The sequence below is a fragment of the Saccostrea cucullata genome, unplaced genomic scaffold, assembly GCF_032062105.1.
Source record: "Saccostrea cucullata isolate Sc308-1 unplaced genomic scaffold, CSIRO_AGI_Scuc_v1 ctg400, whole genome shotgun sequence".
Classification (NCBI taxonomy): domain Eukaryota; kingdom Metazoa; phylum Mollusca; class Bivalvia; order Ostreida; family Ostreidae; genus Saccostrea; species Saccostrea cuccullata.
This window is the reverse complement of record NW_026926133.1, coordinates 1-118,547: the sequence shown is the minus strand read 5'-3', so window position 1 is coordinate 118,547 and position 118,547 is coordinate 1. Positions and strand designations below refer to the sequence as shown.

At 34.8% G+C, this 118,547-nt stretch overlaps 6 protein-coding genes across 14 annotated transcripts; 3 read left to right on the top strand and 3 right to left on the bottom strand.

The window, feature by feature from the left end:
- Nucleotides 1–952: 952 nt before the first annotated feature.
- On the bottom strand, nt 953–65,681 carry LOC134270899 (dynein axonemal heavy chain 5-like). Of its 8 annotated transcripts, none has more exons than XM_062753151.1 (62): nt 65,444–65,681; nt 34,660–34,794; nt 34,046–34,130; nt 33,070–33,129; nt 31,576–31,739; nt 31,044–31,251; nt 30,494–30,834; nt 30,153–30,266; nt 29,955–30,062; nt 29,507–29,816; nt 29,255–29,391; nt 28,919–29,147; nt 28,514–28,692; nt 28,184–28,390; nt 26,705–27,022; nt 26,385–26,523; nt 25,917–26,177; nt 25,387–25,805; nt 24,933–25,134; nt 24,329–24,564; nt 23,873–24,091; nt 23,342–23,643; nt 22,697–22,937; nt 22,394–22,593; nt 22,100–22,253; nt 21,835–21,998; nt 21,487–21,694; nt 21,137–21,298; nt 20,656–20,880; nt 20,220–20,392; nt 19,743–20,109; nt 19,122–19,613; nt 18,709–18,955; nt 18,253–18,494; nt 17,710–18,097; nt 16,572–16,849; nt 16,158–16,373; nt 15,596–15,826; nt 15,312–15,475; nt 14,957–15,079; nt 13,377–13,446; nt 12,875–13,128; nt 12,195–12,348; nt 11,282–11,446; nt 10,945–11,171; nt 10,239–10,806; nt 9,853–10,068; nt 9,613–9,750; nt 9,381–9,508; nt 8,553–8,721; nt 8,131–8,286; nt 7,343–7,681; nt 7,062–7,166; nt 6,649–6,902; nt 6,222–6,534; nt 5,788–6,109; nt 5,402–5,628; nt 4,888–5,160; nt 4,494–4,756; nt 3,911–4,283; nt 2,404–2,556; nt 953–2,235 (listed from the first exon to the last, which is right to left on the bottom strand). In XM_062753151.1, exons 1-62 carry the CDS (start codon nt 65,540–65,542, stop codon nt 1,846–1,848), a joined length of 14,004 nt encoding a protein of 4,667 aa, XP_062609135.1. In that variant the 5' UTR covers nt 65,543–65,681; the 3' UTR covers nt 953–1,845. The 8 variants fall into 8 exon arrangements, with proteins under 8 accessions (XP_062609135.1, XP_062609136.1, XP_062609134.1 ...); XM_062753152.1 differs by lacking the exon at nt 65,444–65,681 and adding an exon at nt 54,247–55,478; XM_062753150.1 differs by lacking the exons at nt 33,070–33,129; nt 65,444–65,681 and adding exons at nt 33,674–33,727; nt 42,666–42,785.
- On the top strand, nt 58,722–62,328 carry LOC134270897 (CAP-Gly domain-containing linker protein 1-like). The gene has a single exon (XM_062753147.1). The coding sequence runs from the start codon at nt 58,896–58,898 to the stop codon at nt 62,100–62,102; it is 3,207 nt and encodes a 1,068-aa protein (XP_062609131.1). The 5' UTR covers nt 58,722–58,895; the 3' UTR covers nt 62,103–62,328.
- Nucleotides 65,682–74,025: 8,344 nt separating the features above from the next.
- Nucleotides 74,026–79,418, bottom strand: LOC134270896 (dynein light chain roadblock-type 2-like). Of its 2 annotated transcripts, XM_062753145.1 has the most exons (5): nt 79,332–79,418; nt 78,163–78,238; nt 77,810–77,977; nt 76,266–76,350; nt 74,026–74,231 (listed from the first exon to the last, which is right to left on the bottom strand). In XM_062753145.1, exons 1-4 carry the CDS (start codon nt 79,332–79,334, stop codon nt 76,304–76,306), a joined length of 294 nt encoding a protein of 97 aa, XP_062609129.1. In that variant the 5' UTR covers nt 79,335–79,418; the 3' UTR covers nt 74,026–74,231; nt 76,266–76,303. The 2 variants fall into 2 exon arrangements, with proteins under 2 accessions (XP_062609129.1, XP_062609130.1); XM_062753146.1 differs by lacking the exon at nt 76,266–76,350 and having other exon boundaries at nt 79,332–79,412.
- A 2,699-nt stretch (nt 79,419–82,117) lies between these two features.
- On the bottom strand, nt 82,118–84,114 carry LOC134270893 (secretory immunoglobulin A-binding protein EsiB-like). The gene is made up of 5 exons (XM_062753142.1): nt 83,949–84,114; nt 83,439–83,580; nt 83,031–83,076; nt 82,815–82,901; nt 82,118–82,591 (listed from the first exon to the last, which is right to left on the bottom strand). The coding sequence occupies exons 1-5, from the start codon at nt 84,090–84,092 to the stop codon at nt 82,492–82,494; spliced, it is 519 nt and encodes a 172-aa protein (XP_062609126.1). The 5' UTR covers nt 84,093–84,114; the 3' UTR covers nt 82,118–82,491.
- Nucleotides 84,115–89,219: 5,105 nt separating this feature from the next.
- On the top strand, nt 89,220–93,010 carry LOC134270895 (small nuclear ribonucleoprotein-associated protein B-like). The gene is made up of 5 exons (XM_062753144.1): nt 89,220–89,325; nt 89,904–90,167; nt 90,436–90,598; nt 91,062–91,130; nt 92,841–93,010. The coding sequence occupies exons 1-5, from the start codon at nt 89,323–89,325 to the stop codon at nt 92,867–92,869; spliced, it is 528 nt and encodes a 175-aa protein (XP_062609128.1). The 5' UTR covers nt 89,220–89,322; the 3' UTR covers nt 92,870–93,010.
- A 4,627-nt stretch (nt 93,011–97,637) lies between these two features.
- Nucleotides 97,638–102,685, top strand: LOC134270894 (BTB/POZ domain-containing protein kctd15-like). Its single transcript, XM_062753143.1, has 4 exons — nt 97,638–97,718; nt 98,274–98,515; nt 98,788–98,966; nt 101,749–102,685. The coding sequence occupies exons 3-4, from the start codon at nt 98,797–98,799 to the stop codon at nt 102,365–102,367; spliced, it is 789 nt and encodes a 262-aa protein (XP_062609127.1). The 5' UTR covers nt 97,638–97,718; nt 98,274–98,515; nt 98,788–98,796; the 3' UTR covers nt 102,368–102,685.
- Nucleotides 102,686–118,547: the final 15,862 nt, after the last annotated feature.

Below are 118,547 nucleotides of genomic sequence, written 5' to 3'. Positions count from 1 at the left end.
TGCCATACAGGGTCAAGAGTGTTTCACAAACACATCTTGATCCTTATAACTTTAGATTGAGAAGAGATATGGCTTTTATATTTGACATGTGCATTACCTGTGACAAGATGTTTCCGAGCATGCTATGATTTCTGACCCCTTGACCTTCACAATTGACCTTATTTTTAAAAATTCAATTTCGGTGATAATTTCTAAATGACATATGATAGGGCGTTCATATTTGACACAATATGTCATAAACATGACATCTCATCCACAAAGACACCGAAAGCTGGGGACCACAATTCTTTGAATTTGCTCGTTTTTAAACTTTTGAACAGTTAGGGGTTTCATATTTCACAGGTGCAGGCATTTTGATAAGACCATTCTATGGATATTTCATAGGTGCAGTCATTTTGACAAGACCTTTCAAGGTGCAGTCATTTTGATCGGACCTTTCTTGGAGTTTGACCTACTTTTAAAAACCCTTGCCATAATTCTTGAATGGTTGGCACTTGGGCTTTCATATTACAGAGGTATATTCATTGAAGCAATTAAGTCCTTCTTGATCTTTTAAATTTGAATTTGACTTGCATTTGAGAAACTTTACCTTTATCATTAATTTCTGCTGATTTTATATTGATTATTTTACAAAATTAACATTATCTCTAAAGAGAAATTCATTCTGTTGTTATTAATTCTAGATAATTTTAAGCAATTTAATTAAAAATAGCTATAGTCATGGTTCAGCCAGTGAAGTTCTGTATTAATATTGACTTATGCCAAATATTTTGTGTAAACTTTGCGATGATTTATAATCAGAAGGCAGCGCGTTTCTACTAATTATTTAGATACCAAAGATAATAAACCTCCCTAGAGTGCAGGGCCATCAACCTTAATGATGTAATGCAAAAGTAGCACCAAGTTCTGACATCAAACGAGTGTTTTAAATATCAACACACATAAAGCAGGGTTTATTAATATAAAGTTTATTATCTAACAGAACTACAGAAGTAGTCGACTGAAAACATTGGTATAAAATAATATGAACATTTCACCACAAGATGTGAAAATCAAACAAATTATAAACGGATGCTACAGAAATAAAGACAGAAAAAAATCTGTTACTAATGAAGAAAAAAATAAATATATATTATCTCTCCTAAATATCAACATAATGCTCTGAAAAGGCTAATTAAAAAGACATAATGGACGGCTAATTCAATCACATGACAAAGGTCAGTGACCAATCATATCACAGCTTTCTGGATCATTTTCATTATGCTAAACACACTACACTTAATTTAAACAATAACGTTTGTGTACCAACACTTTAACTTATATTTCCAAGCCCTTCTATCAGACATGCCATACTTATTGTTAGTGATCTTTTATGGGCCTTTCTCATGAAATGAATCAATATGAAAACAATTAAAGAAACATGAATATTCTCTTTCTTTGAACAGCTCTCCTATGTTAAGGTAGATTGTAAACAATTTCAAGCAAATGTGCAACAAAAGGCAACATATGTAACATAAATTTACTGACAAAGTATTTACTACACCATAACCACCATGCTAAACACCTATTCAACTATTAAAGCAACGGACGGATAAAAAATCAAATATCAAATATTTGTAAATTTTCTTTTCAATATAAAAAAACTGGCAATAAAGTGTAAATTACTCAAAAATGAGCTAAATCCTATGTATAAATATTAAATATTTCTGAAACAGAAACTATAAGAATATTATTTAGCAACAACTTCCAAAATATATATATTGAATATAGATGTAAAACTGTCTTCTGGCTTTTGTAAACATTGACTTTGGTAAGGGGTCCATAAGAAAAAGTCTTAGAAACGTTTTACTTAATGTCACATAACAGTGCCACACCACGCAGCACCCAGTGATCTGGGTTCTGATTGGTCTTCAAGAAGACGGCTGCAATGTAGGTCAAGTCTGTCCTGCGTGGTTTCTTGTAGATCGGACATTTGTACATCCTTGTGTCCTCTTTATCTGATGTGGTGTTGATGGCGTATATGTGGATAACTGGTAAGGGCTCAAACAGAACTTTGGGTTTGGGTTCAATGAGCTTGCTGCCCCTCTTGTCCCAGCCTGCCCCCTCAAGGAAAAGTCCATACACGTACACACCTTCTGAGGGCGGTGTGGTGATGTCATCCTTCATCTGGCGGGTAACGTCATTGTGTAGGACCACTCCATCTAAAGCCCAACCCTTGTGAGCTCTTGTCACCTCCTGAAACAGGAAATCAGAAATTTAGACACCTTTAATATTAACTGTATTTGCTGGGATTCCAGTTTACATTTTATGACTGGTAATATTTCTCCATTCAAAATTTAGGTCAAGCATGCTAGTCTGAAATCTGGAGTGAAATGATGGAAATAATCTATGCTTATTAATTACCTGTCTCATTGCTGTGAGGAATCCCTGAGCATTGAAGAACCCAGTCATCCAGAATGTCACTGGTCGGCCATCAAAGCACCAGGTGTGGAACTGGCTGTTTCTGTCAATCAGTTCAGTGAACCAGAAACCAAGGGTACTGGAGTCCCAGGAAATCTATAAACAAAATAAGTTGATTACACTTTTTTCTCATACAAGAATCTTTATTATCTATATAACAAACTGCAGCAATTTTCTCATAATGGAAGTGTGTTCCCTGGGTAAACATACATGCCAACTTTCCCGATTTAGGCGGGATCCTCCCGATTTTACCCTTCCATCCCGCTTTCCCGATCGTGAAAGAAAAATTGCCCCAATTTCCCGATTTGAAAAAATCACCAAAATTTCCGATTATAAAAGATTCCCTACCGATGAATTTTGACAATCGGGATAACAATGTCAAACTTGTTTATTCAATGCACTCAGATAAGTTTTATTGTTTATTTAACTATGTTAATTAACGTTAGCCACAGGAAATCACTTCACGCTTGAACGCACGCAGTTGTCCAGGTACAAGTAGCTTATAGCTTGGGGCAATTAGGAGATTATCTTGTCAGTTTTAAGGGGTAGGCAAGGTGAAACACATAGATTAACGTGTTAATTGTTAGTCATTTTATTAAGAACATAAATTAAAGACAATGAAATACTAATCAAACTATAAAATCGGAATCCAAAGAGATCGTTTTTTGAAAACGAAAGTAGAAAACTACAAAGCATAGCTGCTGATTTTATCTACCTATAATGAAAAATATTGTAAAGTTTGCCAGTTAAAATATTATGAAATTAAGATGAAACAATCAAGTGTATGTCAGTTAGAATTTCTTTTCCCTTCCTTCTCCTAAAAGTAATATTTCATAGGTATGTGCATGACTTAAGGAAAAACCCACATGGCACCATCAAGCCTGACAAATTTCATGACTGTAAAAAAAAATAATTCTCCTTTGGATAGGTGGTATAAATTTCTGTAAATTTAATACCTTATTAGAATCTCTAATTAATTGAAATATAATTAAAACGTCTCAAAAATGTTTCCAGAAACAGGACTTTACAATATCAAAACCTCATATATTTTTTAGCCTTTGAAAAAAATGATTTAAAAGTTGTACATATTTCAATTTTTCACTAAATTATGTGTCCTGGTAGAAAAAAAAATGTTTTTAATGAGAGAAGCACTTATTTTAGCAAAAATATTTCACTTTTGGAAAAAAACACCATTTTTTAAATCAATTTTTTGTGTTAAATTAATCCCTAAGTTGTATTAATACATGTACATGTAATAAGTGATATCAAATATTATAAATTTAAAAAAAGATCATTTCATTATCATTTAATTTCACGACAAAATGTCGTGAATTTAGAGCTTTGAAAATTGTCGTCACGCGCTAAATCCCCCATGGGAATTTTCAAAAGTTGGCATGTATGGGTAAAAAAGCTTGCTGTTGATTGGTTGATTTTTAGGGCTGTAACTAACCTTCTGCCATAGTTTGGGAATCCTTGCATCGTACATGCAGTCAAGGGCATCACGTAAAGCTTCACTCATAATGATGGTTCCATCAATGGCCAGTTTGAGGTCCTGGAGGGTGGTTCTCACTGTTGAGATGACGCGCTGCATGCGGTCCAACTCCTGTTTAAGGAAGATGTTCATCGGCTGCAGGCGACCCATTTTCTCCAATCTGGCCTTGACCTCAAATGGTACGTAGTCGTTGGGTAGTTTCTCTAACATGTCGTCACAGATGCGGTAGACGATGGACTCACGGGTCTCCCCACTTCCTCCTCCACTGCTGTCTTTGGGTTGGATTTCGAGGATGGTATCCAACACAGTCTTTGCTGACTTGCTCTGGTATCTGCAGTATAGAATGCAAATGGTGAAGATTTATTGCAAACGGTAATTCAAACAAGTCATTTTCAAATTTTTGTAAATGATATATTATATGTAACATGTAAATGAACACAGACAAAGACAAAAAAATTGAACTTTCCAGTTGCATAAAATGAAATTCATAGAACAATATCAATTCCTGTAATGGCTTAATAAGACAGAAATCCTAACTTACGTGATGTCGGCATTGGCGTGGAGACCAAATGCCTCGGGAGTGTCAGTGCCGGGCAGGTTGTTGATGTAATCCATATACTCCTGCATCTTGTTACACTTAGGAATAATGTAGCCCTTGTAGAAGCAGAAGTTACTCTGGAACATGTTCTCTCCAAACCAGACTTTACAGAATGTGTTCAGTAGCCTCTTGTCAAAGTCATCTGTCACACGACCTCCATATTGGATCTCACCAAACATGTAGCGAACACAAGTCCAGTTAACTCCCTACAACAGAAAAACACTCTGATTGAAGGTTTGATTCCAATTACTTACTTATGCAGATGAGCATTTTTCTTATAATGTTCCTAAATAATTGGTTTCACAAATGAGGGAAAAAAACGGTAAAGTCTGCTTACCTTTTTGATATCCATATCATCCAGATGGTTCTGTACAAACTGGACACTAGCATTGAAGTCAGCAGCGTTGAATTCGTATGGAATATTCCATCCAAGTGGTCCAAACTTTCTTCTCTCCTGTACCACTGTATGCATGAAGGCCACACCATACAACATGGGTTTCCACTGCGGCATGTTGGAAATATCCAGGAAATCCTGGCTAAGTCCAGCATAGGTTCTCTTCAGACCGGCTTTGATTCCTTGTGGAGGCTCGTTGGTGAATTTAATGGAAATCTGTCAGAACATAAAAATCTAATTTTAAAAACAGGCTATATCTGAGACAGATCTCAATGTACCATCATTAACTTAACAAGATTATCAAAATTGATTTTTTACAAATCTGTTGAAATAACATTTTCTGAAGCAGTTTTCTAGCTCTCAAACTTTTCGAAGATTCATTCTATCACGCAATGGCAACACCTACATTCAGGCAGATATAAACTAATGCAGATCACACCTTATATCAGATGTTTACCTGTAGGAAGTTAATGGGGAACTTCTTGTGAACCTCTGTGGTGACCCAGAGTCTGAATTCCTGGTGGATTGTCTCGGTCTCTATCAGCTGATCTAGGACCTCCTCCACATAGTCCAGGGACAAGTGGCAGTTCTGTAGCAGCAGCCAGCCGCCGTTAGCCATTCCCTGCGCCATCATACGACGGGCGTGGACCTCCTGGCCTTGTCCCATAGAAATGTTTCTGCATTCTGAAAGCAGTGTGTTTTTATGATGTGTGTCCAAGAAAATCCTAGTCATCAAATTTCCAAATGATTTTTCTTACCTTCAGTGAGAAGCCTCCAATATCTTTTTTAAAGCCCCACTATCCACCCCCGCCTAAATATATCTCAAGAATTTTCTCTACTGACCTAGTTTGAGTTTCTTTGCCAGGGCCTCGATGTTGTTGGTGGGATCTGATCCCATGGACAGCAGACACACCATGGGATTCCTGCTGTTACTCTCGTTCCACATCTTCTCCAGGTCCAGAATAACTCCCTCAGCGTACTTATCTCCCAGGGTGTCTGCAATGTACTTCCTGGCCTGGGACATGGTTCTGTCGGGGCACCAGGATCTGACCAACAGCAGACGACGGAACACATCCAAGGAGTTGTTGTAACCATCTGGGATCACTTCCTCCTCTGGAGCCTCTTTATCAAACCACTGCTTCCACTGCTTTTCATTTCGACTCACCTGGGGGAAAAAAAAGAGGATTTCTTAAAAATCAAAATCAAAAGCTTACTTTACAGTGAAAGATGCTGTTCATGAGAAATGATACCAATCTGTGAAAAGAAATCATTTTTACCTGGTCTAGAATTCCTGAGAACTGGTGAAGATTGCTGAGTTCCACCAGATTAAGCCAAGTCAGGTCCACGATCCATTTGTGAGGTTTGGGTTGTACAACATTCAGATCTAGTGAGGCGCCTCCCTTGATGAGGGTCATGAACTCCTCGTGTTTGATTTTTCCGGCCGCTAAATCAATCTTCAGCGCCAACAACAAGGTGAAGGTGTTCTTATCTTCCTCATAGAGACCACGAACTGCGTACTTGAACACCTCAAAGGTCATGTATTCTATGATGTTCTGGATTCTCTTCTGTGTGATTGGAGATTTGGCAGACCTGTTGTCCAATGAAAATACAGAAATGTAGTTTGAAAAATATTGCTTGGTATTGTCTATTTAGAACCTAAATAAATATTAAAGCACAATAGCAAAGATGGAAAAAGAATCCTACCTGGCCATAGACAAGTCAAACAGGTACAAGAACTGTTTGAGGGACGTCTGGTACATGCAGTTAACAAGCCCCATCTCCACAATCAAGAAATACAGAATACTGCCACGGGCAGCCACAGGACGGAACTCCTCTCTAGCCGTTGTGATCTTTGTCTGTGTCTCGGCGGCGACCTGCAGTTTCTGGCTGACGTCTTGTGCAGTAGATTTAGTTGTGTTCAGTACATTGATCAAGTCTTCATCATCAACAAGGGATCCCTGCAAAATCAAATCAACGGTTAAAAACCTTCAAAATGTTGTCAGTATAAATTCAGTAAAAACCTGTTTTTTAATTTACACAAACAATATTTAAGTTGAAATTTCATGGGAACCAAAGTTATACATCAAAGGCTGAATGAAGAAGAAATATTGCCCTACCTTTGTACTGGTCAGTCTGTACAGTAAGTTATCCTCCAACTCCTTCATCTTCTTCTTGTTGGACTGCACATCTTCCATCAATTTCACTCTCTCTGATTCCAGTTCCTAAATTAAAATCATTTTAATAAACCTGAACATAAGAAAGAGAAAAATTCACTCTGAACTAAGAACTATAACTCCGATCTAAACCTTCATTGCAATCAAAGGAACTCAGAACATGACTCTTCAATAAAAAATTTCTTAAGAACTTATCAAGTATTTTGAAAAAAAAGTCAACTTACAGCTTTCTCTGTCAAGATGACACGACCGAGCAGCTGATCTTCCAGCCCCTTCATTGTGACAGTGAAGTCAATAATGGAGGTCTTAGCCGACACCTCGGGGGTGTAGGAGGGGTTACCCAGCTTAGTGGTGATGTACAGGACGAAACCCTTCATGATGTCACACTCCTTGTCTCCGACCTTGACCTTCAGGGTTGACCCGACCTTGATGAAATTCTTCTCCAGGACATTGTCTAGGGCAGGGTCTAGTTCTTCTGCTACGTCCTCAATTAACAATGGTCGTCCAAGAGACATAGAGTCCTCCAGGTGGGTACGGAAATATTTGTGGTTTAATGAGGTCAGCTATAAAAAAAGACATTCCGATATCATAACAATTCAAGTTAATAAATTAAAAAGATCTTAAATTTTGAATTGTAGAAACAGGGTGTTTGCATGGCTTGTATTTTAAAACTCTGAGAACTTAATGAAAAAGTTCATTACAGTCTCTATGATTAATAATCACAATAAGATCACTAAATTTCCACGACACCTTTTTTTCGCGAGATAGTCATTGACTCTTGATTAGCGAGACAAAATTTTCATGAATTGTGGTTATTGCTCTATATAATCTTAAGGAATGCTTTTATACGTGAGAATTAAATTTTCGCGAGCACACTGTCTCGCGTAATTACGCGAAAATAAAGTTCTCGCGAATAAAAAGTAATTTACAGTAATTAAGAAAGTTGATCACATTCAAGCTATCTTGATAGACCCCTCCCCAAACTCCAACCCTTCTGTTCATCTAATCTTACCTGTAGTTCATTCTGAGACTCTCTGTTCTTGATCCAGTTTTTACCCTGACCCTGAGGATCTATCAGGAGGGGGTATCTAGAGGCCTTAGTCACAATGATACCGTTCTGTGTGGACAACTCATCATTGGGCAGACCTTGCAGATTCCATTCTCCAATCTAAAAATTTGATGATATCATTATAGTTTGTAGAGAATCCATGTACAAAATAAATTACTTTGATACAGAATTATTTCTCTTTATCTTGGAATTTTTTTTTACTTTTATTAGAGCAGAAAACAATGTTTGCTTGTTAGGAGAATTTATATCTCTGGTTGTTTTTATTTTGAATTACATGAAAACTTTTCAAAATATATCAAAAATTGTACATTTGGTTACTCTATTTTTTTTTATTGATTTCTGCATGAACAAAACCTCAGACTTACAACGGTGGGGTCCGTCAGCATGTCAATAACACTGAGATTGAGGGTACAGGGGATCTTCCGGCTCTTTAGCTCCTTAAACCATTTCTGGTTCAGTAGAAGACGGAAGTCCTGGTTAAATGGACCAGAGTACGACAAGAAGGCCGTGCAAACCAAGACATCGCCAACCAATCTAGAAATTCACAAAAATCCATAATATATAAAATGTTCCACAGGAGCTGCTTTTTCAAGAATATGTTTCTTAGTACAAGAATATTACTAGAAATAGATGTATTATTTTATATGTTACAGAAATCAATGTATTTTTCCTGTTCATGGTTTTTTCATGCACACACATGGAGATTTACATGCAAAACATATGGAATTTTTTTTATTTACAGTAAATTTTGCTGCAGTGACTGAGGAAAATTTTATCTCAAGGACTGAGGAAATTTAAAAACATTTCGAGTGTCATTTTAACAAAATCATACCATGCAGAACATTATAATCATAATAATGGGTTTGGACAATATGACATTTATTGATGCATTACTACAGCCATGTTTCGTGAACAATAAAAGGTATGTAATGTGTTGGTGTTGAAAGTGAACTGTACATATAATGATGAATAATTTAACAAAGATACAATACTGAATCACCTGCTCCCACCACTGTCACTGGTAAAATTTCAACATAACATTGAGAGCAATAAATACAGAAATTCATGACCTGTTGAGGAGCTTAACTTGGGAGTAAAAAATTTAACATCGTGAATGTTTGAGACTCAAGAAATAAGAAATGAATAATTTCCCTGGTTAAAGATGGTAGATTGACTCTGTGAAGCTGACTGACCTTCCAATCTGGGCCCTGAACTCTTTGCTCTGTTCTGTCCATCTGTCCCTCTCTCCCTGTAAACCGTTAATGAGAGCTGCAGCCGCGGTCATCTTCCTACGACACGTCTCCGCATCGTCCAATAGGGTCTACAGATAGGAACAATTTAAGTCAGATATCAACAACCTAATGTTATGTTCTTGTGTATAGGCTTTACAATTTTTTTTTTAAAAACACACATTAAACAACTCACTTGTTTCTCTCTCATGGCTTGGTCGTACATGGCCCTCACTTTAGCTAACTCAGCCTCTTTTTCATCCAGTTGTGCCTGAGCCTTCTGGAGGTCACCCATGGCAACACCCAGCCTAGCCTCTTGTACAGCCAGATTGGCCTGGAATCAAAACTCAAATCATTAAAGCTCACCTAGAATATTTTTTCATGTACAGAATTGAATAGCGTGAAAAATAAATTTGGTTCTATTTCGTATCCATACCTTTAATGGCAAGACTTCTTTGTTGATTTCAAAGAACACAGCCATTGATCTTGTCCAGGAGAGCAGACCGGCAACGTTGCCACAGACACGCTTGGCCACTTCCAGTGTGTAGTCTTCCTGTGACAGGTATGGATCCAGCAGTTCTACAGTCTCATCGTTGATGCTGTCCTTGGGGAAGTTGATCAACGACTGCAGGAAGTTGGTTCCTGACATAAGCTAGAGGAAAAAGAAAGGATTCTTTCAGTTACATGTATTTTTATAATTTTTTAGCCAACTTTTAGAAATGCATATACACATTTCAAAATGCCCTTGCTTCGTGTTTTTTTTTTTGGAGAAAAAGCTAGTAAAGTTTACGGAAATAATAAGAAAGAATCAGCGGATGGTACCTTAAGAGCTTCAGACCAGGAGGGTTTGACACAGGCTCTCTCTGGGTCCACTTCTGTTGGATTGACCCTCTTCTGGAACAGAATCAGTACACAGTCCATGATCCTCATGATGAGGTGGGGAGGCTTACCCAGCTTCCTGACAGTAGCGATATCGGCCGGTTTGATGGTGTTCAAGGCAGCCTCTGCCTCTTCCAAGGCAGGACGAGCCTTCTCTAGCTTCTCAAAGGCAATAGCCTTGTCTTTCTCAATGGCATCCACAATGCCCTGAGCTTTGTCCTTGACCTTCTGCACTTGTTCTTTCACTTTTTCAGCAGCCTGTGCTTTGACTGTCACTTCTTTCAACACTTTGTCTGCCTTTTCTGAAGCAATAGCAAGTTCTTTTTCTTTCACAGCTAATTCCTCTTTCAGTTTTGCCACCTGTTGCCCTGCCTCAATGAGTTTCTCTAAACCTGTGTTCATTCTTTCAGCTAATTCACCAATTTCATTCTTCTTGTCAGAGTAGATTGTCTTGTAACCATTGATGAATGACAGGTATGATTTTGGAGTAACATGGGTTGAACGACGGTACCTAAAATGGAAAAAGTCCAAAAGGTGAAGAATAGAATCTAGTGTAAACTTTCTGCAAATGGCTTCTCAAGATTCATATGCACCAATTTTTAAACTTAATTCATTCCTTAATTGGCATTAATAAGAATTTTATAGCTACCTCTGGAAGTAGTTGACACAAGATTCGGCCACCCCGTCGTGGATCAGACCCATGGTTTGAATGACCTGCTTCTTGACCTCGGCGGAGCACTCAATGTTAAAGTTCGACAGGAAGTGGTCAGCCACAGCAATTAAAGCGTCCTTTGGCCAGCGCTGGAACCAGTCCATGGTACAACCCGAGATCAGACCAGGGAATTTCAGGGCACGAGCTCGGAACTTCTCTCCAACCTAAAGATAATAGAAATTATATCATGCATAAACTTTAAACAATTTTTTTTTTGAAAGAAAAAAGAAAGGCTTTTCAGTAAATACACTGAGTGGAATTTTTGAGTACTTACTGGGGAGAAACACAGGACAACATGGAGGTTGTTTCTGACTCTGGTCAGGTAGTACTCATACAGGTTCTCATTAGAGGGAGGTCGCTTAGGGAATTCCTTCTTCATGATGGGGATAAGGTCTCCCATGATTTCATCCATCTCATCTCTGGCAAACAAGTTGGCAACCTGTAAAACGTCCGTTCATTTTTTAAAAGAATTTGACACATTAATTTGGTTTTTTCACTCACTATTTGAATCTTTAAAAAATCATTCATCTAATTTTTCTATGGATGACGGGTTTCTAGCAGTCTGTAAATTCTAGTCAGTCACACTCAGAACTAGTAAACGGAACTGACAACTTTTGAAATTTTTGATGAAATACAATTTAAATTCTGATTATTATGACATCATAGAGGCAGTCTTCACGAAAACTTTTCAAACTAACTGGCCAGTCGGACCAGTGAACTTTCAAAATTTACTGGCCCACCAAAATTTTTAATGGCCCTTTAATTAAAAAAATAAAATAAATACATTTTCATAACTGTACATTTATACATGTTTACGTACTTCAACTTTTGAATGCTGCCATTTTCCGTCCTTTGTCGCGTTACGGTAAGTTGTTCGTTGGAAATTCGCACATTTTACGTACTAGTTAATAGTTACTAGCTAGTTCCTGTTGTTACGTAATACATCCATGTTATAATAGGGTTACAATAATACGATTCAGCAACACGTGCTTCTTCTTTTTATATTATATATCAATGAAATTTATGCAAGTAAGTCAGTTAAGATATATATTGACTGTGTATGATTTTTATAATTAACAAGCCCATCGGACTTCTTGAATTTTGATATTCACTGACCCGACATCAAAATTCACTGGCCTCGGTCTTCGGACCAGTGAGTTTCCGTGAAGACTGTAAGAGGTACTTACAATACCAGAGGACAGAACGTTATTGAGGTACTCGAGGAAGGCTTCATCCTTGATTTCCTGGTCAGTGAAGATAAAAGTAATCCCCTTGCCCTGGGCCCCAGCTGTACGATACAGGAACTTCAGATCCTCAAGCAGATTGGTCACATTGTAGGACCTGGGAAAAAGAAAGGTCATAGGTTTAGGCAATAGCTTTTTTTTGAATACTCAGTGCAGAAATTACTGCAGGTAAGAGATTATATGTGAAACACTGAAAGCTCAGTGAACATTTATATGATCAATGTACATGCCAAAGTTACATATTACAGTACATTTTACAGAAGGTGCTTATTTCTACAATTTTTTTCATTGTTTCACTTTCCATAGTTGGAGCCTTCTCTTGTGAACATGCAAGCTGATGACTAAAACTTCTTGTATTCTGTGACTTTTGACATGATACTCTACTTTTATTGTACATGAACTTATACAATACGATGTGACACAATATGAATAGTCACAATATCAATTTACCATTTCTTCTTTCCACTACCTCCACTTGTAGAAAAATTGAAGAGAATTAATAAAAAAACAAAATCCATTTGGAAACACAAACAAAAATTACAAACTTTCTAGTAATCCAAAAAGTTTGCACTGCTCATTGAAAACAAGTTAATAATTATGTAAGACCCTGAAGAGTTATCTACCTTGTGAGTGTGATCTGGAATGTCTTGTAGCCGGCGATGAAGGAGGCTAGCTTGGTGAGGGACTGTTTTCCTGATCCTCCCACACCGACTAACAAAGCGTTCCCCCTGGGGGTGCGGATAATCCTGGACACCTTCACCAAGTGTATCATGGCGTCCTTAAAGAACACCAGATCCATGCCGGACCCTCGGATTCCCTCGTTGTACTGCTGTAAGAACATCTGTAACCTCTCTTCCAGTGCCTCAAAGCTGGGAATCTACAATATAATAAAGACAGATTACATGAAGTTTATTTTCCGCCCAATTGTCTTCCTTCCTAAAGATCTTGGGGGGGGGATGCTTAATTCCTGTAAATGGGAAACTCGAGGTCACCTTTACCAGAATGTTTTTTTACAGACTTAAATGAGAAATATTTTTGGCAACTGTAATCTTTATTCATTTCATGCACATCAGTAACAAAAATTTACAACTGATAATTTTTTTAATTTTTGCATCAGCAACTTACCGGTTCGTAAACCTTGGGCATGTCAAAGTCTGCATCATCTGGTTCATCACCAGTGGCCTCCGGCGCATCCCTATAGAAACCAGAGATCAACCGATGTAAACAGATAAAGCCAACTAAAGAAATCATTAAACACAGAGGGATATTGTTCTTATAAATGACCTTTAACTGAAAATTTACAGCCATTAATATAATGTTAAATATTCAATTGACATTCAAAAATGTTTTGTTCTTATAAGTTACGTGTACATATCAATTTCAAATAAGAGTTTTTTTTTGGTTAATTTAGTGAATAAATTTAAAGAAAAAAAATTGTGGATTGTTGACTGTTAGTTGGAGAAACAGGTGCAAAAAGGTCTAGAGGGAAAATCTAAGGTACCCCAAAATAGAAAGCAAAATAAAAACAGATACTGTTGTCAACCCAATTTTAAACTAATAAGATGTGCATTCTGAAATTAAAACTGAAACGGTACAACAAAATAGTAAACAAAGTAAAACAAATGTAAAGTTCTTAAAAATAGTAAATGTGCCTATCAAATCAATAATAAAAAATAATGCAAACATATTTTTGCGAAATTTTCAATTCACTCAATGAAATTCTACATTCCCAAAAGCTTAAAAAATAAACTATTTTTTCTACTCAATTCTAAGAAAGCATCACATCTAAAGAAAGGGTTATTTTATTCAATTTAAAAAAGATTTTTTTTAATTGAAATCTTACCCCAACACTTTCACTGAAGCTGAAAACTTTGCTATATGTTGATTTTAGTTTTAAATATGTCTTTCAAATTGTCTGTTGACAAATTAAATGTACTTGAATTTCCTGTTTTGCAACCTTTTGTAATATCTTATGAATGCCAGGCACTATCAATTCAAAAGTTCAATCTGATTTCAGTCATTTCAGACCAATTTATATATCTACTTTTACTTCAGAGACTGTTCATTTAAAATCTTACAGGGACTTAAATTTTTTTAAATATTCTTTTTTTTTTTAAAAAGCAAATCAGTATTTTTTCCTTTTTTTCTTCTAGACAAACTATGCACATCCATTGAACACATTTATTTTGTAAACAATCAAGGAAGATTTTTACAATGCTGGGTAGAATTAATTGTAACAATGGACACAATTACGAACGCTACACAGAGACTACACATACATGTATATTTAAGTCCGTTTATTTGATGTTTCTTCAGTAATAATATTACATTGAATGAAATTTTATGTACCTCATAAAATCTCCGAAGTAGAAAGTGGGTCGGACAATTTCTAAATTATCTTCCCCCATCTCCTCCCCAATGACTCGCAACAAGGTTTTCTCAAACCATTGTGCATCGTCTGCTGTCGTAAACCTATCATTTGTGTGTTAGTAGAAAAAAAACAAAATTGAGGTGAAAAGAAAACTAAAAAAAGAAAATAAAGAGGTGAAGCTTTTGCTGTGTTGGTAGTAGATGCTGGTTCCCAATCTTCTTCTAAAGTGCAAGCCTCAACCAAAACGGAAGAAAAAAAAGCTAAAGGGAAAAAGCCAGGTTGAAGGTCACCCAGAGGTCATGCAGTCCAGAGGCTGGCTGCTTGCTTAACTCACTTCAAGAAGTCCACAAAGTAATGAGTGGACTCAACATGGGATCCGAGCGCTTCGCCGAGTTCCTCGTTGATGACGCGAAGCATGGTCTTATTGAACCATGCAAGATCCTCAAAGTTTGTAAATCTGGCCAACACAATGTCAACATCAACATTTCATTCATAAAAAAATTATAAAGACAGTAAAGATCAATCAATAAATTAATATAATATATAAAGTAAACAGCATTACATAATACTTTTTCATGATTTTGACTATCATTTAAAATTACAAATGTACTAACATCTTTTTCTCTGTGTTTATATATATTTTTAAATTCAAACAAGAAAACTTCAATTCTAGTTTTTTGATCACTCACCTGTCTGCAATAACTCGGCTACACTCGTGTTTCCACAACCACAGAATTTCCTTGGAGGACGTGATAACGGTATTGTCTGTGTTAATCATTCCCTGCCAGATTCTGGATAAATCACGCAAGTTAAACACGTAGTGGAACTTGGCTGGAGTCGGCAACATCTTTATCTGCAATTCAAAAAAGGAACATAGAATTCATATTACATACTGGGGTTGTGTCGTCAGAAATCTGAATACTTTTTTCTCAAATTAACTGGTTCCTATGGCAACACATTTTTCCATACCAACCTTAGTAAGCTGCCAGAGTCTTCTTGTAATGGGAACCAGTTTAGCAGTCATGTCGATGACTTCGTCTTTGAATCCTCTCTCCTTGATGTAGTGTCCACAGCCGATACAGCTGAAGATCTTGTCGATGGAGGGGTTGGAGGGGAGAGTACAGTTAATGATGACAAACTGTCTCTTCAGTCTCTGGGGGATGTCATTACGACCTCCACCAGGCTGGATCATAGCAGCTAGGAACTGTAACATCAAACAATTTGTCATTGGATGTTATAATAAAGGAAGGAGTAGTACTTTTAAATGTAATAAAAGAAATTTCACAAGTTTATCATTTCCTACAGATACAGTGAACTGCAAATACAGTATGCAGGGTCATTTTTGCTAGACACAATGGCATTTTTAAGAGATATAACTATTTTTCTGTTGAATCCCCCCCCCCCCCCAAATTTAAATTTACCCACTGAAGACCAAGGCAAAGAAACAAAACAAGAGCAAAAATTTCCCAGTAAATAGAGTACTCTCTGAAAATGAGGAGGAGCTCTCTTTATCATATATCTACACTGTGTTATACCTGGACATCAGCAATATTGGTGAAGTCTCCTGGTTTCTCCAGGTTGTAGAAGCCTTTGTATTCCATCAGCTGTCTGACGATTTCGTTAGCAATCTGATCTCCCCACTCATTGATGACCGGCATGTTAATGTCATCAATGAAGACAGTCATTTTCTTACCAGCAGGAGGACCATACGTACTGCCCACTCTTTTGTCAACATAACTCTCAATGGTTCTCTGTCAAAATCAAAATGAAGCCTTTCATAAGAAACTTATAAGCACATTCAGTTTTCCATTATCGAAGCAAATTCTTCAGCTGCATTACAAAAAGAGATTTTGAACTGCCTCAATGAAAGATCGTCCCCATCTTTTTGAAGAAATGTTGTTAAAACTCTAACCCTCTTGATTTTTATAGATGAGACATTCATCACTGACCTGGAACATGAGAGGAGTGGTAGCAGACGAGAAGTTGAGGGACTGAGCCAGATGATACTCCGGGTTGTATTTGTTCATGTAGCCATTGATCATCACAGTCTTGGCTGTACCCTGCTCTCCAATCAGTAGGACAGCCTTCTCCTGCTTAGCAATGGCCTTGATGAGGAACTCTGTACGGACATTGTCCACCATGGGGACTAGGATAGAGCCATACTCCGGGGTGCTGTCTGTGGGGTAGTGGTAAGGCTCCACTTTTGTGCTCCAGTGCTGCCAAGAGCCTGTAAACCACAACATTTCAAATTAATCTGAAGTGGTATTGTAAATCATTTACCGGTATACATAATATAATTTTATTTTCACATGGCAAAAGCTCTACAATTATTTTTTACTTTGCATATCCTTCATACAATATATAATGCAAATTACTTCACATAAGTTTTACCGGTACTTGTTATAGAGGCTAAGAAATTCTGCAAAATTGTTCAAAAATTAAGTTTTTGAGAGAGAAACAAATGTCAAAGCCTAGGTTTCACTCTTTTCCAAAATCATTTCTGTGCAGCGTTTTTTTTCCTTATATAACTGGTACCGATAAACAGCACCGTTCCCAATGCCAAAAAACGTTAATTTTTCCCAATTCTGTGACTAAAAATTCCCAATTCAACTGTGATGTAAAAGACTACGACAACATCTTATTTCTTTTTAAATGAAACATTGTACAAGTTGACTAATTGTTTCACTTCCGCTTAAATCGAAAGTAGAGAAAGTCGTTATTTGGCGGGGACCTGTGGTTTAGACAGCGTAGTGTCATACATTTTGACAAATTGAAAGCATGAAAATGTGAAAACATAGGACGTTGATATAGAAAACAATAAGTACTTGTTGCTTATTCTTTAAAACAAGGAATAATAGGTAATTAATTTGGAATAAACACAAAATACGTTGCATTTGCATAAATGTGAGAAAATTCTCCTGTTTTTCTTCTATGTTATTTTTCCCAATTGAACCGGTACTGGACCCTTTCCCAATGGGTGGAAAAAAATCGCTGCTGTGTAATTAATATAGAGCATTTATTTCAAAATTCATGTTTTACTTTCTTTATGAAATTTTTTGTACATTAAGATAACCCTGATCAACATACCATTTGTATCAACCATGTAATCAAACATGGTCTCATCAGCTTCCTTATTGGTGGGTGGTAAATCCAGAGTGATCTCGTCATTGTTCCTCAGGAACTCCTCTACCTTTATCCTATCATCCCACTCTAAAAAGGCCCCGATGGTCCACATGAGAGTGAAGATGTACAAATGTTCATAGTGAGACTGACTCACAGTCCCGGCATCCTTGTCATCCTTTGAGGGAATCAATCCTTCTAGGAGTTTGCAGGCCTGAGAGATGACGAAGGCTTCCAGGACATCCATTTTGAAGGTCAGATTTTGTATGGCGTAGCGGAATAACAGAGGGAAGGATCGCTCAAACAAGTCCATAATGATCGCTTGTTCATTGATTGGCCTTGAATTCAACCAGCACTGGAATAGATAATGCAAATTTTGAAACAAAGTGGTCCATAACAAAAATATGAAGTTTTCCCATGTAAAAATATCAGATCAACATAATTAATTCCATTACAGTTTAACTACACTTGACTCTATTTATCAATTGAAATTTCCAGTAGAGTCATTACCTGAAGAATGGGTTTCCAGTCCAGTCCCGAGCTGGACATGTACACCATACCATTCCTAGAGACAGTGGCAGGGGAGGCGTTATCAATGTTGTGGGGCTCAAAGATAATCTTACAGTTAGGAGCCATGGGGATACGATCTCCATTAGCCAGGGTCAAGGTCTTATTGTCATCAAGTACAGAGTTCAAGTTCTCAATCCAGATAGCATCTACTGGTCCATCCAAAACCAGCCAGATGTGCTCACCTGAAACAAGGACAAAGGTTTCTTTTCTAAACATCAAATTATGAAAAATTATGTCTGTCTACTTTTTCCCTATAACTTACAGTGTATATTAATTTTATAGTGATAATTGAATAATTTTTGTATATCTTTGCAATATGCATGTATCAATTACAAAAGTTTATTTCAAAAACTGGATTTTTTCAGAATATAACTCAAAGTCTAAATCAGTTTATACCTTTCTTAGCTCTGAGCGTCCTCCTCCACAGGGTAGAGAAGATACCGTCTGTCCAGTCATTGGTGGCTACGTCAAGTCGACCGAACATCTGGGGGGCCGTGATAGCCTTGGGGTTCATTCTCATCTCCTTGTGGGGCTCACCACAGTCTGTCATGGCCTTCATCAGTATGTGGATACAGCAGGTCTTTCCTGCTCCGCTGGGTCCCAAGGTCATCATACCGTGCCTCACTCGCTGGGTCTCAAATAACTGAAGGCACAAAAAATTGTTGTCACAATTTAATTTTTAGGGCAAAGCAGAAATTAAATTGGAGTAAATTTTTAAAAGTGTGAATTCTTAGAGAGAACAGACTGTAAGAGTTAATTTCAATCACTTTTAATTTTTTTGTGAGGATTATATTTTGTTTCTGACTCACCTGAATGAGTTTGAGTGTCCATGGAGGATGAGCAACCAGTTTAGCATCCTCAATCTGCCTAGCAATAGCGCCCTCTAGGTCTGGGTAGCCTCCCTTGTCCAGGGTGATTCCTGGGAACAAGTCGTTGATCAGGGACAGGAAGAGAGGTTCATCCTGATCCACAAGCTTGGAGAGATTCATGTCTCTCAACACTCTCATCACACTCATGGCCTCAGGGTCATCTTTGTTCTGTCTCTTGACAGTACCCAGTGTTCTCAAACAGGACAAGATGTTCCTCAGACCAAAGTCATAGTGCACCTGCTTGGTGAGCTGTTCCTCACAGAGTTTGTACAGAGTGTAGAACTTTCTGGCCAGTGTGATGTTGTCAAGGAAACCGACTGCGGCCAGCTTGACACGAATGATGATCTGTCTGTCGGGAACCATCATGGCTACTGTACGGAAGTTAATCTTCAAGTTTTCTGGCAATTCCTGACGACCAGCATAACCAGGGTTCTGCAAAAGAATTATCATAAAATACTAGCATTCTAAATGGCAATTACATTTTTAGCCCTCTTTTATCATTTGAAAATTGATTTATTTACATGAAATATTTTTTCTATGAATGAAAAGTGAATGTTGTACCATGGTCAAGAAAATTCCAAATTCGGGACTGAGTGCCACATTGTCACCATCAGTGAAGATGAAGTTCTTCTTCCTCTCTTTCTTTGCTGTCAGTACAATAGCAATCTGCTGGGCAGCCACAGACAGTACAGGGAGGTCAATACGATTAAACTCGTCAAAGCATCCCCAAGACCCAGACTGGGCCAGACCTTTGTAGATACGACCCAGCCCTCGGAAGTCCATCTGATCGGAGCAGTTGAAGACGACGACGTATTTACCAAGACAACGACCCATGTCTTTGGTGGTTTCGGTCTTTCCTGTTCCTGCGGGACCTGCTGGGGCACCACCCATGGACATTCCCAGGGCCTGGGCAAGGGTAATGTAACATCTGAAAGACAAGTTATACATGTAAATGAAAGTCAGAAATCAATTTTATTAAAAGTACACTTAATTAGTTAAATGAAATGAATGGAAAGAGAATTGTGTTTAGGGTGCTACCTGTCAGTAAGGGGTGTGATGACTAAACGTTCAGTACAGCCTAAGAACTCATTCTGGTAGATAAAGTCCACATCTGTCACAGAAATCAGACATTTGTCTTGGTCTTCCAAGAAGTAAAATCTAGACTGCTTCATCCATTCAAAGTCTGTAGGGGACTTCACATGATTTCGGCACTACAACACAAAAATTATCTCAAATTTCTTTCTGCTTATAGTACTGTATTTCTTAAACAAATTTAGTTATAAGAATAGAATATCAGTAAGAGAGGGCTTATATAGGCTATGCCTGCTGCCCAATCCATTTATGTAATTTTTACAAAATAAAATATGTTCAAATCAGAATATTGGTAAACAAAAATAGTCATAACTTACTTTGAAAGTTATAGTAAGAATTGAAAGGTGCCAAAAATTTCTATTCAAATTCTGAATTCACATACCAGGTCATCAAAGATGTCCTTCTGGTGGACGTGGATTGTGATGAGAGTCTCAAACTTGGTTCTTTCCACCTTACTGAGTTCCTGTGTCGTCTGGTTAATGAGAATGTTCAATAGATCTAGGAAGGCCTGATTGGTCTGCTGCATGATCTTCCTGTCGTAACGGGCATGGGTCAAGGCCTCCGTGGCATCACGAGTCCAAATCATCTGGATTCCCAGAATTCCAACCTAAAAATGAAGATTTGAATGAAATTATTATAGAAGATTGTTTTTTTAACACAAACCTAAAGACTGTAATCCAAATTTTTAAAAGGAGAAAGAAGATAAAAGAGAAATTGTCAAAAATTCTTTTTTTTTCCTCTTAACACCTCTTAAGATTGTAAAATCTCTGTAATCATTACTTCTTGAGAGAAAAATTATAGTAGGGCATTAAGAATTTAACTTCTTTCATTTTTTAAAGGTAATTTGAAGAAGATATAAATACCTGAGCAGGGAACATGTTTAAGAACTCCAGGAGCTGGAAGCTGCTGTCCTGGATTGACATAGCAGCTGTACGGATGACTCCATGGAGAGATTTCTGAGCCATCAACATCAGGGACATCAGCCAGTTCTCCACATTACCTTCAGCCTTTACGGGCTTCTCAAGCTGTGGAAGAGAAATTGTAAAATTAAAAGCTCCACAAAATTAATATTTAGTTTCCTTTTTATCTGCCTTATTCATTCAAATAATTAAAAGCAGAAAATTACATCTCTTGGAAAAATCTGAACATTGATTACTTTTTTAAACAACTGGTTAAAAATAAGTTTCATAGAAATATTTAGCGAGAAACTTACATCAATGGTTTCATTTTCTGAGGAGTAGATGGCCAGAATCTGGTCATAGAATTTTTCGTGGAACTTGACCGACTTGGTGTTGTCAAACACGGACAATAAGTGGGCCTGGATTGTATGTGGGTCACTGGCCTGTCCCAGAATCTCAAGCAGGGCGGGGTCAGACACAAAGAAGAATCGGGGGAACAACAAACGCTTCTTCTCCAAGTATCTGTGAAAAACATGAATATATATTTTTTAAATTTTACTTCTTTGCTCAAAAATTAGCTTTTTTCATTAGCATTGAAATCATTGTTCCCTGTTATTTCCATTGAACAGAATCAGCCTTAAACCTGAGGCACTAAATCTTACCCAGTGAGTGACTTCTGACAGAGCTCAAGTTGTTCCAGCAGGTGAGGCAACAGCTGCATTAAGGTCTCATCCCCAACACAGCACTGGACAACATTAGGGGTCTCGTGAGCTCGGGTCATTATCTTAATCCAGGACTTGTCAATGTTGCTGAATCGTTTGGCTTCCTATTCAGATTAAGAAAGTACAGAATATATCAAAAATTAGTGTTAATTCTTCATGGATTCTGGGATTCTTTGATTGTCACCAATAAATAGTAAAATGTTACCTTGGGAAGCTGTTTGGCAATATCTCCTCCTACAAATACAGCCTCAAGGTACACCCACAGGTTCTGGACAGTCATCCAGTTCTCAATGATTTCTGAGGAATTGGTCAGGTTCTGCACCCACAACTGGATATTTTTCTTGAAGGGAGCATTGTACCTACACAAAAGAAGCACAACAGTCAATACTCAAAACGACTAGAAATACTTAAATTTCTTCAAAAAAAAAAAAATCCAATTTATTTTACAATATTTTTTTGGCAGTTTCTTTTTTCCTGTGAGTTTTGAGTCTTTCATTACCTGTTGCTGAGCAGTGAACTGAGAACCATGAGCGAGTCTTCCATAAGAGAGACAATTTCTGATGTGTTATCTCCCCTGAGTAGGAGCTCTCCTCTGTTTTTGAATTGACCAAAGGTGAATTCTTTATTATTCCAGTCTGCAATGACCTGCTTCAATTTGGCCTCAATGTCCTTCTCCTTCACAGCTGAGATACAGATATCCTGGAAGAGAAGGAAATTTTAATGGAGTTGTCTCACCTTTCTCTACAAATTGTCCTTTTTTCCATATCATTTACAGAGTAATATGAACAAAACTAGCACAAACTTCAATTTCTTCCTTGAACTGCAGCAGTGGAGCTTCCAGAATGTTCTTCAGAGCAAAATTGTCACTTTCCACATCAAACACGTGACCTGTGACCTCTGCCATTCTGTTCCAATGGCGCGGCTTCATGGCTTTGTTAGTCATCAGCTCCAGCAGTGGTACCATTTCATTGAAATTGTCAATTGTCTTCTTCAGATCTTCAAATGCAGGCCAGTCCTTCAAGGCACGGGGAAGTTTTCTACATCTTTGAAGGGGAATATATGTGTAAATGCATGTTTCATAAAAGGTATTCCATGATTGATAATGAAACTTCCCTTTGCATGTACTGTAAATGAATTATATTTTGCGTGTACAATATTTGGCGGAAATTGACTTTTGAAAAAGTTAGCGTAGATTTGATTTAGCGTATCTCATAAAATTCTTCTTTATTTGTATATGTACAAGACATTTAGCATTGCACTTGAATTAGCGGAACTTGATTTTCGCCAAAAGCGCTAAAAAGAATACACAGCCAAATGTAATATGTTTACAGTATGTTTTTCATTATTGATCAAAACAATCTTTAGATACACTCCAAATTACATGTATCATTCAGAATTACCAAGTTTAATGTATAAATATTTTCTTCATTCTTCTCAGAAGCCTTACTTGTTTTGGAACTCCAGAAGTTCATTGTTAATTTTCTCAATATTAATGTCAGTCCACAGTATATCGTAATATCCATGTACAGTTTCCAGTACGTTGTTGTACAGGTTGTACAGCTTCTGTAGCAGATTGAGCTCCTTCTTGATCTGTCCCAGTTTGGGGTAGTCGGACACAGGTAACCCAAACAGCTCCTCTCCCCCCGTGTAGGTGACAAACTTCTTGTAGAGAACGTCAAAGTTGTTCTGGTAGATGACCAGTCTGTCAGAGGCCTCCCGAGGGGGAACTCCTGCCACCATTGGGCCTTGCTATAATGTTAAAAATTATTATTTGTATTTGAGGACAGTGTGCCAAGCTAAAAATTAGTACAAAGAATTTTTTTTAGAAGTCAAACATTCATTGCCAAAGTTTTCTAACTAGTGTTCAATAAACTAAAGATTCAGAAACACTTTTTCTATAAAAGATATTCTAATGTTAAAACCATCCATCCACAAACATTCTTTTTCAAATGAAGATTCCAAATAAAATTTCCCTTACTGTATCATAACTCTCGTAGAAGTTCTTGCAGTCAGTGTTGAAGATCTTGACATTCTCGATGAGTTCCTCTTTGAACTGAGGCTGTACTTGTAGAAGTTCTGTCTGGACCTCGGAGGTCTGGACCTGAAGTTTCTCCCAGGAGTAACGCAGCGTGTCACATCGCTCTGTCTCCTCCTTGTTTACTGGCAGGTCGTGTTTGATCAACATGGCATATGATTCCTAAAAAAAAACCATATGTTTCAAACAATCTGTAACTTAAAACTAGTAAATAAAAATCCAGATACAGTTATGTTAAATATAGTTAAATGTATTTGAAAAATTGGATTTAGATATAAAAATTTCTTTCCACCTTTCTTTTTCCTTTTTTTACACTAGAGAGATGATCATTTCAGTTTTATCTAAATGTGCTTTGTACATAAATGAGGATGGAATCAGTTTATTTTTGATTAAGCTAACCTCAATTGGACCAATCAACATGTCTATCCTGATCTCATCGTCCCGAATCTCTTTGAGGGCCGCCATGGCGAACCTGATGTCGTCCAGGTCCTTGAGGGGTCGGGCCAGGCGTTTAGTGAGGTCCTCTATAAAGGTGAAGATTCTCTCCATCTCCATGCTGTACTTCTGGTTACAGGCTTTACCGTAATGGAGCTTCCAGGCTCTGGTCTCAGTGGTCAAACCAAGCTTCAGGTTTTCTACAAAAAAGAATAAGAAATGGATGTTAGATTATTTTCTTCTGATCCTTTTGCAAGCATGATGAACATGGAGAAAATCAGAGAAGCTTGGAACACTGCTTTAATTTACAAGGAAAGTTTAAGGTTTCATTATCATTTTTTTATTTTTAGCATACTTTCAACTTTAGTTTGCAAAAGCTTTACATATAATCCCTTCTAAACCATAACTGTATACTACAAAATCATTGAAATTAGAATTTCATTTGTATAAGTATTAATCAATTCTTCATTGATGAAATAAACTCCCCAGGAACCCATATTTTCCCTAAAATTGTAAAAATCTGACCCAGTGGAAGATTTATGACTTTACAGTAATTTCTCCACCCTACCTGTGTACAGGGCAATTGGTCCGACATCGTAGAACTCTGGCAGTCCATTGATCTCGACCTCCAGCTCCTCGTAGTGCTTTATCTTGGCCTCGTACTCAGACAGTTTAGGGTCCTCCTTGTTAAACTCCTCAAGGTCCTCATCTCGGTCCTTCTCCCAGATCGGATGATATCCAGCAAACCTGTCCATAGCAGTGGTCACCTCCTGTAAATATACCAATCAATGTTAACAAAACTGCTTGTTTAGTTGTTTTTTTTTAAACATCTAATGTTGCAAGCATCTTTTAGAATGAGATCTGTGCTAAAAGATGATTGAACTTTTTTCTTTTTCTATGTCCAAATGAAAATGGAAATGTAATAAAATTTGAAGCAAATTCTTTCTGAAGAGGAATTTTTTGCAAAAGAAAACAGAATTATCTCCCTTTGCAGAAGAACACTGCTCCTTAACCATGCTTACCTTCTTTGTGGAGTTGATGGAGGTGGACAATAGAGACACCAGTTTAGTGACCTCCTTGTTCTCAGACACGGCCTTGAAGTAGTTCTTGGCTTGCTGGGTAATGGTGTAATTCTTCACCTCGGCCTCCTCTTCTTTCTTCTCTCCGGCAGCATCAGAAGCAGCGCTGACTATGCTCTGTCTACGCTCGGCAGCGACAGCATGCTCACGTTCTGCTGCGGATTTCTGGGGTCTTTTTCTTTCCTCGCTCCACTTAGCCACACCTTTGCTGACTGAGATGATCATCTGAGCAGCTTTGTTCACTGTTTGTTGAACTTCATCCAAAGCGGGTTGCATGACAATGTTTGGAATGGCCAGGGTAGCAAAAGTCTTAAAGAAGGGGCCACTGTCTTTCTTAGCATCACCAAAGGTTCCAGAATCTCCTACAATTATTACGTTATTTTAGAATATAAAGTACTCAAAAAATGTAACCATCGACAAAGTGTCCAAACTCAATACAACCTTGAGGCTTTAAATAAACCTTAAAATCTTACCCAGATAATGGACCATTGAGCTGGAAGTGATTCGTTTACGTAGAGATTCCAGAGTGTTCTTGGTGACCTTCATCAGAGCGTCCTGGTTCCTGTGGTTGAAGTGAGCTAGCAGCTCATTGGCCGCCTCTTCGATGTTCTCCTTCATTTCTCGTTTCTTCTTGGCCACCAGGTTAGCCTTTGAGGATACCGGTCGAGATTTCCTGCTGCTGGTCCTAGCTCCCTGAGACCCAGTGGGGCTACCAGCCTGGCTTCGTTGTTCATCTAAATGGACAATAACAAAACTTTAAGTATTCTACAAAACCTTAGAAAGTTTCACTTACCGGTATTTACATATTACTAGGCTGTTTTCATCATACTTTTGACTGTTTTCAGCATATCAATAGTTAACTTTGTTGAAGCTAATATGAACATTTACTAAGAAAGACTTGACTGATTTTTCTTATAATGCTTGTTTTTATGTTTTTTTACCTTCATCCTCATCCATCTCTATCTTCTCCTCCTCTTCCTCTACATCAGCAGGACACAGCATGTTGATCAGTTCATTGGCGGCTTCCTCCACCACCAGAGATTTGGTCTGTAGAGCTACAGCTCCCTTAGCACACAGCATCTACAATCCAAAAGATATTGTCTTAAACGGGTTATTTCCCTTTATCCACAACTTTTCTCAAGGATTGAAACTTACTGGAAAAATCCATATATCTATCTTTTACCAACTTTCTTAATCATGTTTTTTAGTTGTCATATCCTTATAATTTGCTTCACTTTTTCAATTGAAGTTATAAACATACCTGGGTATTTTCCAGGAAGGCATCACACAGCCAGGGTTCGACCTCCGGTAGCTGGCACAGCTTGGTGGTGGACATCTCCTTCAGGACTGCGTCGATCCTGAACTCCATCAGATCGTGGGCGCGGTCCATCAGCAGTTCCAGTTCACTGAGCACACCGTACACTTCCTGTATATAATCCTGGATGTTCAGGGAGGTCCACGACAACTTGTTAAGGCCGGGCTCCAATCTCTTGTCCACTTTGCTGATGTGTGGACCCATCAGGCTTTCAAACGCTGTGGGGATCTTGCTTCTTACTCTCTTGTTTTCTTGGAGCAGCATCTACCATTTTAAATAGTAAGTTAATGATTAGGGTGATTTCACCATGCATCGGACACATACCTTGCTTCGGACAACTTTAGGCAATAAACTCTCTTTCAACTTATGAGTTCTGTGTATTCATTTGTTTCTGTCATAAAGACCAATATTTAAATTTTTTAATGATACCGATTGTGTTTATCATGTTGTGATAAAAATACCCCGCAAATGGCCTTGAATATACGTCATATTTTACATCATCAAAGGGGAATAACCCGAAATTTATGATTTTGCAATTTTTAGAGTTATCGTTCTTTTAAATTCGACTTCCACGGAACGAGTCGGACGTTGGTGAATTTTGTCAGGGATTGGTAATTTTACATAAATTATAATTAAATTTCACTTCGATGCTTGTTTAATTCTTATTAGAGCTGGTTTTTACTAGTATGCTACTTTCACCGTACATCGGACACAAATTAACCATGCATCGGACACTTTTCGATGCAAAGGGAAGTACTACCATTTTCATACAGAACCCAGCTGACAGCTGTTTTTTGCGAAAAAGAAAATAAAAACTCTATATTTTCAGTCAAAATACAAGTTATCGATATATGACGTCTGGAATTTTACTCTATTTATTTCTACAAACCAGAGTATGATAAACCATGAGAAAAAGGCGCGAATTACGGCATTATAAGCATTTTAAAGCATTTCTAAGGCAGAGTGAGGTCTCTAGAATCGTTCTACATTTGTGCAATAATATCGTCGATTAAATTACAGTTGAGGGTTATTTCTAAGATAAAAGATGAAAATATATCCATATAAAGGATTTTAAAGCATTGTGATAAAGGTATGATATTTTTCCGGTCTCCATACCGTCTGTCCGATGCATGGTGAACAATGTCCGATCCATGGTGAAATTTCTGTTTTTTCTAAAAACTCGATTTTTGGGGATATTTTTTCAATAAACGGCATATAATTGTGTCCTAAATTGTTATTTTAATCACAAACTAAATGTTAAACTCCATTTTGATAATTTTCCGTCGGTAGCGATATCGCTAGAACTTGTTGAAGTACAGGGGTATCCGATGCATGGTGAATTCACCCTATTAAAAATAAATTTTGAAATATGGTTCAGGAAGTGTAATTTAACAATTTACAGAGTTCAGATATTAAGACACCCACCTGCAGTGCATTATAGTTGTCCTTGTATTCTGTCTGTTTGGCCCTCATGGTGACAGCTAGTGGTGGAATCTCCAGACCCAGTCTAGCCATGCACTCAGTCTCCCTCACCATGGTCAGGATCTGAGGGTCAAAGTTCACAAACAGTTCTGCAGTCTCTGGGTGTTTGATCAGGAGGGAGGCCTGCAGACCAGATCTAGCTGCCTCAATCTACAAAAAGAAGAAGGATTTCACTTGAAAAAATCAGCAGTAAAAGTTCAAATTCAGATGTTTCCTTATCAGTTAACAACATATAAAGCATGAGGCATAAAAAGAATGTTTGATGCTTCATACCTGTCTTAGCCATCCTCTATGGTACAACATTTCAAACTCAAGCAGAACTTTGGCCAGTTTGTTAAAGTTCTTGATGATTTTCTTGGCCTCAGGAATCTCCAGTAATTTTCCTTGCTGCTTGAAGACCTCCATGGGATCTTGAATTCGGCGGTAAAGCTGTCTGGCCCATGCTATCTTGCCTGTTTGGTGAAAATGAAAAAAAAATTATCACCTTGTTTGTAATATATTCAGCACCCTAATACAAAAAACAGTGCATGCAACCAAAAACAGTGCATGCAACATATGAGTGTAAATTTCCTCTGAATTTTCAAAATAATCCATTTTTTATGTTTCAAAAAGAAGACTATTTTAAAATTAGGCTAAAGGACACTTTAAACAACTTTTTGAGAATTCAGCTTCACTTACCAGCGATAGGAGGCAAATCTCTGGCCACTGGTGGGTCATTCTTGTTTTTCTGGTACAGTTTGGATACATTTTCAATATCCTTCCCGTAGTGACTGAGAATTCTCTGGTACTTATCATAGATACCCAGCCCTGGTAGATTCAGCTTCTCAAACCTCTGGAGCAGGACCAGGGCTCTGGTGGTGCTTACAATTCTCTCAAACTTCTGGTCCATAAACATCTGGATATTTTGCTGAAATTGTTCAAAAGTATCTAGTCAATAAAAGCTGAAACAACTGAGAGGAATGATGAAGCCTTTATCTTACTTCTACCTGATCAACAATTGTTATTCTAACTTACATGAAGTTCAGCCACCATCCTTTTGAATTCATCAAAATCCACCTCAAACTCTTGCTTCCTCTGATCCAAGAAATCATAGGGCTTCTTCTTCATGTTTGTCACAATGACATTGAATCTTGTTGCTGACTGCTCAATTCCTGAAAAAGTACCAAAATTTCATAAGCTGAAATTCTTTCTAGTTTAAATATCATTGAATAAATGGGAAGCAATGGATGCAATACACCAAACAGAGAAAAGTGGTGAACAACATACCTTCGATTTTGGACTCAGACAGATGAGAATACATGGAGATGGTCTCAAACATTTCAATGATTTTCTTCAGCCTCCTGGTGAAGGTGTCAAACTTCCCAAAGATGTACATCTCAGAGAATTCAAATGGTCTCTCGTTGGGCATCTTCTCAAGCTTTTCCTTGGTCTTGTGGAAACACCGCTGGTATTCTTCGTTTAGTTTGATGCAGTCGTTGAGTTTACGGACAACATCTGCTTGATTCTGGGTCCAGACGGTTTCTGTCTTCTGGCAGCTGATGTAGGACTTACAAGCTGTGATCATCTGGTTTGTAATCTGTGGCCAAAAAAAAACTTTCATTCAAGTTCCATTCTAATTACTTTCAATCAAACCATTGCTTTCGTGATGAAGCAAATCAGCTTTCAGTCTATTATTTTGCAGTATTGTAATGAAGCAGATATTATGGTTTCTTACCTTGACAAACAGAGATGTCATCCTCTCTGAAGTGTTGTAATAACGAGAGATGGAATGGATCATTCTGATAGCATTGATCAGTCCAGGGATGCCCTCCAACATGCCAACCTAAAATGTAAAACATAAATTTGTAATTTTTATTTTGGAATAAAATAACATTAACAAATCAGAAATTTAGAGTAAGAGGTGTTAACTTACAGGGTCACTATTGTAGAGAGGGTCACAGAATTTCTCCAGGGTGTACAGGAACTTAACATTATCTCGTGCCTCATTAGCCAGGTCAGTTATTCTTCTGTCATGTTCCTGCCATTGCTGCAACAGATAATTTTGCAAAAATGAAGAGAATGAAAAAGTCAGCAACATTTTATTCTGAAATTTTCCTTTCAATTAACTTTCACCAGCAAGTTTACAGCAAAACTCGGTTAATACTGAACATTTTTCATATCCGTAACTTATCATATTCATTAAATTTATACAGCTTATGTTTTTATACTAAGTTTATTAGGTTGATATATAACCAATTTAAAAAATATAATAACCTTGATAAGCTTTGACTGGGAGGCATGCAGGACACCCAGGACAGCTTTAACATCAGGCCCTTTGATCTGATCCAGGAGGTAGTTGAAGCGTGACATGCGTTTCTTCCAGTGATCCAGCTCGGCGCGAGGTCCGATGTCATCTGCTTCCTTCCTCATCTGCTCGCTCTCCGCCAGGACCTGCTCCAGCTGCTTCAGCCAGACGTTCATCGTGTTCTCAATCCCCTCCAGGGCCTCAGAGCTGTTGGCCACTGCCTGATAGTCTGCTGGGGTTTGGATCTTAGAGAGGTCATAGGTCTCACAGGGTTTAAGAGTTACCTTCTCTTCCAAACTCTCTTGTGCACCTTAAAAAAAAACAGTACACATGTACCAGGGTATATGAAATGTCTTATACACAGTAATTCTTTTCTGAGTTCATCAAGTACAATAAATCTAAATGTGGTGGAAGTTAATCAAATGTGGTCCTTAAAAAACTTTTTAAAAAAATTCATCTTATCTACCAGCACTGTACTGAATGAACATCAATTCCATAAATATATGTATAAATACTCACCCACAAGGACTGAGACAAATGAGTCGAGTGTGTTAAGGAAGTCCTGTCTGACTTGTTCACCGGAGGGGGTACCCAGGGCGCCCCACCCCTTGTCCAGTTTCTTCAGGGCAGGGATAAAGATGGAGGACAGAAGAGTCTCCACAGCATGGAGAAGTCCACTGCCATTCTTCCCGTTCCCACTGGTGTCAAGGCGAGTGAAGGTCACTTCCTGTTATCACAGAAACACTGCATGTAAATCACTCACAAAGAATTTTTCACAAACAATAACTTTACATGCTCTTTGAATTCATTTTCAGTATCTTTGAAGTTTAACAGGAAATAAAACAAAATTGTGTGTGATATTGTATTCATGTACATGTATGGCTGATGTATTATAATGTACCACTATTTGGGGTTGGCAACTTGAATAAGATTGGATCTAATGTAAGAAGTGGTTAAAATTGTAGAATTTCTAAAAGGTTGCATTTTAATTAATAGTATGATATTGATATTTGTAACCTTACCTTCATGATATTGGCATCTGTAACCTTACCTTCATGATATTGGCATCTGTTATGGTGACATCAGCCTCAGCCACCTTTGTGAAGACCAGGGCTAGTCCTCTTAGGGGCGTGTCACGTCCATTAGTGACAAACACTTTTGGTTTGGAGGTTTTGGAGACTTTGGGCTGTGGGGGACCCACTCTTAAATGGTCCACTGTCAAAAATCAAAGTTCATCATAAGTTCAGAGACCACTGATACTTTTTAAATGATCATAAGCTGAGGTTCATTAATAAAATCAATGCATCAAAAATTTAAAGCATGTTTTTTGCTGATTTATTTTTCTATTTCCATGCAGGCTCTTATATTTGTATGAAGGAGTCATTATGCTGATAATGTGTTACTTTTTCACAAGATCCATTTAAAAGTTTTCAATTAAATAATATTTTGGCACAATAGCACAATGAATTTCATAACAGAGGTTTTCACATACAGAAGGATTAGATTTACTTAATTTCTAAATGACATAATATTCTTACATACATGAACTCATATAAGGCCAAATGCATTTTTCTATGTTAAAAAAATGGCTTAAATATGTTAATCCACTCTGACTAGTGCTATATGTATATAATTCCATGTTGATATCTAATTCTGCTGCAACATAATTGTGCATGTCAAAACATAATTTATATCTAGAGTACAAACTGCATTATCACACCAAATTGCAAAACTAGTGTACATCAATAATATTTGCAAGGCTAGCTATATTAGTGAAACTTTAACGGACAAATTGCAAAACACTCTGCGACAAAAAAAACTTCTAATAATCAATCTAAAAATCAATAAAAAGAACAAAAGTTAAAAATAATCCTGGATAAATGTCTGTATGAAAGAGAGAAGCTATTGTGGTTAGAGATGACAAATTTAATTATTCAAAGAAAATTTTCAAGAGAAATTGAAAATGTTCATTTATGAATAGATAATAAATAGAAAAATTATTTAGGTGGAAATTGAAGAAATGAGTTTCTATAGATATGAGACCATTTTTAAGGAGATATATGATGTAATTAAGTTAGGAGTGCAGCTTAAAAATGAAGCTGGTGCAAATTGAATTACATTACTCAAATTGAAATATTTTTGATATTCATGTACTATGTAAACGTATACTAATACATTTTACTCAGTTAAATAAATATGATACTGTAAAGGTGAAAGCGTCAATCTAAGCTGTGGTGAATAATTTTTTTAATTAAAAAAAGATAAATAACTGAGAAGATCTCTATATTCTGACTATACTTAAGAGAAAGTACGGCCCTGATATGGACTTTACACGGGGTACACTTTACCTCAAAAATCTCTTGTTCACCCATATCTAAAAATACCCATTACTTTTACACCTATACATTAAAGGGCCAAAAATTGACAAATTGCCAATCAAGGTGGCATAAATTGGAATTTCACAATGATAAATGGTGATTAATTGAAAAGTCCATATCAAAGCTCTCGAGAAAATAGAGGGTTTAGAAGACTGAGGGAACCATACAAATGTTCTGGTCTTTTTTCCTTGACTCGGCAGTTTGGGGAATATGAAATCCAACAGCCACTGAAATGCCAGAAGGTCAAATGTTTGGTTAAAACCAGAGAAATGATATATATGGTAACCACGGTAATTTTTATCAATTATAAATCCCCACAACACAAACCATGGTGTCTTAGTACAGGTCTCTCCATGCCAACTGGACCTAATGGTTGTTTAAAATTTAAATTAAATTTTTATAAAAGATATATTTCCTAAATATCACCTATAATAAATAACCTTGGCATTCTGTATAAAAAAAAATTATAACTGAGATTTGAAAAAAAAGTTTTGAAAATTCCTTTGCCCCAGTCCCGAAGCTACTGTCCCATCACCAAGTGCAAACAAATTTCACTCGATCTGCACACAGTTTAGAAAACCAAAGTTCTTAAATAACTGCAGATAATTGCACACAAGAATTAAAGGTGAAAAAAATTGCCTGTTCATAGAAATCATGAATTAGTATAAAATCAATATTTTTTTCACAAATGCTAACAGTGAAGAGACATTTCAAACATTATTGATTTTTTTAGTGTGAAAATTCACAAAAAAATACTCGACTGAGCCGTACACATATTTGATTCTCGTCTTCGATTTGATAGAGGAATGTATATGCCTGCGTGCACTGGAAGGAATACAAAAAAATATGTGTGGAATTCTTAGCCAAAACAAGAAAATTACTGCAAAAATCATAAAACACAACCAGAACTTTCACCAACATAATGGTGCAGTATCGTTTACCATAACTAACAATAAAATTTGATTTCACTCTACGATATGCAATCAATCAATTCACAGTCGATAACTAGCATCTAATATATTGCATGACAGACCAACTGACATAAAAATCAGATCCATTAAAGGATCATTTGCAATTTTCTGATACTTTTCTACACTTTGACTAGCCACTCTGCAGACTACTATTGCTATGGTTACACCGTACCTGGTTCCACATGTTCCGGTTCCTGGTAGTAGAACAAAAGCTGGCTCACACTGTTTGGACTTAGGAATTGGTCCATCATTTCAATCTACAACCAAAGGAAGAAAGATCAGAATGGGGTGACAAAATTGGATATTTGTTAGAAACAAGTTCTATAATACTGAAAACTTTATGTAAGAAAATAGTAAAAGCCCTGCTGCTATACTATCATACTGCATTATGTATTATTCACTTCAAGTAATTCAACTGAGATTCTTCAAAATTCTAAATCTTCCAATAAGAGCAGCTTTATAATATACTTTAGACTGTCATATGATTTCTATCCATTTTGGTGGCCAGATTGCCCCACATACTAGGTCTGGGTCATACAACACAATTGTAACCAATGATCTAGCTTACATATTAACACATATTGCTTCTATATATATTCTTTTTACACCCCTAAGCTCAGCTAGATCTGTAGAGACTAAAAATTTTGATACCAGTAGAGACACCAGACCAAAATTTTTAGTCTCTACAGATGTAGCGGAGATTACCTACACCCCTACCTTCCTTTTTGTTCTGATCCTTTACTGAACACCTAGTTTATTTTTTACAGCACCACCCATTAAACATACCTGATTTCCCTCCAGTATGGCATCCTCCACCTCCGACAGTTCCAGCCCGAGACTGTCCGCCACCGTCTGGAGGATGTAGTAGTGGCGCTCATCTAGGTGGGCCCGCTTAGCCTCCCGCTCCTCCTTCAACTTTTGCTGCAAGAAAAAAATCGATGGATTTAGTAAACAAGACAATTTCAATGTTATGGTACCTTGGATAAAAAGGGCTTTCTGATTCACTTTGAGATTTCATTTGAGATGACCAAATTTCATGATTTTTACAGAAATATTTTGTTGGTATGTAAATTCTTGAACAACGACGTCATCCTATATTCCTATCATTGTTAATATATGTAAATTCTTGAACAGCTACCTCATCCTATCATTAGCAAAATAAAGTGTTTTGTTGATCACCTAAAATTGTGGTGGTCTGGCTTAACAGTGAAAAATACATTGTTCAATGCAAAACTGTATCATATTCTTTAGCAGTAATATAACAGACAATGTGACATTATGAATTCAAATATATCAAACATAAAAATTTTAAGGACATACATTTCATGTGTTTTCAAAGGTAATGCATATCTGAATTTCAAATTATAATACAAATCATAAAATGCCTATTTTTTGTTGCCATTTTCATATATTTACTCATATTTTCCCCTTTTTATTTATATATGCTTCTGAAATTAACACCTGGCGCGGCATTGTCGATTGAACAAGTATTGACATGGAAGTGAATTCAGTCCTGCTCTTTGAAGTTTTCCAAAAAAGCTTTAGAGTAAACTAAAACTCTGGCAAAATACAATACAACTTTTTGTCAAACCATGAATACCTTTACATACTCTATTGAAATTTCACATGACCTTGAGTTTTTTCTTTTTAAATCTACATGCAAAATAAGTAAAGTCCATTCTTGCAGTTTATAAACAGATATGAAACATGCAAAATTAAAAAAAAAAAGCAAGAAAGAAAAAATTTTTAGAAAAAGATAAGGGTAGTTATGTACAGTATTCATTTATTTGAAATCTTTAAAAAATAATTGACCTGAGAAGTTCTGAACATTTAAAATATCTATAAAAATTATAGTTTATGTGCTATTCAACAAACATGTGTTTTTATGAATTATTGCCAAAATGGATTAAACTGCCACATACTTTCATTCAATTCAAGTTTACTTTGCACATGTACATCACATAAAATTGTTCTTAAAACTGATGTCAACGTAATGATTTTAATAAAGTTTATCAATTATGATTTCTGTCAATAAGCAATAAGATTTGATTTCTATCAATAATCTGTGATATGTTTTAATTTGGCCAATAAAAATCCTGCTGATCTGTCAGTGATTGTGCCCTTGTACATGTTAGCCATTTTTTCTATTCATTTCAATATTCAATTGACAGTTTAACAATGACAATCAATACTTTGACATACCCTGTTGCTCTGTCACTTCCAAATATTTGCACCAATTAGACAGAAGAATGCTGGTCCTTTTTTTTATCTGGGCCAAAATGTTCTCACAGAAGGACAGTTTGTGTGGAATTAAGAGACATGAGCCATGTTATATCCCTGGGATTAGAGTGTTTGAATGACTGTATGCTCTCTGTATAGAAGTCAATACTGCAATCTTTACCAATTTCAATGTAGCCCATCTTGAAATAAAGCTTTGTAAGTGACAAAACTTGACAAACTAATGTCTGAATGGTCACTGCAGTGTTAGATAAGGAGACCTTTAGACGATGAATATATGCACTTATATCATCTGTCAAAGTGGTCGGCAATCAAAATTGATGTTAGACAAAGGTTACTTATGGAATGCACCTTATAATAATTTGATAGGAATTGGGACCTTGAATTTTTATGCACACATGCATGTTGTTGCCAAAATAATATTTATAGTCAATGAGAAGATTTGACACATGATAGCAATTAAATAACTGTAGTAAAAATACACCTAAAGAACAATAGGATTTTCCAGGTATTGCAGATTCCTACGTAGTATATGTGGAGAATTAATTATTGCGTAAAAATCACTGTACTTTAGTTACCATCAGTCTGAAAGAAGTCTGGGTTTTATATCTGATCTATAGAATTTTAAAGAAAAAATGGTAAAAACATCTCTACCCACACCATAAAGATCAACTTAGTGTTTCACAATAATTCATCAAAAGTAGTCGATATTCATAGATGTTTTATTCACTTTCCATTTTACAGATTCATCAAATTTTGAAGGCAGTATTTGGTTTTGTGTGGCATGTTTAGTTGGTAGATCTACGTTTGACAGAAACTTGTTCCCCCACCTAACGGGGAATACTGGCAGATTTACGGGAGGATCCATGACCTCTCCCCCAAAAATTGTGACTAAAAAATCAGTAAAGAGAAATCAATGATTTTTTTTTACTAGATATTGCTTTTACATATATAAAACCTAACTAATAACTCAGAAATTTGTTTTAAAAATACTTAAAGCCTGGGAGTTTCTTGGGGCTTAAAAGCTGCTCCCTAGGCCCCCACTGAGGCACCACCCAGGGCCCACTGTAGCCCTATGACAGCCCAGACCCCATGCCCTCTGGGTCCCTACCTAATCACTGCCCTGGACCCACTAGAACCCTATGGCAGCTCAGACCCAATGCCCTCTGTACCTCCACCAATGCATTACCCTGGTCCCAATGGAGACCTATGGCAGCCCCCAAACCACTGCCTGCTGGGCCTCATCAAGGCACTTCACTGAACCCACTTGAGCCTAATAGGGCAGCCCCAGATCCCCTGCCCTCTGGGCCTTCATCAAGGTACTGTCCAGTACCAACTTGAGCCTTATGGTAACATGAGACTCCTTGCCCTCTGGGCCTTCATCAAGACACTGCCCTGGACCAACTTGTGCCTTTAGGCAGCCCCAGAGCCCCTGCCTTCTGGGTAATGTCCCCATTTTCAAATATCCTGAATTTGTTATTATACTTGGGAGATATGAATAGTTGCTAGTTGAAGAGGTTTTTTTTCTTCTCACAAACAGCAATGTACTTTACTGCACTTATTTTGCAACTGTTAATCAATATGTCTATACTTTGTTTCTCAGGAATACATGTAAACATTGTTCACACAGACATTTAAAAAAAAAGCAGTTTTTGTTATGTAATAAAACTGGTAATCTGAAGTTCTTGTCCAGATTATCTGAGATTAGATTCCAACTAGAATGAATTGGGAGATCTTTTCTGACAGATGCTTCCAAAAACAAGAGCATATTAAATATAGAGTCACAAATATTTAAAGGGAGTATCTGAAATCAGGCATGAATCCCCATGTAAATGGTGTCTTTATCTGATAGGTAAACAGAACTATTCCCACAGTACTAGTCCCTCCAATTCATTCCTGTCATACAAAAGTCTTGAGACTTAATTAAATTGATTACAATTTCTGTAAACAAAAATTACCAACAGTACAAAACATGAATCAACTTTTAAAACTGCTTTTTCATGGTGTACCAAAGATCATGGTGCTTTTTCATGAAGTACAGTTTCTGTGGACCCTTTTTTGTTTAAATAAAAGTAATGAAATTAATCAGTGGAACAAAATTTTCACGATTTCTGCAGGTATTATAAAATTTTGGAAATAATATGTACTCGATTTACAAATTTTCAATTATTAAATAACAATTTACTCAGCTACTATAAAAATAAACATTTTGTTTCAACTTTTATTACTGATGAAAGGTACAAATACCACCATAATCAACATCCAATAAGGATCCATACAGTTTATGACATGGTCATATGCATTCTGTATGAATAGCAGAGCATTTATCATGATATTGTAATATCTCACCCACCACCCCCATCAAAATTTGAGAATCTTACCATCTGAAGTTCCCTATTTGCTTTCACCGTTGATGTTGCTGCCATTTTGAATTTTTTTCTTATTCAAATTCCTTTAATTTTACAATATTTCCACTATAACAAATCCATATCCTACAGGTGAAAATCCATAGGTAAAATCCAATATCAAAGCAGCCTATCTGCCAATAATGACTACCATAAGCCAGTAATTTTTCAGTGTATTGTCACCACAAAACTGGAAAGTCCATAGACACCCTTAATGGTGAAATGTCAAATCTAGGGACAACATCAAAAGTCACATTCAAATATTTTGACAGGTTTCATTTCTCTCTACATAACAAGCACATACAAACAGTACATAGCCCGATGGTTTCCATGTGTCGTACACTGAGGAAATGAACCAATCATGTCACCGATAAGAAATACAAGAGAGTAAAACGATCAAACAAAATATTAATAGTCAATGCCCAAATACAAAGGCAGCCTAGTGTTCCAAATTTAAATGTCAATTTCTCCAACTTGCATGGACAGATCATTTCTATCTATATATCCCCCAATACTGCCAGTCCATTGTCTGTATTTACATACCTTCTCTTAAAGAACAAACATTGGTTAAAGGTTTAATCAATTTTATTGTTCACAGCGGAAAAAAGTACGTAAGGGTTGCCCGCAACCCTGTGTCTCGCCTGCTGTCGCTGTGGTTAGTAAGAAATGATTGTCTGATAAACTGAAGCATTTATTGACATTTCAGAAGGAATAACTCAAAAATACAATAATAAAGAAATGGAATAGCTGACTTAATATCTAATCCCTTGGCGATTATATTGGCATTTATATATATATACATATACCCTGTAAATTCACAAATTATTGTGATGTTTTTATTATTGCAATATTGCAACGTGTTATGAGTCGCAATAATTTGAACTTGCATTTTGACAAATCCACTGTATATGTATCAAGTCATTCATGCAGAAAATGTAGGTGAAGATTACCTAATTATGGTACTGATATTGTTGGTTACCCATGATGTGTAGACTGACAAATTATCATGCCACTATAAGTTATAGTTGCTGAGATATGGACCTCCACCATAAATTTATGCAAAGTCACTCATGCGGAAAAATGTAGGTCAAGATGACCTAATTCTGGTACAGGCGTTTGTGGTTACCCATGATGTATCCACTGACAAATTATCATGCCACTATAAGTTATAGTTGCTGAGATATGGACCTCCACCATAAATTTATGCAAAGTCACTCATGCGGAAAAATGTAGGTCAAGATGACTAATTCTGGTACAGGCGTTTGTGGTTACCCATGATGTATCCACTGACTAACTATCATGCCACTATAAGTGTGCTGAAATATGAACCTCCATTATCAATTTAACCAAAGTCATATGCAGAAAAATGTAGGTCAAAATGACCTAATTCTGGTACTGATGTTGTTGGTTACTAATAACCTGTACAATGACAAATCATCATGCCATTATAAGTTATAGATGCTGAGATATGGACCTCCACCAAAAATTTAACCAAAGTCACTCATGCAGAAAAATGTAGGTCAAGATGACCTAATTCTGGTATCGTTTGTGGTTACCCATGATGTATCCACTGACTAATTATCATATCCCTATAACTTATAGTTGCTGGAATATAGGTCTTCACCATAAATTATCATGAAAAAACTAAGTCCAAATTAAGAAAAAATTTTGAATTTTTTTTTTCAAAATCATACTTGGGATATAAATTTTTATCCATACTGAATATTGTGTCCAAATTTCAAGAAGACTGAATAAAATTTGAGAAAGTTATTGCAGTTTATAAAACTTTGACATTTGGGTTAACCAAAAGTTGGACGCCGACGACGACGACGACGGAATCTATGGTCGCTATGTCTCGCTTCGCGACATTCGTCGCAGGCGAGACAAAAAGTGGATGAGGCCAAATCCTATGAAATATTGGATTAAAATTATTATGTTCAAGTTTCAACCATTTCGTGAGACATGAGAGTATTATAGCAATGGGTTCCTGCTGCTCTTTAATTAATTTGGCATGCTGATCAATTCATAACCCAGTTATTCTTCATTAGTAGGCCTAATTAATAACCAATACATATCTAATCCTCTTAATGACTAATTAATATGTGTGAACTGTTAAGGTATATATACAAATGTATACTAGGTAGTATATTATTACTCATTTAAAGTGCAGTGTTGATAAATCAAATGTTTATCCATTCATGCCTATAAATTGCTATAGTTTTCAAAAAAGATTTGTTTATATTTATTATTCATCATATACTACCAGTACGGTATTCATACAAGAATACATAATACTTCAGCAAAAATATTTAAAGAAGAGAGATTTTTATCTACAAGTAGATCAAAGCATTTGACAACAGGCCTGTGAAGCTAACTTTACAAATTATAAGCTGTCAAATGTAGCTATAAAACAAACAGAGGTTAGTAAAGAAACCATAAATTCTCCTTGACCTGTCAAACAAATACTTTGTTAATTAAAGAAAAAGACCCAAAGCTTGCCAACAATAGCTGTGAACTAGAAAACTTAAAATTTCCATGATAATTTAATTTGCTTAGGTTTCCTTTATGTGCATAACCATTTTTTGTTCTGAATAACCAGTGACACACAAGCTAGCTCTACAGTACTTAAGCTGAAAGTTTACATGCACTCATTCTTTCGTGTTAATATTTGATTTTCAAATTACAACATATTCCCACATGTCAATTCCATTATTCTTTAATTTCCTAAAAGGACACCAATTTGGACAAGGCCACAATTTGCTGAACAATTTTTTGTAATGATCATAAGTTTATTAAAGAACAAATTTAACAATGTACGAGGGTTGATCCAAAAGTTCGTGGAATTTCTTTCTAAAATTTTATCGTGATTTGATGAAGGCCAAAAATAGACATATTTATAATATAGAGTCATAATGCAACAATATTGGAAAATTTCACCACTTTCCAATTTTCAATAAGGTCACACGAGCTTTCGCAAAATGGATTGTTGTGAAACCCGGGGGAGACTTCGACAAAGTTTGATATGTCCACAATCTCACCCTGTCCAATTCGAACAATTCTACAAAATGCTGCACTTTTCTCCATTTTTTTTCCGCCATGGTATACTCTCGACCAACTTATCTTCATTTTTCAATATTTTAAAATACTCCCAATCTTTCCATACAAATGTTCCAATTTCATGTGTTTTTTAACACTTTTAATTTGTCAGGTGGATAAACACTTAAAACAGAGCCTCCAAAAAGACAAAATCATTGCCACTGGAAAACCAGCAACTAAATGCATTTTAACTCAGCCTATGTCAATAATATATGCGTTTCATATGCAAATTTCAACAAAACTTGTGACTTGATAAATTTGATTTGATTAATTAATCACAAAATAAGCTAAATATCCAGAAAATTCAGTAAAACTCTCATACAAAGGTTTATAAAAGATCAAGTAATCGTAATAATGACATAATTTTCGTTTTATATACCACATAGGGCGGTTTTATTCCCATTTCACGTATTAAGAATTAAAATGATAATACACGTCTCCCCCGCATTTCCAAACAACCGTTTCTATGGCAACTGCCATAGATTTACTATCATAAATATTAAAATTGTTTTTTTTATTTACAATATTCAACAAGTGTCCATATTCTCATGTGTAATTTTCAAGCAATTTCACTTAAAAACTAATAAGATATGAAGAAATTCCACGAACTTTTGAATCAACCCTCGTATTTTTTTTTGGAGAAAGAAAGACAAAATCATTGTTAAGCAAACTGCATCTAAGATATGCAGAATAAATATTTGTTTAACACAAAATTTAGAAAAGTCTACTGGGCATGCCAAACATGACTAAGAACTTTTCTGAGGCATAATGACCATAATTATGTTTTAAATAGTCAAGTTTGTCATAATAATAGCACATTTAAACCCATGCATTGTAAAAATGTCCTGTTTAAAAATGTCAATTAATTGTACCATAAACATTGTATCATAAATTGTACGTAACATCAGCATTTATAATTTATGACTTTTGAGAAATCAATAACTTCAATGATTCTTGTAAAAACTTTGTTCAACATGGGCAGCACATGTACCTGTACCCAGTATTTATATGTCAATTCAATTAACATAAAATTCTGCGGGGACACAGTCTTACCAAATGCTTCAGCAGCAGGTACTTGCCCTTTGACCCTGGAGTGGCAGAGGGGCCCGCCATTCTCTCTTGATGTAGTTTAATAACATTTTTCCACGTTGCCATTCTCCTGTTCATATCTTTAATTAATATATTCTTCCTTCAGAAAACTTTGAAGTTTCATCAATTCATCAAGGAATTGGAAAAAATCAGGATGCAAAGATCCAAAAACCATCAAAGTCTTGAAGTAAGCGATATTGCCATTAAAGTACATGCACCCATTAAAGATCATTCTCTCCAGAAAATCAAAGTTGCGACATTTGTAGCTTACACCACATCATAAAACTGAATCAATCCCCCTAAAATCTACACAATCACATAATCCTATCCAAACCATGACAGGCCATGGGTAGTTCATGGTTCCTTGTGGTATTTGCATGTTCTCATGATAATTTGCAACTGAAGAAATGTTACATTCCTTCCAATAACTATAAGGTGGCCGAGTGTAATGGTGCTTTTTCTGTCTCAGTCACCGGCTAATGAATGACAACATCATTAATTATTAAAACTCAGGAGATGCCTCCTAGAAAATGGAGGGACATCATCTTGACAGGAAAATGAGCAATTCTACCCAGAACCCTGACAACAGCCTCCAATCACCATAAGTGTTGATCTTCAAAGCCAGTTTTTTGCTAAACGGATGAAAGAACAGACATTTGTACATAATTAGAGGAGGAAGCTGATTTCTAGCAATTCTATTAATGGCCCTGCAATCTGTTATGCTCTGCCGTTTTTCCCGAGGACAATTTACATTGTCATTAGAACTTTTTTTTACTTTGGTGCACAAGCTGGTAAACACATTTTGTAGTGCAGCATGATCATTGCATGCCAAGAGACAGTTAGGAGTACCGTGAGATCAGCAATGCTCAGTCTATTATGTTCTTTTTTATGTGAAGATGCAAAAAAAGAATTGCTTCAGAAGACAATCACACATACCACCCAGGGTTCGTGTAATGACTGAATATTTTAATGCTGAAAAAGAGCAAACTGAGAACATTCCAATCAAACTATACATAATTTCTGCATATACACTCATACCTGTTAACTGAATCATTTTCATAAAATTGTATTTAATCCCAAGAATTGCAGATTGGCTAAATCTAAAGACCTGCAGAGTACCAAAGTTAACATTGACCAACATCAAGGCTGGGTTCAAGATCACAGCAGCCCAGCTGCTAGATATAAAGTAAAAACTCATTATCCCGATCTCACTGGGAACCAAAAAAAATTGAGATATCCAAGGATTCTGAGGCATGGTGGGTAAAATACATAAAAGAAAAAGTGGTTAAAACTTCCAGATTATTTTAAACATCTAATTTATCTATGGTATATTCCAGATATCTGTCTTCAAGATACGGAAAAATCAACTGTATATTGAAACAGTTTAAATTACCACTCATTTTCACTGTGCAGCAGTTTGACTAGCATTTTGTTCAAGATCATGGCTCAAAAAGACCTAGCCAATCCCTATCCTTTTAAATGCATAGGCCTATATTAATGTTTTTTGACTGATTTTTAATATAAATGACATCACATTAAATTTGTAAACTATACAGAAATCTGTTGATACTTACTATCACATCCACAACTCTCTGTTGTCGTATCCGAGTCCTCACTCGCAGAACTGCCTTTCTCATTATTCTAGACATATTACCGAATCAAGTACACTCAAAAAGCCTTCTGTTTTTCTTAAAGATCACTCTCACAATGAAATATTAAATTTTTAACAATCAACTTAAAAATTATCCAAGGTCAACATTAATTTAAAATTCTCCTCTGTAACGATTGCAATGTAGCCTTTCAAGACTTGAGCTATTTCAGGATGAATGCATGTCATAATAGTCAGCTGGCAAAAGCAAATTGCCTCCTTATGGAAGAATTAGAAACTCTCCGGAAAAAAGTCATAGGAAGTCTCCTGACAAACTCACTGGCTCAGAGCATTTAGCAGCAGCAGAAATGTTCAAAAAAGCAGATTCAGAAAATCTCTCTTGACAATCCAATATAAATTATTTAAAGATTAATGCAAAATTGGCTGCATAACAACAGTTAGTTCTGATGATGGGGAAACAATGACAAGGTATTTTATGGCAATATCTCGAGTGTTAGACTTTATCTCATAGCATGAAATTGACATTGCCCATATCTTAACAATTTATTACGCTTGGACAAGCATCTCCAATCAGTGGGGCACAATCAATGCCTGCAACACCGTTTAACGGTGACTGTTGCTGAAGTAATGGAGATAATCACTCCAGTTGCACAGTGTTAAACCTTGATGATTGGAGAGACGGTATAAAACCACATTCAGGGTACTCGGTCAGCCATTACAGTACCACTACATCAGTAATAACTCTGGCCTTCAAAAAGATTACAATACTCATTTCACATCCAAAACAATCAATTGCGGTGAAACACTTTAAATTGCCAATGGAATCTTTCCCTCAATTTCCATGGTTTTTCCAACACAACCATTCCTTCCAAAAATTATATCCTTTGAATGATCTTTGAATAAAAATTTACAGACAATTTAAAAAAAAAAAAAACTTTCAAATTTTATAAATGATAGCCACATCACCCCATGATCCAAAGCCTCTGATGCATATTTTGAACTAGCAAGATGAGCAACCTGGAATTTGACTGGATGATTTTAGAGGGACTTTGTATAATATTATATAGGGTGAAAGGCCACAAGCATGTATCAAGTTTCTTCTATTATCTTATATATCGATACTCTTCTTGATTTTGAGAGTTTATTGCATTTAATTTAAAGCCCAATAATAGGAAGAAGGGATGAGATAGTCAAACAAGCCCAAATAAACTGATCCCCTGCAATAAATTGAAGTAGAATTAAATACAGTCACTTGATATGGAAATTCAAGTTATCAACTTTTTCCCAACATAAAAAGTTTCAATTTCATCAAAATTAATTTCTTGTTCAAGGTACCCAAATAAATCAATCTTGAATTACAAATATTGGGGTGCAGGCAGCATCAATGTCCTATAAACCTTTGATTTGTACTTGAGTGAGCTGTTGGCCTCAAGTTTCTCAATCCCAAATAAACCATATAATCCTTTATGAGACATATGATTTAGTTATAATGCTCATGACAGATGTATCGACAACAAAAACTTTGAAGGATATATCATAATTATATAATCTGATAAGTCCACAATCCTATCATACCACCAAAAGCAGTAAATTGATGATGCAAATTCACCCACTAACTTGACTATAGTTTAATTATTAATAGCTATTCCTGATTACATGACTTTTCCATTTATCTGTGGTACATTTGTATTAATTTCAAAGTATTTTTTAACTGAATGTACCAAAAAAGATTGGTATCTTGTTGCAACTGTTAATCTTTCAAAATGAAGTCAATTCCAATGATTCAACACATGTTGATTCTGAAATTTTTTTGTCAAGTTCAAGTTTCCCATTTTCTGTAATTAAGTGACTGAAAAAGAAATTCTTGCACCTTACCAACAGCATTTGGATCTAAAATTTAAGTACACCTCCCCCATCTCATAGAGTAAATCGAGGATTTAAAATTTCATTATCATTAATGAGAAAAATTAATTGAACTATGAATTATATTTTTATGTCTATGGAAACAAAGCTCTGGAACCAAACTCCTAGAAGCTCTGACAAGAATACAGATCCCCTTCACTGTAGAGTCTGGATAAGAGAAATGCTTTGTATCCCCTTATCTTTGGGGTCTGGATAGAGAAATGTTCAGTATCCCCTTACCTGCAGGGTCTGGATAGAGAAATTCCTCTGCACCCTTGGTCTTCGTTTGGGTGCTTCCTGAGGGACTTTACCCACAGCTTTAGCAACTAAAGCTTTCCACTTGCCACTAGACTTCCACATTTTTTCAGCTTCTCACTCAAAATGTTTTGAGGCAAATCATTTTAAAATCTCCAGTTTCACCATGTTTTGTTATACTGAGGTATTGTGAAAAAAATATTGACTTTGCCATCAAACTGTCACCATTTTGATTTGGTCCACTCTAGATGGTGACACTAAACATCCCATGGAATTCCAGTTGTTTTTGAACTTTTAAATCCCTTTGGCTTTCCTAATGATTTCAGCTCATTTTTAATTTATTCAGAAATGGGCAATTTAATCAAGCTGCTAACCCTAACACCAACAGAATCATTAATTCATTTAATGGCTTTTAAATGAGTTTCATATTCATATTCTTTTTTCGGGGTTGGAAGTCAAAATACAAATTTTCTCACATTTCTTCTAATGGGTGGCACATATAACCCAGTTTTCAAAATGTTGTTCTGAACTCCTCTCGGACTCTCCAATTTTGGGTTGGTGTGGGCTCAAGTACCCAAGTTATGGTCCAACCGATTGTGTTCCATAAATCCCAATGTTTACAAGTTCAACTGTTTTAACGAGAGTTACGACATCCTATTAAACATTTGAATGGTTTGTAAACAAACCCTGGATACAATTCTCATCTTAAGAATTAGCCATAACTTGAAAGGTACCCATACACTTGGAACTACAGGAATTCAATGTTACATCTGATTCCCAGAGTTAAAAATGACAAATTTTCACTTGAGGGCATTTTATGCTCAATAGGGAAATTAATAATGCATTTTTATTTGTATTAGAGTATCAACTATTCTCCACAGTCAATCCTGCATTAGTTAATTGATAAGATAGCAATGAATTTCAATAAATGTTTAGATTATGTCTAACACGCAAAAATAAAAATATTGACTTTGTCAAATGCTGAATCGAAACTAAAACCATGGCAACAGGTATCATAGATGTTACTTCATGCAATATTCAGGCATATAATTTGAAAACAGCTTGTATAAAAACAACTGAAGCCTATAAAGCCGAAACTAGCAAAATAATTCCTAATTCCTTGGGTCTTTTCGTATTCAAAACATGTATGGTACCAGTATGTATGACAGTAACTAGTCTTCTTTCTGACTGTGGTATCTTTTTGATATCACATTTAACAGGTCTAGGCGGCCTCTGTTTTTGGAGGATAGATTTTATCCTCTAAAAAGAGAGGATCTACCGGACTTTTCAAAACGAAGGGTATATTTAAACCAAACAAATAACAGCAACTCTTGCATTTCTCAGTTTATGAACTGCACTATTATAAATTTTCGAGAAATATTTCCCTAGTAGCAATGTATAGTGTCAAAATTTCTCTATCACCAAATCTTTTTTTTTTTAAATATTCCACACAGAATCCACACGTTATATTTCGATCCATACCGTGAAAACGAAAATTCAAAGTTACGGAAAAAATCCTATGTTGGATAAATCCTGAAAACCTGTTTGCTTTCACTGCTTTTATTTTGTCCCCTTCCAAAACGAAGTTAAGTCAATTGTTTTACGGATGCAGCATACAATAGATGCCCCCACCACTTTTCCTCTCTTCTCGTGCAAACTCATTCAAGTCCATTCCCCTCCCCCCTTTTTTTTAATTTCATGTTAAATCTTTATCGCTGACGACTGCCGTACATCTCTTTCACTTCGTTTTTAATGCCACATTTTAATAACACAGTAAAAATTTGTGACATCAAAGGCCATCGAAGAACTGTCTGTATCGCCTGTATGTGTGTTTAATTAATTAAACTGAGATTTTAAGACCCCGGAAATATATTAGGATCAATCTCCATGTACAGACTGTGCAAGGGGCGAAGAGTTAAACCGCCCTCCTTATCAGTTAAATTACGTCTACCCGTTGTCAAACGACAAGACGAATCTGACTGAAACTTACGTTGTCCGTGGAAATATATATACTGTGCCATACTCCCCGTCGAGGCCTCATCTAGGAACTCTTGCGGAAGTTTGGATGCTGCATGTAGCTATAAGGAAAGTGGGCTGTGCTTTTTCTTGATTTCTCTAAATAATACTTATTTTATCTTTAAATTGTTTTATTTGGTTTTAAGCATTTAAAAATTAGCAAGCTGTGTGTGTGTGTGTGTTTTTTTTTTATGGTTTTTTTGGTTTGTTTGTTTGTTGTTTTTTTTTTGTCTTTACAGTCGTTTTCTTTTGTGTTTCCTTTTTCTTTAATTTTGAATTAACAGAAAGTATGAAAGTAATATTATTTATTGTGCATATAAGTGCCTTTTTATTTGTCCCGATAGGGAAAAAACATAACAATTAAACAAAATAACAAGAAATATTACGTAGAAATGAAGCGCAAGAAGTGCCAACTTTGAAAGCGTAATTGTAAAAATTCAAGACATAGAATCTCAAATCGCCACACACAAACGATAGTTTAATGTTTGAACTTTAAATTAATTGTACTCTGGTGCTTGCACTTTTTGATTTAAGGTAGGCACGAGGCGTTTGAAAATTACCCATGTTATCCTCTGAAATCAGAAGATAAACTATTCGACATTGCATTGCGATTTCCATATATGGTAAAAAATTTTGCCGCCATATTGAATTTAGCTATCCTCCAAAAACGGAGGCCGCCCAGACCTGTTTAAAGGATATGATGGTATTTCAGTCTTAGTGTAGTGGTTCTTTTGTTTTAGCATTTTCATTTTTCTTTAAAGGGGGTAGATTTTTCTTGAATTTTCAAGTGACAACTATTTGTATTACTAAGGTTCATCAAATAATTCACCTCTTATGACTTTCAGCATCTTCACATCATTTTTAAGGAATAAGTGCCCTCTCTGATGAAAAAATAATCACATGAATGTCATTATAGATTTACCTGTATTCATTCTGTCCTGAAGGAAAAATTTTGCCAGGCAAATGCATTTTTGGAATGATTTTATTTGTTTCAAATGCAAATGCAAATCACCTCTTTTCTACAAAACACATTGAAGAGAAGGAATATCTTAGGGGAAAACATATCTTTCTCAAACTCAGAACTACATTTGTAATGAGAAACAATTCTCTGAATTCGTATTTTAAACTTACAGTAATATTTATTCAGTACCTCACTGATTATTAAAGCACTATCATTTTAAAGTATACTCAGCAAGTAAATATACCAGTACTCTTAAGGCAGTGAAAATAATATGATATTTATTATCAAGTATTTTAATGTAAAGTCTTCAATTTTGATAGATTGATTTGTGAAAACAATCCTACATTATAAAACTTCTTGATTGCAAACTCTGTAGAGATACTTCTTCTACAATTTTAGATAGCTATAATGTGATTAACAAAGAGAACATAGCAGTTTATAAAATATCAAGGGTATGTGACACTATACTGTAACATTTCTAGGTGGAGATTCAGACAATTATGGTCAGATATAAATCTGACCAAATTAAGGTATAAACCCACATCAATGTATGATAATGATTTCTGGTGGTCACCATTACTTTATATTGACCTATATCAGATACCAATGGCAAAATCGATTGAAACTTGACAAAAACTTTCATCTTCAATTATTTTTTCAACCAAATATTTTCACCAAACTTATTTTAAAAATTTAAAACAATTTTTGACCATTTTTTTTTTTTTTCATTCAAGTATAAAATCAATGTCATTAAAAATTTATGCCAACCGCAAAATTATCATGATTCGATACTTTTATACTTCTGCTACTAATAAAATGACACATAGAAACAATTAAATGGATAATCGATGGAACATAATCTACAGCAGGAAATCTCTGATGTCTAACCCAAGTAACAACCCTGAGTCTCTATTGATTAAAACTTTATTCCACTAATTAATTGAGCTACACACTACACTGATTAAAGCCATATAGTGCTTTCCCTTTCCTTGCAAACTTTGGTGTCATATATAGAATGGTACCATCACTTTATTTCACGACCCCTCCTTTTATGTTTCGATATTTATCGAAAAGATAAGTGTTGTTGCTTGGCGACCAAAGAGTCATTCAAGGTATTGTATTTGAATGGAAATAATTTTTTTTTACCCCTTGTAATATCTTCAATTATTCAACCTGATCTCTAAATTCTTTCATAATCTTTTCAATTTTTTTTTTCCATTTAAAGCAGCTGTTAAATGCTGACTTCTATTTGTACACATTTTCTGGTCCGGCTAATAAAAATTTCATTTCAATATCCTAGGTGTAAGTATCTATTTACACTTTAAAGTTTTGTAAACTTTACGGTGGGTTGGTTTGACAGAGATAAGCTTATGGTCACTTAGCAACAATCAAACAAAACACTTTCAGTTTCCTCACACCAAAAGGGCACTAACTCCTACACAGAACTCAAACTTTAAACACTTAATGTGCATGACTCTTAAAGTAGTTCCATACTCAGGAATAAATAGCCTAGTCTTGAAAGACTCTTGTGCACTTTAATTATTAGATTTGTTTCAACATAAAATTCTTTTCAATTTTTTTTTTCATGTGGCTCTTGATCAAACTGTAAATGTCATACTTATCATTTATTGATTTGGATTAATTTATTTGTTTGATTAACGTCCATCTCGTTTGTATTTTGATAATTCATCAATTGAAATTACACCACTTGCTGGTTGAGAGCTGCAAATGTTTTCCTGTACTCAGCACTTACGACCATGGAGCAGTGAGGAATCTTTAAGTTTTTTATACCATTGATGAAACTCAAGGAATTCCCATTTTTCATATCAGTTATCTTTGAAAATATTTGAAATAAACATCTTGGGGAGGGTAACGCAAATTTGACTGGTTGTTTATACTCACACCTGAAAGTTGGTTGTAATTTTTGGGTTTTATTTGGAGGTAATTTGCCATTGACCCACTTATAAGTCAGTACAACATTTTGCTTGAATCCTCTGACAATTTCAACTCAATGCTCCAATGTTTTAACCTGGATTTTAATTAATATTTGCAGAAAATATGCCGATATTTTATTAGATCATTCAAAAAAACATAAGTTAATGAACACAATTATATAAAAGATTTAAATAAAATCATTAAAATAAATAAATATACTGTACTTAGGTTAAACAACAGCTTTTTCTTGATCATTTTTTCTTCAGAAAGTCTTTAATTATTCATATTGCATTATTTTTATATGATCATGAAATGAATATTTTTGATTTATAATAACACAAGTGTAGGGTATTTCAACCACTGTACAAACAAAAACAAGAAAACTGGTATTTTAATCATAGTTTTTTTGAAAAAAAAAATTGTTTAATTTGCTTGCCCTAGAGCTCTCAACTCAAATTAATATAAATTAAGTGAATTTTTTTTATTAAAAAAAAAAAACTTGAGAATATGAGGTTGAAATAGTTATAAATGCATGAGAAGAGATAACTCAGAAATATTTTTTTATTTCCTGGACATTATTTAATCAGGCAAACAAACAATTTTTATAGATGGTTTAATTTATGCTGTTGTTAAACAAAAAGATAACTCTAAAAAAAAAAATGACAAAAAGGAGTAATTTTCAGAATGTGACTAATTTGCAGATATCAATTAAGTGCACATTATTGATTGGTAGAGGCAGATTTTGTTAAAATATGCTAATATGGGAGAGCATGAGTTTTCAGAGACTGATTACGGACCATCCAGTTGCTGCTGAGACATAAAAATGATAAGCAGTTATTGCTTCAGTTTTCTATTTCATTTAGTATTAAATCAGCAAGTCTTGAAGAAAGATAAACAGCATTTGCTTTACAGCCTTTGCAATTTTCTATAAAGTAAATTCCTAGAAAAAAATCAAATACACTTAAACTTATATTAATCTTGGTTATGCACTGTTTGATTTACACTGGTACATGTATAATCAACTTTATGGCATATAAAATCAACTTCGTAAATTTTCATTATCAATGCTAGAACAAAAAGCTTACAAGGTGATCTTTTTATTCAAGACTGTTGATATCCTTGATTCATCAACTTGTTTGTCAATAGCTTGCTTTCCTTTGCAATAGTTTGCATAAGAAATCGTTTGCATTTAGAAAATTTATAAATTGAAATTTCAATTCTTCAAAGTAGTTGTTTTAAATTTCATTCACATAGCATATTTGGTATTGATAAAAAGGAAAATGTGAAAATTACAAATCTGTTATAAATTTAACAATTTTTTATTCAAATAAAACAAATTATGCATATAGAAAAGTAAATCCTCGTGTCACCAGTATTTGGCTATAACAAAGTTTTACTGTACATGTTAAACATGTTGGAAAACTCACAGTTTCAGATTTTTGTGGTTGGTGTATTTAATGCATTTGTTATAAAATATTTTGAAATGTACTGTATATTTGACAAAGTTTTGCCATGCCTTGTCATTAGGTCAGTTGATTGAATTACTGGTATTTCTACACATTGTTAAATGCAACTTTCAATGGTTCTTACTAAAAAGAAATTTAAGATACCAAAGTGTTATGTGCAAAAAGACTTTTTTAGGAGGAAAATTTAAGTCATGGAAACTTTTGAGTAAGAAAGATAATACATGAAATTTCTTTTGAAAAAGAAAGAATAAATTCTTTTTAAGTTGTTCTAATGTTGAAATTTAAAAAAAAACAAAAAAACATGGAAATAAAGGAAAATATTTTTGCATTCCGTACAAGTTTTTTTTAAAGCATACATTTATCTTTACTAATTGATGTCATTTTTTTTTTAAATCTTCTAATCCCTTTTCTGTAAAATAGCAATTAAAATACAACATTTACAGATTGATAATGTTTGGAAAGGGATCTTATTTTAATATGAATTCCTCTTTTAATATTTTTGATCAATGTTTCATGCAATATTAGTTTTTCCTGACAAATCAAGAAACTTGAATGAACATCTAATAAGAATCTTTATGTGAGCACTCAACTGTTCCTCTCTCTTAAAACCTTAACTTTTAAATTGGAATCTTAAAAATCATTTCTAAATGTTTAAATCTTTTCATTACATTAAAAACCACTCAGCTAAAAACTTGACAAATGATGGATTAAAGATGAATGATGAGGGAAAAATGACCTGATTTAAATTTTTGTAAATTTTTTTTATTGCAATATACTGAAATGGATGGTGTGCACTTTCAATGAATGGAACTGAAATTGGGGGAGGGGGGGTGCACCAAAGGTACTACATGTAGTAATTAAAAGTTGAGCATATATTTGTAAAAAGGAATGAAAAGCATGTACATGTATGTACTTGTGATAACAATACAATAAATGTACATTTTAAAGAGTATAGTGCTTAAGGGTATTTTTTTTTTTTACAGGTGATTTCTTAAGAAACTTGGAACCCAATTTCACAATGCTGGTATTATGGTCATCTCAGTTGCTTGATGCACAGTAACCTTACAGACTTCGCCCTTGGGGATTGGTACCCATCTGAAATCTTGATACAATGTTTATCTCTGTTTACCAAGCCCAGTAGCCTTGCAGATTTTACCCCAAGGAATGGTAAGAATTACACTGTTGACTTTGTCACCATGCATGCAGACTTCACATCCCCCCCAGGGGTTGGTAAGACTTACCCTATAGACTCTGTTACCTTACATACTTTACCCCCTGGTATTGGTAAGACTTACCCTGTAAACTTTGTCACCTTACAGACTTCACCCCCAGCTTTTGGTAAGACTTACCCTGTAAACTTTGTCACCTAGCTTACAGACTTTACCCCTAGGTAAAACTTACCCTATAGACTTTGTCAGGGATAAGGATGCTCCCCCGCCTTCCTCCTTGACTACCAGGAGCCACACTAAAGCGACGACCTTTGGACTTGTCATCCATTTTCTTTTTTTTCAGAAATTTTCACAAAATTTTATATCCACAATGATTTGGTAAAACTGTTAAAATTACTTCCATGAAACTGAAAAGGTTTGCACCTCTAAAGAATCCAGCAAACACTATGTGCAAGTCTAATGGTCAGATATCATATACCCTAAATCTGTTGTTGAACGCTGATAATTAAGCAGCTTTATGTCAAAACATAATGGATGAAAATCGCATCAATCAAAAATGCTATTTCCTCCGCGTAAACAAATTTTGAAATTAAATCCAGTCCTCTGTCATGAATATGGTCTAATTATCATCTATTCTTTGGCAGGTTTCAGAATGCCAGGGTTCGTGCTTTAATGAACTTGTCACACGGCAAAATGGGCAAAAGCTTACTATTATATACCGCTGAAAAGCAGCAGCACCTTCTCAGTTTGGGCTGTATATAATCACATCTCTGGCGGCTTAAACTTTCAATGCGTGTCTACTTGATTGAATTCCATTAAATGTCTCCAATCATTGAATCCCAGGCCTTCTCAGTGAAATACCGCAGCTTACTGCAATAAGGCAGTTAGTGCTCAACACAAAAAACCTCTTTTAAGATCATAATGAATCTTCTACCAAATTCAGTCACTATTTGCATAAAGCAGGTATGATTCCACCAAACAATTGGTTGTCTCCTTCAGAAAGTCCTCACTGTTTGGCTTTACATGAAAATGCCATAAAACTCTCTCCATGTGGTAATAGTAGAACCTTATCCATTATTATGTCCAGCTAAGTCCAATACTATCTATCTAATTGTCCTTATAAGCACTCGCAAAGGATTTTACAAGTTTTTTATTAATCCAGTAGAACATCAAATTTGAAAAGTCTCTTTCTTTGAAACCAAGTAAATTCAGAAGAGGACTGATTATATGTTACAGAATTATAAACTTTCCAAAAATTAAGATGTGAAGTCAACTTGAAATAATTATGCACCTTTGAAATGAATGCTGCACAAAAAACTTCTTTTGATAGGATAAAGGTTTTAATCCTTCCCAACAAAAGGGTAACGTAGTAAAGATCAACGTTATTTAAATGTTTTTACAGTTCGGGAAATTAGAGTAATGTTATTAAAGACGTTGACAATGGCTAGCGATCCATGCATGTTTTAACTCCATGTTTTAATCTGATTTGCCATATCTGTAGTGTGTGTATTTAATGAATATGATCCTCTTTGCATACTGAATAAACACATCACAACCGTAATAGATAATTAATGATCCCTGATTATCAGCAAGTCTATTACGCCACAAACAAAAATGTTTACACCCCGAAAAAATAAAATTACCAGGCAAGGCACGTGTTCAAAAAACGGTGAAGGATATGGTTTGAGCGTCAGCTGCATAAAAATATATATGTAGCTTAAAAAAAAATTGTGTTAAATATGTCACTAGAACTTTTTTTTATTATCGTTATGTTGAATCAATATATGTTTTAAAAAGCTTTTATTGAAATGGTACTTTATAGTTACCTAACTGAGTCATGAATTTCAAATAAAATATTTTAAATGCACAATTTTACAGCTGACAAATATAACACTTTTAAGTGTCAATTCTTTATGATAAATCTAACAGTTTATTTGGCAAGACTTTTTGAAGTTACAAGAGTCAATACAATCTTGTTAAAGCTTGCTTTTATATGTCGAACTACAATTCTCTCAAATGATATGTATATCAATCTTTGTAAATGTTGTGCTCTTCAAAAAGACCAACAATAGGTTTTCTATAAATCAAACTTTTTCCTATTAAAAAAATGCTGAAAAGGACAGCTAATTTATTTTTCAAAAATTAAAAATATATCAATATCATTTTTCCTATATCGAAGTTAAAATCTATGCAACAAAGAAAAATTTTGGTGAAATCGAATTCCAAATCAATATCCCCGGAGTTTTCTCCCTCAGAAAAGCATTATTGTTCTGACACTTCAAACTTTAGATGCAGCTTCAATCTTCATAAAAGAAAAAAATTACAATGACTATGGTTAAATAGATTTTTTTTTTCCATCAGCAATGCAAATTTCAAGTTACCTGACGTTTGACTTTCCATGTTGGATGAGCAAGAACATTAATTGAGAGATCAGATATTCATTTCTTTTTCAATACATTTATAACAAAAATGCTACATGGATCATTGAACATATTCAATAATATTACAGGAAATTTTAATCTTTAATGGAGAATGTTTAATAATTCATCAACCAAGCATGCTGTTCTAAATTTTTGGCTTGGCTGAAGCAAATGGCAACATATCCCAATTATAGTGGAGATTTATTTACATACACAGAAATAGTAAGTTAATTTTCTCAATTTTATTCAAATTTTCATGAATTCTTCGGGAATAATTTGTTTCAGAAAATCAAGATTGCATTAAACAGATTGACTTTCCTCACAAATAAATGACATATACTAAGACATGCACATACAAGTATCAGATACATGTACATCTTGTGTATTATTATCATTTTGGGATAGAATCATAGAGAGCTTGTGCTCAGAGATTAAAATGAAATTACCCTGTACATTAGAAACAAGAAAATTCAGAAAAAACTGTATACTTTAATTGCAAGAATCTTATCTTTGCATAAATTTAGATATGCAAGGCTATATGTTAAGAAAATTACATTTTCACATATAATTGATGATTTGCATCATTAAAAACTATAACAATAATCAAAATTTGCGAAAAATGGTGTATTGCTCAATAAAAATAGCCTAATTTAAATTTTGGTATTAAAAATCTCACAGAAATAACTAAAGATGTCATGAGAATTAAGTGATCTACAGTAATTTATATCTCACAAGACTGTATAATGCTGTACATGAATCAAAGTCAGTGTTAGTTGTCAAACAATTCAGCAGCTCATTCAAGGTCGGGTCTTTTGATCATTTTAAAAATTTCAAATGCGAACTGTACTGTTTTCATTTTTTGTAAAATAACCATTACCTTACTTTCCAATGAGAACTGAATTCAAGGGGAATAACTCTTAAACTCCTTCTAAAGAAATAGATCATTCATATTTTCTGTAAAGAATTCACTAAGTCTTTAAAAACAGTGAGTACATGTAGCATAAAAATTATGAATTTCCTTTTCAGAGTCTTACCATTAAAATTTTCATTTTCGAACAAGAGATTTTTTCTGGTTCTTTCAAAATAATCCAATAGTTTTTATTAATTATGTTGGCTTGAAGTCAGTCATTAATGTTTTGTACCAGACTTAAAATTTGTCCATGTGGGTTGGTTGGGAGAATCTTAAAACATCACAGAAATGTTAATTACCAACACTAACTTTGAGTGTACTTTCTTAATCTGTTCAAATAATGGGGTGTTGGATCAGTTTGGAGTGACATATGCCATTGCTTACAATAGCAAAAATTCTACTTCTAATTGCATTTGCTCAACACTTACAGCCACAATGCATGAAAAACCAAGTAAATTGGCAACAAAATTAATAAATAGCAGAAAGAAATTCTAAAATCAATTTTAATCATAATTTATAAAGAAGATATTGATATCACAATTCATTGGAGGGGGATACCTTTCTTTATTTGGTAAGGTGCCCCTTAAAAAATCCCCCTTTCCAACAATGTGAAAGAGGTTTTTAAGTATTAATAGCTTAACAATAAAAAATTGGAAAAAAAATTATTAAGGAATATCCATCTATCCACATATCAAACTAAGAAATCTGTGAATAGCCTGGATTACAGGAAAATGCATTCAAAGATGGATAACTCTTGGTGCCAGATACATTTACCAAGTACACTAAAAATCCAGCATTCAGGTGAGAGAGAAATAGACCATTTACTTAGATACCTAAGTAAAGAGGGCCAATTTTCTAGCTTTCTGTTAAGTAAACAAAGTGTACAGCAAAATCAATATAAACCAGTAACTACCAACAATCCTCGTTACATAACGAGTCACTTACTAACTTTATAATCTCAGGATCAATAGATTAGAAAATGAACCACAAAATTCCTTTCTTAGGGGAATTTTTTATTCAATCTGTCACAATAAAGTAAAACTTTAATATTTTAATCACTAAATATTAGGATAAAAGCAGAAATTTAAAGCATAAGGTACTGGGCTAGTTCAATCTACCACCTAGTGAGCCATTGCTTGACACCAGGGGGGTGATAATCACATGACAAATTAAAATACTTTTTCACAAGACTCTTGAAAAACAGAATTTAATCCTAAGAAAATTTAAAACTTGTGTTTAGATTTTTAAAAACGACAACTTATATTTTTAAAAGGCCTCTTGCTCTAAAAAGTCATTTACTTTATCACTAAGAAATAAAATGCTGTCAAATAAGGTATTTAAATGTCTCGTTTTCCGAACATGTCCAAACCTATTTACCACCAAAACTAAAATCAATGAACAAGGTATTTGTGCTCATAGATTACAGCCAGTAGCACACAATTCTGTTTTCAATAGCCTCGATAACTGTCTGACATCAAACATGCCTCCATTTTAGTGAGAATTCCAGTGAAAGCCGAGCAGTTGGCCAGCAAACTGTGAACCAGGCACAAGATGGAGCCCTATTCTAATATGGGGGCAGGTTATTACAGCCCCAGGAGTTCTCCGAATCGTTTTGGGGTGAAGGATTCCTTGGCTCTCTCTTCTGGAGTGTTTCCCGATGAGGACAGCGGATTTAATTCCAGCTTTAGCCTCAGCCGTCTGCCACAGTCTGAGGATTTTTCACTTTCGCCCCGATCCCCCATGGTTTCTCCGGGAGCTATTGTCAGATCCAAGTCTCTATCCCGGCTTAGTGGATCTTTACCTGTAGTCACCCAGGAGGTGACACCCTTCACACATAATCCCTTCAGAATGGATCGATCGTTACGGAATCTGAAAGGCAACCTGGAGGACAGTGAAAACAGACGACATGTCCTTGTGCATAAACTTAGAGAAGCTCAAAGTACACTGGAATTACAAAGTGAGAGATTATCAAAAATTGAGAATGCAGCCAAGGGGAATGCATTTCTGTTGGATGACTTAAAACACAAAGAAAGAGAATACAGGAAATCTATTGATTCTCTACAGCTGTCAGAACAAGAGAAGGATGTTCTTAAAATGGAAAACATCAAATTAAGGCAAGAAATGCAAGACAGAATTGATAAACTGGACTTTGCCTTACGTTCATTACAAGCCCAGCATCAAGTCGCAGAAAAAGAAAATCAAAAGCGTGTCATATTGCTTGACCAGTCCGCTCAAGCTTTAAACATGTTAGAGACAGAAAACAATAAACTTAAACTTGACCAAGACAGCATGACTAAAGAAATGGCAATAGCCAGAGAGGCCATTGAGCTAGCCCGATCAAAATTTGAACCCATGGAGGAAGAGAACAGGGACCTAAGGTCTGAAAATGCGACCCTAAAGGAACAAAATGCTGATTTTACCAGGAAGATCTCCGAGCTAACAGGCCAATTAATGGAACTGAGAAAGCTCACACAGTCGATGAAGGATGAGAATGAAAAGCTGGCCAGTTCCTGGAAATCACTGTCCGAGGAGAGGCAGAGGTTGGTTAAACAAGTTGAGGGCTCACAGGAAAAGGCTGCCGAAATGAAAACTAAAGCTGAAGCAGTTTCTGCAGAAAAAGACAGACTGTTCAAAGACAAAATGGACCTCAACAACAAATTTCAACAGCTTATGCTAAATAAGGATGAGCTAAGTCAGATGAAGATGGCACAAGAAGAACAGATACATGATCTAGAGACTGACTTAGAGAGAATGAAGAAGAATTTAAAGAAAAATGAAGAAGACAAACTTGTTCTCCAAGAAGAAGCATCTGATCTGAGGAGGGTGAGTGATGGGCTGTCAGCAGAACTGAACTCTGTGAGAAATTACTATGAAAAAGCTCTTGAACAAATAAATGAACTGGAAACTGAAAAACGGGCTCATCAGCAACAAGGCGATATAAGAAATCAAGAGCAGAATCGTTTGAAAGGAGAAATTGAGAGACTAAATAAGCAACTTATGAGTAAAACCAAAGAAATAAAAAAGGGAAGAGAAGAAATGGACGAGTTGATTTCAAAATTAAAAGATGATCTTCGTAGTCACAAGGATGACAACTTTTTATTGGAAAATAAAGTTGAAGAACTGACGGCAAAATTAAACAAAGCCAACGACAATATGAAGTATGCAGCTACCACCAGCCAAGAAGAACTGGACACCTGGAAGGATACATGCGAGAGGTTAACTGCATCTGTAAGTCGCAAAGAAGCAGAAGTGCAATCTCTCTCTGAGAAATGTTTAGAACTGGAGGATCTGACGGCCAAACTTCAGTCTGAAAACCGTCTGCTGAAGGAAGATAATGAAGCACTGACAGAGCAGGTGGAAGATATCAACAAACTGAAGGACGAAAACAGGAAAATGATACAGGAGAAAGCTGAAAATGAGCAAATGATCAAGCTGTTAGAAACTCAGAAAGAGGTTCTGACAAAGAGTTCCGAATCACAGTTAGCCAAGCTGCATGACATTGAGCAACTCACTGCAAGAGTTGATCAGCTTAGAAATGAGAATGAACACCACCGGGCAAGAGTCCTTGAACTGGAAAATGTCAGAGACAATTTAGTTAAACAGAAAGAAGAGCTACTGGCAAATACTGAGCTTATTTACAAAAATCCTAAACTTGAAGAACTGCAGAACAGAGTAGATGAATTGCAGGAAGCCAACAGACAGTTAAGGGATATTAACGATTCAGCAAATGAGAGATGTCAAACACTAGAAGAGGCTAATAGAGAACTCAAAGAAGCTGTCGGTGGTGATGGCTCAGTTGTTCCAAAGTATGATCTGTTGAGGGTGCAAGAAGAGAGAGATCGCTTGGAAGATGATATTGACCACATAAGGCAACAGTATAATGAACTGCAGGAAAAACATCAGAAATACACAAACAAATATGGTCCTGATGGTGAAGCACAAGAACAAGTCCGCCTGCTGGAGAGAGAAAAGGAGGGCCTAGAGAAACAAGTGGCTCTTATCAATGGACAACTGCTTCTGGTGGAGAGTAGTAAGAAGAGATTGGATGAAGTGGTGGAAGATCTGCAGCATGAAATTGTTCATCTAAGGAAAGAACTGGAAGAAGCAGAGAAACAGCCGGTTACTGGGCCAGACATGAGTGAGCTACAAGCTGAGCTGGAAGAGCTTCGTAGCGAGCTCACTCTGAGCCAGAAGGACAAAATAAAGCAAGAACACATGGTGCGATCACTGAAAGAGGAACTGGAAGAAGAGAGGACAAAGAAGCCCACACAGATCAGGGAATCGCTGGATGATGTCGGAACCGAGTTAACTTCTATGAGGGGAGAGCTGCACAAGCTAGTGGGTGAAATTGAACGGAAAGAACAGACAATCGCAACACTAGAAAACCAGCTGAGACAATCCAAGGAGAAGATTGAGGATAAAGATAAAAAGATACTGGACCTGAAATCAGGAAATGGACACTCAACTACCCACAGCTTAGAAGACACTCAACCTAAGTCTAGACTGGATTCGCTCCGAAAATCAGACTCAGTTGGAAGGACACAAAGTTTAACTGAGAAAGGATCTGGTGACCGTCTTCAATCACTGATCTCTAAATACAGAAACTACGGTGAACAATCAAGTCCGCACCCCGAACGCAAAATTAAACCTCTACCTCTTATTAGTAGTAGTGGCAGTAAAATGGGACTCGTGACCCGTGGGAAAAGTTTCGGACCCGCTGCACCAAAGAGTGAGGACAAAACCAAAAAGAGCACGTGAATTGTTCATATGCGAAATGTGAATAATCTTTGAGGCCCTTATCCAAAGATGTGTTTTTACTTATATAGTGAAAAAATAGTTCACTTTTATTACGAACCCAAAATTTACAGGACAATATAACCTGATATCTTTATATCTAAATAGAAGTATACTTTATTTGTGTCAATTCAGATATTTAAGATAAATATTGTATATTTATAACTATCCATAAAGCATGTAAAATGTATTGCCATAACAGAAAGTGTGCTACTTAATTTACTTGTATGCTAATAATTATATTATTATAAATCAAAATACTAATTTCAATAGCAATACAAATCTGTGATATTTATTTTTTGAAAATTCTGTGATACGACTTTTGTTATATTCTATCCGTCCAATAGATTTATATCATATAACGAATCAGTTTTATAGATTTTTATATTTTACATACATAGTAAATAATTACATTATGGTAGTACAAAACTGTTTCAGATATTATAGTTTTTTTAATTATCTCTTTTATCAATATATTTATGTTTATTCAAGATATTATTTTTTTTACTTATTCAGTAATACAATATACTGCAACAGCTAAGACATAAATTTTTAAAAGGTATTCTTGATAATACAGGTATTTCTAATTCTATACAGGGTTTGTTTACAATGAAATGTAAATCAGTTACCATAGATACTATAAACAGGGTAGGAGAAGTACTTACAAATGTGATAAATATAATATGTTAATATTCTGTCTTTTTTTTTATTTACTTACTTAATATATACTACCTTGTCAATTTACTTTTAAAGTTTCTGTTGTTTATGAATTTTTATTTCTTTAATTTCTATTAGATGGTTTTCATTTTGAGTTTTTGAAAAATATTTTTTTTATATTGTCACAAGTTTGAGACTGAGTAAGAGTAAATCTATATTCTGGTGAGAATTTTTTTTTTCAATTTTCTCTCTCAACTAAATATCTTAGTTTAAGCCATTCATTTATTGATTACATGGCAAATAATTTTAATAATGCCTACTTTTTATGTCAGGTAATTAAATTTTGTGTTTTCATACAAAACCTTGCATTCTTTGTATTTTTTCTTTATCACAGGATTCATTCAACAGTTATACAGCAAACAAAGTTTTTTTCAATCCAAATTTTACAATACATATGTACCATAACTTGAGTTAAAAATGCATATTTTTGAAAAAATTATTGTTCAACACTAAGCATATTCAATGTGTTCTGCCTTCACATATTGTCTAATGGTGCATTAACAGACAATTCTGTTTTGTAATGATAACAAATATGTGTGTTAGAATGAAGTTTAGACTTATCGACGGAGGTGAAAGAACTTTATTGACACTATAAATCCTTTGTAGCTGTCAATGGCTGCTAGAAAGTGCTTGACAAAGTTTCATGTATTGTAGAGATTTTAAACAAACAAAACTGCAGGTATTCAATAGTGAGGACATTTCTGCTGTACAAAGATCGATCGGACTGTCACGGAGGACAGATAAGAAAAACTCTTTTCTGACTTAAGTCTCCCATGGATTCTACTTGTGAAATATTTTTTGAACTGTACAACTTGCTCAATAAATTTCTATTTTGTTCAAACAAACTGTTTAAATTTTTTTTGTGTTTTCAATTTGACAAGGAGACAGTATTCTTTACAGCAGTAGAATTAACTCTCAGTTTCAAAGAAAGCAGCTTATATTTCAGAGCACTTGCATTGCAAAATTTTCTATATTTTATATGCTTTATTAAATTATTATGACAGGGAGGAAGGGGTCTGGATCCAATAATAAAAACTGATTCAGAAAGATTGTGAGTTCCAATGTGCACCATATACAAATCAAAGAAAAAAGGGGAGAAAATATAAATTCTAAAATTGTTTTTCATTTTTGTAAGCACTCATTGAAGGGGAAGTTTGAAGATACTATGGCAACATTAACTTCAATGAATGAAAGTATGTTATTTAGATAGCTGATTCAAAATATTCTCTTTATCTTACTTAATTATCACATTCAATGCCATACAAGTACATGTAATTTCAGTACATGTAATATATACCGGGGGTAATATGCAAATGTGATACATGGCAATCTTTCTAAAGCGAATAGGCATGTCATCTAAATATGACTCAGAATTCACATTTAATCACGGGCTTCCAAAAACCTGGCATCAGGCTCCAGTTGTGACACTGCATAAATACAATGCGTAATTTACTCAATCCCCAAAAAGTCTTTACAGGGATTTACAAATTACTTAACATGTACGTTCAGTTGTAAACATTGAGATATGGCAAATTTAAGACTGGATGAATGCCCGACCCTTGCCTTAATCTAGTTTCACATTGAGTCCTGGACTCCATCAAAGAACTCAAATATTTACATAGATTAGAGCACAAAATATATTTGAGTTTTCCTGATTTTAGTTAAAAGAAACCATGAAGATTAACAGCGTGGAATATTTATTCAAGTGACAAGATTTAGTTTGCATAAAGTATCTTGATTTAAAGCAAACCCCATACAACTATCATCCTATTTCGGAATGTAATCTATGTTTATTTTAAATTCTTAAGAATCTAAAAAGTCTGGCTGTAAAACTTTAGACTACGATGAAATTTTATGATGCATTATATGGTATATAAAACAAATTCAGCTTTAAAAAAATTAAAACCAAATTATGATTTACAAATTTAGATCTATTTAAATCAAGGCTAAGGTAGTAACATTACCCACACAGACAGAAAATTGATGACGAATAATATTGATTACAGATTATAGCTGCACTTTACCAAACGCACTTAAAGCACAGCAATTAAGCCGTGCACTTCTATATTTAATCGTTCAGTAAAGGCATTCCAGTTTCACTGTGTATAGATCAATTCAATTATATCAAACGCCATTATAAAATCCCAATTTCATTTTGAAAAAAATTAAAATTTATATTAAACAAGTCCACATCTGGGTTTTTTTCTTTTCTCACATAAATGTATGTTGTTTTACTTGCTATGAAATCGAAATTTAGAATTTACTTTGTAAAAGTTGTGCCCCCCAAAAATTCTCATAGTCATAAAGTCAGCTATAACTAAAACTGTACTGATCGTATCCAAAATATTTTTAAATAATGTTGTTTTTATGTTCGTAATCCCCCTTTTCATTAAAAGTGCGGGAAGAAATTACAACTTAGTCAATACGGGTAATTAGGCTAATCATCTTACCATATAATCATTTTATTAATTGTATTTGTTTGGTAATTATAGGATACAACTGTACTACCATTTATGTTGAAGACAAAAGTTGTCGTAGGAACGGGAGGCTGGTTGCTGCTACCACACACAAGGTACACTTAGACTTACCTGTTTTTCTTTTAGATTTTCCACTGGTGCCACAGCGAGGCGGGATTTTTTAGGATCCGCCGACGAGGATATTTTCCGGGATCTCGGCTTTTCCGACATTCTTACTATGGGTTTAAATGTCCATTGATCAATTGACACTAGTAGACAGTAAGCGATAGTGGTTATTGCCAAACTACACGCATGTTTACCCTCGGATTCGCCTCATCAAGCATGCAGGAGTCGCCATCTTGTTTACGTAGTAACCATGTGGACATGACGCGGCGCTGCTCTCGCACTGTGCAGAGTGGCGCGCACCTGCGAACACCAAACACTTATCTCTACAAAGTACATGGCTACAGGTTTCTGAAAATAATATTTTGTACCCTGCAAGTTTTTTCGTTAGAATAAGAACTCTATAAAAAAATTTTCAATAGATTTTTAACAATGTTTGATTTACTTTAATTTTTCCTTTATATTCATTAACATACTGTTCTAAATAGGATCTTCAATTTTTTCTGGAGAGAGGGGTGCGGGAAGGTCCTCTGGGACCTCCCCTATTTCAGAGACGTAACATCGTTTTTTAAAGGGGACAACCCATAGAAATATCCGTACATGTATCTGAAAAAAAGACAATCCAAAAAAGGATATTTTTCGATTTCAGGGGAGAGTACCAAACCAGATCCCTTAGTTATTTGACTATTCTACGACAAAAATAAAGGGGGGGGGGTCAACTGGTTTTTCAATGAACACTTTCCATAGAAAAATTTGTCTGGAAAAAGTGAGGGTGGTGACCAGCCCCCCACCCCCTCCACCCATTCCTCCCTTGATATTACGTTCCTGCCTATTTTCTAAAGATTTTAATTTCGGGAGTTTTTTTTTTTTTTTTTTTTTTTTTTTTTGGGGGGGGGGGGGGGGAATATTCGGAATATTCAAAATCAGAACGAATCACAGGCCCCTAACAAAAGGACTATACTTTTTTGTGAGAATTTGTGTAAGACAGGATATCATTTAAATCAAAAATAGACGATTTTCCAGTCTATCATACATGTATTTCAGTTTCTGTAGTATTTTCCCCATTTTATTAAGTTTCAGAGATCAGCACTTATTTAACATATAAAACAAGCAAATTCAAAGAATTGTGGCCCCCGCTTTCGGAGAGTCTTTGTTGGTTTATAGATGTCATTATTTATGGCATATTGTGTCCAATATATATGAATGCCATATCATACATCATTCAAAAGTTGATTTTTTAAAAAATAAGATAAAGGTCACGGGGTCAGAAACCATAACATGCTCGGAAATATCTTGTCACAGGTAATGCACCTGTCAAATATGAAAGCCCTATCTCTTCTTTAACAAAACTTATCTGGAAAAAATGATATTTTTGAAAAGGTGGTCAAATTTCAAGGTCGAGGTCACGGGGTCAAAATCATAGTGTATTAAGAAAGGTCCTGTCATTGGAAGAGTTTGAAAGGTGAAAACCTAAAATCTTCTTATCCAAAAGTTATGAGCAAGGTCAAAGTTTTTAAAAAGTATGTCAAACTTCAAGACTAAGGTCACGGAGTCAAAAATCGTATTTGTATTTGGAAAGATCTTTTCACAGGTAATACATATATATACAATGTAATATGAAAGCCCGATCTCTTTTTAAACAAAATCGGGCCAATTTAAAGTAATGTTTAAATTTTTGAAAATTTAATAAAAGTCCAACGTCGAGGTCAGGGATCAAAAATTATACTGTATTTAGAAAGGTTTTGACACAGGTTATATACATATGTAATATGAAAGTCTTATCTCTTCTCATTCAAAAGATATGACTAAGGTTTAAGTTTTTGTGACAGACAGACAAAATTCCAGACGGACAGACGATTGAGATTTAATGTCCCCTCGCTCCGGGAAAGCGGGGGACAAATACTGCTTTGAGTATTTTTACCGAATCGTATTGAAAAATATTCACATATTTTTACATAAGTAGCTTTTAAAAGGAGATTTTTAGCTAAAAATCAATACTAAGTACTGTAAATTACGAATTAAAAAAGTCAAGCACGATTAAACAGAAGGGGGGGGGGGGCGTCCAATTACTCAATATGAAATAGACAATCATTATACGATTGAAAAAATTGTAATTTTTATGCCCCTGTAATGAAAGATTCGGGGGTATATAGTTTTGCCATGTCCGTCTGTCTGTTTGTCTAGCTGTTTGTCTGTTGGTCTGTTTGTCCGCAAAAACTTAAACCTTGCCCATAACTTTTGACTGGGTGGGGCTATGGCTTTCATATTTCACCTGTGTAATCCTTGTGACAGGACCTTTCTTTGGGTACCATCAAATTTGACCTTTTAACCTTGACCTTGGAATTTGACACACTTTTACACAAAAAATCAAACGTTTACTTTGGCCGTAACTTTTGAACGTTTGGTGCTGGGACTTTCATACATCTAATTTGTATTCTCTGTGACAAGACTTTCCATTGGATACCAACAAATTTGACCTTTTGACCTTTACCTTTGAGATTGGTCTACTTTTAAAACCTTTAACCTTGGACATAACTTTCGAACAGTAAGGGCTAGGACTTTCATACTTCATATTTGTAATTTATGTTTCAAGACCTTTCATTGGATACCAACAACTTTGACCCTTTTATCTTGGAGTTTGACCTCCTTTTTTAAAAAAACTTTAACCTTAACCATAACTTTTGAACGGTTAGACCTAGGACTCTCATACTTTACATATGTAATCCTTGTAACAAGACCATTGATTAGATATCAATAACTTTGACCCTTTGACCTTGACTCTTGAGTTTGGTCTACTCTTTTTAAAACTTGAACTTTATCCATAGCTTTTGAACAGGTGGTGCTAGGGCTTTCATATATCACAATAGTATTTCTTGTGAGAAGACCTTACTTTGGGTACCAACATATTTTAAAATTTCCACTTGAGAAATTTAACCTTCGCTATGTTGCCATACGGGGCACCAGTGTTTCACAAACACATGTTTAAATAAATTACACAGAATTCTCAAATAGAATAAAGCTGGTGCTAGCTTGAGACAAGTTTTGTTCTCTTGGTTTCATTGATTTTGAACCTTGACCTTGAAATTTGACGGACTTTATAAAACCTTTAACCTTGGCAACAATTTTTGGACGATTGGTTCTTGGGCTTTTGAACAGTTAATGCTAGAGCTTTTAAACTATGTGCATTTATTTTGAGATGTTTCTTGCGTAATTTTGACATTGACATTGGCATTGACTTATTTTTGACAAAAATTAACCTTGGTCATAAAAGCTAAGGCTTCTTCTATTCACATGTGTATTTCTTGTGACATTTCATTCTTTTGGGTATTATTTGCAATAGGCCTTGACCTTATAGTTTGGCCCAGTTGTTAAAAAAAAAAAACTTTAATCTTGGTCATAACTTTTGAACAGTTGGTGTTTGGACTTTCATATTCATCGAGATGTCCTCTTTATAGATGACAATACTAGTATACGAGGGTCATTCAAAAAGTTCGTAGACTTTTGTCGTAACTTTGTTATATAACGTCATATTATATCCAAATTTGGCACACTTATTTTAACAACTAATTCGATTAATTTGAGTTAAAAAATTTGAATATATCTTCATATCTTTACAAACTATCAAGGATTTAGAACAGCAAAAATGGGGTCACGGAGCAACGTCAAATTTGAGTAATTTGCTAATTTTCACTTTATAGTATTTATAGCAAGAACTCGAATAAATGGAGTTGAAACAAAATAAAATTTACATGTTTAAATTCAGTCTTGCTGTATTATTTATGATGCTATCAGGTAGTGTAATACATCGTTCCGTTTAAAAGGTATCAGTCTCTAAATACCTTAGATGGACTTGATTTAAAAAGGCAAAAAACCATGACGTTTAAAGACGTCACGGAGCAGTGAGTAGCAATAAAATTTTGTTTTCCATTGGGGAAACTTCTTTAGCAAACTTAAAAAAATATGTATAAACGAAAGAATGTATGAAAAATAAGCTGTGTATTTGTATAAAATGGAAAATACAATTTTCGAGTGGTAGCGAGTTTAAATCAGACGATGGATGGTCTGCAACGAAACAGATTATAGTTGAAAATCTTGTCAAAAGAGTTAGGAACGTCATTAAACGTGATGTGCGCTTCACTGCTGCGGAAGTAATAGAGTTCCGCGGTAGTCCTGAGCAATTTGAAAACAATGGCAATCTAGTTCAAGATATTTGCACAATTGTGAACAAACTAGGTGTTTAGTGTTATGGATAAGTTTTTACGAATGTAGAAGACTCTGAAAAATGTGTATGAAATTTAAACGCAGACTAATTTTGAGAAACTTTTTCGACGTTGTTTTGACGTTACAATGTTGGTTAACCGTGCTCCGTGGTAACAAAACATGTTGCTTTAAGAATTAGCTGGCACGAGTTCAATTTAATCAAATGGAATGAAACTTCACACATCGACAAATTAAATGTTTTTATTTACGAAAATATGTTGATCTATATTCTTGTAATAAAAATATAACGACGAGGAACATTGTCTACGTATTTTTTGAATGACCCTCGTACAAGTTGGTTCTAAGTGATTACTAGTGTTATAGTAATTTTTTTTTAAAGTATTAATAATTCTGTCTGTAAACCCTCTTAAGTTAAGAAATTCCACCTTTTAATGCATCCGCTATCGAAGATTCGGGTGTTTATAGTTTTTGTCGTGTCCGTCCGTCTAGCTGTCTGTTTGCCTGCAAATCTGTCTGTCTGTTTGCCTGCAAAAATTTTAACCTTGCCCATAACATTTGATTTAATGGGAGCTACTACTTTTATATTTCACATATGTATTCCTTGTGTCAAGACCTTTCTTCGGGTACCACCAAATTTGACCTTTTGACCTTAGAGTTTGACCCACTTTTACACAAAAATTCCAAACTTTTACTTTGGCCATAACTTTTGAATGGTAGATACCAGGACTTTTATACTTCATATATGTATTTTTTGTGGCAAGACCTTTCATTGGATGCCAACAAACTTGACCTTTTGACCATGACTTTTGAGATTTCCGTACTTATGAAAAAACTTTAACCTTGGGCATAACTTTTGAAGGGTATGGCCTAGAGCTTTAATACTTGACATATGTAATCCTTGTGAGAAAAACCTTCATTGGATACCAAGAACTTTGACCTTGACCTTGGAGTTTGTCCTACTTTTAAAAAACAAACCTTGACCATAACCTTTAAAGGGTTAGGGCTAGTGCTTTCATTCTTTGCATATTTATACCCCCCCGCAAACGAATAGGGGGTATATAGGAATCACCTTGTCCGTCTGTCTGTCTGTCCGTCTGTCCGTCTATGGATATAATTTACTTTCACACAAAGATTGCTCATGACCTAAGTGTGTGTTATGACCTTGACCCAAGGTCATTTGGGGAAGTTCAAGGTCACTGAAAGAAAAATTTCATAATTCATGTTTGGTACATATCTTTCTTATGGAAAAACTTGAGTCTACTACTTTACACAAAGACTACTTATGACCTGAGGGTGTGTTATGACCTTGAGCCAAGGTAATTTAAGTTCAAGGTCACTGAAAGGAAAAAAAATCATGATTCATGTCCGGTCCATATCTTTCTTATGGATTAAATTGGTAAGTTCCTCTTTTACACAAAGATTGCCCTGAGAGTGCTGTCCTGAGTGATGTCCTGAGAGTGTGTCATAACCTTGACCCAAGGTCATTTGTGCAAGTTTAAGGTAACTGAAAGAAAAAAATCATAATTTGTGTCTTGTACATATCTTTCTTATGGATAAACTTGGTGGGTTTACACAAAGACTGCTTATAACCCGAGGGTGTATCATGACTTCGACCCGATGTCATTTGTGCAAGTTCAAGGTCACTGACAGAAAAAAGTCCATAATTCGTGTCTGTCTGTATCTTTAGTTTTGTTTTTTTTGATTAGGCTTCACAATAGTTTAATTCATAAAAGTATATAATGAGCAATTACATTTGCACTAAAAATGTTTCAGCAATTCTCTCTTCTTTTAGATCCATGAAATATTCATGATTTGGCAACTTCTCTGAAAAACCCAGCGGGAGGTATTCGTCCCCTTTGAACAGTTCTAGTTAATCCTTGTGACAAAACCTTTCATTTGATATCAGGAACTTTTACCCTTTGACCTTGGAATTTGACCTACTTTCAAAAATTTTTAACCTCTGCCATAACGTTTGAACGGTTAGGGCTAGGGCTTCCATACTTCACACATGTAATCCGTGTGACAATAGACCTTTCTTAAGAAGCCAACAACTTGGACCCTTGGACCTTGGAGTTTTACCTACCTTTCAAAATCTTATCCTTAGCCATAACTTTTGAACAAGTGGTACTAAGGGCTTTCATATTTCACAATTGCATTTCCTGTGAGAAGAACCTATTTTGGGTACCAATATATTAAATTTGCATTTAAGAAAAGTTTAATTTTCGCTATGTTGCCATACGGGGAAATCAGTGTTTCACAAACACATCTTGTTGCAACTGCAATTGTATCGTCAATCTAAACAACTCTAAATCCAACTGTTTTGAAACTTTGAATGAAAAATGAATGTTAAACTTACTAGTACATATTAACCCCGTTTACTAACTAAATATGACTTGTTATTTTAAAGATTTTTATGCCCCCTTAAACGAAGTTTCCGTCCGTCCGTCTGTCTGTTTGTCCGCAAAAACCTTAACCTTGCCCATTACTTTTGACTGGTTGTGACTATGGCTTTCATATTTCACATGTGTATTCCTTGTGACAAGAGCTTTCTTTGGATGTCACCAAATTTGACCTATAGACATTGACCTTGGATTTTGACACACTTTTACACAAAAATTCCAAACTTTTACTTTGGTCATTACTTTTGAACAGTTGGGGCTAGGACTTTCATGCCTCACATAATATTATGTATTCTTTGTGACAAGACCTTCCATTAGATACCAACAACTTTGACCTTTTGACCTTGGAGATTGACCTTCTTTTAAAAAATCTTTAACCTTGGCAATAACTTTTGAACGGTTAAGGCTAGGCCTTTCTTTAGAAACCAACAACTTTGACCTTGTTGAAATGTGGAAAAAAACAACCTTGACCTTGACCCCAGAGTTTGACCTACCTTTAACCTTGGCCATGACTTTTGAACAGGTGGTGCATGAGAGAGTTAAAATTTCACATTTATATTTCTTGTGAGAAGGCCTTACTTTGGGTATCAACATGTTTGATTTGCATTTGAGAAAAAATTAACTTTCTCTATGTTGCCATACGGGGACATCAGTGTTTCACAAACACATCTTGTTAATAAAAGTTTTTACCATTTTTCCTTAAATCTCAATTATAAGAAAGCAAACTTTATGTCTGATGACAATAATTTAGCTACACAAATGAGTCCTATCGTTTTCAGTTTTTAAGCCTTTTCAAAAGATGTAATTTTAAAGGGCAAAATAATGCCTTTTCAAAAATCATCAAAAGGACTAATTACATTGCATTATTATGCCTTTTTAAAAGGTGCTACATCTTAATTGAGCAAGACACAATACTGCTCTTTTCTTTTATCATGTGTTTCCCCTTTAAGGAACTATGCATTTTTTTTTTTACATGTAATACCTCCGTCTATTCCCCATAATTGAATATTCAGGGGTACTAGTATATAATTTTTGCCCTATCCATCTGTCTGTTTGTCTGCAACAACTTATGAATTGCCCATGACTTTTGATTAGCTAGAGCTATGGCTATATTATTTCATTTTACGAGAGTTTTCATTGTAAAAAGGCTATTCATTGTGTAACAACATATTTGACCTCTTGACCTTGACCTAATTTTGGAAGTATTTACCAAACTTGAACCTGGTCTCAAAAAGTTGGAGCTAAGGCTTTCATATTTCATGTGTGTATTCACTGTGTGAAGATTTTTCAATGGGAGTAAATATTTTTTTACCTTGACCTAGCAGTTTGATTTTTTTCTCAAAACAAATTTTAACATCGGCTATAACTTTCGAACAATTGGTGCTAGAGCTTTTATATAATTTCAAATACATAATATTATATATTTCATATGGGTACCATTAATATTGACTTTGACCTTGGAGTTTGACCTACTTTTAAAAAAACTTAAACCATGGTCTTTACTTTTGAATGGTTAGTGATCGGACCTTTATACATCTATTTCAAATTAAAGTTACATTAATTGAGACAAATTCTTTCTTTTGATTAATTTTTTGTTAATCTATTGACCTTAAATGGCTTAACCTTGGAGCTTGACTTGCATTTGAGAAACTCTGATCTTGGCATCAAGCTGTCATAAGGGGGCATCAGTGTTTCACAAACACATTTTGTTGTAGTCTGCACTATTTTCAATGTAAAAAGCTACAATTGTACATAATTAAGTTACTAGTCTTTTTGCCTCCAACCTGAAGACTTGCAGCTCTTTATGAAAGAAATCTCAATCGTACATGAGACTCTGAGAGGTATTTTTCTGCCCTGAATCATTTTCTAGTTAGAATATATCAACTTTGCTTTGGGCCTGCACTTACAAAATGTCAGTATAAGGGTCAATTTAAGAGACAATTCATATCTTTATTCCAATTAAAAAATCAATTTAAATTTTACAAATTTTATTTGATCATTTCACATGAATTAAATAATGAACTGAATTGTTTCAGCCAAAAAAATATCTAAAACGTCAATTGCTGTACATAAACACAAAAGAGCTGAACATTGTAACATAAAGTCAGTAAAATGTGGCATCTGTAGAACTCCTCAATCATGGGGGGACTGGATACAGATGAGAAGGTATTCTTTATCTAAAAAAAAATAGAAAATACACATTTAAATTACAAGCTTGACTGACCATTCGATGAAATTAAACTTTTACAAGTGTCTAAATTTTACATATTTATGGACACTTTACGGGAAGCATCTCTTGCATACAGTGGACATTCAAATAAATTAACAAGTGACCATGAAAATGGTCTTCTATGTAATAATAGCAGATAATTTAATACATGCATGGAAATAGTAAATGTTAGAACAAATTCAACCAAATGCAGAATGTTATCAACTACTTTATGTTAACTCTAGCAAAGCCATGAATATTGTTTGATCCTCTTGAACCTCAGTATCAAAAACTAAGATGAAAAAATCATGAATTTAAAGGTTAAGATATAAACAATATATACCCAACATACAAACAAATTAATGTAAATATATCACTCGTAAACCATATACAGGTTAATAATAACAATCAAATATGAGTTACCTGTATAATAATGTGGCAAGAAAAAAATCTACTGAATCTCAGTATCATTGAAATGATTCCAATATTAAAATACCATACATCCCAAACCATGTGCAACCTCATTGGATAATACTAAACTTGATCAAAATCATAATTACTGTGGGGTTGTTTTGGGGGAGTGGGAGTTAGTTCTTTTTTTTTCTTACATGTTTTGTTCTGATTTTGGCAGAAACGGGCTACGTTAATTGACAATAAAAATCAAAGTACTGTTTTCTCATTTTCAACACATAATAATGATAACCAATTTAATTGTCGAGAAAGAAATTTAATAACCAATACATCTGAAAAGCAAAGAAAACTATTCCACCTTTTTCCTTTGAAAAAAAAAACATGATGCATTCATACATGATGCTCATGTATGGGTTTGGTAACTAGTTTCCCTGGTCCATTTATGGATAAATTGACTCTAATATGAGCTAGCGGTGCAATTTTGAGGTAATTAATTTCTTATGCATCTTCTTCCTACTGTTCTCAAACTTTCATTCATCACATTGAAAAGCATTCTATGTTTCTATCATTATCTAAATACAACACTCAACAAAACAGTTTGCTATCACTAAGTATTGTTAAAATAACAACGTTAGTTAACTTATTAAATGTCTGTTATGATTGGCTATTTAAAGTAAGCTTTAATTAATTGTTCCTTGTGTATTTAAGTGTGATTTTTTTTTATATTTATTTAAAAGCAATAAATGAAAAACTTGAACCTCTAAATTAGCCAAGGATTAAGCTTAATTAAGGTTTAATGGAAGCTAAAAATTGCACAACACACTTTCGTAAATCTTAAAGATATGATATTCTCTAGTTTTGAAATGAGGTTGATTTGAATCCTTAGTTTGTAATATAAAATAAGACACAAAGAGCTAAATAAATCCAACATTACATGAACTTACTTGATCATTAATGCGATTAAAATTCAAACATTTGAGAAGTGATTTTTTTCCCCTACACTTAACTAAAGTATGGATCAAAGCAGTTGAACTTGAAGCCAAACAAGAAAAGGGTTTCTAGTGAATGCAAACGAAAGCAAAAGATGAAAGCTAGGGCAATGTATCAGATTCCATTTATTAGAATGAGCAAAATTATCTGCAAAAAAAATAATAATAACTGAATATTTATTTTGATAGGAACAGACATAATAGGCTAGTATTCTATGTTTTCACAACACTCTTTGCCTATTCTGAAGATACAGCACTTTTCACAATGTATATCTGGCTTCTACTGGTTAGGGAATCATGTTCTATGTGGCTTAAAACATTTTACAGAATATTTCAGTCAGTTCAAGCTAAAGTGTAATGCTATATGGATGAAATCAGGCCTGCTCCACAATCAACAAATACTCAGAGTAAAGACAGCAAGATTTTTTTTTTGTTGGGGGGGGGGGGGGTTCCTAGATTTTCAATCTTTAATTTTTTTAATGATCTGATGTAATTTCACTGAACATGAGAGGTAAAAAAAAAAAAGGAAGGGGAGAAAGAACATTTGGTGTCTTTACCCTAAGTATAAACAATGTGAAACACTGAATCAATTTTCATTGTACCAGATATGGTGATGAACATCCAAAGGGAAATAACTCAATTACACAGCATCTGGATTCTGGATAACTATCAACAAATATTCATTTTCTGTTTGGAAAAAAGAGAACAAAAAAATATATTGAATGTGTTTGACTCTTTTAAAAAAGTGATTTTTTAACAAATATTTATACCTGATAATCTGCCCAAAGTGGAAGTTAGTAAATATGCTCTAACTATAATAATATCACAATATGATTTTTCTTTACAATGGCATGTATAATTACTTTAAGGAATATTTTAAGCATTTAAAAATATTTATTTTCACAAAAAAACTAGAGCACTATACAGCAACAGACCTTCACCAGTCAAAACACTCTAGCTGCTTCTAACAAGTAAATGTATTTCTGTGATACAATGTGACCTTCATTTTTTGAGTTTTATTGTCGGGTTGGTCACGTGATCAAATCCCATAAACACTTCATACTTTATATTTGCCTGATTATTACCGTTAACGTGTGAAATGCCCTAATTTTTCATGTATTAATCCACTGCGCGTGACGTCAACAATGTGAGTATTTACACAGTTATAAAAACGCTTGCCTTTAGTAGTGTTATACAAAGTAAAACATTTGCAAATGTAAATATTTTTAGATAACCAAACCCTTTAAGTGCCTTTTTACGGTGCTAACTAGAAAGAAATGTTCTCAAAATTTTTTTCTATCTTTATAAATTTGGTAGAAATCTAAAATGTGTGCATGTTTATATCACACCAAGTGCTTTTAAATTTTAAGCAATAAAACCTTGCAAAGCTTACTAAATGCTACAACCAAAATACAAACACACTTCTCACTCTAAAACATGCTAAAATTTGTCCGAGTTTAATTACACAAAAACGGACTTTTGAATGCAGCAGAAGTATTAAATTCAAGTGTTTCTGCTCATCATGTGATAAAATCTTCAAATCATGAAATGTGAATATGTTTTCAATGTTTTCTATAGTAATTTGGGTAAGTCTATGTTATTCTTTGAGATGTCAGTTTGAATTCCAGAGATAATCATTTGAAATTATATGATGGGACAAAAACATAGCAATAGAACATTTTTACCATTTATAAGTGGTTTTTAACTTCAGCTGGATAAGTAAGACCGATCAAAAACAAATTAAGGACCGATTACTATCTGGTTCTGTGTGAAGATGATCAATATGACCGGTAAGTGTTGATCAACTTTAGCTGACTTGATTAAGTTGAATTGGTGAAATTTTTGAGGAAAATATTTTTGACACCCAAAGACTTCCCATAACATACACAGCACAAAGACTTTCATCTCCATTACTTTAAAGAAAGTAACCCCTTTCCTCCCAAAACAGGATAAGTTTACATTGTATTTCAATCTCAATAAAAATTTATGTGCAAATCTCTTCACTTTCCTCTCTTCATCAATTTACAACATGAACCATGCCTCCCTCAAAAATATACAAACAACCATAACAACCAACACCCATCATGCCAACACAATGTAAAACAACCAGGCAAGCCACAACTAAAACAATAAATATCAAACTGACCTGGGGCAACCATAATCTCATGCTTCTTTGACCTAATCCTAAGGAATGTCAGGTCATTGCCAGGGTCAATATCTCGAACTGTACTCCTTGCTTTGGCTGCTAACTGACTGATCAGGCCTGCATACTGGACTGTTGTGGAGTTATCTAATGTACTTCTAATGGGGATTCCTGTGAAAGTATTATTTTACATGAATTATTGAAAACACCAAGCATAAATGTGACAACGTTCTCTTACATCCAGCCTTTTACACGTGTGATACTCATTTGTAATAGATAATCAGTGTTCATATGTAAACATGCTTCCTGCAATATTTTTAAAATCTAATTCACATTATTCAAACATTGCTCTATACCTTCTGAATTTACTACAATCAGACCAATGACACCTTTGTGGGCCTGGATCCTTTTGAATGTTTCCTCAACTTCAGCCTGTAATATAAACACAGTGCATTGAATAAAACTCATTCCAATTATCACTAAAGTTCATTTCTATCATTATCTTACAACTAATAACACAAAATTAATAGTACTGCATCAAGATATACCTGAATATTTATAATGCAGCAGGCTGTGTCATTTTTCCTGTACATATAATCATGTGTTAAAAGTAGGGGATTCTAAAATGTTTTCTTGTTCAGGTCCAGTACAATCAGTACATTTAGCTAGTGCAAATTACCTATATAAGTTACCTACCTCGGTTCACATTTTATTTCAATTTTTTCTTTTTATGGAAAAGAGACAAAAAATCGCAGTTAAATGACTTTAAAAATAAACTTTAAAAAACATTCCAAAGCAGAGATAGTTTAAACATCGCTGTGTTTGGTCAATTTAGAGCAAAACATGCATTTCCATTATTTGGTTAGATGTACGTGCGATGAGTGACTGAATGATTACTTCACATTGTGCTGAATTCACCACATGTCTGTTAACCAACAGATGTGTGGACATATATTCAATTGAATTAATTGATAAAATTTTAAAACTTTGTATTATTCTTTTTACATTTCTTAAGAGGGAATTTTTCAAGAGATTGTTTTCAGATGAGTGGAAAGTTGAAAATGATCACTGCATCAAAATGATAGTTTTTGCACATGCTAAAAAAATGCTTTTTTATAGAAATAAATTCATTTGGTAGCTAAATAAAGACATACCAGAATATTTATAATACAGCAGGCTGTGTCATATTTCCTGTACATGTAATCTTGTGTTAAAAATAGGGGATTCTAAAATGTTTTCTTGTTATTTTACATATCTTACCCCCTAATTTCTATTAATTATCATGTTGTCAATATAAAGTGTTGATTTTCCAGTTTTTAAAAATAATATTACTTGAAAATATTTGCATGTTAGTTAGCATCCACCCATGATGAGAGTGGAACTGTGGAATGGAAGAAGAAAAATCTAGTATATCATGCATGGAATAAGGAAAACAGCCAAATAACTGAAAAAATTAAACGTTAACAGTAATAACTAAACAAATTCAACATTAACAGAAAAGTCGGTGTTGATTTTGGTTACTTACCATTGTGTTTATGTGACCAGCAGGTTCTTGTCAAAAGTTGTCGTTGCTACGGTGTCTCGATCATGCGCACTGAAGATATCCGGTTATGAGTCAGTGGAACCTTGAATGCCGATCCCGAATAGAAAAGTTTTCTTGTCATTCGGCAAGTGAGTGAGTTTTGTGGGGGGTTTTCTGGAAACTCCGAAAATAATAGGTTATTTCATCTCTGTGATTCGCGATTCTTTTTTGTACTTTTTTTAAAAATTGCGCTAACATATTTTAACATTATGTGTCTTGGGAAAATATAACTATAAAATTTTAGCTATGTGAAAATAGTCAAGTCCGCATGACTTTTTTTTTAGGTGATCCAAGATTAGTTAGAATAATCTAACTGTGTCTCGGTACAGGCCCTCACCACAGAATAATCTAACTGTGTCTCGGTACAGGCCCTCACCACAGTTAGAATACGTCACATTACTTGTAATGTTTGCAAATCGGGTGAAACGATTTTGAAGAATATAAAATGATTTGCACTGGGAATAACTACCAAAATAATCAAAACAAACCTTCTTGAGATTGCTTATGCCTTTTATCCCAAAAAATAATCCATATAAGTACGAAAATCAAATTAATTTTCTTTACGCTTTTCTTTGACAAATTACCTGCTATGTTTACGCGCGCTCTCTAGATTGTTCCTAGTAAATGCACTACTGATTATAGGTCTTGGGAAAACATGGAAAATATAATAATATATTATAAAATTTTTTAACGTTAATACGTGAAATATTATTTTAACGATAGAACATTCTATCTAATCCAAGATAAACGGCATACAAAAATGTTTACAATTAATATGCTTTTGTCGTGCGGGTCATCTGAGTGCAAAATAACTTTTTTGCATACCCTTCATGTAAATCTAAGTTTATATACGATTTGAATTTCAAATGTGATTTACTAATTTTTACATATTCTTCATATAGTTGTTCAGTGGTTCCATGGAAAGATTGGAAACCACGGGCACTTGGGAGGGGGGCTGGAACACCCCCTTTCAATTTTTTCTTTTGAAATCTAGGGTCGACACACCTTTTTCCTATTTTGGTAGTCTTATATGCACTACTTACTATCGATAATGTAACCCATTTGTCTTTATTAGCCGTTTTTGAATACTTTTTACACCATTTTCGACTTATTCATAAAAGAGAGTCGAAAACGAATCGATATACTAGTACAGTTAATTCTCGATAAACCGCCACCTTTTGTAATTTAGAAGTCATGGCGGTATAACGAATTTGGCGATGAATTGAATTTCCCATCGTTTAGGAAACCATATTACCGTTCTTAGAAATACAATTTAGCGTTTCTATTCTCATTATTACATGTACATGTACATATTAAAACATATTTCTAAGTTTTAAAATACTTCAAGTAATTTTTTATGTACAATTTCGCTAAAACAAAATGTGCAGTTATGAAATAAAGACAAGCACATGTGGATGCATGTAAATCTGCTTGACTGATATTGAAAAAAAAATGCTGGGTGATTGTGATATATCGCCGATAATATGTAAAATGAATTCTTGAATAAATTCATTGTTTAAGGCATCATTGTTAATAAAACGTTCACAATTTATACCGTATAATTATTTTTTAAGCAAATTTTGCATTGTTTAAAGCAGAGATCATCAAAATAATATCGTTATCTGTGTTCTTAAACAACGACCGCCTTCGTGGCAAAGCCGTCACTAAATGATTTTTATTAAACAGAAAACAAAATTATCATAACAGTTCATGTTAAAATCATTGTTTATTTAATTCTTATTTAATTATTTAATTGCATGTACCTTGCCTGGCTTTGCATGCTTTACAACAGGGATAGGTCAACCAATTAGCCGCGCTTCACTGACCACATGCACCTGTGGCGGTATATCGCCTAATTACACTTAAAAATGGACGTTTGTTGTGAAAAAAAGGTGGCGGATGGCGGTATGCGAATTTGGCGTTATAAAGAGAATTTTATATAGCAGGAAAAACGTTCTTGGCAAATCATGGCGGTATAGCGAAAATGGCGATGAATCGAATGGCGATAATTCGAGAATTGACTGTATATAAAAACTGAAAGTATAGAGACAAAAAGGGAGCTACACTATCGATATCAAGTAATGCTTAATGACCACCCAAATATGAAAAAGATGTGTCGATCTCAGATTTAAAACGGAAAAAAATGAAAAGGAGGGTCCAGCCCCCAAGTGCCTGTGATGGAATTCAAACCATTTGATAAATAATTTCAATTTTATTTTATCAATTGATTCAATAAACACGTTTGCATAAAACCATACTATTTTGTTCCCGTCATTTCTAATGTCTTACATTTTGCTAATTCAGAATTCAGAGAAAGAGAAAACCAATACGTACAAGCCCTCCCTGTCCCCGTTTAAGCAAAAATGAGAAGTTTGAATTGCTTAGATTGGTGTTAGTGGGGGGGGGGGATCCCTCCCCCAGATTTGCATAATTATTAAATGTGTGTACCGATTCAAAAAAAAAAAAAACAAAAACAAAAACAAACAAATACCAGTATATGGATGTATAGATTTGATTGCTTATTCTTTAAAATGTGTACAGAATCAGACTGTAAGAATGTTTGTATGAGTTTGTACAGTTACATTACTGTATAATGATTAAGTGTCGAAAAGCAGAAAGCTGGACACAGTTAGATATAGACAAACAGATGTAACATGTTTAAATTTTATTTCATTTTTTTTTTAAAATATGATAGTACACTTTATTGCAATAAAATATTTATATGCAAACAACACTCCTAATGGAATAAAATCTACTTTGAAGAGAAAAAAAATGCAAAAAAGCTATAATTGTCAGCAGATCAACATTTGAAAATGGACGGAATGTTTATATATCTAAATAACAAAAAAAAAAATGATTTACAAATATATCAACGTCTATACTAAACACAACATTAAGCAGTATGTTAACTTTTAAATAAATTCAACATATTCAATGCATAAAATTACAGCAGTAGATTTTATTTTATCATTCAGTGAATGTTCAACCAAATTACTAGTATTCATTTCGTTGTTGATCCTTGTCCAGGTTTACAGAGATGTGCACCTGTGACCTACAGTTATATGTGTGCACCTGTGTCCTATAGTTAGGTATGCACCTGTAGTTAGTTTTTACAGCCACCCCTGGAGCACACCTCATTCAGCACCTGATGGGCCTCCTTCACACCTTTAGATGCAGCATGTTGAATCAGCTTGTGAGCCTCTCTACAAATATACAACTAAATTTCTTAGGAAAAGGCATCGTTGCAAACAATCTCTTAAATGTACAGTCCACTCCCATTTGCAGAGAGCTTTACATGCGGAATCAGCACGTATTGCTTGAGCTGATAAAAAGATGGAGGGTATTTCTTCAAATGAAAATATATTCATGTATAGTATAAATGTAGTATTACATGAAAAGTACACTGTCAATCATCTGAGCCCTTACCCCGGTCTGAGGCCGGACTTGTAGCCCTTCAGGTGACCAATGGCCAAATTATAAGCTGCATGGGGATGGCCCTGGTCAGCAGCTTTTCTGCAAGTACGAGAAGAATGTGTATTTAATTTTTAAAGTTTGAATACATATAGTTTTTACAAAAAAAGAAAAAAAAAATGAAGTATTGAAGAGCTGTCGCCAGTTTTCTGGAATATGGTAAAAACTCACTTGAAATGTTCCATGGCTTTCCCTATGTGCTTTTCCACACCCTTTCCTTCAATGAAAAGAAAATTATGTATTTTGCATTTCATTGCGTATTTATGGGCCTTGAGACCCCATCACTGAGAATCAAGGACCCTCGGCCCTAGTAAATTGGTAAGAGGAGCAAGTTATGCCATAGCAGTCCTAAATACCTGACGTTTTCCATGCTTTATCATAATTTTGATTTTTTACTTGCCTGGCATGTAAAACATCAAAATCGTGATAAAGCTTTGAAAGCGTAAGATATTTCGGACTAGTCATGTCAAGGAACCCCACCCCCATCTCACCCCAATAATCTTTCCTTAGCTAAAACTAATTTCACCAGCTTGCATTTCTTTATTTTGAATACAAAGTTTTTACTGCAGTAGAACATACCATGAAGATACCTCTGTCCAATCTGATGGTTTGCACTTGGATACCCCAACCAAGCGTAGCCATACGTCACGTTGAAGTGGAGATGGTCGAAATAATAGTAGGCATAAAGAGCGAAACTCAGGGTAGAAATCAACACCACCGCCTGTATAAAAGAAAATAATAAGATTATGCTTGTACTTTCGTTCTAAACATTTATTGGAATAAAAATAATACTAGAGCTTTCGATTGGCATTCAGAGAGTCTTGTACTTAAAAAAAATTATCCAAGAGTTCTTCTAAAATCTGTTTATTTTCTGCTGAAAAAATAAACAGATTTTAGAACTGTTCACATGACATTTGAGGTCTTTTATCCAGTGGAACTTTGAGATCGGTTTCTATTAATTATAAGTTCACTTCAGACATTTTTTGTATGTATGTTCACATCTTCCATGCTTCCAGCACTATATACGTATTAAATATTTACTGATCAATACAAAATAAAAACATCATGATCACAGTTAATAAAACCTACCTCAATAACTTTGACATAGAGAGGATCCGGTTTCTTTTTCCTGGCCAGGTAGACTTTACCGCCGTACGGCAGGTCTGGGTCCCAGTCGGACGCCTCTGATTCCGGGATCAGTCTCTGTCGCAATCCAGCATCCGAAGCCGCCATATTTAAACAAATCGATCTCCACGTTCAGTTCAGAGCGCCCTCTCTAGTCAATAAAATGTGTACCCACTTCAGTATTATTTTGTATGATGAACCAAATCGATTCATGGATCAATAAATTATAAATAATTAATGACACAAATGATCGATGTTGGGTTATGTTTAGATCTAAATGTTTCTAAATTTTGCGATTAACTGACCCCCCCCTTCCACCCCACCCCGTCCCCAGAAATCAACTCGTTTAAAAGCTTTTGAAAAATTTATCTAGGCCTATAAACCTGACTGTTAATTATAAATAGCAATTTCAGGTAAAAAGGCGTAATTTCAGGTAAAGCTAAATAGAAAAAAAATATCATAGGAAAGTCAACAACTTCTATGCTATTTTCACAGCTAGCTCAATGAAACTTTGCCAAGTTGCAATAGGCATCAACAAACCAACCATTTTTTCACTTAAATGATGGGGAGCTAGCTGGATGCGCGCCTCTTATCATTACTTCCTTTTCTACATGTCTATCAACAAAAAAGATTTTTTTCTTTAAAAAAACCCAAATGATATTCAAAAATGATATATGCAAAATTAAATTATAATCAATACTTACAGTTGTAAAGTACACTTAGATAAAAAGGAACTTGAAAAGATGGGTGAACAAGGCTTCCGTGTATAAAAACTCAAATCATGAATTTAAAATGCAGAGTAAAATTATCATTGTTGATATTTTTTCATTTTATAATGATTTAATTATGGTTGTAACGATGTATTTTATTGGATAAAAATTATTTTATATCGTATAAAATGGGTTGCCTACATCACAATGACTTGCGTCAAAAACGTATCAATATGATTACATTCAAATTTTGCACAAATTGAAGTCATTTTGTTAGAACAACAATCTTTTTTTACTACATCAAATGAATGAAAATTAAATTATAAGCAATGAATTTAATAGCTATTTTATACGGTATAAATTGGGTTGGAACAGTTTACGGAAACTGCCCCAACCCAGTTTATACTGTATAAAATAAATGAAAAATCTTTTATGAGGAAAATTTTGTGCTAATTGACGACCAATCATATCCTTTTTTACCTTCTTTACATGTAGCTGTACACGTGTACATGTATGCTATTTCTTAGGCAAACAATTTTGAACAGTCTCTGTGATATTTTAGTAAATTGTGGAGACTTTATATAAACTATCCTTAACATCAAAGAAATATTATAAGATTTTTAATATAAGTACTTTAATTACTAATGGAGAGTCTTTTTGTTTTTTCGGGTGTGTGTGTGTGTAATTTTTTGTTTAATTAATATTAATATGGAGATCTATATGTACATGAAACCAATTTCGAATCTCAATTTTCATTCGGAATAATACCTATATATTTTTTTGTCTCACTTTTGATAAATTATACATTGTAAAGTCATATATCAGGGACCTCTACAGGTTCCTTATATAGCCTACATGTAATATAAAATTTATAAACTTGTAAGTGTCAAGAAATTTATCTTAGATGACAAATAAATTATAAATCATATAATAAACTTGTAAATAACACCCCCAAACACAACCCATTCCATGGTTTATTCAAATGTTTTACTTGAGCTGAAATGTTGCGTGCAAGTGCACTCGGCTTTTTTCTGATGATAGGTGGGGGAATACCTAATTGAAGACCTACAGGTAATTGAAGACCTACAGAAGACCTACGGAAGACCTACAAAAATGTGGGATATATACAGCAAAACTGATATGATATTCTGATTAAGCATGTCCTAAATATATAATATACATAAAAAAGTTTTATGTAAAGAGTTTTTAAAGTGTATTTTTTAAGCTCGGTAGGGGGAACTATTTCTTCTCTCAGACGACCTACAGCAAGACCGATAACTCGCGTAAATAACAAATCAGCTGCTCACCAAAACATGCCAAGAAAATGTAATTATCAGGAAAATATAATTAAATTAATAATATTTATGGACGGGAACAATCATTGGAGATATTTTAGATAAATACATCAAAGATGCAAAAAATAAAATGAAATTTTCAGTTAGATTAAATTCTATTTTGTTAAAAAAAATAGTTATTAAAATCAGTAGAATTTTAAAACTTTATAAAGCAGACATATACACTGTACATAATTTATAATACTATCATATGATCAATCATAAAATCATGATAAGTATATACACATGTATATATGCAATATTCAGTATAATAATTCCATATGTGTTTGAATTTGAAGTAATTTTTCAACAAAAAGAACAGACACAATCACTTTCAAAATCTTCCGTTTTTCCCCTAGTCAAAGCATCATAATTTTTATTCAAAATGTGGATGCTTTTCTTATTAAAATTAAAAAAATATTCAAAACGTAATTCCTTTTAATTATTTTCTGAATAAATGGACAATGATTTAATTTGTTTATTCTTGCTAGCATGTTTAAGATGTGTAATGAAAAAATAATTTTTTTTAAAAGATATCTTTACTCTGTTGACTGCAAATTAACATTCATCAAAGCAAGTGGGGTGTGTTGATAATTGCAATCAAAACACGGATATATCACCCCTCAGGGTGCCTGTGTATACAACACATTTGTGAAGATCGAAGCCCTTAGTTCAGAGTAATATTTCTTAATATTGAGACAAATCCACAGCATACCTTTCAATAATTTAAACTTGAATATTTAATATTTATCCCATAAAAACATATTAAAAGAATTACAATATTTATTAAATATTTTCAAGTAGAATATTAATTTGATAAATGAAAAAATCATGATAATTATTTATATTTTTAATTTTTATTTTCATCAAATTCATAATCCAGATTATTTCTTTATAATATTTCATAATTGAAAAACTCAACAATATCATTTGGGTTTTTTAATTTTTTTATATTCATATTCTTCCTATAAACTTCACATTATAAACTAGTGCTAATTGTAACGGGGACCGTTACAGATGTTCCCCAAACGCTCCCCAACTCCTTTTTGGTGCCATATTCCCTGTAAGCTTCATTATATAAGACAAACTCTGTGCATTTTGACTTTAACAACGTTTTCTCAGAAGGATACTAATTATATTCAAATTTTACATTGCACTCGTGCGCATGTGAATGCATGTCCGTTATGATCATATCATCTTGTCTACACTATCTACATATTTTAATATGCAATATATTAAAGCATTCAGTCCAAAAGTATGAAAAATCACTCTTTCAAGTGTAATTTTCATTTCACTCGTAAATGCACGCACGTGCGTGCACGTGCATGATGACCATACCTTCTTGTAGGACTCCCTTACATCTATCTATATTCTAAATCCCATCCTGTTTGGTTGAAAAACAAGGGAGTTATAGCCATTTCAAGTTTAAGCCAATCAGATTGCAGCACACGTGCATGCGCGTGTTTTCATGTTTTTTTTCTATATCATATTGTAGGATATCCTAATGCATGAAAATGTTTTAAATTTCAAAGCATTTCGTCAAAAAACAAAGTAAATGTAGCCATTTAAAGTTTCAGCCAATCAGATTGCAGCACGCGGGCATGCGCAAGCTTTCATGAAAATTCTTATATATCATGCTGTAGATCTTCATAATGTAGGTCTTTGTTCAAAATTTCAAAGGATTATGACAAGAAACAAGAAAAACAGTCAAAAAGTCCTGAAAAATCACTCTTTCAAGTGTATTTTTCATTTCATCGTTCCAAATGCACGCACGTGCGTGCACGTGCATGATGACCATACCTTCTTGTAGCAGTCCTTTATATCTATCTATATTCTCATTCCCATCCTGTTTGGTTGAAAAACAAGGGAGTTATAGCCATTTCAAGATTTAGCCAATCAGATTGCAGCACACGTGCATGCGCAGGATTTCATGATTTTATTTCTATATCATATTGTAGGATATCCTAATGCATGACTATGTTTTAAATTTCAAAGCATTTCGTCAAAAAACAAAGGAGATATAGCCATTTAAATTTTCAGCCAATCAGATTGCAGCACGCGGGCATGCGCATGCTTTCATGAAAATTCTTATATATCATGCTGTAGATCTTCATAATGTAGGTCTGTGTTCAAAATTTCAAAGGATTATGACAAGAAACAAGAAAGATATTGAGAATTTAGTTTTAGCCAATCAGAGCGAAGCGCACGTGCATGCGTGTGAGAGCTTACTTTTTTGACCATGTCTTTTTGTCTATGATTCTAATATATACTTATAATATGAGTTTCAAAGCATTTCATCGATAATTTTAATAGTTACGACTGTATCAATTATATTGGACAATTCTCGTGTTGCACGTGCGAGCTTTGCAAGCACATGTGCATGCACATGCTTTCATGATAAATCTTATATTACAGGCTGTAGATCTCCCTAATGTATGACTATGTTTAAAATTTCAAATGATTTTATCAAAAGACAAAAAAGATATTGAGAATTTAGTTTCAGCCAATCAGAGCGAAGCGCACGTGCATGCGCGTGCGATCTTGGTAGCTATTAATAGCTACGTAGGTAGAAATAGTCTATTTTGACCATGTCATCTTGTGCATACTACTAATATACCCTTACATTATAAGTTTTAAAACATTTGGTCACAAAATAGAAAAGTTACGGTTATATCCATTATATATTGGTCATTTTAAGTTTTGCACGTGCGCGCTCTTGCAAGCACGTGCGAGCAAAATGACCTTGATTCTCTACATAACATGCCTACTTACCCTAAAAAGGTTTCACCTAAGTCGGATGTGTATTTACAAGATCACTCGCGGACAAAATTTTCCCAGGAAGAAAAATAATAATAATAAGAATAATAATAATAAGAAACAGAGTAAAAACAATATGTTCCCCAACTTCGTTTGGGGAACATAATAAGCGTGTTGTTGTTTACACGACAAGTCAGCCAGAGTTATCGTTCTTGCCGTAGGTCGTCTGAGAGAAGAAATAGTTCCCCCTACCGAGCTTAAAAAATACACTTTAAAAACTCTTTTCATAAATTTTTTTTATGTATATTACATATTTAGGACATGCTTAATCAGAACATCACATCACTTTTGCTGTATATATCCCACATTTTTGTAGGTCTTCCGTAGGTCTTCTGTAGGTCTTCAATTACCTGTAGGTCTTCAATTAGGCAGGCCGCTTCAGACGGAAACGAATATTCAGCGTTTAGCCGCCATTCTTTGTTTTTGTTTAGCCTCATCACAAATCTACAGTAATCTGCCTCCAAGACAGATTTCAAGATGGTAAGTGAACAAAGAATATATATTTAGAATTATTTAAGTATCATTTTATATGCTAACTAAAAAAAAATTCGCATTGAAACATTGTCAATTGCATTAATTTGCAGATATTGAACGATTGTGGATAAATTTTAATTTTTCTTAGTTTTTGGTCAAATTGAATGCATATATATTTTGACAGTAATTGCAAACGACGACTTATATGCACACTTTGTAGAATTCTGATGAATTGCTTCAAGAGAGATGTATTTTTCTCTATTTAATATCTTTGCTCGAATTTCCTCGAATATCAGCTCTTTCTGCTTATTTCATTTATTTATAACAAGGGATAAGTTATAACTGTTCTAGTTGAAAACAAGTAGAAAAAGACAAGACGTAGACTTGATATTTTGATACATCTGGGTTAGAAACATTTATATTCTGATTATTAAGATCATACATCAGTTCATATAGGGTACAGTAAATGTAGAAGAGCAGGTCAAGAAAATGTGAGATTTTGCATCACAGAGTCAGTTGTATTTTTGTTTGCTAGTTATATCTCAAGTTTTATGATCTGTTATAATATAAAAAATTTGTTTCAGACTGTGGGGCGTAGCTCTAAGATGTTGCAGCACATCAACTACAGGATGCGATGCACCCTGCAGGATGGCCGCACATTTATCGGAACATTCAAAGCTTTTGATAAGCACATGAACTTGATCCTTGGGGATTGTGATGAGTTCAGGAAAATAAAACCCAAAAGTTCAAAACAGGGTGAAAGGGAAGAGAAGAGAGTGTTAGGGCTTGTATTATTACGTGGTGAACATCTCGTATCAATGACAGTTGAAGGCCCACCTCCTGCTGAGGTATGTAATAGACAACCTATACTTGGAGAGTCAAGACAAATTTAATTTTCAAGAAATCATTAATAGGTTACCATGTTTACTGTTGTTTTAATAAGTTAAACCAAATAAAATCTGTTGTAAGCATTAATTGCTTGACAAGTTTTAGTTTTCAATATTCTAGTTTAGAAACTTGAATTGAGCAAGTTAAATTCCACTTGATGGATGGAATTTATGTCATTCTCTCTGATTCATATAACAGATTTTAAACTAAGGTATGTTTATATTACAGGAGGGAGTTGCTAGAGTGCCATTAGCTGGAGCTGCCCCTGGACAAGGAATGGGCCGGGCTGCCGGCAGGGGTATTTCTGGACCTGGAGCCTCTGGTGGTCCAGGGTTACAAGGACCCGCCCGTGGAGTGGGTGGTCCCTCACAACAAATGATGGCCCCAGGAGGTGAGTTCAAATTTAGAGCTTTCAGTCATTTTATAGGGGCAAGTCACCAATTGAAGTAAACAAAAAAATTTCAAAGCATGTAGGCATACCTTGTAAGTTTCTAAAGGTTTTATATCTATTAAGGTGACATATAATGATATATACCAGTGTTTGAATGCTTTGATTTTTTTCAAGCCATTTAATCTCAGCACCATATTAAACAACCTTTGTCAAATCTTCCCCGTTCAGTTGTTGTATACCTCTCAAGAAATTCTTGATTATTTATGTGAACCAATAATCACTAGGATAACAAGAGATATTCTTTTTTTGGTGAAAAATGTATCCTATCAGTATTATGCTTTTCACTTTGAAATTTTCTTACATTTTCACTACATATATTTGAGTACTAAAGTATATTTTTGGATTAAGCAATATCTATTGCAGTTAGTTTGATGAGGACTGTGACGTGATTTTGTTTTTGTAGGTCGACCCCCAATGATGGGAGGAATGAGGGGTGGAATGATGCGTGGTGGACCCCCTCCAGGCATGAGAGGTAAGCTTAGATTTGTGAAATTTGTGTTGTATGACTTGACATACAGTTGATCATCAAACATAGTTAAACATAAAAATCTTAAAAGAAATTCATAACAGACTAGAAGACAAAAAGAAACTTTAAATAAAATCACCCCCCCCCCCATTGAAAATTAAAGAATGAATCCAATTCTAGCCCTGTTCATTCAGATAAAGATGTTCCTGAACTTTTCTTGGGAAAAAAACAAGGAATACAATCAAAATTGAAGTAGCTAATCTAATTGATGCTAGATATCTAATTACCCCTGGATGGACTGCTCAACTAGCCCTTAATGGAGAAACTATACCATATATCAATTGTAATGCAGATTGGTATTATATAAAGGACATCCAAATTTGTTATCTAACAATAAATATTCATGCTAGCTTTAAGGACGGGGGGAGGGGAGCTAGATTTGCATATGGTTCAAGATCAAGGTGAAAAAATGACAGACAAGTGAATTTTGCTGGTCACTTATGGACAAGTAGAAAAAAAATAATGTACATCCCTGCCTTCAGCTTAGCAGCAATTGTAATTTTGATCATGCCTTTGGCTATCATATGTTTATTATATGCCACATCCAGAAATTGAAAATCAAGCTAGATTCTAAATTATCTTATTTTATCATTGACCTGAAAATGCCTTGTGGTTTGGAGGCAGAAGAGGATTTGTTTTCTTTGTCATTGATATATTTTTACATCATTAATCATCAACTAACAAATCAATGTCTACACATTCCTTTACATTCTGGAATGTATTTGCTGCAAGAGAGATAACTCTCTCTACCCTGTTCTTTCTGTTTGCCAAACCAAGCAGAAAATATTATTGAATATGTCAATCCCAAACATTTTAATATAAAATTATAAATACACATTTTTCCACTTCTACATGTATATTCTTCAGCACAAAAATGTTAAGTTTATAAATGCCATAGATATGAAGAAATGACTATGTATTTGTTATATATAAAAAATGACAGCTTGATTAAGTAAACCATTGATAAAAAGTATTCTTAGTCATATTATCATTCATTGATCTACCGGGTAGTAACACTTGTAAAATATTTTTAGGCATGATTTTCATAATATCTGATGTTGTCACGAATTCCAGAGGCATGGTTCATGTACTTACACTGCCTCTGTTAAAATGGATTTGTATTGATTTTGAGAGCTGCTCTGACAGCCTCAGGGAGTGCAAGCTTTTCCTGTCCTCCTCTGAATCGAGCAGGCAGAACCCCCCTAGGCTTGGCAGATGTAATTCTGTAATGTTTTAATTTAGATGGAATATCCATGTACATACACAAAATTATTACATCTAGGTTTAACCATAATACCCCTAGGCTTGCTATTATTTATAATGGCCAATTCAGCCACCGGCAATGGTTACTGATGTATTTTCAAGGTAACATTGTTCATGTCAAAGAACTCTTGTTATTCAACAAAAATGTAGATGGATTTTTATCTCGAGAATACAGAAGCAGAAAAGTTTCCGGGGGCTGAAAAAATTTCCTGTAGTCAAAATTAAATTACACAAGTGATTAGACATGCCAACTCAAAACTTTATCTCTAGGACTCTTTGGCTTTTTTGTGGATTTATTTATCAGTCATTTCATTGATTTCAAAGACTTCAAGGGAAGTTTCATGACAAATACTTAACAAACATAATGTACCTTGTATTTATTTTCACTTTCAGGCCCTCCTCCTGGCATGGGACGAAGATAAAGAGACATATAGTGAAAGTGCGGAGAGGATGTGTGTGTAAGGGAGAGAGAGGAATTTCTACATTGATACAGACAACCAACAAACATTTTTCATCAATCATGAAGAAATCATTTGAGTTCATGTAATATGTTGTTTTTATGTAAATAAAACATTAAAAAAAAAACTTCATTGAAGTTGTGATCATTATGCATAGCACCAATCAACCAACAAGGGAGACTCAGGGTACTTGTATGTCTAATCATTTAAACTGTATATTGACACTATATATCAGATACTAAACATTAATGTTTTGTGCAAGGTCACAGGTTGAAATTAACTTTCAGTGTGTTTCACAACACTTTTTATCAAGTAAATACAGTGGACATTCAGATATCGGATGCTTCAGTATCCGGATGACTTTTCATCGGAACAGAATTTTTTAATGTTTAATACATTGTTTTGTTTAAGTGGTAATTCAGATATCCGGACGCTTCACATATGCGGACGAATTGACAAGGAACGAAAGCGTCCGGATAAATGAGGCTTCACTGTAGTTTCAAGACTTTGAAAATTCTACATAAAATTCCAAACTTTGAAAAGCATTACAAAGCTGAAATCTTCTCAAGAACCATTGGGCAATTAATCAGAAGAATCTGGTGTAGTGTAGATACTAAATTGTTCAAGTCATAACCCCTGGGGGTAGGTTGGGGTCAAATTATTAAGAACAGGGAAAAATCTGGTGAAGAACGGCAGGGCCAATGTTAATCAGGTGAGTGTTGTGGCCCATGGGACTCTTGTTTAGTTTTAAGCTGTAAAGCTATAAAATGGACCCTTTACTCACTCTGATGGTCTTAACATTCTCAAAATGTGTTTGAAACATTATGTGATGAGCTCAGGTATCATTTGAACTTGTAAGATATGTACTTCCGCACAGCAAATATGTAGCGTATTCCCTGGACAGCTCCCTGTTGTTCATGTGACTTTTATGCTCACCTGAGCTGAAAGCTCAAGTGAGTTTTTCTGATCACATTTTGTCCATGTCCGTTTGTAACCTTTTTCACATTTTCGACCTCTTCTCTAGAACCACTTGGCCGATTTCAATCAAACTTGCCACAAAGCATCATTGGGTGAAGGGGATTCAAGTTTGTTCAAATTAAGGGCCACGTCCTAATTCAAGGGGAGATAATTCAAAAATAGCGAAAATTTGGCGGCATGTTTTAAAAATCCTCTTGTCAAGAACCATTGTGCCAGGAAAGGTGAAACATCCTCAGGTAGTGTAGATTCAAGTTTGTTCAAATCATGACCCCCGGGGGTAGGGCGGGGCTACAATGACGATCAAAGTTTTACATAGAAATATATAGGAATTTTTTTTTAAAATCTTCTCAAGAATAGCAAAGCCATGATTGGTCATATTTATAAGGAATCATTCTCAGGTGTTGTAGATTCAGGTTTGTGCAAATCATACTCTCTCCCGTTTAAGGAATGGTTGGGACTACTTTTGGGTTTAAACTTTTCAATAATAAACTAATTTCTGCTTTTTTCCCTAACCACAGTGCTCAGGTGAGCGATGTGGTCCATGGGCCTCTTGTTTTAGCATTACGTTAACATTTTTGCCACAATCTCTGTCAAAAGAAGATAATATTGAAATAATAAGAATTATATTTTGAAAAATGTGAAGATAACGAACAGAGGTCGATCTTTAATAATCTTTCAAATCAACACGCATCTCTGGAAATCAGGTGCCTAGGAGGAATTAGCATCCCCTGTCATACCCACCGTGAACCCTGCGTATTGATTAGATAGGCTGAACATTCTATTGTCAATTCATAATTAAAACAGCATAATTCAGAGAATATGTGACCCCCGCTGCAGGAATAAAATTTAAAAAAAAAAGACTGCGCTGAGAGAGAGAGAGAAAGGGAGGGGGCTTTCAGAAGTGTGGGAGGGGCCATAGAGAGTTAAAGTAAAATTTAATTGCAAAAGCTTCTTAAAATATCGCCCGGAAATGAAAGTTTTACACACAAACAGAATGTATGAATCTACGACCTTGACTTTTGACCTCAAAATATAGATGGGATCTTCCGTTCGCCATAGGGAGTTGTGGTATAAAATGGCATTGCAGATGGTCAAAGGATTCTCGAGATATCACGCGGGAATGGAAGTGTTCAAACACAGCATTTTTTAAAATACATGACTTTGACCATTTGGCCTGAAAATCAATTTAACAGGGATCTTGTAAAAATTTCATTACAAAAGCTTCTAGAGATATTGCGTGGAAACCAAAGTGTTACAGACAAGTATAAAGACAGACGGGTGGACAGACAGACTGATATAATTTAGGTAGGAGATTTAAACACCATATACGTATAATTCAAATTTAGTATGTTACCGGTTTGTATGTTGTTTAACGTCCCTCTGGAGATTTTTTCACTCATATGGAGACGCCACCACTTCCCAAAGAGCTGTAAATTCTGTCCTATACTCGGCACTTTTTTGCGGCCATTGAACAGTAACGGATCTTTTTTGTGCCAGCACCTACTACGACACGGGACCTCGGTTTATACGGTCTCATCTGATGGACTGGTCTCCACGTCCCACAGTGCATGGTCGATTACCCGCGACGTAAGGTTCAACTCCTTACTCCGCGACTCTAGAGCAACGCTATAATCACTACGCAATGCGGGTGATTTCTCTAGTCATTAAGACATCCAAATATAAAACAGATGTGACAGACTCTGTATGTGGTTTCTTTATTTCAAATCTCTAATCCATTTCTTTTGAATGGTAATTTCTAGTGCTGACATATTTCCACAGGTACATCTTGTATCAAGACTTTCCCCTGGGTACCAATAATCTTGACTCGAGTTTGGCCTACCAGTGCTTTTGAAAACACTTGTACAAGACCATTTTTTTTTTCATCTCATTGCCTTGACCTCACAGACTGTGTACCGTTGGCGCTATGGCTTTCATTTTGTACAAGTGTACTCCTTGTGACAGGGCCCTTCTTTTGGTTCTCATACTTTTGATCTCGATGATCACCTTAGACTTTGTAGCATACCATAGATCATGGGTAAACTGTTTCTATTCCAATTGTAGCTTCTGGAACTATTCCACAAAATCAACCATAAAACCAGTCTACCAGTCTACCAGTATATATCTGTGGGAACAAACATCCGCATTGAAAAAAATATTTTACAAGAATTTTATACCCCTATGTTTTTCATATTTCACAGGTGTATTTCTTGTGACAAGACCCTTCTTTGGGTTCCACCAAATTTGACCTCTTGACCTTGACTTTGGAGTTTGACCTACTTTTACGAAAAAAACAACTAAGCTTTAACCTTGGCAATAACTTTTAAACAGTTGGAGCTAGGGATTTCATACTTGACATGTGTATTCATTCTGACAAGACCTTTCAGTTGGTATAAATATTTTTTGACCTCGACCTAAGAGTTTGACCCACTTTTGAAAATCTTTAACCTCGGTCATATCTTTTGAACAGTTAGAACTAGGGCTTTCATATTTCACAGGTGTATTCCTTGTAATAAGACCTTCCTTTTGGTACCAACACTTTTGACCTTGACCTTTGGAGTTTGACATCGCCATAAGCTGCCATATGGAGATATTAGTGTTTCACAAACAAAGCCTGTTCTTGGAGCTAAAGCGGATATCTCCCCTACCTCAATCAAACCCCTCATGGGCGTCGGAAGTAAATTGAAGGGGGTGGGTGGGTAATTGAAAGCCGGGGAACCAAACAAACAAAAAAGGTAATCCCCAATTTGAATGCATATATCATCTCTATCTTTGCAAAAAGAGCCCTCCCCCAGCCCCTCTAGTTCCGACTTCTATACCTCTAACCAACACTGAAGAAATTAATTCAAACTAAGGGTTTATAAGTAATGGACCGGGTATACATCGACCTTGACTTTCATGATATGACCCTGTATTAATAAAGGTGAAAAATATCCTTCTACTCCAAATTTCACCCTTTTCCCCTTTAATTCCAAACAATGATTTTCATCAACAACTATAGCATTACATTCAAATGGAAAATAGTTTGAAGTATGAAGTGTGGCTTATACTTTTTCAGAAATTAATTTTATGTCTAATCATTTTGTGAAGAAAATTTGATATGATTAATAGAAAGATCAATAATTTTTTTTTATCTCACAATAAAATTAATAAAAATATGAGATATATATGAAAATGATATTTACTATCATACCTATCTAATTCACACTAGAAAACATAACGAAGCTTTTTTAAAATCAGAATATCACATTGCTTTGTCTGTGCTTGTAAAATAAAATACATCCATATACAAGAGTTACCAATATCTTTCTTTTTTCTTTTTTGAGCATATATGGCGTATGTACAATGAAAATTATTGGACTAAAATTATTAGAACTCATTATTTGTTTCATTACTTTATATAAAGATAGAACTTTTCCGTAATTTACAAAATCTAAGTCAATTGCGTTATAAAGATATCAAAATTTAATTTGGATTCTTGGAATTTTCTCCGACTCGGAAGAAAATACAAAAGATTTAAATAACACATCACAGAGAAGGTAAAATCGTATTATTAGTTGAAACGAGGTGTTCTCCGTGTTCAGAATTGTATGAAAAGTTTTAATTTAAATGTATTAACTATATGTCTTTACTTAATTTTGTATTTTTCAAAAATATATTTTTTGATCACTTACGCCATATATGGCTTTAAAAAATTAACAGAAGAAAGAAACAAGATTTACAGATTTTTATTATATTCTATTTTAGTTTTAGGGACATGACAATACATAAACTTAAATGAAGAAACGAATAGTGGATCTTTTGAATTGTGCCTCCAAAACTACGATTTGGTGGTCAGGTAGGTTTGTTCCCGTCGGCCAGGGATTATTCATTTGTATAGCGCATTAAGGGGGTCTAGCCTTCTCACTTCCTGTAACGGTCATCAAACAAGACTCGCCACCTATGTGTATATACATGTATTAAGTACTTACGAAATTGTATGGATAGTCTCCTTTTCTTTGCAATAACTGATTTGTTATAAACTGTTGAGATGCCAGGGTGTGCAATGCAATTATGTTTTAAATAAAAAAAAATACGCTTAAGCATTAAGGCACGTTATCATAATACAAAAAGATACATAGGTTAACGGTTAACTTCCTGGATTACGATTTCCCGCCAGTATTTTACAGGTGTTGCCAATGTTTACACCTGGTCCATCATTAAAACAATATTTTATAGCTGTTAAGTCGCATTGTTGAAACCGTTCAATGGGACATTATTTGAGGGTAAACCACGGGCTGTGGGAAATAGGTACAAAAATATTTGCAAGCTTACACTTAACTATTTACTTTTATTTAAGTCGGTAAACGTCCTTTTGTTCATTTCATAACGCCATTATCGCCTGTTCACTCAGCATCTGTCAGTTGCCATAGAAAATGCCCTCCGGGCTTTTTATTCACTGCACAACACGCTACGTTTCTATGGAGCCAACAGCAATACGAGATCTCGCGCGAAATTGGATCTTGGCCCTGGGCTATACCCGGCAGTAAGAACGCGAGACAACTAAAAGCTCATTATACCAGGGATTTTATCAATAGGCGGCTTCGACTTCATACAGGCAGGTTTGGAAGGGAATTTAACAGGAACATTTGAAAGGTAAGTTTTATTTTGTTAAAAATATTAATAATGAAAAAAATATTTTTCTCATATACCTTTAGTTAAATTTCAGCAGTGTGATTTCTATATGGGTTGGTAATCGATCGTTTAATGAACTAAGTTTTCATTCATCAGTTCATGATAGAATTAACGGAACTTTTTTCTGTAATATTTGGTTTATTAAAAATCGTTGTACATAAAATTATTTTTCCATTCTTGTGATATATTTGCCCCGTACTAGTGTTTGTAGATTTTATTGTTTTACCCCCCAGAACAGGGAGATGACATCCCCTCATACCCCGCCAGTATCCTCCTCCCCAGCCACACACAATGGGCACTACCAGAAAATATCAGGGGTCCCCTGCCCCGCCACACCGACCCGATACACAGCTCCTGTCCACATCGATGTCGGAGGGGTCATTTACACATCCTCTCTGGAAACTCTCACAAAGTAAGTTCATGGATCCACCCCTTTGTAATCAAATTTATATATAGACCGAGTGCAGATGTGAACATGTCTATGAATTTTTAATGTTATATAATCAATGTCAGCGATTTGTAAGATTAAAGAACAGTGCAAGTATTACACTGACATTTTATTTTAAGTTTTTGTTACGTTTTTTATCAAAGAAATATTATGCAGTGAGATTTAAACCCAGATACTAGGCTTCTATATCTCGTGGTAGATTAGTTATTGTGTGTAAAACAGCCTCGGGCACACTTGGCACATGGAACAAAAACGAAGACTAGTCTTTTCTCCTTCCACTTGAGAGAACCCCAAAAGCTCTATACAAATGGGAATTTCTCCGGATCCGCCCGAGGCCAACAGCTTCACTTACAATATATGAAGTATTAGGGCATTGAAAACACGATATATTCTAAATATTTAAATTGCAGATTTAATGATTTCATAAAATATTGCCTGGGGTAGAAATTTATCAAAGTTTTTTTTTTTGGTATGTGGCGACCAGAAGAAAATCGAACAAGATCTGATTAAAGTTGATTTTGCGCAATTTCTCAGTTTATTAAACAAGTGTCGAGAAGCTTACAACTTGTGAAGACATGCTATAATTCTGAAATTACGAATTAGGGTACAAAATGACTAGTCATGCTTTATTCCTAAACGTTCAAGGAAAGATACCAATTAGTCGAAGATATTTAAGAATATTATTGCTCTTCTTAATATTAACCATTTATACATCAAATTTTCTATACAATGCAAGTTCTCACCAGTTTATGATACTGAAGAGAATAAGTATCTTTAACATATAGAATAAAGGATAACCTGTAAAGTTGTATAAAATTAAAAATCCTCGATATAAAATATAAATTACTAACTTTTATGATCATGTTTTAGAACTACGCTTCAAACTTTAATACGAAGTTGAGAAGTAATAACAGGACCCCCCTCTCTCTCAGAAGGGGGGTTTCAAATTGTTACTCTCGAAAAATTTGGTTTGACGACCATCCAAAGTCAGACCTCGAAGACCAAATTGGTTATTTTCTAGATCCTTTATGTGGTTCCCATAATTCTAATAAAGATATGGCAGTGTTAAATGGTTACAGTTATATAGGTTAAGCGAATATTGAAATTTTCAAGTCTTAGACGACAGGCCCAAAGAAACAGTGTTAGAAGTGTAACCCCCCCCCCCCCATAAAAAAAATCCCCAAGCACATATACCGCGTTCTACATGTTACCTGTTATGAAAAATTAGAAACATGCTAAACAATATTATTGTCATGTAACCATTTTCAACTTTAAGATTGAAAATTAATAAAAGACATCGTCATTCCTTGTGTCATCGAAGGGATGCAGAAATGCGATTAAAGTAGAGAAATACACTGCATACAGATGCAAATATGTTCCATTCTCAAAGAAACTCTGGAGAAAAAGATTCCTTGGGCGACTTAAGGTGTAACAATTAAATATCAAGCATTTTCGTCTCTTAGCATGAAATATTTTAGTACGATATGTAAAAGTCTAATATTAGAACTGAATTTTACCCCAGATTAGATCAAATTAAATATTTTTTAGACAATTTGACCGAGAATTTCCATCATAGATCTGAAAGTTGTGAAGCAATTAGAATAAACCTGAATTAAGGATTGTGCTTTAAAAAAAAACTTTTCAAATACATGAATTCAATTTTTTTTAAAAATTATTAAAAGATTTTTTACTGATGAAATATATTTTGGCATAATACTTAAAGGGCGTCATTGGCATAATGTCTGTCTTGAGATCTGTAGAAATTGAAAATGTCTTATGATTATAATTCATTGCACAACATGCCAAGGAAAATTCATAACTTTTCAGTAGCCAAGTCATAGTCTGTATTAAAGTAACGAAAAACTGAAACATCCCCTCGAGTGTAAACAAGAAAATCTGTTACAGGGCAGGAAAAGTAGTACCATTAAAGCTCTTATTTAAAACAGTCTTCAATAGATAAACGTTTTATTTTTCATTTGTATTTAAAATCCGTGGGCACAAACTTTGAAAATATCGTTTATGCCTGATCCTCGCTGGAGGGTGGTCGGGAATAATTAGATGAATGCAGCCTGTGTATTGGTAGCTGGGGGCATAAAACGCTCTTATTTCTAATGAAGTGGGCGCCAAAGGGACTTGGTCTTTTATGTAGGACGGAATTCTCTCCAAAACGTTGACTTTGACGATAGAACTGCCGAGGGCTTCGGCTTGTAAAGTTTTTTAATTGGAATTCGTTCCCTAAAAAACTGAATGCGAGGAGAGTCTATCACTGGAGGATAGACTTTAGCAGCACGCAGTTCTTGTAGCCATGGCGTGTGAAGAAAATCATGTCGTACTTTGGGCAAAGTTTTGTTTGTCTGGATAGACTATTATCTGTAATCAACATTAAGGGGTGTCCGAGCAATCAAATGCTATATATACCAGTAAACATGTATAATCGCCTTTCTGAGAGACAAAAATTCTTTCAGGCTATTTACGTATATATGTTCATTAGTTATACAAAAATTGGATAAATAGATATTAGCCAATATTGATATTTAAAATGGTCAAAAAGAAGGCATTTTTCGCAATTTTCTTTTTTTTTCTGACCATTTTCTCTTTCATATGAAGTTCCGTATCTGAATTTCAAAGTTTTTAAATAACTCGAAACTGTTGCTAAAATGCGGGATAAGTTTTATCATTATATGATTCTCTACCAAATCAAATACATCTATTTCGAACACTCCTTAAGGTTGTTTTTCTTATTCAGGTTTCCTGAATCCAGATTGGCCAAAATGTTCAACGGAAGTATACCAATCATTCTGGACAGCTTGAAGCAACACTATTTTATAGACCGAGACGGTAAGATGTTCCGGTACATCTTATCCTACCTCCGTTCATCCAAACTCATCCTACCAGAAAATTTCACAGAATACGACCAACTTCTTGAGGAGGCAAGGTTCTTTGACATAAAAGGAATCGTTAACCACATCGAAATAATGCGACGTGCAAAGAACATTAAACAAGAAAAGTCGGATTCCCATTCCGACAGCACGCCATCTCGTGGCAGTGGCGAGTACTGCGATTGTATTGCCGTGAGCATCAGTCCGGATTTAGGTGAAAGGATCTCTCTCAGTGCAGAAAAAGCGCTTATTGAAGAACTTTTCCCAGAATTAATCCCCGCGCTCATGGATTCGCGGAATTCCGGATTTAACTTGGACAATCGTTATGTGATTCGGTTTCCTTTGAATGGATTTTGCAAACTGAACTCAATACAAGTGTTACAGTCGCTGTTCAATGCTGATTTCAAAATTGTGGCGAACACTGGCGGAGGAGTGGAAGGCCAACAGTTCAGTGAATACCTTTTTTGTCGATACCGGAAGTGTTAGTGCTAGGAACGTTGGGAGTTTTTATTCAGACTGCGTGATATGGTATTAGGCGCATGTTTCATGTTTGTCTCTCTTTCATAGATTCACACTGTACCAAATTCTTCATATTGGAGCTAAAAAGGAACATTTTGGTACATTCATTAGTTGCATTTGAATCATTTTGAAACGTTCATTCTAACATCGTTGCCAAAGACAATTTGTCCCATTTTATACACGTGCATGTTGATTTATGTTGTTTTTAATTTACCATGATATTTATGAAATCCACATCATATAGCATATTTTCTTGTTTGATAATAAATGTACGTAACCTTCTTCGCCATGACTTTGATATCTTTTGTGATCGATAAAAATGTACTTGTTAAAAGACCGCTTGGCGCAGTGGTTAGAACGTCTGCTCTAGAGTAGTCGTGACGTAAGTATTTGATCCTTACGTCGCTGGTTCGAATCCACTGGGGGACGTGGCGACCGGACCTTCGGATGAGACTGTATAAACATTGGTTCCCTATTGCAGTAGATGCTGGCACAAAAAAGATCCCAGACTGCTCAATGGCCCTGCGAGCCGAGTATCTTATATAAATATGCAGTCCTCCACTGGCAAGCGGTGGCGTTTCCATATGAGTGTAAAATTCTCGAGATAGAGGTTAACAACAGACAAACTATTTTGAAGCATTTTATTAGATATATTCAGAAAATTGCGTAAACTACAAAGAGCGCATATTTCGTAGCATAATTATATGTAAAGATTATTCATTTGCATTTCGTGAAAAGATAAGAATCAATATTTTTTCAAATTACATGTACAAGATCATTTCCCGAAGTATCTTGTAGAATTGCATTGTTAACAGACAGTACTTTACTTCACATTGGATGCATCTCCTGTCTAGTGTCCACAAGTCACACACTATGTACTGGTCAAGATTAGGCTAACAAAAATTCTATGAAAATAATGGTCCCCAAAATTTCATTCAATAGTAGACGTGTATTTGCTGACAAAGTCATTGTACCGACCATAGAATTTACGAGATGTTGACTTTGTTTATTTGTCATTAGCTTGTTGTAGAATTGTTTGTACGTAGAACATACTCCAATCTAATTAAAATCAATTTCATTAGTCCGCGCCGTATACACTCTTACGCAGAGTGTATACGGCGCGGATAAGAAGTCTGATTTTAATTAGATTGGAACATACTCTTGCGTATAGAATCAACCGGAATAAACTACATTAGTATACGGGTAATGTTATTATATTTCTACAAAAATGAGGTAATTGAACGATAGAAAATTTGAAGCCGTCAATTTTATCAAATGGTTTACTTGTTAGTTTGTTATTCTTGTTTTCTTTCTTGTAAAATATCCAAATATGAAGCAGATTCGTCAGACTTGGTGTCTGTTATTTTAAGTTGAAAGGAATATATCGAATCAACGTAGGTATTAAAATGAAATTGTCGTCGATTCACATGCATCTAAATGTCGAATTGAAGACCACAGCAAAATACTTGTCATTTCACGTCAAAGATTCTGATTCATAATAATGTAAACATAGGTCTTCCAATAACGGAGTGCTGTAAGTACACATGGGAATTCCAATAAATTGTTAGAAACTTGATACATGAATACATATAAAAACTTTATAAATATTGTCAATCAGAAACTCGAGACTTTTATTATTATAATTTTAAACTACCATTATGAATAATCAGAATTTTATAACAAAATAATTTGCAGATTGTCATTGAAATTCAAAGGAAAGAACTCAATGTTGATTGAAAAAGCAGCTGTCTATGTCTGTAAAAAAGGCTTTCCATTGTATTAAGTGTTGAAAAGTCACACGTTTGATCTTGTACCTTTTGTTAAGTTGTAGGAGTTCGATTTTTCTAAGTATTTAAGTACCCACATCTGATTTACAACTTTTCTCAAATATGTTGTACAGCATCTTGAGCTTTCTCATTCATTGCTTTAATATCTGGTTTGTTACAACAATTACTGGATCCAGCTATGTATCTTTTTGGGGAAGGATTTTTATTTTGCTATGGAATCAAGTATTGGTAGGGTTATTCAAATATAATGTGATTTTTAAAATATATTACATATTTAGATATATTGAAAAAAACCCCTTAGAAAGGGTTGTAAGATTTTTGATGATTTGAAAAATTATCAATAGGTAAGATACTATTAGAAATGAGTATTACAAAAAAAAATACACTAAATGCATTGAAAAAATAAAACAAACGTCTAAAAATGGAGTGACATCATTTAAATTTCTCTGATTTATGTATATAATGTACATTGTATTACTGATAAACATTTGAGGAAGTGTATATACGCAGACAAAGTTTGATCATTTAGCCGAATGATTGCAACAGCTTACTATTTAGGCCACATTGTTCGAGAAAAGGAGAACAGAAGCTTTTACATTCATGTTTCAGCGAGTGATAAATACACAATGTACGTGGATTTTACTGTGCAATGTGATGCGTAAATAAATTTTTATATGAAAAATGATCGACCAGAAAGATGATCAATCAGACAACAGGGGCCTGACATTTTGCCTCTGGCCCTGGACTTCGGCTGATTTAGAGCATGCGCCCGAGGCGAACGAGACACGGCGCGGCAAAGCGAGAGACGACCTCATGCACATCAGCCATTCACTGTTGTCAAAGTTACTAACTCTCATCTCCCCTCCAAGCAATTCAACATTATTACAATTTGAAGGCTTTTTATCAATTCACTTTGCAGTCAGAGCTTGCAGCAAAATGCCTTTGTTTATAATAATTGAATTGTTTTCTTTGACCTTTGGCGACCTGTGTATGTTAGTATCTTTACATTTGCCTGCTGGTGTTAAGTTTGGTTTTTCATGTAATGCAGATATTGGAAAAGAGGATGGATTTTTAGATTTGTTGATACTCCAATTTTGCTGCAGAATTGATAATGACCTTTCTTTTAAAAATATCTAGCTCCGAGGACCATTTCACCAAGGAAGTGATCTATATTGCATACTAATACATTTTACCTCACCAAGTAAAGACACAAATAGAGCTGTGTAGTTGTCTCCCTGTTGTCTATTGCTGTTTCATCTATGATTTTTTTTCTGTCATCACTTCTTTCTTTCTTTTTTTTAAATCAAAAAGCCTCTGGTCAATTTCCAACCAAACTTTACACAGAGTACAACTAGAGGTACAATGACAAACTAACATATTTAAGAAAGCGGAATTATACCCTTTCTTAAATATGCTTTTCTTTATACTAAAATTGCATTCATTCTTCCAGTATAGACAGTTTTAAATTTTGCTCATTATTAAAATTATTTTTCAAAAAGGTTCGAAATTAACAGGACGTCATGTGTTTGATTATTCCGCATTTAAAGATAAATTAATTGCAGAATTTTGTTGATTCTTAAATGATATATAGTATATAATCGACCACCTTTTTTCATTGTTGTTCTTAGTCCGAAATATCTTACGTTTTCCAGGCTCTTTTACGGTTTTGATAATTTACATGCCAAAATATATAAAAACCGTGGAAAAAAAGCCTGGAAAAAGGTAAGACATTTCGGACTATGCTGTTCCATGTAACAACAATTTTTTTTAAAAAGATAAGGATCCCGTTTAGAATTTAATCAGATTGGTTTAGGGAGGTATCATCTGCTAAGAGAGATAACCCTAGTATATTCTTTCATTAAAATTTCATCTCCACGATGAATGATTGATAAATTCTACTTTTAGTGTATAGAGTGATCTCCCTTAATATTCCAATGCAAACGCCAACATTAACGCAACTATAGAATATAGATGGAATCGTGTGAAACTCTATTAATTACGACGAGACCAAAATTAATGTGATCATTCAGTTCAAAAAATCCCCATTATGATAACCTGAATAATTATACGGTGCACTAACTTAGATATGCACTTCACTGATGTTCCAAAACTTCAACGATTGTATGCAGAATTTTATGCTTTATGACAGCTGCAGGGTTTTCAACAATTACAAATTGCTCTCAGTTGAAGATTCTCAACTACAAGTAGATATAATTATTAAAACAAGCAAAGAATTGTGTATCCCTACTTTCGATGTCTTAGTGGACAGAATGCCATTATTTTTGGCATATTACAAATATGAACGCCACATCACGTGTCATTAAAAAGTGATCTCCAAGTTCAAAATTTTTGAAATTAGGTTAAACATGAAGGTCAAGGCCAAAGGGTAAAAAAATAATACCATACCCGGAAACATCTTATTGGTAACGCACATGCCAAATATGATAGCCGTATCTCTTCCCAGATAGCATGACTATGTTGGGCCAACATTTGTAAAAGGTTGTATGGTTGGCGTTGGGGAACAACGTTGGGCCAACGTTGGACCAATGTTACCAAGTCAACCTTCTTGACCATGACAGAATTCCTATGTTGGCCCAACGTTGGTCCAACGTAAGCAACTTCCATTCACTTTAGTTCCCAAGGAAGGAAGGATCCTGGTGTTGGTCCAACGTTGGACCAATGTTTATAATACACCCTTAAAGAAAAGTGTATTTACAAGTTGGTAGTAGTATGTTGGCCCAACGTTGGCCCGTTGTTTGTAATACACCCTCAAAGAATGTGTCTTATCAAGTTGGTAGTAATATGTTGGCCCAACGTTGGCCCATTGTTAGTAATACACCCTTAAAGAAAATGTCTTATCAAGTTGGTAGTATTATGTTGGCCCAACGTTGGCCCATTGTTTGTAATACACCCTTTAAGAAAGTGCCTTATCAAGTTCAAGTAGTATGTTGGCCCAACGTTGGCCCAGTGTTTCTAATACGCCCTTAAAGAAAATGTCTTATCAAGTTGATAGTATTATGTTGGTCCAACGTTGGCTCATTGTTTCTAATACACCCTTAAAGAACGTGTCCTATCAAGCTGGTAGTAGTATGTTGGCTCAACATTGGCCCAATGTTTGTAATACACACAAGTGTTATTTTGTTTAGGTGTTTAAAAGATGGGATATTTATATAGGGCCAACGTAGGCCCAATTATTATACTGCCAATTAATTGATGGTGTCAATTTTATAATAAGCTGCTGAGCTTTACGTTGGGACAACGTTGGCACATTCTGAAATAATTAAGAGGACTTTCTATGTCCATGCATGGATGACTGCTCTTGTTTAGATATGATATTTTCAACAATTTTAACTTTGCACTTAAGTGATCACAGCACCAAAGAGTGTTTTATTCTATTTTTTGAATTGTGTTTATGCTTATTTTTATTTGTAATAAACCAGATAGCAGAACATCGTTAGCCCAATCTTACATTATGGTTGTATTATCTATGTTGGGTTACCATTATTGGGCCAACAATGGCCCAACATGGAATATCGATAGCTGGTTATGTATAATGGTGCGCTAATGTTGGGCTAACTGTTCGCATTATATCATAAAATTATTATCATGAGAGAAAATATTTGTTTGGGGATTGGCATCGGCCCAACGTTGGCCCAATATACCATGAATCTGACTGAGCATCATAGGTAGACAACAACCGGACTACTTAATTTAATATCCGCGCTATTTTTAATCTGACACGAGCGAGCGTAATGAGACTGATACCTTGCATATCTGCATCCACTTTGTAAGTATTTATAATATGTTTGCCTCGGCACAGCTGAGTTAACGTTTAGTTTTTAAACGATATCATGTACAAATCTGCGCAAAGCAGACACGGGGAAGTGCAGAGGCCAGGTGCTGTTGGGTCAACACTGTACCCCAGATGGCATGCTAACATTGGGCCAACGTTGGGCCAATGTAATCGGTTACATCGGGCCAATGTTGGCAAATGACATTGACCCAGTTTAAGTTTGCTCATCGGCCCAATGTTGGCCCGATATGTTGGGCCAACGTTGGCCCAGTGTAGAGTGTTATTTCTACAGATATTGGCCCAACGTTGCGCCAACATTGGCCCAATGAATGCGACATTGTTTGACAAACGTCAATTGGAACATTGGGCCGATGTTGGCAAATGACGTTGGTCCAGTGTCATTTTGCTCCTTGGCCCAATGTTGGCCCGATATTTTGGACCAACATTGGGCCAATGTGTATAAACATTTAATTGTTACAAATCTGTATATTAACAAATCTGATCGTCTCTACAATCAAAAATAAATCTACAACCAATCCTACTTGAAAGTACAAGCTAGCTAAAATGAATTTACAAGGCTTGTTAAAATTTTTATACTTTATCAAAACAAAATAAGTTATCAGTGATTAAATGTTTTGTTTTTATACAAGAAAAATAAATTAAAGTATAAAATAACAAATGTGTTTTAATACAGTTAAAACAATAAATAATTTGCCCCTTATTTAGATTGAAATGTGTGACTAGTAAAATACATTTCCGAAGTCTACCACTTAATTTACTTATATACACTTAACGTCGAGCACATGATCAAACATTTTGAAAATGTTGAACTTGTTGAAGTTAAAACTAAATTTATTCAGTACTAAACATAAATTGGGTTCTTTCAATTAAAATTTGTTCAGTGTAACGACTTTTCTATACATGTATTTTATATGAGGCAACATTGAATCAAAATCGTTGTAATGATGATGATGATCAAGCGTAGAAATGTTATGCATAAATACCTTCATCATGCAAGCTAATCACTTAATCACACCATAAAACAAAAAAGACGGTTATTCCTTAATTGACACCTTAAACATATAGTGATATACTTGTAAAGTTAATCGTATGTTTACTCTTTACTGAGAAAAGTAACAAATGTATTAAGTTCCAAATACTACAATTTTAGTGCTACTGGAGATTCTAAAAAGACATTCAGAACACAATCAAAGAATAGCTAATTTAAGGTATGCCAAGGACAGGGATGGGGGAGGAAGAAACGGACAGAGAAGAAAAGAAGGGGGAGGAGGAGACTCGGGAGAGAGAAGAGAAGACTTAAGAGAGGGATCAGATGGAATGTGGCAGTGCCTAGCTTTTTTCTGTTATATACTGTGACAAACCTGTAGTTCTACCCTTTTCTGTGTCTGTTTGTCGATCGGTTACAAACACGATGCAGATGCCAGAAACATTTTTTTGTGTAAGTAAACAAAATGACGGGATTCATTTTAGTATTATTTCAAGAACAGGGGGGCTTTGTTTATTCGTTGGACCTGCTTATTGATACCTGCAGTTTACTGAACTTGTGCATAAATTTACATCAGAGAGGGAGTATACAGTCATGTAACCCTACATGTATCACTTGAAGTGAGCATCAGCTTTTATTAATGTTTTCTTCATGCACTGAGCAATAAAATACTAGTATGTGTTGTGAGATGTGTATTGTTTTATTATGTATATAATTAGTAACATTAAGTTTCTTGAACATTCCAGAGTGGTCAACATGTTTGGTCATTTTATCTAGAACATTCTTAAATTTTGTGTATGTCCAGATTGTTCCAGTAATATCATGTTTTAACATTTTCTAGAATATTCTAGATTTATAATACTGTATAAATACCCTGTCAATTCAATGCATAGATATACAATTATTGTGAATACTTTGTCGTATAAGCACTATTGAGATATTACTGGGATATATTTTCACTGGGACATTGTGTGCAGCAACGGACACTCTGATGTATGTATTTTTAGATTCTTGCTAAGTTTGTACTTTACGTTTCATATACTTATTATATATTACTGTAAATAAATTATTGTTAAGTTTAAATTGTGTTATTGATCTTTGCTGGCATTTCGGGTAATTCTGACCCATAACAGAATTGGGGGCTCGTCCGGGATAAAGAATTTCTTGCACTTTTGCAGTTTATTGTCAGAATTTTGTTTATTGAACCGTTAAATTTGACTATAAGCCAGCAAAAATCAACATGGTATTTTCGGTCACAGACTTTCTTAGTTCACCAAGTGTTCAGGTTTTTGATACGTTAAAAAAGGATGACTTGATTGCATTAGGTTTGCATTTTGGGTTAGATGTTAAATCCTCTCAGAGAAAGCAAGACATTAGAATTAAGGTTGCAAACAAACTAGTAGAAGAAAACATCTTTGAAAAATACGATCTTCCAGAATATACAGTTAAATCAGAGTTAGGCTCTTACAAAATGGCAGAATATCAGTTTCAATTAGAGTTAGAGAAAATGCGATTAGAAAGAGAAGATCGAGAAAAAGAAAGAGAAGAGCGAGAAAGAGAAAGAGAAGAACGAGAGCGAAAATTTGAATTAGACAAATTAGCAGCAGAAAGAGAAGAGCGTGCAATGAACTTTGAATTAGAGAAATTAAAATTACAAAACCAACCAGAACCATCAGTTGTCAAAACTGAATTTGACGCAGCAAAAAATATCAGATTAGTTCCAAAATTTCAAGAAAAATCTGTAGACAAATATTTTCCCCAATTTGAAAAGGTCGCAGAGAATCTTAAATGGCCACGAAATGTTTGGTCAACAATGTTACAAAGTGTACTGGCTGGAAAAGCGGCTGAGGTATACTCTGCACTAGGGGTAGTTGAGAGTTCAGACTATGAGAAGGTCAAAGCAGCAATATTAAAAGCATATGAATTAGTACCTGAAGCGTATAGACAAAAGTTCAGAAAGTATAGAAAGTTTGATAATCAAACATTTGTTGAATTTTCACGAGAGAAAGAAGATTTATTCGATCACTGGTTTAGATCTAAGAAACTTGATAAAACTTTTGCTAATTTGCGCCAAGTCATCCTGGTAGAAGAGTTTAAGGAATGTGTTACTCAAGATTTGAAAACACATCTAGAAGATAAGAATGTTAAAACTCTTGAAGAGGCAGCAGTCATATCTGATACTTATGCTCTGTCTCATAAAAAGAATTTTGTATCGAGATCTCAGACTAGCAGTAATTCTACCAATTCAGACACATATAAAAAGAGTGGTTCAGGGTCTCAGTCTTTCACAAGTTCCCAGTCTCCATCCCAAGGTGGTTCTAAGTCCGGTCCAGGACGTTTTGAAGGATCTTCTGGAATAGGGTCGCTTCCTACTTGTAGTTATTGTAAGAAAAAAGGTCATCTGATCAGTGAATGCTTTAAACTTAAGAGAAAAAATGACTTTGATAAAACTCAACCACATGCTTGTGCGGCAGTTAGAGGAGATAGAGAAGCCTTAGTTTCGATTTGTTCTGACACTCCTGATGTCCAGGGTTCACAGTCCAGTTCTATTGATTCTATGGAGGATTATAAGCCCTTTATGTCTCAGGGATTTGTTTCACTCGGTGACTCTAGCGAAATAAAACCTGTCCAGATTTTGAGAGATACTGGTGCTGCACAGACGTTATTGTTAGAGGGCGTGCTTCCTTTGTCTGAGCAGACTTCTACTGGTGGGTCAGTTTTATTACAGGGTGTGGAGCTAGGCGTCATTGATGTTCCCCTGCATAGAATTAGTTTGAAGTCAGATTTAGTTACTGGACCTGTTATCGTAGGTGTTCGACCTACTCTTCCCGTTCCAGGCATTTCTTTGTTGCTAGGCAACGATTTAGCTGGTGGAAAAGTTGTACCAGATCCTATAGTTTGTGAGAAAATCACTCCAGATGTCATGTGCGATGATGAAGATGATGACATTTATCCAGCCTGTGCTGTTACTAGAGCGATGGCCAGAAGACGAGAAATGGAGGCAGACCATACTCAAGCCTTTGACGAGACGAATTCCTCTGTTGATATTGATTTGAATGACACTTTCTTATCTGACCTTGATGGCACTCAAACCAGCATGGAACCACACAATATCAAGAAGCAAGAGAAGAAAGAACTGTTACCAAAATTTGGTGGTGAGGATGATGAGTTGCATCCAATAGTTAGCCAAGGCAAGGACATCCTCAGCCGAGAACGTTTACTCTCTGAACAACATAAAGACCCAGATATCATTCAACTTAGTAAGAGGGCACTTCCACCAGAAGAGGCTACTAAAGTTGGAGAATGCTTCTATATGAAAGATGGCATCCTTATGCGAAAATGGCGACCACCTGACGCTTCCCCAGATGAAGTGTGGCGTGTTGTTCACCAGATAGTGGTCCCAGCTGCTTATCGTCGAGATGTCATGAGTTTAGCTCACGATACACCTATGGCTGGTCATTTAGGTATCAATAAGACTTATAATAGGATTTTGAGTCATTTTTATTGGCCTACGCTAAGAAAGGATGTTTCGAAGTTTTGCAAGTCATGCCATGTCTGTCAGATGGTAGGTAAACCAAATCAGAAGATACCATCTGCTCCTCTCCAACCCATTCCAGCTTTTGAAGAACCGTTTAGTCGAGTGTTGGTGGATTGTGTAGGACCTTTGCCTAGGACCAGATCTGGAAACCAGTATTTACTTACCATTATGTGTACATCCACTCGGTTTCTTGAAGCCATACCTCTTAGGAATATAAAGGCAAAGAGCATAGTTAAGGCCCTAACCAAGTTTTTCAGTTTTGTAGGAGCACCCAAGGCAATTCAGTCGGATCAAGGCTCAAATTTTATGTCGGGGTTGTTCCAGCAAGTCATGCATGAGTTGGGTATAAGGCAATATAGATCAACTGCTTATCATCCTGAGTCCCAGGGAGCGCTAGAACGTTTTCATCAAACCCTAAAAACAATGCTGAAGACCTATTGTTACCAGTATGAGAAAGACTGGGATGAAGGGGTTCATCTTGTACTATTTGCTGCACGAGAAGCAGTCCAGGAGTCTCTTGGGTTCAGTCCTTTTGAATTGGTGTTCGGTCATACAGTTAGAGGTCCTTTGAAATTGTTGAAGGAAAAGTGGCTGACTGAGACTAGTGATCTTAATCTTTTAGATTATGTGTCTGATTTCAAAGAAAAACTTTACAATGCTTGTAAATTAGCACAAGAAAATTTGAAGAGTTCTCAGATGAAAATGAAAATGTGGTATGACAAAGATGCCAGAAATAGGGTGTTTAAGCCAGGTGATAAGGTTCTTGTATTTTTACCTATTCCTGGTCATCCTTTACAGGCCAGATTTTATGGCCCTTATGAAATTGAAAGCAAGATCAGTGATGTAAACTATGTAGTTAAGACACCAGGTCGACGTAAAGAGAAACGGGTTTGTCACATTAACATGTTAAAAGAGTATTTTGAAAGGTGTGACCGAAATTCTGTAAAACCAGTTTCCACTTTAGCCAATGCTAAGACTGTTCAAAATTGTATTGAAAGTGATACGAGTGTAGAAATGAATGAGAAAGATTGTAATCAGAGTGTCCGTTTGAAAAACTCAGAAGTTTTGGCTAATTTGGATGCTAAACTTGGAAATTTGAACATTCACCAAAAAGAACAAGTTAAAAACTTGACGAGTGAGTATCATCAAATCTTTTCGGATGTTCCAAAGAAAACTAATGCAACTTATCATGATGTCATAGTGGGTGACGCTCTGCCTATCAAACAACATCCGTACCGTCTTAATCCAATAAAATTGCAGTACCTAAGAAGGGAAGTGCAGTACATGTTGGACAATGACATTGTTGAACCTAGTAAAAGTGATTGGAGCTCACCGTGTATTCTTGTACCAAAACAGGACGGTTCGTACCGATTATGTACAGACTTTAGAAAGGTGAATTCTGTTACCAAAACCGATTCATATCCAATACCTAGAATCGATGACTGTATTGACAACATTGGAAACGCGAAATTTGTCAGTAAATTTGACCTGTTGAAAGGCTACTGGCAAGTACCGTTAACAGAAAGAGCAAAAGAAATATCTGCTTTTGCTACACCAGATGGACTTTACCAGTATAAAGTAATGCCTTTTGGCATGAAAAACGCACCGGCTACATTCCAAAGGATGATTCACTCCCTTCTTCAAAACCTCGAGGGTTGCGAGGCCTACATTGATGATGTCATCATATACAGCAACACATGGGACGAACATATCCGAATCATGCGTGCTTTATTTGACATTTTAGCTAAAGCAAACTTAACTGTGAACCTTGAGAAGAGCGAATTTTGTCATGCTTATGTAGAGTATTTAGGTCATAAAGTAGGTCAAGGTTATGTTACACCAATTATGGCTAAAGTGGAAGCTATTGCAAAGTTCCCGATTCCTACAAACAAGAAAGAGTTAATGAGGTTTTTGGCATGGCTGGGTTTTACAGAAAATTTTGTCCAAATTTTTCCTCAGTTGTTAGTCCACTTACAAATCTTTTACAAAAGAGGGTTAAATTTGAATGGACAAAGGACTGTGAAAAATCCTTCCATAAAATCAAATCTGTCCTTATGAACAACCCAGTTCTGTCAACTCCAGATTTTTCTAAGCAATTTAAGCTTACTGTTGATGCTAGTGATGTTGGAATCGGGGCAGCTTTGTTTCAAGAACATAGTGATAATGTAGATAGAGTTGTTTCTTATTTTTCAAAGAAACTTACAAAATGTCAACAAAACTATTCCACCATTGAAAAGGAATGCCTTGCTTTGTTGTTAGCTTTACAGCATTTTGATGTTTATTTGAATGTTACTTTGCATCCAATTCTTGTATATACGGATCACAACCCCCTGACATTTTTGCATAAATTGTCAAACAAGAATCAAAGACTGACTAGATGGAGTTTGTTGTTACAAGAATACAACATAACAATTAAGCATGTCAAAGGCAAAGACAATGTTGTTGCAGACGCTTTGTCAAGAGTGTCGTAAACATACTAGATTTTGTGTTAATGTACAAAACTTTTATTTTAATAATATAAGTTTTCATTGACATTCAAACTTTTTTAAGGGGGGAGGTGTTGTGAGATGTGTATTGTTTTATTATGTATATAATTAGTAACATTAAGTTTCTTGAACATTCCAGAGTGGTCAACATGTTTGGTCATTTTATCTAGAACATTCTTAAATTTTGTGTATGTCCAGATTGTTCCAGTAATATCATGTTTTAACATTTTCTAGAATATTCTAGATTTATAATACTGTATAAATACCCTGTCAATTCAATGCATAGATATACAATTATTGTGAATACTTTGTCGTATAAGCACTATTGAGATATTACTGGGATATATTTTCACTGGGACATTGTGTGCAGCAACGGACACTCTGATGTATGTATTTTTAGATTCTTGCTAAGTTTGTACTTTACGTTTCATATACTTATTATATATTACTGTAAATAAATTATTGTTAAGTTTAAATTGTGTTATTGATCTTTGCTGGCATTTCGGGTAATTCTGACCCATAACATATGTTATAATTTAATTTTATATTTTGATTTCTTTTTCCTCAGTTTTTTAATTAATGCTATGAGATATATATTGAGAATATGTATTAAACTATTAATCTAGCATATATAGAAAGTATTAAAGGGCTTTTACCATTAAACTGTACTACAAAACTAGTATAACCTTAATATATGTATTTGTTTGTCAATTTTGAGGACAAATGGCCAACCAGTGAAGAGCAAATGAGTTGTCATGATGGAGAGCCAATAAGATACAAACCAACGTTGGCCCAAAAATGATGTTTGCCTAATATTGAAAGAATAAGTGGCCCAACAATGGCTCAATAATATCCGTTCGTTGGTCCAACAATAAGCCAACAAGTTGGTTTGATTAAGGGCCGATGAGCAAATTACCGTTGGCCCAACACTAACTGCTTACAATGGCCCAATTGTACAAAAATGACGTTTGCTCAATATTGAAATAATACATTGGCCCAACAGTGGCCCAATATTAACTGTTACATTGGCCCAACAATAAGCCAACACATTGGTTTGATTAAGGGCCGATGAGCAAATTACCGATGGCCCAATGTTGAATACAAACGGTGGCCCAACATAAGGAGCATTGTTGGCCTAACAAAGGTCCAATAACATCCTGCTATCTGGGTTCTCAAACGAAATTTAGGGTAAGATAACATTTTTGGAAAGTAGGTCAAACTTCAAGGCCAAGGTCACAATGGAAAGAGAGGAAAACACTTGCTATGGCTTGCAGCTAGACATTTAGATATCTATGGCACGCCAAATTCACAAAAATGAGCTGAACATAGTTTCACAGTTGATAAACTAGGTTTGTCGACTGTAAACTATAGTTTAAAAACCATGAACTATAGTTAACAATTCGTAAATTATAGTGAAACTATATTTAACGATTGTTAACTATAGTTTACGAATGCTAATCTAAATTTATCTGTCTGTAATAAAACGTTAACAAAAGATTTTGTTGATAAATATGGCACGCCAAATTCACAAAAATGAAATAATCATAGTTTCACAGTCGATAAACTAGGTTATCGGTTGTAAACTATAGTTTACGGACTGTACGGACTGAAGTTAACAACGTTAATCTATATTTTACATCTGTAAACCATAGTTAACGCGATGATCTATGTTTCACAACCGTAAACTATACTTAACGTCGAAAACAATAATTTGCGATTGCAAAACATAGATTATCTGATAAATACAGTTTCACGATTATAAACTGTGGTTTACAACTCTTAAAACTATAGTTAACGATCGTAAATTATAGTTTACAGACGTGAATCTATGATTATCAACAAAAATTATTGTTAACGTTTTATTACAGACAGATAAACTTAGATTAGCATTCGTAAACTATAGTTAACAACCGTTAAATATAGTTTTACAGATGAAAGCTATAGTTAACGAATTATAAACTATAGTTCACGGTTTGTAAACTATAGTTTACAGTCGAGAAACTTAGTTTATCAATTGTGAAACTATGTTTAGCACGCCAAATTCACAAAAATCAGGTAATCATAGTTTCACAGTCGATAAACTAGGTTTATCGGTTGTAAACTATAGTTTTCGAACTCTAAACTATAGTTAACAACGTTAATCTATATTTTACATTTGTAAACCATAGTTAACGCGATAATCTATGTTTCACAACCGTAAACTATACTTAACACTGAAAACAATCATTTGCGATCGCAAAACATAGATTATCTGATAAATACAGTTTCACGATTTGTAATCTATGGTTTACAACTCTTAACTATAGTTAACGATGGTAAATTATAGTTTACAGACGTGAATCTATGATTATCAACAAAATTTATTGTTAATGTTTTATTACAGACAGATAAACTTAGATTAGCATTCGTAAACTATAGTTAACAACCATTAAATATAGTTTTACAGATGAAAACTATAGTAAACGAATTGTTAACTATAGTTCACGGTTGATTAACTAAGTTTACAGTCGATAAACCTAGTTTATCAACTGTGAAACTTTGTTTAGCTCATTTTTGTGAATTTGGCGTGCCATAGATAAACATAGACTCACGTCTGTAAACTATTATTTACAATCGTGAACCATAGCTAAGAGTTGTCATAGTTTCACAAATCGTGAACTATATTTATCAGATCATATGCAATTATTGCTGTTTTTGTTTAGGTCAGTACAATGATTTAGCCGTCTGAGGAGTACAATATTGTACTTCGAAGATGGCTAAATCATTGTATTGACCGAAAAAACAGTAATAATTGTTTTATTATATGATCCACTGATGAAATGATACACATAATTACTTGTTTGAATTTAATGAAGTCCTTGCCAAATACAAGAGAGAAGCAGAATAAAAATTTGAATGAACCTTACCAGTCGTATCAATTTTAAATGGGGTTTTTGTATCAATTTTAGTTGCCATGAAAAAATATACAATGTCACTCTTTTTTTATAGGATAGATTTGGAAAGGAAGGAGTATTATCAGGTAAAAGCGACTGCCAAAAAGTAAAAAAAAAATGTTTTCAGTAAAAGTGTTGGAGGGGGGTCCCTGCATCCCCTCTTACCACCCTCACCCTAAAATATATACCGGTATTTGCTTATGTTTTGTTCACATGAAAAAAAAAATAATAGTCGTCTAATAGCTTTCCAAAACAATTTGTATCAATTTGGAATTTCCCAATCTATTTTTAGATCAATGTAGAGGAAATGAATCCTTGTATTGACCTGAAACGTCACGTACAACGTAGTATTTTTCTAACATAGTTGGATCTCAGCCAATCAGAGAGATGGAAATTATTCAATCATATAATAATTAAGCATAGTTAAGAGTTGTAAACCATAGTTTACAAATCTTGAAGCTGTATTTATCCAATAATCTATATTTTGCAATCGCAAATGATTGTTTTCAGTGTTAAGTATAGTTTACGGTTCTGAAACATAGATTATCGCGTTAAGTAGGGTTTACAGATGTAATTTAATATAGATTAACGCTGTTCGTAAACT

Bases quoted from the DNA above. Each gene is read 5' to 3' on its own strand.
- LOC134270899 (XM_062753148.1), bottom strand. From the start codon at position 42,779: ATGAACAGGAGAATGGCAACGTGGAAAAATGTTATTAAACTACATCAA. The intron at 15,080-15,311 runs GTGAGTGATCAA...TGTGTTGGCCAG, and splicing joins AGCCGAGTTATTGCAGACAG to ATTTACAAACTTTGAGGATC. The intron at 9,751-9,852 runs GTATGGATACGA...TTTTGATTCCAG, and splicing joins AAGAAGTCTTGCCATTAAAG to GCCAATCTGGCTGTACAAGA.
- LOC134270897 (XM_062753147.1), top strand. From the start codon at position 58,896: ATGGAGCCCTATTCTAATATGGGGGCAGGTTATTACAGCCCCAGGAGT.
- LOC134270896 (XM_062753145.1), bottom strand. The intron at 77,978-78,162 runs GTATAGAGCAAT...ATACTTTCACAG, and splicing joins GATTGTAGTAAATTCAGAAG to GAATCCCCATTAGAAGTACA. The intron at 76,351-77,809 runs GTCAGTTTGATA...TTTTCCAAACAG, and splicing joins TGAGATTATGGTTGCCCCAG to AAAATGAATATTTGTTGATA.
- LOC134270893 (XM_062753142.1), bottom strand. From the start codon at position 84,092: ATGGCGGCTTCGGATGCTGGATTGCGACAGAGACTGATCCCGGAATCA. The intron at 82,902-83,030 runs GTGAGTTTTTAC...TCGTACTTGCAG, and splicing joins AAAGCCATGGAACATTTCAA to AAAAGCTGCTGACCAGGGCC. The intron at 82,592-82,814 runs GTAAGGGCTCAG...GTATATTTGTAG, and splicing joins AAGTCCGGCCTCAGACCGGG to AGAGGCTCACAAGCTGATTC.
- LOC134270895 (XM_062753144.1), top strand. The intron at 90,168-90,435 runs GTATGTAATAGA...TTTATATTACAG, and splicing joins AAGGCCCACCTCCTGCTGAG to GAGGGAGTTGCTAGAGTGCC. The intron at 90,599-91,061 runs GTGAGTTCAAAT...TTGTTTTTGTAG, and splicing joins ACAAATGATGGCCCCAGGAG to GTCGACCCCCAATGATGGGA.
- LOC134270894 (XM_062753143.1), top strand. From the start codon at position 98,797: ATGACATCCCCTCATACCCCGCCAGTATCCTCCTCCCCAGCCACACAC. The intron at 98,967-101,748 runs GTAAGTTCATGG...TTTCTTATTCAG, and splicing joins TCTCTGGAAACTCTCACAAA to GTTTCCTGAATCCAGATTGG.